The following is a 139,190-nucleotide window of genomic DNA, read 5'->3' on the forward strand; positions in this document are numbered from 1 at the left end:
AACAACTGACTTATATTTGTTAGACAGGATTCACCATCATCACTGCGCTTATGAAACACCTAATTTTCCTCAGTTCAAGTAAACCCGATTTTTACTGATTGACGTATCAGATCACTGCATATAAACACTTGTGAAATCATTGGTCCACCTCATAGTGTCCTGAGCTTGGCCTTGCGGGCAAAGTAAAGCGTTTAAGGCACAGGAATGGTTTGACAAATCCCACAGAGCTCAGAGATCAGTGCTCTTAGTTCTTTTAAAATTACATCCAAATAATCAGAGAGAGAGGCACTCCTCAAACCACATGCAGCTTCTGCCTCTTCTCTAAAACTGAGAAGAGTTAGTAGCAAATATTGTATGTAATGGTGCCCTCTATCAACACCAAAATGTTAAGATGACAACATTGCAAAAAGATCCACAGTTGTAGTAAAGACTTACTTCCTTTCTGAACAACAGGATCGTAGGACTAACATGGCTGCCACTAAAAACCACAGAGGTCAGACCCTTTTGATTATTGGCTCTTATCAGAAGCTACTCACCCTCCAATCTGGCCAAACTACAGGTAAGTGTTTAGTTACTCATCAGCCTGCTTGAATCATTGGAAAGAAGTTTTACATTGAAATGAAAATAATATTTGGCAACAGTAACAGGAAAAAGTCATGGCTTGTACTTGTTGGTAACATTAAAAATTAAAAATCTGTGGATCTAAATCTGTAGATTGGAACATTTACCCACAAACTGTGGAGGTAAAATATATTAAAAACAAATTATATTTGTTAGCAAACTAGTATGTGATATTTACACCACTGGTGACAAAACTGATAAAGTAAAACTAAGTAATTTATCTGAGCTACTCTATAAAACAGTCATAGTGATGACTGGCAAAAAAGCTTCAGATAAAAAACATGTTTACTTATTTAAGCCAATCCAACTGTTTGAATTACAAACAGGTTTAGAGTTTAAAACCAAAGAGGCTTTCAAGTTTTATGTTTTAGAAAAACTTTGGTGCAGCAACTATGGCCTTTTCCCAAATCAATAAACAATGCTCTAATGTGAGCTCAGTCTAAATGTAAAAGACCTGCTATCCAGACTCCACACAGGTTCTCTGTGCTCAGTTTGTAGCTTGATCAACGTCCTCCACCTTTGTGGTTCAGACATCCCCTTCTCTAACTTTTACAATTCTGATGTCCTCACATCCCATCATGTATGTAATACTTATGTCATTGATTTGACATATGAGGTTGACATCCCACTGTGATTGTCAGTGTTCTTCTGCATTCAGATGAAAAACAGCCACATACCATATAACCGCTGCGTTCATGATCTGATTTTAGTCTGGTACCTTTGTTGTACTTCATACTTTCTCTCTCGCTCCCTGTGTTTCCTGTCTGCCTCTGTGCTATCAACTGTCAAACAAAGAAAGGAACCCCTCAAAAAAACAAAAAAAATCAAAAATCAAAATAAAACAAACAAACAAAAATTTGTTTATAAGCTGAAAAGCTGTGTAGTACATCCTAAATTGTTAAAGTTGGAAATTTTAAAATGGTGCAAACATAGCCAGGCACCTCGGACATTCTTGCAACTATTCAATATTAGGTCACCAAATGCTGTTATTTTTTTATACAGTATGTTCGATATGTAACATTTTATTGTCATTCAGCAAATTTTAACTACTACATGACAACTTGGCTTTTTTTCCCAGATATGAGTGAGCTTTGGTTGACAGACACCCAGTAAATGCAGTTTTGGACAAGTCATGCACTATATGTTCTTCTTGTTCTTTGTTTCACTGTTGGGACGAGGGTGGAGAGGTGAGAAAGGTGTCCCGTTGTCAACAATCCACTGGAGTGTTGTTGAGCAAGGCTTTTACTCCAGCCTCCCTGTAGAGGGGTCACCATGTCCCTGCTGGGGTCACAAAGTACCACATTCTTGCTATTACCTAATTTGTGAATAGAAACAGTTCATTTGGTCAAGAAACTCTGGTCTCAGTACTGATGCCATCAGTGACAGCAAATGGAAAGGCCTTGGAAGGATTTTTAAAGGCCATCGTCTTTCTACTTGAGGTGTTCAATGATTGAGATATCTCCTCTCTCTGGGTCCAAACCGTTCATGAACAAGCTGCCGTTTCTGGCCAGAGGTGTCGTCAAGCCCTGCAGCCCGGCCTCCTTCTCGTTCTTGTCCCGTTCGTCATTGAAATTGACCGACACAGTCCTCTTGGGCATTGCGACTTCAGGGGCAGGGCTGAATCCCAGGTCTGTGGAAAGTTTGCGTTTAATTGACGCTGCACGCTGGAACTTATCATAGATCTCAACACTAACACGCCGACGAGTTTCTTTAAATTCTGCTGAGACGTTGGCTGTCCACTCCGCAGCATGAGCACGGATCTCTCCTACCTGCAAGAAGACAGAGAGACAGATAGATGTAAGCATACAGGACAGATGGATGAAAGTGTAGAGCAAACCAATCCTGTTTTAATGACAGTGTCAGTTCAAGTTATAATATGTAACATTTACTATGTCATAAGTTTTGTTGAGTCGTGTGCTTAAAGTATCACACGTTTCCATCTGTTTTCAAACCTAGAGGAATCTGTAATTTTAATCAAGGTAGCGGTGTCTTTCATTTGATCGCCTGTAAATGGTGTCATATCCCATTTGCACGTGTCAGCTTTGTGGTTGTCGTCCAAAAGGGGTCAGAATTAACCAAGAGAAGCTGACTGCAATAATGGCAACAGTGGCCAAGACATTAACTCTCATGAGCCCACATTACTTCACTACATACCCAAACTCTGTCTTTTATTATCGTTTTGAATGAGAGACCCAAAGCGGCAGAAGATTATATATTGTGTATTTAAATGGCTAAAATAAACACTGATATAAAGAGGAGAGAATATTGTGTAATGGCATTAAGAAATAACATTTAAAGGTCTTTATGGTGAATTTTGTATGAACATAAAATTACAGTGTAACATAATATTACACTGTTTGTGTCACTGCATTTCTAGGCACCTTCTGGTCAGCTCTTGGTTTCCATTCAATTCACTACAATATTCAAATCAACATGCAAAGACCCAAAGACTTGAACCTTTGTTGAAGTTTTCTTCACTTTCTACTTTCATTCAAACTGTGACTGCTCTGAAAACTCTTCTTGTTGGTGCATTCAAGGGCACTCCAATATCCAAGACTTGCCGAGTCTATGACCAAGTCACATTATCTTTAAGTCTTCTCTGATATCCATCCCATTTTGTACAAGCTGATAAATGCTATAATGTATAAATCAATGGTTTAGTCCTTTAATGATCTACTATAAACATAATTTATAAACATAGTTTTTATAGTCCCCTTTGTGAATGAAACAGAGCAAGAGAAGTTGAGAGTGACAATGTTACTGATCAGGAAGTCAACTCAGTTACTTTAAATCAATGTATCTGCAGCTAGATAGGACTGCACAGAGTATTAACCAACCATGGAAGATGTGGCTCACACACATACACAGCTGAACACATTTTTAAATATCAAAGTAGCAATGATGTATGTATATTTCTGGTGGAACAGAGCATGATGTTACAGCAGAGACATGTGGAAGTGGAAATATTTGAATGTTAAAAATGAACTCAACTAAATAGAGTTGTATTCTCCAAGAACAGAGTGTGCTGGCACACTGAGTCTAATTTAATTCTGTCTGCACATCTCAATTTGAATTAATTAAACACCTCATTATCTGTCCATCTTCAGAAACCCCCAGAATCTGATAAGAGTGTTACTCTGCAACACCACATAGACAGAAAAAAAAAAGAAATGGCAGACTCAGGTGGAGCGCTGTGCCGACATCTTTGTTTAACCAGGATATTTACGTGCCTTTACGGGACGCTAACATGCTTCACTTTTGTCCTAATATCTCATCAGAAGCTAATGGAGCAGTCATATAGCCATTCAGTATCACTTCCAGCCAAAATGAACCCTGTGCACACACCTTAAATAATGTCTCTTTTTCTAACTCTGTCACAGTGCCTGATGATAATAACACACACACACACACAGACACACACTGGAAACAAGTGAATTTATTTGTGCAGCCTGTGTTATATTTAGTGCTCAGACAGTTGTAGATAAGGACATCATCAAATATTGTCCAGATAATCTCTCTCTCTCTCTCTCTGGATATGTACACAGTAATAGCCTAAGACTATGTGTTTGGATGGCGGACAGTAAATTAGATTAGAAAACAGTCTTATCATTGAAATGACATTAAGCGGAGGGCAAAAGTTCAGGCGGGGACATGGCACTGTAAACGAGTAGCACGTATAACCTGTGTCACTGCGCTGAAGGAAAGAGACAAAGAGATATAGAGGGTGGAAACATACTGTATACACCAACAGTTGAACAGAGAGAGACATTCAGAGAGACAAATAACAGTGCTACTGAATGAAGCAACCTGTCTCATACCTCTTCTTTCGTCCTCTTGGAGATGACTCTTAGCCAGTCTCCTATCATGCTGAGGATGGCAGCAAAGTAGGCCAGTCCCACCAGAATCCAGAACCATACAACTGGTTTATAGTAATCCAAGTACTCGATTTCTGACCCACCTAGTCACAGAGAGAAAGAGATGTTGAGTTTTTCAACACCTGGAATAACAGATCTGTACAATACAAAGACATAGAGCAGTGTTAAAGTGTCTGTACCTGCTACAAAGTCCCCAAATCCAATGGTAGTCAGGGTGATGACCACGAAGTAAAGGGACTCGAGCGCAGACCAACCCTCGATGTATTTAAAGATGGCTGCTGGGAGCGCCACAAACAGCAGGCAGCCAAACAACACAAACAGCAGGGTAGAGATCACCCGGATCTTTGTCTGACTGATGTCCCAGTGCTGCAGGGGAGACAGCAAGAGCAAGAGAGAAAGAGAGAGAGACAGCGAGAGAGAGAGAGAGACAGCGAGAGAAAGAGAGAGAGGCAGAGAAAATGAGCAATATAACACTGAATTTCAACTCTGCAACAGGTACATCTGATCTGTTTGGTCTGTTTGTGATCACTGCAAACATACATGAAACTTCTCATTGATTTAGTGTTTAGGGTATCTAAGGAACAAATACTGTTATTATTACAGTTCATTGTGCGGGGGACATGAGTGTGTGAAACAAATCCATTGAACAGTTGTGGAGACATTTCACTCAAAACCAAATGTCACACTCATGGTGGTGCTGAAGGATTCAACCTCTGGGGACAATGGATGTCTGCACCAAATTTCATGACAATCCATCCAGTAGTTGTTGAGATATTTCAATCTCATGGTTCTCGTGACTGACCAACAATAACACATACAGCAGATTGTTGAAGAGAAAACTGTTTTTGAAGTGAAATGGTCAAACAGCCAGATGCTGTTAGTAGTAATGGCATTATCCTGTAAATTGGTCCTTTGGGTACAGTAGAAAAGAAAAGCCATTCACAGTATTCACTGAGGATAATGCTGCACCCTCACACAATTTGCACAGAGCAATAAGGCTTTCACAAACACACTTATACAATGAACTTTTGTCCCCTGTCCTCAGCCTCAATCATAATATTCATTACTGTGTCCCTCAGGTGCTCTGAGAGCAGCAGAAGGAGGAAATCATTCTCAATTACACTTTCTGGATTCAGATTTCTGCTTCATCTCATTCAAGACTAGAAAGTAAACTATTCACAACAACAACCTAAACTTTAAAAACTTGAACACAAACTGCTTGAACTCTGTTTCTCTTATTTGGCATCTGCAGGGCTGTTACAGCACATTAATGATGATGTCAATGATGATGTCACATAGACAGTCTCATAAAAAAAAATCTGACAATATGATAAATAATTGAACCAACATGAAACTTTACTGTTTAACAGATGCAATGTAATCTGCTTTTCATTCAGGCAGTTTAAGCATTTTAATAAGTGTGGATCCCAGAAAGAGAGAATTGATTTACTCAGTTTAATTTCTGGCGTCAGCTGCTTAATGACCGACCTTCTGTAGCTTCACATCTGGATTCAGCTTTTAATCAAACCAGGCAAACAACAGCAGTTTAGACTTAAATCAACCCCTGGTGTATAGAAATCCACTCAGTATGCCACTCAGCTGGAGAATGACTCATCAAAATGTAAATGAAGGGCAAATGTTTTGTTCACACAGCATCTAAAGTGAGCAGGCACATGGACCATTTAAACACACATAGCACACATACAGTAGCTACATACTGTTAGCTCTAGGCTGCATTTACAATGTAAATCTTTACTGTTTAGTGCCCAATAATTTCCGACATGGTTGTCTAATCTCAGCCATTATTATTTAAAAGGCCATGAATACATAAAATTAATGAAACAAAGGGTTAAAAATCAAGCTGACCTTGTTACTGAAAAGTTTATCATCAAGGTTTAATTCCCTCTTGGGTAACTCATGCTAAAGAGGTTCCTTTAAAAATAAACAAGGACAAGGACACATCTCTGAGGTGGGAAGTCTAACAAACCCAGAGAGATACAGTGCCTGAACTGGCTCAGCCATTTTTACTCAAGCTACTACCGGTTTATGGAAAACATGCTCACTGAAGGATGATCTATACCATGAAACGACAGAAATTTGTCAATAGGTTTTTCGAAGTCTAAAATCAAAATATCTGTGGATATATTAGACTAATGTCAGCTACGCTGTATATTAATTAGCAGGAATTCTGTGCTGAAGCTCTACATTTCATATTTAATGCATTTATCTATGAATAATTCCAGAAAATTAACTATATGACAATTTATCATAATATCAAGTTCCACATACTGCAATATAGGTCACACAGTCTTACCACATGTTTTGATTAAATCAGTGAATGGTACCGTAGTTAAAACAGATGTAGGTGTTATATAAATATGAACTAAAAGAGCTGGTGTGGGTAAGGATGTTGTCAGAGTGCTTTAGTGTGAATTATTCATGTTTGCCTATATAAAGTTGCTGGCTGCAGTCCATAAACTTGTTTGAACTCTCCTGTGTGTGTTTGAGAAATAACTGTAGGTGCATTTTCACCTGTACCTGTGTGTATGTTTTGGGTTCATGTGACTGTGTACATTTCTCCAGACTCACCACAAACATTTTCTCCACTCTGGCAATGCCTTTGCCGAATATGGTGCCGAGCTGATCTCCTACACCAGCCAAGAGAAAGCCGAACAGAGGGATCCCTAGCAACGCATAGACGATACAGAATATTCTTCCGCCTTCTGTGTGAGGAGAGATGTTCCCAAAACCTGATGAAAAAGGACAGAGAGAAGCTGAGACAGGGAAATCTCTCACCAGTGATCCTATAGTATGAATACTAGGACAGTGGACATTTGGCCTATTGTGGTGCCATAATGTTTGTTCCCAACTCTGCACATTAACATTAAATACACAATGTGGGATCCTGCTAAATGGATTTTCACAATTTATAGGAGTGTTCCAGTGTTTCATTGCTCTATTCATTATTTTGTAGTGATTGAGACAAACAGTGTGTTCAAATACAGTTTTTCTCCCAAATGCCAATGTTTATTTTCTAACACAGAGAGAGAACAAAGAGGGAATTTACATCAATCAATAACATATTTTTCAGATTAAATATATTTTTGTAAATCAATTTATATTTCATTTCCTAGTTTGTGATGTTTTCCATTTCTGTTCAAGAAATGAAAAGTGTGATGAACACACACATGTACATGCATGTACAGTGTAAATGTATGGCCATGGGGATGATAATGTGAACAAGTTTGATTATATCCAGGAAGCAGATGTAGAATCAATGACAAAAGAAACTCCTCCACTTTCCACAGAGCAGTAAATCATGTTACATAACTGACCACAGCTCCAATCAAAAGACTGTGCACACAAATATACACGTAACATAACACACTTACAAGGAAATTGCCATGATTTAAATTCATACCCCAATTAACAATGACACATCAGACAAATACACATTAACATCAGAAAATGCTATGTTAGTTGTTTTTTTTAATATTTAATATTTAATTTAATAATCGCTTCCTCTGATGGGCTACACATAGAAATGGTCTGTGTCTGTGTCTGTGTGTGTAGCCTACCAATGGTTGTGATGACAGTCCCAGCAAAGAAAAAGGCAGAGTTCAGGTCCCACAGGCTGCTGTGGTTGGTCAGTGTCCCCGCAGGGTTCACTCCTGAACGGATCGCAGACACCACTTGCTGGAAGGAGAGAAAGAGAGAGATTTGTGTTCAATACAGCTGTTATCAAAGAGACACCGTCCTTGTGGTAAAAAAAAAACATATTGTTACTCTCTTGCTACTATTAATAATATTATCACGTCATGTCATTTAAGCAGATGACTTAAAGATGTAAAGATAAGATGAAAGATACTGGATCTGAACTGGGAACAGGAATAACAATAGTCTAACAGCAGGAATAAACTTTCTATGTTTCAACAACTTCCACTCCTTTTAAGTGAAGCTGTAGGAACTGTCCATGGTGCTGAAGCTGCTGCAGCTATGCATGCTCAATTACAACTGTGTGTGTGATAGGAGATACTGTAAGTTGACACACATGGACAATACAGCTCTTTATTTTTTATCTTTACACCTTTGGTAAAGGCAAGGCCAGTCTCACCTTCACCAGCTCCTCCAGCTGGCTCTGGTTCACACAGGAGTGTCTGGACAGGAACTCCAGCTTCTGGGACAGGATGGCCAAACGCTGGGCACTGGAAGAGAGAGAGAGAAGACAGAAAAGTGATGGAGGCTGAGAAACATTTTTGAAGTTGTTTAATCACACCAAATTGTATATGTTGCTCTATAACCAACACAATGGGTCTATATATAGCACCAGAGTTATTCCATATATCTGGGTGTCATCTGCATAGCTGTGGTTTAAAATCTTATTGTCCTGTAGGATTTTGGCCAAAAGCACACAAGGACTTAATTATAGAGGCCAAATAATTGAACCCTGTTATAGTCATCCACCCAGATTAATGTTCACCAGTTGCAACAACATAGCCACTGCCTTCTAGATACAACTTGAGACAACACAGTTCTGTACCAGAGTCAGTGATCAACAGTGCTGAAGACAAACATCATTTAGTAGCCTCATTGTATGGGTCTCAGGTTTAGAAGTTGAAAATTGCCTTTAAAAATCAATTTGCATTGAAAATAAAGACAAATTTCTTAGTATTTTCACAATAAAAGAAAGTTTCAAAATACGTCAGTAATGATTTAGTGTGAAAGGATCAACACTGTACTTTTTAGAAGGGGCTTAAAACCTGCAGTTTTCAGTGGCACTGAAGAAATGCCTGGTAGGAGTGAGCAATTTACAGCTAGTAGACAGAATAACCATAGTAGGAGTATGCTTGCTAAATGAATGGGTAGATGGGCAAGTGGCTTTTCTGGCAGAGAGTCAGACAGACAGTGGACATATTTAACCTGCCTACCTCTCGTGAGGCTGCTCCAGGGATCTGAAGACTGCTGCTCCCATCACCAGGTACAGAACCACCAAAAGAAAGATGGCGGTCACCGTCTTCCATTTCATCACTGTGGCAACCACCTACAACACTTCAACTGATCAATCAACCCACATTCACATGTCCTGAATTAACCTATGATCACACCAAAAGCCCGTTTTACAGAGCCTTTGTATGAGCCATTGTGACAAAAATAATTACTTTTAAAGTCTGGACTTCTTTCTTTTCTCTCTCACCTCACTCTCCTCCCGGGGAGTCAGTGTGATTGGCTTTGTGGAGAAGGAGAGGCGGGGCTTGGTGTTGTGAGTGGCGGATTTAGGGTCCAATAAGTCTGGAGCTGCCACTGTCAGGTGAAATAAGGAAAAAAATGCCAATGAATCATTTTTTCCCCCCACACTTCTTTCCCCTCCCTGTCTCTTCTACCTTGCTCCAGTCAACACATTTAGCTGTTAATTTTAGAAGTCCTTATAAATAAATCAGCAACAAGTCCTTTAAACGGCCTTTAAATCCAAACACTGCTGAAAGCATGAATCAAGCATGAGCGTTTAGTCCTCGGGCTTTTTGCTCCTGTTCATGCTGCTGTGCTTGGGTGTGTAATAATGTGTGTGTCTCCTTTTATAAGACACAGTCCGTAGTTGAGAATAAAAGGTATGCTGAGAGCAAGAAGAAAGAGGGGCATGAAAGCAAGGCTGAATATAGAACACCAAGTTTACTGATCTCTCTGGTGAGACGGAGAGGGAAAAAGAAGGTGCCAATGTCTTTGTTGTTTGTGAATGAAAAGCTTTTATGTATTTACTCCTTTTCAGTGGGTTAATGAGTGTGTAGAAGGTGTGTTGCAAATTACATTCAACTGTGAAACTTTTGTACACCAAATCGGGTGCCTAGCTTTTAGACCTGTCAATCAGTTTGGGATCTATTGTTCAATTGAAGTGTAATTTGTGTGAAGTTAAGGAGAAAAACAAGAGCGATTAGAGTGAAGACAACAGCAGTGTGATAACTACTCTGAGTTTTTCGGCACACAACATAGGACCTTTTGTATTTAAAGATCTGTTTACATGAGGGTTTTATTTCCGTATTTTATGTATCTTATTTATTGAAATTAAATAGGTAGAGGAGGAGGAGGTGATATGTATTAGGATATTACCCTGTGATATGAGGTATACTAATTCTGCAACAGCATCATATTTTAATTATTCTGTCTTCACTGTTTTCTTATTCAGTAATCCTAAAATCACAAATAAGAACAGACTGTACTTGAATAGCAGACATGACAGTTTTACCACTAAGACATCATATTAATGTGATCTCAAACATAAAAGCCAAATACTGCCGGAGACCAATTAAGTACTTTGGAAATTTGAATAAATATTATGATATAACATTTTTCACCATATTGTACTGCCCCAGCCTCAGTATGAATATGCGTGTCTATGTGTGAGTGTGTGCATGAGATGACTGAACAGAGGGATGAATGGAGGGCAAGAGAGAAAAGAGCAGCAGAGAGGAGGAGAGGATATGGGAGGTGGAGTGTGTTCAGGATGACTCAGACTGGAGAGAAAATTACTAAAAGTTATTCATCTTTTACGCCGAGGATACATCATCTCCATAAGTAAGAACATTTAATCAATAGACAGGGTATCAATTAAACTGAACTGTACAATTGTACATAACATATATGCTCTTCAAATGAACATTAGAATCACAGTCCACAGTATCTTCACATTGCCATTCAACAAGCACAAACTGAGAGAAATGACAAATGAAACAAAAACAAAGCCTTTTTCTTTCAAAGATCGAGTCTTTTTACTGAAGTATATTAGGCTGAAAATAAAAAAAGGTCAAACGTTCTCTGGCTGATTACTTTCCACATACAGGTTTGTCCAAATCATATACACTATGTGTTTAGAAGCACCTCAATGGTCTAAAAACATTTCTCTCCAACTGCCCCTGTTCTCCTGATCATCAGTACAGTCCGTCACTCCTTCATCATTACATGATATTCTGTAAATGATGGGATGAGGATGCCTAGCTGCTGAAATATTTCAAATACTGTGAAATATCAGAATAAAAGAGTAACCCGCACCCTAGATTTTTTAGCTGCTTTAGAGAAACATTTTTGTGGGTTCATCTTCATCTCTCCTTCTTCTCTGGGTGGAAAAGTGGAGCCAGTCTTACATGGACATGGAGCCTCAGTGTTATTTTTTACTGAAACATGTGTTATAACTATTATGTTGAAATAGATCAGATGACATATGAACCATTTGATTATTCTAAAAATAATGCAGCCAGCCTGAGGTGTGAACAGTGGTGATTTAAAACTTATTCACAAACCAAAAAGTTTTGTCTCTCTCTCTCGTTGCAACCCTGTCTCCTACAAATAACGACTACATATTACTAAGTCTCACTTACTCCTTGTTGTTGCCTATCCGATGCCCTCCGCTCTCCTCTTCTCCTCATCCGACGCTCTCACTGCGCTTAGGGGAATCTTTCCTCCTCTGCGTGTCTCCTCCCTGCGGTGCTGAAGCGGGGGAAAGATCAGGCTCTCCGTTTTTCTTTTGCTCCTCTCCTCTACTTTGACCGCTGATCGGACAGTGATGCTGCGCTGAGGTACTTTCTATTGTCTCCACATGTCACGAACAAAGAGATTTCTCTGGTCTTCCTCCTCGCCCTTCTCTTCCAGCTCTCCAGCGCTCACTCCGCTCCGTTTGCGCTCTGGGTTTTTGAGCGCACCGGTGCAGCGGTGGGATATCACCGAGAGGGAGGAGGGGGTGGAGATAACAGGAGGGAAGGGGTGGAGGTGCAGGGCGTAGGGCGGTGGTTCCCAGATCAGGGAACCAACGGAGGACTTTCACAGAGTCTGAGGCGTCGCTATCTAAATCTGTAGTAATTTGACTGCATGTTTATTCACTAGAGGTGAGTTTATTTAAGTGACCATGTGGTCATGGGTGCCTCTCTCTCATTTTATCGCCCAAATGCACCTGCATGTCAAAGTAGGGGAAAACCTGAGACAAAACTATCCTCAAAGTGTCGTTGTTTTATTTCACATAAGGTATTATGATATTAAACATTCTTGGTGTAGAGAGAGAGAGAGAGAGAGAGAGAGAGAGAGAGAGAGAGGTTAGATGCAGTTGCTCCCAACCTTTTTGGCCTGTGACACCTCAATGATTGTGACGCGTCTATTCTTGCCACGCCTTGACATGGGCTGCATAAACTGTGAATTAGAGCTGTCATGAAATCAGATTTTCACTAACCTGCACATTATCGTGGCCAAAAGAATTCAGTACTATAGATATCACAATATCTATAGAAAATTTGAAAAAGAAATAAAGGTATCAGTCATATTCATCTTTAACTTTGTTTATTGTGTGTTTTGTCAAAAGAATTAGACTCAAATATAGATGGAGGTGGAGAGAGTCCGTTTTCTGTACAAAAACATACAAAAAAATTACACTTAAAAAGAAAAAAATCAGTTCTTGTCAGTACTTACAGTTTATATCACAAGACCTCTATTGTGAACAGTTTCACTAAAGGGTGAGTTTTCTTCCAACACATCTCAGATCGTTTCATTTGAATAATTAATGGTTAAAACTATCAATATTTTCGACTAGAATGGCTACAAAAAAATGTAATTTGTGCAGCAGAACTTTGCTTTCTCTCCTTTTAGTCATTCCCCTTAGATTTATCTTGTGATGGTTGCTACACTACCAGACTGGTTAGGACCTCAGATATGTAGTATTCGATTTGTAGATGGGAATGGAAATATTGTCGCTGTGCTTTCCACTGGAAAACAAAAATAACCCACAGATGGTCCAGTGTGTTTATACTGTAGCACAAGACCCAACAGAGATGTTCTCTTAATGTTTAACCAGAATAGGTGCTATAAACTCACTGAGTGAACACAAAGCCGGTCCTTTATCACACTCACTCGCAGAGGCAAGATATCTTAATTGCTCAAGGACAATGACCCATATTGCCATGTTCACAACTTCAATGCAGACCTCTTATTTTATGTTTTCATCACTTCCAGACATGAAGAGAAGAGAGAAAGTTGTTAAAAGACATATAAACATCACTGAAAGAAAAACAGCCAGTTATTTAATCAGTCAACCACTCAGTCAACAGTCACTCAGCTCAGATGTTCATAGTCTCACACACATGCATGGTTGTTTCTATTAAACAAACACATGTACAGAGGAGATGAGCACTGAATGACAGGTGTCTGAGTCCAGTGAGGTGATCAACTATGCAGAAGTTTATATACATTTAAATGGAGAATATAAATATTGACATGTGTCAGATGACTCAGTCTCCAGTCTGGTCTGCATCCTCTGATTGAACCTAAACTTGGGAACCTCCCGAGGTAAAGATCGTAGAGTGCTGTGTGTTAGTGATTGAAACAATCAAACGGATGAATCACAGTCCACTTTTCACAGACTGATTAATGCCATGGAGGTGTAGATCAAGGCAGGATTGAAATGGGGGTATACACTGCTGAGTGTGCAATAAAAATAGAAAATGTTTTTATAAATACTTAGATTGACATGCAACAAATATTCATACATGGTTTCTTGCAACTCGACTACCAGGATACTCCACAGTTGTTTTACACACATCATTTTCAGCGGCTTTCTGAGGGTCACCTTTCAAACTACTGAAAGAAAATGTTGCTTTTTATGAGCTGACAATCAATAATGAACCACGATCTAGTATCATCCATCTCTCATGCTCCATTAGTCTCTTTCTTTTTTCTCTCCCTCTTCCCTCTCTCTGTCTCTCGGCCGCTGATGAGAAATTAAGTTGTTTAAATGTTTATGTCTCCACCTCATGACTCCAACATCTAAACATTAATTACACGCCTATTTGTACAGCTAAAGATAGATACTGTGTGTGTGACTTTCAGCACCTGCCTGAGTGTGTGTGGGTGATGTGTATTTGTCTGTCACCGTATGCTGAGTGCTTATTAACATGAACATGTAGTCTTTGTGTATATGAGTGAATTAATGTGTGTGTGTGTGTGTGTGTGTGTGTGTGTGTGTGTGTGTGTGTGTGTGTGTGTGTGTGTGTGTCTCACCTCACCTGTCTGCTGCTTAGTGTAGGGAGACCTACAGACCAGACGGCTAAACGAGATATACCCTATTCTCTAACGGTGAAGTCTAAACTGAGTAATGCCTGAACATTTCAATAATGTTAATAATGATGCGTTCACTTGCTGACATACATACAGAAGTGCTTTTGAACAGTGATGTGATCAGAGAAAAAGTGAACTAAATATTTGAACTGAACGAAGTCAATTGAATCAGCAGAGTGACAGTAGAATGACATCCACCTCTACTATGCTGCAGCCACGGTGCTGCTAAATAGTCTGTTTCGAACGAATGGGGCAAACCATTAATTTGGACCATTGCTGTCATGGTACTTTATTCCATCTTCCCTCTCTTCAGCCTCATGGTGCACAACAAGCACTTGTTGAGTTCCTGTCAGGAAACTCACTGTTTCCATTTTAAGTTCCATTATTTCACATAAGATCATGTAAAGGACCATTCAAGTGTGTTTGCAAGTTTTAGCTGCTTTGATACAAAAATCTAAAGTCAGCAAAGAAGCAAGAATACTTGAAAAGGAGGCAAATAGAGGCAGGAGCACTGTGATGGTTATGCAGCTACAGAGCTACTTTCTGCATTAGTATTTTTGCTGGTTTGCCTCCTACAATGAAAACATCTTGTGCAGTTGAGCACACCTTGCTACAGTCTGACCATTACTGAATACAGCGTTAGAGCTTTAATCTGCTGTAATCCATCGCGGTGAACATCAAGTAGGCGGACATCACCTTCAGACATTAGGAGGGGAGTGAACATGCCCTGATGCCTACTCAAGGAGCACATCTTACCCAGAATGCATTGTACTCTTAGGTATTTCCTATGCACAGTGTATAGGATATACTCTAAAATAAAGTCTAAAATAAAACTCTCATAATTGGAAAAGTTCACTTAAATCTTCCAGTCATGCAGTGGATTCTGATTTATAACAGAAAATCAAGTTATAAGTGTAAACAAACACATCTAATGTTCAGGAACTTCATTTATTAAATCAATCACATGACATGCCTCACCTGTCCTCATCCTCCTAGTTTACTTAGAAACTGCTGCTCAATAAAAACAGTAAAAATGTTACTTTAGCTCTCATGTTCTGAAATGCAAATCTCTAATGTAAACTCACTGTCTTCATGATTACATTGTCTCATATTTTTAGTCCTCAAATTATTCAGTTGAAAATAGTTCATCAGTCTTTGCGGATTCAAATATGTAGTATGTAAATATTTCCATACCTTCCATTTGTCAGTTGATTTACAAGTCTACTCCACACATGGTGGTCCTCTGAGCAAAAAAAATAGTGATGACTAACACTGGATAGAAATATTATTTCAGTTGTGGTTTACGTGCCTGTGTGTCTGTGTATCCGTGAGTCGTATCTTGTGCTAATTTAGAAATTGATTGCTCAATGATTGCAGTCAGTCTGGTGTATGATAATCAATGGTGCTGATACTTAGTCACAGTCAATTTACACAGGAGTGACCAAAAATAGCACTCTCATTTCAGCTTATTTTCCCATCATTTATTATCACTGTTATGCAGTCTGTCTGAAGGGTAAAAATAATTCAAATGCAAATATTCTCCAGCTATGGAAGGAAATCTTGTTTCACTGAAATCTCATCTCACAGTTTCTACTCAGCCGATTTAAAAACAAGATGCTGTTGAAACAATTTTGGGGATCATGAAACCTGAGGTATCGTGGAGACCTTTAATTATGAAATGAACAAAGATGGAACAATGGTGATTTTTTAATAGTGTGCAGCTGTATTTATATCCATTTATCAACCACTGTTGTCCCTGAAACACACAGTGTCTATCTATGTACTCAGCCTAAAATAAAACTCTGATGACTTATACCTTCCAGTCATGAAATGGAATCTGATTTGTAGTTCATAATATTTTAATAAACTGACTATTTATTCAGCAGTTAAAGTTCAGTTTTTTTTCATGCTCATAACACACTGACAATGAAACTAAAGGGATGCAGATGGAAGTGAAAAAGTAAAATTGTTAAGTAAAGAGGAAAGCTCTACAGAGGCCTGACGTGAGAAGATATACTGTAGATACAGGAAGTAAAGATGACAATTTCACTCTATGGAAAACAAGTGTGATCCCTCCTGACCTTTTCTGTCATTACCATGACAACTTGACCATTTTAATTTCTACAACAGCTTCTGGTGAAGATTTATCCACCATTACGTTACTGCATCTGTACGTGACTTTATCTGTACATTGTTTTTATGTGTGGGTCATTACTTTGTGTGCGTGTATCCCTATACAGTACATGCATATAGTTTGTGGACATATATACATGTGTATGTGGGTGTATTTAAGCAGCACACTTGCTTTCTCAGGTGATTGGTCCCGACATCGTGGTGCCCCCTCAGATGCCTGTGGAGAAATGACCCTGGGTCCTCAGGACATCATGTCGTGGCTGGACACAAGCCTGCAATTAGACGCCCATGAAGCGGAACTGCCCTCTGTGTGTGTGTGTGTGTGTGTGTGTGTGTGTGTGTGTGTGTGTGTGTGTGTGTGTGTGTGTGTGCGTGTATGCATACAGTACGTGGTATGTATTGCCACTGTTAAAGAGAAACATCCCCCCAGTGTGAGTCTGACTTGGGTAGAAAAACTGCAATAGAAACTCTGTCAGTATATAACACTGTGTGTGTGCGTGTGTGTGTGTGTGTGTGTGTGAGGCCACTGTAATGGATTTAGTGCTTCCTCTGGTTTTCCAGTTGTAATGACCTGAATCCCATAGGAATTAGCTTATGGAATGTGACAGCAACTACTTCAAACAAACTCGTACTATAGAACATACTGTGTACATTGCAGGTGCAAAATGTTTGGCTCATGGGCCCCATACCCTGTCTCTAAAGTATCTAAGCTGTTTTAGATATCAGTGTTCAAATCAAGCTGTTTTTACCGCCTTCACTCCAGGTGAGTTTGAGCAACCTGGTGACGTGGTACGACTTGGTAGCAAACATTTTCTGATTGCTCCGAGTCCACAAGTTGAGGAAATCTTTGTTTGTTTTGGAGCATTGGAGTAGTAAAGCGACTTTCTTTTTTTTTTCCAGTTCAGTGTTTTGTTTACTACATCCATCCATCCAACATCCACGTTATACCAAATATGTACACAACTTCCCACGTTGAGAATGTGACCTGCGTCTGCGGCACTAGCGTCAGCAATGCTCCACTACTTCTCAACACTTTCTAATGTTGAGTAGGTTAGTAGTGACAGTTAAAATAGTTCCAGATTGTGCAGTAACAAAACTTTTTGTCGCAGCCTCAGATGAAGTTTTTATGAAGTGGAGATGGCTGTTGGTGTTGTTGTGGGAAGCCCGTGCAGTGAATATCAGTGTTAGGAGGGCATGTGAGCGGGAGCAGCGATGACCGTTAATCACGGTACATGTCTGTTGATATTATATTGGGGTACAGGGTTAAAAATAGCTCACATAGTTTTGACTGATGGGGCCACAGGATAGTGAAACCTAATCCTTGTTACATAACTGAATGGAGGCAGGGCTTCTGTATGGGACCTGTGTGTGTGTGTGTGTGTGTGTGTGTGTCTGCCAGTGTACGTGCTTGTGAGAGTATGCATGCGAATGCACTTGGGCTATGTTAAAGACAAACAGAGCCATGCACTTGCGTGACATGGTGCTGGGAGGTGGGAACAGCAGTTGGAAAATACCAGCAGGGAATTTTGTCAAATTTTAAGAAGGGAAAAAAACTCCCCCCAAAATATTCCTGTCTGGTGTATAGTACATGGGCAAATCAAGTATCTGTAACATGCCGTATCTCCAAATCAAATAACTGTCCGCCATATTAGAGAATCTGTGTGAGGGAGTCTTGCTCACCTGCACTTCCACAGGACACTGGAAGTTCATTTTGGGATGAAATGTTATTGTCGCAGGACGGTACAGTAGCTGTGACATTGCTATTCAAAACTATTAACCTATTAGCCTTAGAATATACAATATATTTTACCTTCTGACTAATAGGTTATAAAACATTGTTCTCCATCTTCCTTTCTAACTTTTTGTTTTTCTCACTCTCTTCATCCCCTCCTGTTTACTTTTACAGCTGTGTTTGTTTACTTCAGATATGGGTCACAACTGTCCGTCTGGCCCACACTTTCCCCCTCTGTTTGCCTCGCCAACTCTCTTCTGCGTGAAATGGGTAAAACTGACATTTTTTTGGTCATCAACCTACATCAAATAACCCATAATGACAAAGTGAAAACATGTGAGTAGAAGTTTTTGTACATTTATTGAACAAAAAAAGTCCCTCTGCTGGGGCACACCTGTGGCAAATTAAATTGAATGGACTGGACGTAGCATAGAAAGGCGCACACTTGTGTAGGCTATATAAGGTCCCGCGATTCATACTTCATATTAGGGCAAAAACCAAAGTTTGAAGTCCAAGGAACTTTATGTAGACCTCTGTAATGAAACTGCAGCGAGGCATAGATGAGGGCATTGGTATGAAACCATTTCTAAACCTCTGAGTGTTCCTCTGAGTACGGTGGCCTCAAGAATCCCGTGTGTGAATTCTTTCTGAAGTCACTGTGGTCCACTCAACTTTAACCTGATGATGCTGAAGCTCTGCTACTCTACATCGTGCTTGCTTTCGCCTCGGACAGCAAACAAACCTCTGCGACTGGAAACCACATCATCCCACAGCACGGTGCTATTGCATTTACTCTAGTGTTTCTATTCAACCATAGGAAACACACTCGGAGCAGCAGGAGACTTGTTTCAACAATATTCTGCGTGGTAAGAGCTGTAAGAACAACAGCGCTGCCTGACGATCCAATTTTCTGCATCACGTATCCGTCTCTCTATCTGTTTGGCTGCTGTGCGTGAGAGTGAAAAGTGTTGTCTAAATGAAATGCATTACCATCACACACACACACACACACACACACACACACACACACACACACACACACACACAGGTACTAGGCAGCAGCTCATGTTAACAATTACAGAGTAATCTCCCTTCCTGTAAGTGAGTGTCAGTAGGATGTTTATGTACCAACCGGCTGTGGAATAATGAGCCACCACAGTGCAAAGCCATTCAGTGAGTCACGCAGAAGAACAGAGATGTTTAAGTATATTTGTGCCCTTTTATGCGTGTCACTAGTTTTTGTGTGATTATAAAAGTACGATTGGTCTCTCCCAGTCATAGGTCCGGGCCTCAAAGTTTCCAGGGGATGGTCAAATACTTTCCTCCTTGACCTTTATATGTGTGTGCAACGGCATATGGTTGAGTGTGTTTTGTCTTCAGACTGTTTCTTCCCATATTCAGCAGTTGTAGCTCCACTCACTCTGACTGACTTTATGAGTTTCATGTGAATAGGCTTCAAAATCTTAGTATTTCATTTCTATGCATGTGTGAGTTTGTCAGTGTTACAATCATGCTGTCAGTCACTGTTCCAGGATGAAAAGTTCAGAACATCTAAACTAAAAACGGTATACATAAATACTGTCTCAGAAAATCTGACTTGGAAAATACTAAATGCATCTTGCAGAGTATTTCTGCACCATTTGGTGCAGCCCTAATACAAAAACTGTACATGCAGTCGGTGAAGAAATGCTGACATAAAACGCAAATAACTAAATAAAGCGATTCAAATGACACATACCAGAATATTGTTATGAGGTTGATTGAAGTGTGCTAGTAAAGACCGATCTGAGCCATTACTGCTGAGGAGTCACAGGTTGACCACCAAAGTTGCTTTCCCGAGCATGGTCTTATTTTTATTATATTTTTTTTATCATTTTATAGTATTATTCCGCTACATGCATCGAATTTGAAAAGTCAATTTCAGGTGGACTTCAGTTGCCCCGTTGACCACAGTCAGTGAAACCCACAATTTAAGAATTAAAACACTTTCCTACTTTAACAGTAACCTGAGGTGATGTGGGAGCAGGACAGGTTGATACTGTCCTTCAACCACACAGCTCAAGCCTCAAAAAGACAGATTTCTCCTTTGGGACCAATGACTATCCCAAAATGATGTGATCAGGAAAGGGCTCAATGACACTGCTCTGCAGTTTGAACTGACCTCCTGTAAACTCATACAGACTGACCAATGTGGATGTGAAAAAGAATGTTTGTTTGTGGGTAATAGTAGTAGAGTAAACCTACAGTTCAGATACATGAACACACACACTCATTCACAGTACAGTACTGTGTGTGTGTGTGTGTGTGTGTGTAACCACCGTGCTGCTGTGTTGCCACCTCAATAGAGTTTTTCTATTTTTAGAAATTTGAGTGTAAGGTCTGGCATTACTTCAGAGGTTGAGGGAGACAGAGACATGAGGGAGGAAGGCAGATGGGAAACAGATAAAAAGAGACAACTGAGCAGAGTGAGGTGATGTGGGAATGATGGAGGAATAAAACACTGCCTCTAAACAGAGACGCCTACCCTGGCGTAATAATATAGTTGTGCAGCACATCAAATCCAATTTTTCTCTATTTCCATCCATTTCATAATTTATACCTTCCCATTAAATAGTAGTAAAGTAGTAGTAAAATAGACAAATAGTATGTAATTCCACTATGTATAAAGCTACTATACACTATGCACATACATTTTTTAAAATGTTGCACAATCTTTCCCTTTAATAATAAACAACCATTTTTGGATGTTGAATTTTGAATAAAGGTTTTCCCTAAGATAAAAGACACAAACCTGTGTATTGACTGTAACACACAGTTCAGAACCCACACTGCCTGCTGGTCCGGCATTTGGAGACCAGCAGCAGGGGTGTGAAACATTTTCCCTTTGGGACCAATGAAAGATCTCAAATGTGTCATGTCAAATGAACATTCATCAGTGCTATGTGAGTCACAGAAAACAGATCACACTCCCTGGGAGCCAGTAGAAGATCAGCATGATAATTAATTTGCACGGCTATGACATAATATTAACTTACCTTGACCTGGTGTGTGTGTGTGTGTGTGTGTGTGTGTGTGTGTGTGTGTGTGTGTGTGTGTGTGTGTGTAATGTACCTGACCTCCCTCTGAAAAATAAGTTTAGAAATTTGTAATTATTTGATTTAAATTTACTTTGAATTATAGGGTCATTTAATAAAAGACAACAAATACTTACTGAAACAGGAAACAAAATAAAAGCCTCTTATCTATAATTTGAGTTTTGCCAGACTCCATTAATGATGTGACATTTATGATATTTTTGCAGATACAGTTATGACATAATTAGAACATTATAAACCTAATCTTCTTATTCATAATGTTCTGCAGATGTGAGTATGATGCCTTGAGAGGCGATTCAAACGAAGAGTTGCTGGGACATCTTGTGGTGAAATATCTGCAGTACAGTGCTTACTTCTGACTTTTACCCCATCTTGCTTTGTGTGTCTGTGTGTGTATTTACTGGATTAAACACACTTAGATGTAAACACCATGAGTTTTCCAATTTGACACAATTATTTGCAGAGTTGAATCTGATATCTCACTTGATGTGGTCCAGGAACCACTAAATGTTATTTTGGTCAATCTACTGTAACCACTAGATATGAGGAGATGGGTTAGATGCCAATAAAATTGTAATAGATCAATATCTAAAATCTAGGCTCCATGAGGAAGATGATAAGCAAAACACAACCACTGCGCTTTGCAATAGTTTTTGTTTTCACAGAATACAAAAACAACATTCATGTGAGTATGGGCTTAATAACAAAGCAAGGCCTTTAAAATAAAACAAATTAACTCAAAATGTCCCTTAGTTCAGAGCTCTGTTCGATTCACACATTGAAATAAAAAAAACAAAGTAACTTCTGTACCCGGGTATTTAAATTCCTGAGCTCAATGTTTTTAAGTCCTTACTTATTTCCTCTTCTATTGTATAGCTGGATCCTTTCTTGAGGGAAATCTGAGTTTAGTTCAGTCAAGTCAAAAGTAGTTTTTTCAGTCAGTTGACTATGAGTCTTTTTTTTTCTCTTTTACTTCATTTAGGGGCGCAATGTTTCTATTGTGATAGATCTTATCTGGAATCCGAGTGGAGAAGCTGGTGCATCCAAATCCACGAGTTGCTCCTTTACTCCTCCAAGTGCAGCCATAGTGGTGAGTGGACCTCCAGGCTCGCTTCAACCCGACCATAAAAAACAACCAGCATACCAAACGTTATAACTTCAGTTAAAGTCAATTTTTTTTTTAGTATGAGGATGAATACCAGTATCTCATGGTTACCGTCTAACCTTTTATTGCTCACTCAAATTTTCACAAAACACAACATCACTATGACTAGAAAATACATTTCACAAGACAGCAGTTTATGCAAGCAATATTTCAAAACACAAAATCACACCTCTCAAACTCTACACTGAAGAGTTTTTTGTTTGTTTTTTTAAATCAACACAACACGTTTCTCTGATTGTTTTGTCCCGTTCACAATCCTGAAATCAGCGTGAGCTAACATCGCTTTTAAGCTAGCACTGAAAAAGAAAACACACTCACCAGAGATCGTTATAAACACATTAGATCGCGCTCCTCCTGAATCCTCTGGTAACACAACAGTTCTCGGATCAAGGTAACTCCCTGCTGGATAACTTCAACATTGAACTTAAAAGACATAACTTTTGTCACTACCGCTCAGGACTCGCTGTCTTCTTCGTCTCTCCCCCTCCCTTCCCTTCTCCTGACTAAGACGCTCCACGCAGGTGCTTTGCGCCACCTTTTGGACTTTTAGTCAAACTGCAACATAAATCTACCGCTTCATTAAACTGTTTAATGACCAAACTACACAGTTCTTTTCAGGAAACTTTCAAGAACTTAAACAAACTTAAAATAATGCACCTGTAAAATAAAGCATTACTGAATAAAGATGTTTATGGTTCTTTCATTAATTGGATCTACAGCCATAGATCCACTATTTTTAACCAGATGAGTCAAGAAGACTTGAGAGTAAAACACTTGAGTAGAATCTGTAATTTAAGTCAGCAAAAATATTTCATTCACTGGTTGTGAGTCTTAAGAATATATGTTGAGCTTTTGGTGGCTCTTGAAAGATCATAGTAATGGCAGTACTATATAAGAACAGCAAGTTAAGACGGCTCCTGCCTCTCCCACCAGTGTGCCTGTGGGTCTAGCAATGTGCTGGTATGTAGCTTCCACTACTGAGACTGAAAATAAAACACCCCTGAGCTGTAAAGGCCTGGAGCAGATTACAAGACTCCTCCCGGTCTACCGAAATCTGACTTGTCTGTGTGGACGTGGCGTGGCGGAAAACCCGGAGAGAGGAGCACAAAGAGAGGCGTCGTGCGCAAACTCACTGACACGACAGAGGCTCTGTTCTTCCACGTGGACCCTGTCATTGACCAAAACACACGCCGGTCTCCGTGGCAGCCCGGCGGTGGAGGTGAGGGTGGGCGCGTGTGCCGTCGCCGTTGCGCAGTGCAGACCGGGAGGCTCGAGCAGCAGGGCGGTGCGGGACAGAGGTGCTCACCAGATATGAACCTGTAAAAGCAAACCTGCCCGAGTTAAAGCTTTTTACTGTCCGCACATCCACCATGCTGACAGGTAGGTTATGACTCTGAATACAGATGTAGAGTATCAGGCTGGATTTATCAGCTGCAGCTTAGCCTTTCTGAGCTGTGTGTGCATGTTGTTTCAGTCCACAGAAATATTTCATCTATATACATCGTAATAAACGCATAGTCAGCAGGCTAAAACCGGTTGCTCTTTCAGGCTAAAATTCGTCATTCTTGCATTTGTTTTTTGTTGTAATTGGAAGCAGGAAGACGAACGGTCTATCAGAAACGACCAGTGTTTATTCTATCTGTGTCCAGGCTGTAATAATGCTGCAGTGGGCTGGTGTCAGCTGTGGGTCAGGTGGGGCTGTGTGAGCCGTGGTGTTAGCATCGCTGCACGTAGCTGGTTTATTATTCAGTGCGTTTCAGTTGGGATAAAGTAGCGCCAGGCCAATCCAGAGCTGCAAAGCGGTTTAGTACACAAATAAAACATCTGCTTGACTAAACTGACTGGAGATACATGGACATATTCACTGAACAAGTTGGACAATGTGGATCCTGAGCTGCAGGTAGATGCAGATGGTTTTCATTGATTTCCCCATAATGGACCATGGGGTCCATCATCCGTGTAACTTGTAAAGGCTGCAGCACTGTTATATTTATCCAGTGACTGATTTTTATTTGTAGGCAGTAGGTGTAACATGTAGATTGACCATTTGAAACAGCTAACAGTACAAGTGACTACTGGGTTTGCAGATACACAGAAGCCATGTGTAAATTCCACTTCGTACACATCCTGCAACCAAACCATCAAACACTACTATGTCCCTAACGTTAACTATGTGGAAATTTAATTAACATTATTTTCCAACCATGAAATATCTTGTGCCAACAATTCTGCCATGTGTGCGCATTTTGCTGAATTCTCTGATACTTTATTCAGTTATTGAAGACTGTTTGCAGGTAGATTCATGACATTGGCCTGTACAGATGTGATATGAGGCCATAACATGGCTGTGTGCTTGTAGGTGTGTTCATGGAGTCTCACCTGGGCAAGTTTGTCCCAAGTGTCCTATACCTGCTCCTGCTCATACACCTGTGCTTGGCTGCCCCAGGTCTACCAGGGACAGAAAGGTAAACCCACGTCCCTACTCACCCGACTTCATTCTCTCTTCTCTGTGTTTTTTCACATAACACCAAACATTTTTATTCTTTCAAGTAAATGTTCTTAATTAATTTTTTGTCATAAGTGATACATTTTTATTGTCATAAGAAGTGAATTTCCACAATAAACATGTCACCAAGAGCTGCAATATCAGAATGGCCAAGATTTGTAACACTGGATATTTCAAACAGTCCTTTTTTTAATGGCAAACAAACATATGCTTTATGTACAGGGGATACAGATCTATTGCCAGCAAAAGAAACAAACTATCTTTCACCTCTGTTGTAGTTGCTTAGTGTGAAATGTACAAATTAAATTAAAGTAAAAGAAAGGAGGCTTCTTGACGTATGTTTTATTTCAGTTTTTATTTGTTTATCCCACAGAGAGGAGACAGTAGATATCCAGCCGCCATCCATAGCACTACCCAATCCCTTTGGCACTGGAGAGGAGGACCGCAGGTGAGTAATGCAGACCACATCTAAATTTGTCCAACCTGCAGTCTGTTTTAGTGGACTTAGCAGCTACTGTCTGGTCACTCTGTGGACTTTGCCTGCTGTGTTGTGCTAATGATGTGGCCTGCACCATATACTGATAAGATTACACGTGCAATAACTCTGCTTCATGTTGCAACTATAAAATATGTTTCCCTTCACATCTCTGTTACTGTACAGTGGAATGTGCTGATAATTTATTCAGGGAACAGAGTGAGAGAAGTAACCACTTTGTGGACATAGTTCCACAGTATGTTGTAGCCACAATTGATTTCCTGATAAGATTAATTGATGTGTACACTGCTCTTTCATATTGTTCAGTTGAGTCTGTTGAGTGTGTGACCAGACATATGTTTGTCAGCTGTGCAGAATTGCAGCTGATGTGATCTGTACCTCCATCAACAAACAATGCACATGGATTCATAGGAGCCCCGTGTGCAGTGAATGGATAGAAAGGGCATTTTTGAATAATGCATTTTGACTATGCTGCCATCAATTACCCATTGCTTCATCGATGGCTTGTGCATGGGATTAAACTATTGTAATATTTAGACAAATGATACCACAGGAGTCATCATCGGCATTTCCTTTATGTCTTGTCTGATATCTCTTATCTATAATGTCTTTACATGTCTTATACAGGCCATTTTGAATTGCCTCGTTGTTGAAAGGGGCTTTACAAATAAGCTTGCCTTCCATAGACACTGAAAACCCGATTTAGTCTTTAAGCAAAAAGTGTGTACACCCACGCAGGATGACCTGAAACAGCACTGCTACCCTTACAGAATAGCAGAGCGGCTCAAAGGCGCTGCGAGTATCATTGTTGCCCCAGGGGTGTCTTCTTGCCATCTGCCTTGTGTAAGATGTGATAGATAGAGTGTTTTTTGATGAAGTGGCAACTCCTCCTCCTATTGTCGAGTCATATGTTAGGACTTGCCCTAAAATAAAAGAAGTAGCCTAATATTCTGCCCTCTTGTGGCTATATATCATACAGCATCACTGCTGTATTTAAAGTACCACCCTGCCTGTTTACGAGTCGTCAAGAGTCAATATGCAAAAATACCAAAGGGAGATTTTAAACAATCCACTCAAGATATATTAATCCTAAATTTGTCTTTCTATTTTGCCTCTCACAGCTTTTGTCTGATTGTATCTGCAATATGACTCCGTTCTTGCAGAGTTAAACGAATCTGACTCCTCACTGTTCATTTTTGGCTCTTAATGTTTCACTGATGGACTGAAATGTCCTGTGTGCTTTGTGTACCACAGGTTGCTGCAGAGTTACATTCAATCCAGTCTGAAGGACAGCCAGGGAGGACCAGAAATCAGCACCTGGGAGCAAGGTAGATACTACATACTACTACTACTACTACTACTATACTACACCTACTGCTGTGACACCTGTACAAGATCTGACACAGGACTGTCCCTTTGATCATCGTTACCAAATACACAAACTCTAGTGTTACAGACAGCTGCTTACTGGAATATTTAAGAAAGTCTCAGGTTCTAATAAAGTAATTTTCTATGACTTTTGGCTGAATCTTTTTCAATCAGATGACCAGAGATTCTCCAAGGTTTTGTCTGTGATTCTGGTAGAACGCCTGTGTCCCATACAATCAGTTGTTAACATCAATGACATTGTGTTTGTGTGTAAAGAGTAGGGCATTTTGCTACTGTATCTCCTCCTCCGCAGTATAACAGACGTGTTTGGTTTTAAACATGCCACTCTTCTCCTGTGTTGTGTCAGAGGTATTCTTCCTGTTTCGTCTGTACGACTACGATCGCAGTGGGTTGTTGGATGGCTTGGAGATGATGAAGCTACTTTCAGACTATAGCTCCCATCATACACCTGGAGCACAGGCCAATGAGTTGGTGAGGAGGAGTGGATGTAGGGGCGTGTGTGTGTGCGTGTGTGTGTATGTGTGTGTGTGTATATGTGTGCGTGTGTGTGTGTGCGCTGTGTGTTTGAACTTCCATTGTATTTATGCCTAGTGTTACATATCTAACCTATCGATCTAACTCTGTGTGTGTGTGTGTGTGTGTGTCTGTGTGTGTGTGTGTGTGTGGGTGTGTGTGTGTGTGTGTGTGTGTGTGTGTGTGTGTTTCCTGAGTTCAGGTGGTGTCCATGGTAGATTTCTTACTCCAGACTCAGGATCTAAACCAGGACGGCCTATTGGCCCCATCAGAGCTGCTCTCTCCTTCACTACCTCACAAACAGGTACCATGTGCATGTAAACACTCTTAACTCTTTCTTACCTAGTATGAAGGTTACCTTTAAGCTAAATTATATGGTACTCTGTTCAAGCAGAATGATTGTATAGTTATGGAATTTTTTTAAAATGAAAAATATAGATGTATTTAGTCAAATATATGATATAAAAATAGAGTTAGTAAGTGGACCTTGAGATTGAGATTGTTTTGTCAATTTCTGTATTTTGTTTTTGTTATTAAACACAAGTTTGTTATAATACCAAAAATCAGCGGTCAAATTGAAAATTTCCTTTTAATTTTGACATTTTCCATAAAATGGTTAGTTTGTTTGCTTTACTGCCAATTAATATGTAGACATAAGTAATGTTACGTTTTTGTTGTGCATTTAAGTTTGGTTTACTGAGCTGAATCTAGTTTTAGTCACAGCTTAATTTGTTGTCGACTGCACTAATGTTACATCACACTTTCCATCTCAAAGGACTCCAGCAACAGCAATGCACCTCACCAGGAGCAGGAGGTGGCAGTGGAGGAGAAGCTGTCAAACCCCAGTACTGACGAGGAGAAGGCAAGAGCAGCGGAGCAGAGAGAGGAGGTTCATGAAAAGATTCAGCCTCAAGAGGAAGAGCAACGTCAACATGAAGTAAAGACAGAAGAAAAGGAACTTGTAAAGCAAGTAGATGAACATAATGGACAACATCTCCCAGAAGCCCAAGCTGCAGATCAGAGGCATCACCAGGGAGTCCCTGTACATCAGGGGCAACCAGAGATATGAATGCACAAACACACATACACACACCAGAGATTATTCTGGTCTGTTGGCTCTGGTCTGTTGAAGACTGATTACAGAGTTAAAAGTACCACTCTTCACTCTTCATTTTCATCCCCATGAACGGAGGTGAATTCTGAGATTTTACAGTCCATTTCACTGGACTGTAAAACATGTAAATGGTTGATGAAAAGATGTATGTTTTAAAACTATTCATGTCACTGTATTGGAATACTCTTTCTACAGCCAGTACCTATTGGTTTCTTTAGGAATACAAAGACATCTCAAGCTGTATATGGGACAAAAGTTCGGAATTCAAAATGCAATATTATCCATATTAGTAAAATGGGAGCCATCATTGATAGCGAGTAGTACTTTTGAATACTTTTTCTTCTCCCAGCAGTTGAAGCAGTTGATCATTTGATTTTAAATAATTTGACAATTATAAGATGTGCTTACTTTTTCCTGCTTTAATTGTATTTAATTACCCCTTTCTCTCATACCTGAAATTTTTTGCATATTTTTAATGTATTGTTTTTCTATATAGAGACTGTTGTTTAATGTACACACTGATTGGCCTTATTGTGTCTGACCCATTCTAGACTTAGGATTTGCACTAGAGGTGCATCTGGACTGTTATTTATTTAAAGTGGTCTCATTTACAGGCAGCTCATGTGTGCTGTGAAATTAAATTTAGTTTTCCTTGACAATTTGCTTAAACTTAGGTTATTCAAAGAAAAAACACATCTTATTCTACAGTATTGGCCAAGCCTTAATTTCTTTTGATGCACTTGTGTACAATTCAGTAAGTAAAATATTTTGATGAGGACTTCAGTGTGCCTGAATGAACTTACAGGACAGTACTGCACTCCTATTGAGTACTTACAGTAATGAGTCTTATCTACTGCCACCAGTCTTAAGGCTATAGGCCCATAAATTCTCAGCTTTACAATTAAGGACAGGAAGACCCCATTGAATTACCATTAGATGTGATGTAACATTAAATTCAAACCTGGAACGTGTTTACAGTATGAAAGGGTTTACTATTTGTTGTAATTTTTTGTTTACCCTTTTAACCATTTATGAATTTATACAGCTGGAGATAATAAAGCAAACATTGATTTATCCCTCTCTCTTTCATTGTTTATTCAGTTTACGTAAAGTGAAGTTCAAAAGACAGAAACACAACACATAGCTACAACCGTGAACACTATTATACTGTAAATAAATAAAGCTGAGTGAACAAGAGCATGAATTAAACCTGTATATTGACATGTACTGACTATTGACTGTATATTGTTTTTCTTGATATACAGTCCTGTGCAAACTAACTGTATATTAGATTCTTATCCATCATACAATACCGTCAGGTAGGAGTCTGATCAGTCCCAAATTAATTCTGTAACAGGACAACAAGCCCAAACACAGACAAAGTCTTAAAGAACTAACTTCAGAGACAAGAGGGGGTCTTGCTACAGATGGTCAGGCCCCCCATAGAGTCCTGATCTCCACACGGAATCAGTCTGGGATTGTTTATTTATAATTAATTCATGAATACTGTTAATAAGAGAAAAACACACTGTGTGTTTTTGTTTCCTATTAAGTAAACTAAAATATTTGGAGCAAACCGTACATCACAGTGAAACAAGGTATAGTGTGTATTTTAAAGGACAAAGATTGACAACGTGCTACGATGTTTTAAAAATGTACCTGGCTTTGTAAGACATATGTTCGGGTATTAGTAAAATCGGTTACTCTCCTTGTTTCCAACTAACTGCTCCTCAAATATGGCCAGTCGGTTGCCACGCAACGGAATAACGCAGACATGGCGGAGAGCAAGCAGAGTGCAGGTTAGTCTGTCTTATGTTATATACCCTCTGTGTATTAATTTAAATTCTTATCTTCAGACATCACGAAAGGGCAGTTTCAGTGTTTCTAGTCCCCTTCAAATTACGGTTCAGTATTTGAAGGTTTTGCTTGAACGTTATGACAGTGGACTTACTGCTTCAGTAACACGCTAGCGGTCGACTGACTTTTGGCTCTGTACGTGTTTTCTCCTTTTCGTCTGTCAGAGACCACAGATGTCCAGAAGAAGATCAGAGCAGCCTTTGAAGCGTTTGACTATGAGCTTAACAACACAGTGAATGTCCGGTAAGCTCCCACAGCAGCCTGCATGGGGAGGTGGTGATTGTTTACATCCCTCTCCTCCAGTGGTGGAAGAAGCAGGGCTGCATTACAACCAGGGCAAAGTAGGCAACTGTCCCTGGGGCCCCAGGCCTCCAGGAGCCCCAAAAGCAAGAGTTACTAATTTGGACCAACATAAATTGATTAATTTCACTTGTTATAATTTTGCACCTGTTGAAGCACAGTATCAACTCCTCAAATATCAAAATCTACCCTAACTGTTTTAGTTTTTTATTGAGCTCATATGTTGTAAAGCAGGGGTCCCCAAACTACGGCCCGCGGGCCACATCCGGCCCGCCAAAGCAATTGGAGTCACCCACTTAACGATCCCAGACAATCCCTCTAAACATCAACCAATTTTTATTAAATTGCATTTTCCTATCATAACATCATAACATATCCGTACTTAAAGGTTGGCATTCTAATTAAATTGACCATAGTTATGAGCTATGTGGCACCTCAGCATATGAGAGATGACCCATGGCGGCCCGCCGGCGCCCCCCCCCCGGCACAGGCATTGCGCCCAGCAAGCAGAGCTAGCCGCTCGGCGGCCCGCCGGCTCCCCCCCCCCCCCCCAGCACAGCCATTGCGCCCAGCAAGCAGAGCTAGCCGCTCGGCGGCCCGCCGGCTCCCCCCCCCCCCGGCATTACCATCAGTTTGTGTTGTTATTTTCTATAAAATAAATAGTATCTGTGGTACTTCTAATAAACACATGTGAAGACTTTTTATTACTTTTTTGCAAATCAACAGGTGGTGCCAAAGCCAAACGAAGGGCAGCTACAACAAATTATCATTGTAATCTCCACAATAATACTGGTTGTCATCCTGGCCCATATCATTTCCTGTTATAGACTAACCTCGGCCCCCCATCTCAGAAAGGAAAGTTGATGTGGCCCCCACTGAAAAAAGTTTGGGGACTGCTGTTGTAAAGTCTTGTTTTATCGAAGTGCCTCTTTTCTTTCTTTCTTATCTCACACCTCCAGGGACACTGTGTTTGCAAGTATGTAGTTTATGAGGAAAGCTACACCCATCCTTTCCTGTAGATTTTCTTTAATACTTCCCTAATCTTTTGGTTGGGTGGAAAGTAAACTGAAATGCCTCTGGTTTACCACTGGAGATAATGAAGCCCTTTGAATGAGAGAAGCAAGTAGCTCATATTGGCAGTGACTGTAGTAGAGTAAAGTTAGTGGTTTGACACAAGGTTGAACAGTGGCCAGTTGGCTGGAAGGGCTGGATAAACCAGAAAGTGCGATCAGTGTTGTCACATTTGTCATCTGCAGTCTTTACATATTTTTAAAGAATGTGAGCTAACATGATGTAGTGACTTTAACTGAAGGTGTTCATTTTCTGTCATGTTTTTGTTTTTAGAGAGATTGGCACCATCATCTATTCCCTGGGTTGCTTCCCCTCTCAGAAAGACCTACATGACTTTATAGCTAAGGTCAGAACTGTATTCTTTTTTGTTTCAGTGATGTTTTGGAGGAAAACAACCAGTCAAATAAATCATCTGAGGCTTTCCTCAAATGTATCTACTAAACCTGCTAACAAAATATAATTAATTATGAGCTTCCTGATATTCTAATGTCACTGACACATTAAAATGCCATCCCATTTTAAAATATATTGCATTTATTGTTAATTTGCTCTAGTGCAAATGAAGAGTTATGATCAGCATGATGTATGCTTGAAAGATGCAGATACAGATCCAGATACAGAGAATATTATAAGCAACCATCCTTGTTCAAGAACACAAATCCAGAAGCCTCATCCTGTTCAACCAGGTGGAAGAGGACCACACAGAATGTATCCATTTGGACAAGTTCCTCCCAGCCATGACCAAAGTGCTGCTGGAGCACAAGTAAGGCAGCTCTGTTATCTCTAGTGTGTACTCTTGACTAATGCCAGTCATGCTGTTTTGTGTATGTAGCTAATAAACAAAAATGCTGAATTTTGAGGGTGAGAAGGCCATGTTATGATGCAAGCAGGTGCTGGTGTTACAGCAAACAATTATACAATGTGTTTTTCTACTAGATGTTACTCAGGGAACAAATTAAGTTTTCAGATTGTTTTTATATTTGGTAAATATAATGAGGTAGTCACTGCAGTACTTCAAAAAATAAATGTGTGGTGTAGAGGTATACATAGGCTACCAAAGTGCTTTGTTTTTTCATCATTAATCTTTCAGGTGTTGTTTTTTCACCAATCACAACACACCAGACATCTTTAAATAATTTAAGCCACTTTCTTTTAAACTCGTGCTTGTAACTATGCTTTCCTGTGCTAGGGCTTCTCAGTTGATTCAGATGTACAGTGTATAATCCCTTATATATTATACATAATGGTTTTGCCCTGATGTTGCCCACCTCTGGTAATATATAAACTTCAGCTAAAAACCTGTGAAGATGTTAGAATCCCTTTCCCTCTTTCTATTTCCCTAGGATCAAGTGTCACTTTTTACAGTTGTGAAGACTGCAAGTGCAGTAACTTACTTAGACACAACCAGGGCTATTGGAAAAAGGTAGTCTAGACTTGAAAATCACTAACAAAGAATATGGAAATTCCACCATACAGCTGCTGCAAAACACGTTTTTAAGTTTCATTATAAAGCACCCACTACCCTCAGGCATTATTCCCACACCACAGGAGAAAGACACAAATAACAATGGTCTGTGTGTGTATATGTGTGTGTGTTAGGTTTCCTCCCATTCCTGAGGACACTCTGCTTCAGGCCTTTGAGGTGAGACCAGCAGCCGTTTCTTGTGTATTCTCCGGTTTTGTTGTAGTCTATGAGGAATAGGAGCAGGAGTAAGAGCTTCTGAGAACATCACACTGTCAGCAGAGTGAATCTAACATCACAGTGTTTGTGATATTTGTCAACGCAACACTCACACTGTGTTTCCAGGTTCTGGACAAAGAAAAGAAAGGATACCTGGAGCCCGAGGAGCTGACAAAGTACATGACACAGGAAGGTGAAGCAGAGTCTTTATGACGTACGAGCTGTTTTAATCATGGTTGTGCTATGTTTGATGATGTCTGTCTTGAAACCAGGTGAGTCCTTCACTCAGGAGGAGATGGATGAGATGCTGACAGCACTCGCTGACCGTGAGAAGAACTGCATCTATTACAAAGACATAATCAGCCAGCTGACCATTGACCCTGACAAGTAGACAGTGTCACAGTGCATGTGTGTCAGCGTAATTGTTGACACATATTACAAAAAAAGTTTGTGTGTGTTTGGTGTTTGTGTTCATGCTATAATTAATAAATGTGAGTTAATCAATCCTTGCTTTGTATTTTCAGACTTGTCTTTGAATTAAGATCAAATACTTTTTCATTGAATTGGCACATTTAGGAGAATGTATCAACGGCCCACATCTTTTAGAAGTCCATTATTTTGGTACAAAATACAGTAGTTTTATGTTGCCCCACATTTACGTATTTTACCCAACCTCTTTCCACATTTTCAAGCCTGACAAAGATGTGCCGACATGTTCTCCAGAATCATATTAAATTTGAAACTACATGTACAGTATAAATGAAACAGAGGAATGCAGTTCCCAGTTTTTAATGTAAATTAAGTCAGAAATCAGGATCATCCACACAACTGTGATGATTTCTAGCTGATGCAAAAAACATTGTTGTAATCTTGCACCTGAACTGAATGAATAAGAAATGTAATTCTGATTGTTTTTGTGCAGGCATTTACTCTTTCAACTTTCTCACTTGAAAATGTTTTTGTAAATTTAATACAAAAGCTCAAGATCTTGAGATAATCCACAGGTACTGAAATGTGCTTGTGTATTTGAGAAAATTAAGAAAATTCATGTTTAAGAAAGAGAGCTTGCTGCTTGCTGTCCAAACCCCAGAACTGGGGCTCAGCTGGGGCATAGTGTTGGGCCTTAAAATAGGGCAGGCTCTGCAGCAGTAGACTAACAGTATACAGAATTTCATAGGCTTGTTTTATATGGAAAATATAAACATTTTTAAACCGTGTAATCTAGATATGAGTAGATCATGACTCATGTGAGTGGCTGTAGATTACATTTATGATCCCTTTCTGATGTCACGTCTTATTACGTATTAATCCCTTAAATTAAGTTTAATCAAGTGCAGAGTACCTCTGTGCAAGTGAAGCTAGGCTCCTCAGTGGGTTTATTTCCCATAAAATCTATAGGAATTATTTGAGGTAGTCAGGGATTGTGATACTCAGCACTCCGGCATATATTGCACAGAATACATGCAGTAGTATTAGTCCAAACACTCCTCAAGCTGCAGGGTACAAGCCCATCGATATGAAATCTTAAAGTTGAAAGGAATCTGATGGCCGACAGACACAGATTATAATGGAAATTCTCTGTAATAAAATAACTCTATAGAGAATATTTCTCATTCACTGATTACATCTGGGCACAGTGGTGGAGTCAGTATGTGCAGCCAATGGACAAATAATTAGTAACACAATGAAGACAGGGAACGTAACCCACATGAAGTGACATCTAATTAAAAATGAAGTTAAAGGTGTTAAATGTTGAGAGCGGGCAGAAAGGAAACAACCTGATGAGTTATGATGTTGTGACAAAGAAGCCATGATGTGACAGTCCTGCAGTACTCATCACAAACATCTAGAAGAACAGTGAAGTTCAGTTGATTGCAACTGACTAAAGCAAGAAAAAACTCTGGTGCTTACGTGTCCAGAGTGTCAGATTAAAAAATACAGCTTGTAGCCATGATGGGTACAAACTTTATCAATATATGACCCCAAGTATAAAAAATAAACAAAGCAATGATTGCTTTATCAGCATAGCATTTTATCTCAGGTGATTCTGCACTGAATAGATAACATGCATGAAACGGTTAAAGACAGCTTTGGAACATGGGTGACATGACTTCATCTAGAGCTTAGATAAGTATATGATATGGTAGCAAACACAAGCTGTTCTCTACATGAGCATGAATGCATGCTAAAGGTTTCATTTCACAGTAAAAAAAAAAAAGAAAGACCTCTTCCTCTCAGCTTCCAATCACTGTGAGACAAAGACATCAGAAAATAAAAGATAACCATACAATAATAGAAAACGTCTGTATTAAACATTCCCTTTTCACTAAACACCAAAAGTCAAAACAGAATAAGGCTCATTTACCTTCAGCATAATCAAACAATAGCGTCTAACCAGTACAGTCTTGATACCCCAGAGAAAAGATTCCTTTACCTTTAGATTCTTCTTTTCTCTTACCCTCATACATGTTGCACTGTAACACGAATAAATGTGTTCCTCGCTGAAACTGGGCTTTAACAAGCACATTTTAAAAAACAAAGAAATTATTTTGTGTAAGCAAGAAAAAAATACTCATACTTGCATATTGAGGTGTATTTGTGAAACATACTTCAATCTAAATGGAGAAAATAGCTGAAGTGGGGTCTGTGATGGAATGTCTGACTTGTACAAAATGAGAAAAATAACAGAGTTTGCATCATTCCCATTTAGATCCAGTTACTTCTGTAAATATAGTTTCAAAGTGATTCCTATCCTGAAGAATGCAATAGGAGTTTGATGATGATGATAATGGTCATTTAGAGACAGGGCCCAACCTTAACTTATAGATTATCTCAACAACAATTATTTAAAAAAAAAAAAAAAAAAAGGAATTAAGACGGTAATGACTTTGACATAATAGGGGGTGTGTGTAGTGATAGGGGCAATGGGCCTATCCAGGAGCAGACCACCAACTCATCTGGCAATAATCCTGCTACGAGTGAGATGAAGACTAAATATGGAAAATATAATTTCAGTGCGGTCCACTACTCCATTGATGGTGAGTAGCACCATGGCTTCAAGTCAAGCTTACAATGTCATGTTACTAACTTAGAAAAATCTAAAACACATGAGATTTGGTTCCACTGTGTACAGCCATATTGTGAACAGTAATGTTGTCTACACACACTGGTCATTTGGTCCTTAAAGAGCCATAAACAAACACAAGAAGAGGGGAAGAAACAAGGAAGCAATATGACAAATAATAGAAAACTGTGACAAAGAAACATGGGAAAGAGACAACAACAAGAAGAGCGGAAAAAGGGATGGTGAAACAGAAAGAGCGTGGAGGTAGAGAAGAAATTTTTGACATCATATCCAGCTACCAACAGTGGTCTCTTAACATAGCTTTTGCATTATTGCACTGCAAATGACTCACAGAGGAATGACAATCCTGGAGCAAATCAAACTCACCCAAACCAGCATTTTTCACATATATTGGGAAGAACAGGAGGTGATCACCTCACCAGCTTTCTACTTGAAGTCTTTCTTTGAGAATGAGACAGGAGAGGGAAGAGGCAGGACAGAACCTTCTCATTAAAATAGTTGATATGATCTTTTAAAACTGCCAGGCTGTTAACTTGTCAGCCTTAGGTTGGCTCCTCTGAAACTGCATTTGCTGCAAGGTAGGTGAGGGCAAAGGCTTGTGCAGTGGTGGGACCTGTCGATTTTAAGTAGGTGAAAACACCTAATAAACATGCTGCCAAGAAACCAAAGATTCAGCTGTTCCAGTAATTACACAACTCTGGATAAATCTGCTGCATAGTAGAGCCACAGGTTTAAATTATGCAAAGACAGTGTATCTTAGAGCAGAGGTTGTATAACCCTGCTGTCAGACCCTGCAAATACAGCAGACCGATGATGCATTCAAAGTCTTGATACACAATTTAAAAATAACATGCCACAATCTACCAGCATGGCTCTGTAAAAATGACTTTATCCAAACCTCATCCCTCTTCATCTCATCCTGACTGAAGGCCAAGTCTTGTAAGGTCAAGGAGAAAAAGAGGAAGACAGGTTATTAAAATCACCAGAGTCAGATGATGGGCTACAATGACTTGGAAAAGATGGTTGGTATGTGCCAAGGCGGTCCTAAAAATCAAATAAACTGTATACCTGAGGGCTTTGCACTCAGGCAAAGACACAACAAAATACATATTATTATATGTATAAGTCACAACACAATGCACACACTCACACACCACACTGAGCATTACCTGAAGAAAGTCTGGTTAAGATAGACTTTACTCAGTTTACAAAACTGTAATATTTGAGTTTTTCTTTATCTCTTTCAAAAATCAATACTGAGCCCATGTATTTAAAATATAGTGGGTTAACCTGATTAATAACCACTGTACCCGATCATCTGACTCCTATGAGTGATAACAATCAGTTTTCCTTATAGTCCACCTGGGCCATGAGCTGCAAGTGTGATAGCATTAGCCTGATACCTTTCAGTACCTGTGTTTGCCAAAACAGCTATTTTGCCATCACACTCAGATCAAGTTTCCAGAGTCACCTTGTTGCCAACATCTAGTTAGCATTACACACAAATAGGACATGTAGTCTCCTTGTCTAGATCTGCAGCACAAGGCCAGCAGCTGAGATGTTGTCCCCTCCACCTGCAGTTTGGTAAACCTCAGTGCACACCAGCACAGGTGCCACACAGATCTCATAATCCTCCTCATCCCAGCAGCTGACGGGCCTGGTCTCTTGCAAAGGGATACGCTGGCTGCCCTCCTGCCGGCTTACAGAGAATGAGTCATCCATGATGAGCCTCGCCTTGCTGGGGTCAATGTCATTAGAGCCACAAACATGGCGGTTAGCTGTGAGAGAGGCCTTGGCCGTGGCTGACATGGTGTTCTTCCACTGAGAGCCACGGGTCACGATCATGGCCTGAAAGGCCAGTGTGTGGACGTGGAGGCGAGTCAACGGCTTACCCTTAGCTTTAGAACTGTTTGTGTCACTTTCTACACTAGCATCATTTGCATCCTTGTAGCGCTGGTTCAGAATGCGATAGACCTCCCTCATTTGGTCGAGGACAGTAGCTACACGAGGGTTTGGGTCTGACAACACTGTGATGTTGGAGCCTTTCAGCAGGCTGAGCAGGTTGGGAAGCTCCTGTTCATTCATCCCCAAAGAGTCCGCCTGGGAAGCAGCAACAGAACGAGTGACTCAAAGAAAAGCCTTCATTGTGGCACATTCATTATATTCTGAAAAAAACTCTTAAATCAATAATAAAATCATAAAATAACACCAGCCTTATCCCTTAAATTATTTGTTCTGAATATGGGGCAAAATTGTGACACTTAGTACTAAAGAATTATTGTATTATTGAATTATTTAGTAGTTATTTGAATGGCCAAAATGTATTTGTCAATGTCCTCTTGTTTTGTTTTCTCACTTTTGTTCCCTCCATGTAAGGAAAAGGGGGATTCCATCAGTGATTATGTAACACAGCAAGACACTAAACATATGCTTATCAACATGTAAATTTAAAACATAAATAAAAATAAATAAACTACCATCTCTTTTGATCTTGCCCCAAAATAAACAAATTCTGTATATGACTGTGCTATTACACCAGACCCTTACACTGCCATCCTAGGTGGGGTCCATCACTCTTCATTTTTAAAACATTTGCAACAAAAGGCAATACAATGTATCACAGTCACTGCAAAGAGGAACATTTTAAGCCTCTGGAAAACTGAGGATGTGCCTTCTTTTAAGACTTGGCTAGCAGAGGTCACTAATTTGTTGCATCTGGAGAGGATTAGATATACGAACTGTCTTCGCTCTACAACCTTTGACAGAATGTGGCAACCACTTCTGTCTTATTTATCATGAGTGTAAAGCATTGTGTGTGTGCTCACAGTGTCTAAAGCATTTATGTAAGTGCATGTATGTCTGTGGATTCAGGTGTATACATGGTATGTTTGTACATGTACTCTTTATATGTATATGTACGCTTCTCTTGGTAATTGTAATATGCGTTCCAGGACATCAATTTTCTGGCTGGCTCTTTAAGAGCAGGGTCATTATCTATTTTTATTTTTATTTATTTTTTCTTTCCTTTTCTTTCTTAGTCTCCTGGAATGGTAGTTCCTTCTATTTGTAATACTTGTTTATAAAATTGAAAACTCAAACACAAACAAACAAACAAATAAATAAATTAAATAAAACAATGCAAATACAGGAAGGCAAATAGTTTCTGGGTCACGATGTTTCATACACAAATGTATTCAACTAAGCAAATCTAGTTTCAGACTTCCTGGTGTGACTGCCATTTATTTTTTTTTAATCTCTGTCTTTATGTAATCACTCTGGTCTCTTTGCATTCTGAGTAATATTTGTTAATTAAGGTGTTGAGTAATTATTAGCTCAGTCATACATACGTGTGGAATGACATAGTGAAGCAGGTCTTCCATTATACTCTCTTCTACGAAACTGGCCATTTCAAAATGAACACCAATCTGAGGAGATGAGGAGGACAGCAGGTCGGCCAGGCGAGAGAAGAGAGCGTCCCGTTCACCTGGAAAGATGAAAGGTATTCAGACAAAAGGGGGTGAAGTAATGTGGAAGTGAGTAAAGGGACAGAGGAGGTACAATATTAGAGAGGTAAGGATGCCAAAAACCAGAAAAGGTAGACAAATAAAAAAGTGAAGTAAGGGGGTTGGTGGTTGAGAAGTGATGAAATATGGAGAAATGAGATAGGAGGAAGAATGGTGGATTGACAAAGAGACAGAAAAAGACAACCATCAGATCAAATGAGGCACCACTGATTTGCAAACAGCCTGGTGCAGAATGGGAAGTTAGTTATGACCTTCCTGCCAGTGTGATACTGACTGTCAACCTGCCCTTTTCTTTGTTTCCTTCTTTCAGTTTCTGTCCTCATGAACAGCCATCACAAATACTTCAAATAGGATCAAAGTCAAGCCAAACCGACTTACGGCTTGACTGAAACTATGGTGGAGGCTGGTTGTCACTATCAATGTTACATAGCTGATGGCGCCAATGCAATGTGTCAACATAAGACAATTAGCACTTTTTCACCTTAACAATTTTGAGTATAAGTGTAATTATGGCCAAAATAAATATTCATATGAGCTAAATGTGCAGACTATTCTACAGTGAACAATGCTAATCTCAGTCACACTCTTTTTACTCTCTTACCCTCTTACTACATAAAACTCACAATTTACAAATAAAAAGACCTTTAAGTGCAACTCAGAATAGATGAGCCCCTTTAAGGTTAGGGTTAGTAAGTAATCACTAATAATCGTACCAAAGTTTAGCTTACATCAACTCACACTCCCAGATCTTCACAGCAAAGTCATGCAGGGTTAACTGAAAACCTATTTCACTTGTGCGACACAAAGCAGCAGACTCTAATATTACATTTTCCAAACAAGCAACAATTAAAGGTTGTCACCAGTTTCCTCTTACCTGACTGAAAGGGGAAGTTATCCATCATTTGCAGCCCACCAACCACTAGCAAATCTGGTTTGAAGTCTCCGAGTTTCTCAGCAAATTCCTCCATGGAGTCCAGGTAGGGGTTATGGTCATCACTGTGGATGATATATCTACAGAGCACAAACACAAGCAAGGCCAAACACAGTCAGCTTCAAATACCTTAGAGTCCTAAATTTATATGCACGCATGTACGCATGCACACACAGCAGTGAAAAAAGTAAAAAAAAAAAGAGACTCACATATACAGTTTACCTTTCTATGATCCCTAAAGATCCAACAAATAGCCACCAAAAGCTCAACATACCTGTTGGCTCTTCGTGACGTATAGTGCCCCCAGCTAGCTCCAGATGGATACTCTAGGATCAGATGAATGTCTGGCTCGTCTAGAATATTACCTGCCACTGCAAACACAGGGGTAGGTGGGGCACAGGTTGTGGAAGGGGAACAGAAGTGAGAAACAGAAAGTAGAGAGGGCAGAGAAGATGGGAAAAAATAAGAAAAAGAAACGGAGGCAGTGCAAAAGGAAAGGCAGAGGGGAATTCAGGGAAAAAGGAAAATGATCATGGGAACTAAATATGAGGAGACATATATCCTGGAAAGTAGTAAGGGTCTAACAGTGTGCATTTGTGTGTGTACCTGTGATGTGCTGGGACAGGACATCTGTAAAGTCGGGGCTGAAGCTTCCTCCTAGCAACACATCACATCCTTCAGTTGCCATACGACCAGCCATTACCGGAGCATTACCGCCTACTGACCATCTGTTCCCAGGTAGGTCACGGGAGGCCTCAACCAGCTCACTAAAGAGAGTGTCATTCAACATGAAACGCCTGCAACACAAAGAAATTAAAAAACGGTGAGATGATGTGAAAACAGAAACACCAGAACATGAAAGCAGCAACATTTCCTCTTCATTCTTTCATTGTGGTACTACTGACAGTTTATCATATTGTAACAGCACAGGTTTCCTTTATAACAGGAACCTCAGCTAAAAGCTGAAGATACTGACATGCCAGAGCTCGTTGGCAAAACACACACTTCAGCTATATCAAGAATAACAATGTTTAAGAGAAAAGTAAGAGGCAGAAAGAGAAGAACAAACATTTAAAAGAGATAGAAAGAAAGACTGTTTGGAAAGGAAAGGATAGGAGAAAGTCGAGAGCTAATGACACGAGAGGAGGCAGCAGAAAGATGTTTGGAAAGACATGATATAATGAGTTAATGCTTGTATGATGCCTGGCTTCGCTCAGGCTCTGTGTGGCACCCATTGCTGCAATGAGACTCCTGACAAAATATGTGAAAATTGGCCCCTTTCTGATAAAAGCTGAAATATTTCTGACTTCACAGTCTTGTCATTCTGAGTTCTGAAAGTGCAGCCAACAGATAGGAAAAAAAAAGGAGAAGCCAGTGTTGCGTTGTGTGCATGAAACCAATAAACATGCAGCCTACAAGAGACGGTTTTAGAAACATGTATGTATGCTACTTTAAGAGATTAGTCTGGTTAGTCAAACACTAGCATCCTGTAGATTAAGGTTATTTCCAGCACCTCTCTGGCACAAGTCACTAACAGCAATGGAAGAGAAACAGAAGGAAAAGCAACAGCACACTATGCAAAATAAAGACATTTTATTTTACTAGAAATAAAACTATTATACATGCGGTTTGACGTGGTCTGCATTTGGCAGACAAACCCATTCATCTCTTCTGTTACTTGCACATATCACTTAGCTGCTTAAGTTTTCTCTTTTTCTGGCTCAAGTGCTTCAAAATTATGGTCTCCGACTCAGTCTCAGTCTCAGACTTTGCTCATACAAGGTTGGTCGTCATCTTGTGGACATCAAGTGTTCATAATACAAAATTCCACAAGAAAACAAGCAAAACAGAGGCAAAAGAAATAACAATAAATGCTGAGAAAGACCTTGTTTCTGTTCATTCTTATTCACTGTTTCACAGATATGCCCTTGTATTTTCTGTTCATGATGATTTTGTAAGTCTGTTGCCTTTAGGTGTTAGTTCCAGCAAATGAACAAGGGCTCACAGGTGCCAGAACAGGAGCAGTCACCAGTAACAGAAAAGAGAAGGGAGATGAGTTCAACTGCATGAATACCTTGTGCTAAGAATGGCTGCAACTAACTGATAAACATCAACAAATGGACAATGACAGTAAGACACACACAAACACTGACTAAAGCGAGGATTTTAAAAAAATGTAGCTTTTACTTGGACAGTCTATTTTGTGTGAAAAAGATATGGACAAATGAAAGAAGAAAGAGCGAGCAGCTAGATTTATTTGTACGTATGCAAGTTACAAAGACCCAACACATTCATGATGGAATGCGAGTGTGTTTGTGAAACAGCATGTGAGAGAGAGAGGAACACAGTAGCCCGAGGGGCGCACCAACAGTTTCAAATTTGTTCTTTCGTGGTCTCAAGCCTCCCAAACTGATTATCTACTACAAACACCCTTGGCACACCATGCATATAAACAGTGGATCAGCCTTAACGCAGAGAAGACTCAAGTATTCAAATATGTTCAAGAGGACATTCTGTGAGCACATATACTGTATTTCTACTTCTGTGACTTTAGGGTTAACTACCTGAACTAGTCCACAAAAATGTAATGGCCAGCTCTTATTCACACACACACACGCACGTACACACACACATCACTTACTCTGCAGCTGCTCCTGGCGCAAAGAAGTAGGCAAAGCTCTGAGCCAACTGTTCAGCGTTTTCTATGTAGTCATGATGCAGGGGCTGGTCTGTGGGAGGGAGGCCAATCTTATTAAGCAATGACACCCCATCCACTATCAGGTCAACACAACCTCCAAAACCTGAGGATGAAGGAGTGGGACAGAGAGAAGAACACAAAGAGAAATAAATATGCAATAAAACCATGAGGGAGAAGAAAATGAGATAGCCTAAAAGGGAAAAGGGAACAAGGAGAAGACTGTGAATCACACAGGCATTTTCACACTCTAGCAACAGTACAATTATAGTTTCAGCTGTTTCATCTTTTTCATAGCTTTCAGCTACAAACATTATCTATCATGTGTGAACAAAGGCCAACATGAATAGTAACAACCCCTGATAACGCACTTGTGATGGCAACCTACTAGAGAAGCCAAAACGCAAAAGGTTTGAGTAGATCTCACACTGGAATTTGTTTTGACTAAGTTTGACTTCTGGTCTGATTTCAAGCTGCTTAATTGCTTTTCTTTGCTCTTAACCAACAATCTATGAGTTTTCCTGACAATTTGCTGTATATAAAAGTTAAAAGTACCTGTACATATTTGTTATCATGTGGTCAGCACAAGTGGTGGATTTTATTGTGCTTTTTGTTGTGTCAACAGGACAGTACTTGGCATTGTGTTGTACTGATTAACCCTAATTCACTACCTGTCTACCTGTCACATCTAACAGCAACACAAAAGGGTTAGATGAAAATATCTGTCATATTATGTGACTCGGCTGACATATGATGTTATTATATCTAATTCTCAATGACCACTATGTAACAGATCTGATTTTGTGGTTGGGCCTGGTGTTGAACTGGGTAAAGGTTGGACAGATATGGTGATCACTTCTGTTGTGTGTTTGTACCAAGGTTCAAAGGACAATATTTTAGGTTAAGGGTGTGACAGACAAGACAGAATGGTCACACTATTTACTATGTTTGCTGAAACCTGAGGCAGATTGTCTTCAGGTGAGGAATTCCACCCTTTAATACGGCAATGGCTTAGTACCCACTGTTAACAGTGGAAGAAGGGGCTCAGTAATAGCAAGTCATGTTCACTTGTGGCACAGACCACTTCTTGGCACCACTCACAGTATTAACAGGCATTTGTTTTAAGGTGTGGGTACAAGAACATGGAGCTGTTAACTTACTGTCAACATTGGAAAGCCATAACCAGGAGCTGAAATCAACATTTGTATTGTTTTTAACCACAGCAAGTACCCCCAAATTTACCATCTGCTTTCACTATTTAATCTTTATACTAGTTAGTAATAGATGTCACAACTAGGGTACCATCTACACTAGAGACATAAGGCAGACATTAGTTACTATGGTTAAATTCACACAGGTTCGTGGTACAAATATTGTCACCACCTTGCCCACATTTCCAAGCACTTTTTGTCCCTTAACATTTCAAACACGCTGAGTCGATTTGTTTGAGGATGTCTTCTCACAACAAACTGGGCTCCGCTGGTCAGACAAGGTGCTAATCTAGATTGAAATCTGGTGACTGTGCAGATCATTCATGCTCACGCCCCTTTAATCTCCCCTTCTTCTCCTTCATCAATAATATTTTGTGCACCAATCAAGGGGCAAACCAAGCCAGTTATTCTCAGCTCACTAAAAATAAAGGTTTCCCTGCACCTTTTCTAACTTTTAATAGCCTACTTAAGTTTTAGGTTAACGTTGCAATATTCACGTTAAGATGATTCAAAATGTGCAGGGTTATCAATCAACTTTTAATTTTCTATTTTGTTGGAGAGTTGGAGCAATGGCTGAAGTTAAAAATTTACTAACTTCAACAGCAGCATGTTTTTCATTTCGAGATAAATCAATAATAAAATCCAGAGTCTCCATGAGCCCCTGAAATCAGATTTGGCTAGCTAACGTTAGCTAGCCCCCAACACTTACCAACGGCCACTTTCGGTCTGACGACGTTGCTCATCCCGACTTTCTGTTCAGCCCGGAGAAGAGAGGACAGGACCGTGTCCAACCGGTCGTCCAGGTCTTCATTCTGGGGTGACCGGAACCAGAGGGCCAAAATAACCACAAACAGGGACACAACAGGCCCATATTTCATCCACGAAACACTGCCTCCCCCCTCCATCGCTCGCTCGCTGACTGGCTACAGTGGCTCACACTGGGTGTAGTGAACAAGCACTTTCCACCAGCGCCACTGAGCGTAGGGATCTGTTTGTTTTTGGAACCAGAGTGTCCCGGATGTGTCTCAACTGGACGGATCCTGGGCGGAAATCTGCTTTTCAGCTATTCATTCAAAACACCACCATTGTGTGTCTGTAAACAACTACTGTCTATATCTTTTAGCAAAGAAGATTTCTTTCACCGTTTTATTTTTTCGCGAAGCACCGCTGTCCCGCTTGTCTGATTGGTGGACGCTGGTGTACGAAGCTAACTATTTTTTATATATTTTTTTAAAATACTACGAAGGGGGAGTGTTTTTTTTTTTTTTTTTTTGCTGACAAGGCGGAAGTGACAGAGCTGAGAGCAGTCATTCTAATCTTGTACTTTTCTCGGGTATTTCCATTACCTGCTACTTTATACTTCTCCACTAAAATATGTATTGCTACTTTTACTGCAACAAAGAATCTGAGTACTCCCATTCACCACTGCAGTTCACCAACAATTTGGTAACTTTGCTTTACAATGATTGTGACAAACATTCATTCATTCAAAAAAATACCTACCTCTATAAATCTGAGTCTCCATGAGTCTTTTTTGTCCAATTTGGATTAAAAGTTTAGGCGCAGCAGAAACGATTATCAACTACTACCATAATAGTTTTGACTCACATGGACTTAATCCATTCATCTATCACAGCTTGACTCACATTTTCTTGGTCAGTCAGTCCCTTCACGCTTGAGAAGCATCACCTCAGTCAGATAAAATGCTAATTGATTTAAAATGCTAGCATGCATATTCAAGAATAATAACACCATGGGAACGAAAGAATGATTTATTTAATTCCAAACATAACAGTAATGTGCCAATATTTTTACCATTGATAGTCAGACAATTAAGACAGTCATTTCCAACCATATTTCTTTAATAAAAAAAAGAAATTGACATTTCATTTTATTTTTGACATTAAAATTTAAAAACACTAACAGGCACCAGTTACAAGGAGTACATCGTGACATTTTGGAGTGGCGGTGGCACCAATATAAAAATGGCAGTCAATATGGAAGCTGTGATTATTAAAAAAAAAAAAAAAAGCACACATATACATACACACAACACAGGGACAAATTCAATCAGTCCTGCAACAGTCTGCTTCAAATCACCTGAGATGAAATTAAATGCACATGCATGTCTTAAACATTTTCTCCCTGTACAACTTTTGATTGACCTTGCTTTAAGAAGTGAAGGAACATGATCTTAAGACAGTTCAGTCACAAACTTCTATTCTATTCTATTCACCTTCTATTCATCAACAGTAATTTGTGTTCAGGCACATAGTTGCTGTCATACCCCATCTGCTAATCCACCTACAGTAAGTGAACGGTGCTCTTGAGTTTTTTCAGTCTGCTGTAGAAAGAAAACGTGGTTGTGTGCAGGGCGATCAGTGGGTTTTAAATATAACTACTTAAAGCAGGAGTGTGTCGCCCTCTAGTGATTATGTGCCACTACTGCTACAAACCTGCAAGAAAAACAGTAAGGCACAGACTCAGTCAACATTCATAGTATAAAACATTTGTTGAGAATTTCATAAAAACGGGTTTTATTTGAGACCATTACTTTATATTTCCATTATGTCTATTGTTGTCCTACCTTAGGTTTTACTTGGGAATGCCTGCCACAATCTCAGACTCAATACCACAGTGATCTGATCCACGCAGGATTTTAAAATATCCTGAAGACCAGAGACAAGAAAGAGAATACAACAACAGTTAAATTAGCTCAGTTTTAGCTAATGATACACTGAATAGAATAGATTTGACCTAACACCAACAATTGTGTGTTTGTAAGTACAAAATATCATCATGTCCTGAGTGTGTAAACAGAATGGTATGTGCATTTGTGTTTCATATACAGAACAGCTGCTGAGCATCTACACATGACAGAGCTGTTGATTTACTGGTATGGAGTCATTTGAAGCTGCAGTTTGTGTATTAGACTGCATTATACGTCAGTGTTTCTAATATTCCATTCCCTGCGTGCATGTAAGGCTGATTATCATTGTGTAAATGTTAGTTAAAAAGAAGAAGAAAAAAAAAAAGAAAAAAAAGAAAAAGTAAACCATGTCACTGCTCACCGTTATCACCCCAGTCAGTGTTCCAGGAGTTGGCACAGAGCCAGTAGGGAGTGCCACCCTCCTCCCCCCATCCCAGGACCTTGATGGCATGGCCACCCACAGCAGACCCAGACACATGCTGATACACACCTGGAGACAAGAGGAAAAAAAAAATGGATGGGGTGGTCAGCAAGTTTGAGCTCAAGTGGGAGAAAAATGTCTAAAGAAACATTTTACAAAATCACTGAGGAAAATCTGCAATCAGCATTTTCCCTTTGCTTTACAAGTTGTGAATATACAAGTACTTAGACAAATGCAGTATAAATGCACATAATACTGGCAATGGTGCATGTGTTCTTACCGGACTTGTAGAGCAAAAAGTCTTCATAGACAGTAAATGCTCCCTCCACTGGGCCATTCTTAAAAATCTCAGACTGAATCTGCTCCTCATCTGCCTCTACGCTGTAAGATGTTTTACCTGCAACAGACTTAGAGTTAGGATCCTGTGCTGCACCTGTGCGTGCGTGCACACCATCGTTAGGGTTAGGCTGATGTTAGAACATAAACAGTTTCTTGTTATCAGATATCTAATGATAACTATGCATTTGCGAGCCAGTCAGTGTAGAGGAATGCCAGTTAGTGAAAGGTTTACTGATAAATTTATTATAATAATAAATAAATGTATCATCATCTTCTAATACAATGGCTGAATCAACTGAATTTCTAATGAACTATTTATGTGTATATAGTTGGGTCCAAAGTGGTCTTACACTCTACTGTATGTGCACTATGGTCTCTCACATATTTCAAGATGATAAATCATACTTTACCAGAGTCTGTTTACTATTCATATAAATGCCATTTTATTTTTCTTTATGCATTTATCAATATGGACTTAAAGCAAAAGTGAATCAAAATCACAGCATTCTAACCAACTTATAATAATGAGGAATATCCTTTCCTGAAACAAAAAAAGCGCAGGGCAAGAACAAAATACAGTTCAAATGTTAGATTTCATTTCTCCTTTTATCAAGTAATCAAAATGTTTTCCATCTGCCTGCCTTTCTTACCATAATGCTTGTCCTGTTTGTAGCTGGGTGTGTATCCAGCTTCACACTGGTAGATGCACTGAGGTGTGTCTCCACCCTCTCCAGTACAAGGAGGTCTGCTACCATTTACATGGTGCTCACAGGGGGCGATGGTGTAGGGCCGGCAACCTGTTGGCCCATAGATGGAGTCATTGTCAATTGTAGATGCCACACATACATGTGTTTACACCACTATAGAAGTCTCACAGGTACAAAACTCACCAATGTGGGAGTTATAGAGACCTCCAGAGACCAGTCCCTCTTGGGTCCAGAAGTCCCAGGCAGATGAGGGGTAGCCACCATTACATCTAAAAAGAGAGAAAAACATGAATACACCTCCACTTACAACCAATAAGCACTCCATGCTACTTCCAAATGTATAAATATTAGGGACGCACCAATTTTCCTCTCCCAGTACATACTGTTACTGCACTGAGACAAAGTACTCAATTCATTAACAGTGCTCACTTTTCCCCAAATGTAAAATCTGTATACTTCATTGTATGGAACTCACTGGAATCATTTTTATTTAACAATACATTGAGCCTAGGGACTGCTGTGATCCCCTGTGAATTAATGACTAAAAGTGAATTTTATAATTACACTGACAAGACATTTCATGTGAATCACTTTGTGGCTTGGGTATCAGCCATGACATAACATGACATGCCTTCCATCTTCACCTGATATGAAGATGGAAGTCTGACTGGGAAGCTTGTGTTGAACCAATTCATTCTTTCCTCACATTTGAACACAACAAAGCAATGAAACTTCTCACATTCTGTCCCTTACCCCATGCCACAGGTTTCACAGCAGGTCAGCAAGTCCTCAGAGGAGATCTCCACATTGACCTTGCCATTGCTGTGGATACACACACGGTCGGAGATAGCCTCTGCAGCGCCAAACGCCTGTGGGGAGAAGAACCAAGACATGCCACAAACACAAAAACAAACCATTAAAAACAGGGAAACAGTCTGGATGTGATTAAATGACAATAAGTAAGGTTACACTGAATAGTAGGATAAAATTTAGAGTACATATTTACACAGCAAGAAATATTGGTAACCCCAACACTTTATTTTTGTTTTTGTTCATTTGAAGATTTAAGTATATAGCATGTCATGTGCCACTCAGATTGCAAAGCCCTTCGAGGCCCAGTTACATATGGTCATATCTTTTGAGCACTGAGCCCCCCCCCCTCACCCAGCAGGATCCACAGGAGCCCTGGTCTCTGATCTCCCTCAGAGTGGGACAGTTGGGCCACTGCACTCTGGAGTCAAATTCTTTAGGTAGTTTCAGGTCTCCAGCATACTGAACCCTGCAGAGCAAAACAGCATTGTAGAGTCAAGTATTACTGTTACTACAGTAAAACATACAATTATAATGTAAGCAGATTTGACTTAGGTGACTATACAGAGTCCTGCTCAGTGCCACTGAAGCCACCACTTCTTTATGTACAGACAAATGTACATGGTGCGCATATTAGGGGATGTACAACACAACAAATACTCTGACTAATATGTGAGTGTAATGCAATACTAAACTGACGTCAATCTCTTATATTTCACACCCAGCAACAGACTGTGTTTACATGAGACTTACATGATTGGCAGTTTAGGTCCCTTCAGCATCGTACCACACAGAGTCCGGACATAACTGTAGTCAACATTATGGAAGTTGTGACCAGCCTGCAGGAGAGAAGGGAGATTTAGTCAAATAGAATTGCTTATATCCACTGAGAGAAGTCTGAGGTAAGAAAAAAAGAAAAACAAACTCACCTTCCATGTAGTGTTAACCTTATTGATGTAGTTTACCATCTCATTGGACAGTGGATGCAGACGGGGTTTGGCCAGGCTCATCGAGAAGCTGGCAGCCAGTAGCAGTAAGGCTGCATGCCACATTTTGCCTGAAAAAAAACACGAAATGAAGGACACATGAGTAAATTGGTTATTCATTACACTAGGTCTGAGCTATAGAGTCAAATCACAACATCTGACCATAAATGACCAACTTCCTCTTCTAACCAACACAGCCTCCATTTCTATTCCCGGCAAAATCAGCATTTTCATTTCCCTCAACTTTCAGGCATGAACGATGAAGGGAGACAAGACAAAGTGCAGTACTTAACCCCAAAAGACAGTAAATATAACAGTCTAGGGTGGACGACAGATTGAAAATACTGGGGGAAAAAAAACCAAAAAAAAAAACAAACTGCTATATGAGCAGGAAATGGGGAAGTTAAGGAAACCTCAAAACAAAAACTCAGCTGTGTAGAAAAACTTCACATTTGTAGCCCATACACGCATGAGAAAATGTAATGTTATGCTTTAACACAAGTTTTTCCCCACTTACATACCCTCCTAAAACCAGTCTACAAAAAAAGTTCTTTCACAGCCGACTAGACCGCATCACTGCGGTTGCATCTACAAGTGGAACATGTGTACACACAGCTGAAAAAACCTCCTCCTCAGTCACACTAGTCAGAGTCCTTTCCAGTGGTTAAACAGACTGCGTCAGCACACGTACAATAAACAGTCCACTGATTTGGACTAATTCATTAGATTTAAATCTACACACAAGAAATTGATTTGATTTTAAGAGACTTTCAATATGCAGTGCATTTCGTTTGTACAAGTGTTGTTCACTTAACTGTAACTAGGCTGTGTTTCAGTTACTGCTTAAGAAAAGGCAGAAGAAGAAAAATATATCCTCGTGCTGCAGAAATCAGCAACAATGCAATAGATAATATGGACCATATTATAGAGGTGAGATGCACTAGTGAGAGCTGAGATCAGTTCCATTAGACATCATACTGTAGCCTATTAAACTGAAGGCAGGGCTGTTCTCAGGATAAGCAGGATGCTCCAAGTCCAGAAAAATCAATACCAGTGCAGACACTGTGCTTCTTTATAAATACAATGGGAAGAACTAACATGTAGCTTCAAACCCTGACACCCATGATAAAAAAAGGACAACAGATGATGATGATGTATCTTTTCTGGAGGCATGAACAGCAGGAGTGAATAAAAGCCTTGTGTCAGAAAGAGACACATGTTGACTTTTTCAGCACGCAGTTATTCTGAGAATTAGCCAAAAATCTGCTGACAACCACAACTAAATTTGAATCCAAACACAATTTTACATGGACTTATTTAGGAACTTAACAGACTTATTGACCCTCTGTGCATATTTTGTTATACTGCCATGGAGCTATCCTCAAGAACAAGAGCCAGTCTTGTTAGGGACCTGTAATATCTGCACACCTGTCTGGACAGGTCCTGTTTCTATTATGAAAAAAGCAGAAGAGAATCCAATGAAAACACCTCAGGTGTGTCAGAGAGAAAAAAACTCTAGTGAAACTGGTTTGATACCATATGACTGAGGCTGATGAAATTTCATGAGAAAAAAAAAAAAAAAAAAAATACACAGAGGGAAGTAAAAGAAAAGAAAATTGCACTTTACAAAAAGACATCTGCTCTCTGAAGTCACGCTGAAGTACGACTTGCCAAGCTGGAATCACCCTCCATCATTTCTCCAAAATCTAAACCAGGCTCTTGTACGTGCTCAACTTTCTTTAACACCACACGCAGGTCATCATATATCATAATTTGTGTAATGTAAGAAAATGGTCAGTTTTGAATTTCTTCGCTGGGTATTGGAAGTTTATCTGCAACCACTAGGTTATGGTTACAGGGTGGTTTGTAGACAGATTTCAATGGGTCCTCCAGCTGTACCATGGACAAACTCATACAAACAAACAAAAAGTATGAAAGACAACAAGGTTTTCTTTGGTCAGGTTTTAAGGAAGTGGTTAAACCAAAAACACCCTTGTAGCTGAAACAATGATTTGGGGAAGTCACCATGTGCCTGCTGATCTGCAGCGCTGGCTGTCCTCAAGAAATCAGTCTCATGTCAATTACTTTCAACACAGCTGTCATACAAAGACTCACACAGCCAAATTAACTCGCTGAGTCATAGTGGAGGGCTGTGAGGCCTTTTGTGGCAGTATTGACAATTGACAATGAATAAATTATTATTTATTTCTTAACATTTCTAAATACCTTCAAGGGGCCAAGGGCTTGTGCAAGTTCTTCTGTGTGGGAGGTTTCCGATCAAGTCTGAAATGGATGAGTCACCACCAAATCCACAGAGAGTCAAGTCCCTGAACAACTACTTTATAAGCAGAAAAGTAGAACCAATGATCCTGTTGGCTGTCAAAGAGTTGACTACTGCAATTTTTTGAAATATTGTGCTCAACTACTTATTCTTTCCTTTTTTAACAACTACACACTAAACATGACACCCGAAGTTTCTGATGTCAAAACTAAAGGAATCATGTTTTTAAAAAAAGTCTGATAAATCTCTAATAGTACTCCATCAACCTGTCTGGTTTGCTTTCCGTCATGTGATTGATAAAATGCATTTCCTCCTTCCTTGTCACAGAGCTGAGGGGAAGGGGAATGCAGCCAGATTTACTGAGTCATTAAAAAAAGGCCAAAGTCTGTTTTCTATCTACTTGCAAGTGTGAAAACTTTTGTAGTTTTCACTGTTATAGCTCGGTATATAGTCATATGATTTACATACCAACTACTTTCAGTTCGTTCAGGTTGACTTCCCCTCTGCTTTATCCCAGACATGTTTATAAGTAAGAACACAAAGTCTCAGTCCTTCTCTTTTGTCTGGTTAAAACAGAGGACGGAATGGCTGCCTTTGCTTTCACTTTCCATTTCCTTGCCTCTTCAGTATTATGTTCCATATTAATTTTTTACTTTTGATATTAAGTCATCGCCCTCATTTGAATCAGATTTCATTGATCATTGTTTGATGTGCCATAATCATGAATAAATAAGACACACGTGTGTTTGGACAACTTAGCAGCTCCACCTGTTCCAACGCTCATCACCTTTGACCGTGAAGCTAAAATGGGGTCAGGCGGTCACAAACAATCACAAAAACAAGTAACTGCTACGATGAAACTGCTCCTTCTTGCCAAATAAATCGTTGTCAAACAAAACATATATTAATTGCACACATTTAACGTATTGTGTCTGCTGGCTTATATAAACTACGCTTAGCTAACTGCTAACTCACTGTGTAAACAATCAGTAACTGTAATAACGTCTGATAACAGGAGCCTCACAAACAGACGCCGCTTAAACGTGGAGAAACACACCAACAACTACTGCTAAAGTCTCTTACCGGTAGCTTATTTATCAGCTGTTGAAGTGAACTTGATCAGATCTTCTCCTCTGTGTTTAACGGTGGGCCACTGAACAACAAAGTGTATGAGTGTGAGACGGTCCTATTTATCCCAGAAACCACGTGAGACAGTCACATGAAGGCAGCTCATGTGATCGGTGGCGACACCAAACCATCATCACCACCTTTCCGTTTTTTACCCCGGGCTGTGGGTGTCTTCGTTCCCTTAACAGAACAATGGATCTGGATATAACCAGATCCAAGTCACAATTAAACGCGGTATGGGATACTTTAGACAGTTTGGTGCAGCGGGACACAGTGGATCTAAACTATTTCAATCTGACCGCTGGATGGTGCTGAAGCTCACCCTCACCACTTAATCCTCAAATCTTTGATCTTTAGTTTCTATGTAAATTTCGCACCCCAGGCCTCAGGTGGCCCAGGTATGCTCATTCTGCAATCCATCCATCCCAACAGTGATCCCAAGTCCACAAATCTGGGTAATCTGCACATCTGTTGCTCACTGCCATTTTACTAACAATTGCTATTGTCTGTCTAAAGTACTTCATATTTTGTTTTTTGTTATAGATCTAAGTAAGACATTTGCTAAAAAGCTACTCTAATTATATTTTTTACTTATTAAAAATCAAGACAATAAATTTCCTGTCTTCTGACATAAAGTTGACAGTTATACCCTGTTAGTCTGCTGTAACCAGATAGATGCTGATATGTTATTCTATTAAAAGCATCCTTTCAAAGAACTCAGTGTTTTCTTGTTTTACATTAATAGGCCAAAACACACTATATTTTGACTCAATCCTCTCAGTGACATGTAGCATAATGCTTACTAATGAGTGCACAGCAGTGTGTGTATTTTGATATTTGACTACTTTTAGCTTATTTGTGACTTTCATTTCTTTTTTTATTCTTTTGAGAAGTATCTTATGATTTTGAACTGATGAAGACAAGCCTTTGTGGGTGTCCTGCTGTATTGTGACATGGATCACTGACCACAGAGAATATGCTGATTGTCCTGCTGCTTTCTCTTCCTTATGATACTGTCACCTGACTTTCAAAATGATGAAATGGGAAAAATACTGTAAGCACAGCACATGCACTTTAATCATTATTTTACCAAGCATGTTGCGTAAAAGAGCAGATCCTCATTTTAAAGTACAGAGTTATTGACCAAAACTAATTCCTTATTTAACCAGTAACCAAGGTCACGCTCTTGTTTCAACTGATTTAATCATCTTATTAGAGATCATTTATAAACACATACTACAGTAAACAACAGCCTGGGGTTGAGTTACAGTGTACTGAATAGTTGACCATACAGCTTCAAAACTCTACTCTGCTGCAGTAATACATCTTCTTAATTCTCATTACTTCTCACTTTGTTTATGTTTTTTCAATTTTATAGTTATTTAATAATGTATTATTACTAATTCCACATATAGTTGTAAATGTTTTAGCCTTTTACTGTTTCAGCTTTATGAATAAGTGTTTTTTCTCTCTTCTCCTTTTTATTGAGTGTGTTTATTTACCTACTGCATATACAAGTGCTTTTGCATGTACAAATAGAAAGAACAAGCTGTACTGAATTGAGTTAATTAAAGCACAATATCAGAGTAGATGATTGGGGCTTTAAGATGATTTGTGCTTTATTTTCTGAACTTGAGGCTTTCTCTTGAGGACAGGCCCTTTGTCTAAATAAAAGTTCAAGACCTTTATTATTTCAGCTAATGTTGTGCTAAAATCCCATAATAATGTTTTTAATAAAAAGACTGCACAGCAGACTCAAAGCCATGTAGTATGACAGCATAGGAATACTGTACAATGTAGAGGAGAGTTGGAGGGATGGTGGTTAATGTCCTGGGACCCCCTGGCAGGTTAATCCAGCTCTGTGATAATGTAATGTAAAGCACATTATGTCCACTGTGACATTGCACTATAGCTGCCATGGCGCTGTGCCTATACTCAAATTACAATGTACGCATTACTATATCATTTACACTGTGATCACCATCTCTATTTACAAACATTGCAAGGTTAATAATGAGGTTTGGCGTAAGACTCACAGTGCCACATTACCACCTGTGTTTACAGCTTGTAATAATATTGGCACATTGCTGATGGTAAATGAACGAAGGGTGATCAACACACCACTCTGGGCTTTAATCGTGATTAATGACTTTATTTTGTCACATCAATAGCACAGTTAATGACATAGTACCACCACCCACAGCTGCTCTGTGGAAATCCCTTGTAGAGATGAAGCGATGCGTGTTTATAAGTGGAGGTCGTCCAGTGACGAGGTGATGTTACACTCAAACAGCAAACTAACTCCAGTCTGTCAATGAAAACTATCCTGGCTCTAAACAATTTCACATGTGAAACTTCAGCACGAATCCCTGAAGTACTGCACCGTGGCTCATCTCATAACAGTAAATGTGATCAAATATAAAAAGAAAAAAATGTCACAAATATAAAATCAAATCAAATTAGAAACACAAGCAAATATTTTCATACACATTAGGTACACAAAGCAAAGCATACTGTACTAATACAAAGCAATACACATACATGAGACAAGCTGTCTTTCTACAAGGCAAAGCGCTGATTCATGATGATGAAGCCATGGCATCACTGCAGTCTAAAGCGTGAGCATAGATATTTTTCATCAGTGCACTAATATAGATTTCATTAGCTGACTTATTGCTTTTGCATACACATACACTCTAGCATGTGCGTTAACTACTGTAATGTGTGCGTGTGTGCGTGTAGTTACAGTAAGTGCTTTCTGTCTCTAAGAGAATAGATACAACTCTGCTGCTTGTATGAACAAGTATCATGCATTGCCCCCTTTATGTATCAGCAGGCCGCGGTACACGGATAACAGCTTGACACAGGTTGATAAAGCAGTTCTGCCAAAAGCATGTTTTTCTCTGTACTTTGTTCCATCAACCCCAAGTTACAGTATATTCTCAAACGGCTGCCCGTGTCTTATTACCTTCAAACATGAGCAGCTCAACCTTTTAATTGCTTTTTACAGACATAGACCTGACTTTATAGTTATTATTTTTGTTTAAAAGGACAGAGATAAAGTAAAATAAAAGAGCATAGGTAAAAGAATAACAGAAAAATATTAGACAAATATACATGGAAGCCCAATATTGGTAAACACCACATTCTGTGATTAAAATGACAATTCAAATATTGAAATAAATAATAATAATAATCAAAACATGGCATAATACTGGCACTAACCAAACTGGAAATCCATAGCAGCACATCATTTTTACCTTTATGCAACATTTCTATTCAGAAACATCTCCTCTTTATCCAGATTCCCTCTGTCTGGTAGTTACATTATCAAAAATGTTTTATACTGTTAAACAAAGGCTCAGAGCGTTTTCAGTCATACAGTGAGCAATTACATTTTATCACTGTGACAAAAAAGATAATAAAACCAATTCTGTCTCATGGAAATTCAGTTTTACTGAGGTAGGAGGTTCAACTGATGGAAAGACTGAAGGGCGACACATATTTATGAATAGCTGGCGTTATAGGAGAACACCAAAGTAATTTAGAGTTACAACTATTCATTCAACACAATTCCCTAAAGTCAATCATTTAATGCTCATTAGCTTGCAAACTAGTTTTAGTGTTTACTGTATGTCATTCTAAAAATAATGTTAATAGCATTTCCAGGTAATCCATGTGTAATGCTGCATGAGCACCATGAAAACACTCTACAGGGGCACAATTTAACAACAAATACATGTTGACAAAACCAGTTTTATGCCTAATGTTTACTGCGATGGATTGTCTACATGTGTGGAAGCTGTTTCTTTATCAAAACAAAATGAAATACTTACATTTTCCTCTATCAATAGGCACTCATATTACCACTTAAAATAGCAGCTGGTTTTAGGCGTAACCTTTGCACAGTTGATGACAAGTATTTCACAAGTACATGTTTAACTTTCTTCACAAGGCAAATACATTCTACACTTGCCTTTAAGCTTCACTGACAACAGCTTGCTGTGAGCTCTTCAGTAAGACCAACTTCAGTAAATGGATATCAACAATTAAAAAAAAAAAAGTGAATGGCAAATTGAAAATAAAAAAAAATTAAGCTCCCTGGGACCACAAGAAGTTGAGACAATCACTTAGTAAGAAAAACACCATGTAATGAACTAGTTAAACTTCCATCCCAGCACATACAGGTTTGTTGCCATTATAATTCACATTATCAGAACTGACAACTGCTGCTACTGCATTTAATTACCATGTATCACACATTATATCTTATCATTCATCATTTAAATATAATTCCATCCATGTAAAAGAGAAATAAAATGTGATTATCAGAGGTGGCCATAAAAGTTACTTTCTCTCTGTTAGAGACAAGACCACAAACTTATTATGTCCTACAGAAATTGTCTGTTCATTGTAACTTTTCTTTGCCTATCAAATTTCCAGGTTCATTTTTCTCCCTTGTTTGTACTTTTTTTTGGACTAAACATAACAAAAATATTTTTTAAATGCAGAGAAAGCATGATTGTGTACAGGGACGTTGTCTAAATTCTGGAAACTTTGTTTATTTACTTATTTGTTTAATGTTTTTATATATAACATACTATATATATATGTATATATATATATATATANGCTTGCATCAGTCTGGCCCCGCAGAGCTTGCATCACCATCAGCTGGCTGGAGGTCTTCCACAGGTCCTACAGGAGTTTGTGTTATGTGTTTGTGTTCCCTTTACATAACAAAAACAAAAAACTACAACAAGAGTGCAGAGTTATGCTGAACACATACTTGGTCAAAGCAACATTGAATTTCAAGGCTATGTGTAATTTCCTTTTTTTATTTATTTATTTGTTTTATTTTTTTATATATAACACACTATATATATATATATATATATATATATATATATATATATATATATATAAATATTAGAAAAAGAAAATGAAATGAATATATGTTAGTAATAGAAACATCCATTGACGCTGCTTTAATATTCTATATTGCTTCCAGTAATTTCCCTTTGATAAATTACCACGTTCTAATTATAGTGTAGTTTGCAGAATATCATGCTACAGCCACTCTGGCATCTAACAGTAAACTTAAGCTGTACCTTTTCTGCTGTAAAGTGCTGACTGACTGACATGACTGCAGCTACAATAAGCAAAGGAAAGCATAGCATATACAATAATTTAGAAACTGTTTTTCCTTCAAACCTTTGCTTCTCATCATTTGTTAATCTGATAGTTTCATTACAACAAAGACAGACACACTAATGAACAGATTTTACTATTTTACAGACTGTAAATTAGGACCTCTGTCTCTGTCTCTGTGTATGACAGTAATGTGTGTTAACACCGACCATGTAGTGAACGGTAAATACAGTGAGTAACTGACTGGTTCGATGAGCGAGTGGCTGCCTGATAACTGGACAAGATCATCTCAACATCATCTAAAAGGTTTTGTAAAAAATAATGATAAGCATTCTCAAGCATATTAACATCAATGCCTGTGGATATATATATATACTTGGGTTTGCATTAAGTATATATTGATTCTATATTTCATAACAGATCATTGGTTTCATTGTATCAGACTAATCTTGCCAATCTAAAAAAAGAGCCTGGTTTTGGTGAGTGGCGTCACAAGCAGCCTGGCAGACAGCATGTTTGGTTATTGTAAACTGGTTTAATTTGCTTCATTTAGAAAGTTCTTTGTCATTGAGATACAGCTAGCAAGCTATGCTTTGTACTTTCATCACAACCCCTCATTTTAATAATCTGTTTGCTTTTGAATTTTATCATAGGTAACATCACCTGACTGCACTGATAGAACAAGCCAGGGACTTAACTGCATTTTAGTTTCTAAAGATTAAAAATTAAGTGTAAGGGTTTATTTAAATGAATGGAAGCGATGCTTCACATTTATTAGCACCTGTGAAATTCTGTAAGTGGTTTCTTTGACTAACCCAGATTTCAACCTCTGTGTATACAAATCTGCAGTGTATAGTCTTCTGTATAGTTTTTATTTTCAGCAACTGCTTATACTAAACTGAAAAACTAATTTCTCCCAATTATCTCCCTAATTTTGTGAGTACAATTCCCTTGTAAAGTGGTGTTTGTCACTGTTTACTGCTCTAATGGTTTGCATAGGAAGCAGACAGCCACATGCGCCCCTAATACACAGGAACTTGCCAGATACTTTTTTTTTAACCTGCCTGCAAAGAGCACCACATGTGAGGAGGTTTATACTGTTCAGCCCTTCTCCATGAAGCTGCTTCAAACAACCAGGAGCTGCTAGTGCACTAACATGATTTGTCACCAGCTGACCACCCACAAACACTGCTAAATGTGTGAGCTGGAACGATTGTTTTGCCATTGTGCCACCCATGTATCCCAATTATCTGCAATTTTAACCTCTGTATCTGCATATCAGGGGAAAGAAAAGAAAAATGTATACTGTATCTTCATGATTGAATCAAATGAACTTAAAAGACCCCTAACCCCGCACCAAGCCTTCTCCGGGTTATTTAAAGCATGAAGTCAGGTATATCCTCAACTGCTAAACTCACAAAGATACCATTCCCCACCCAGGATTTCCCCTTGCCTTCATCCCCAACCTCCTTAGACTGCCCTCTCTCTACTGTCCACAAACTGGACCATCTGTTTGCGAGCGTGGGAGATGACTGGAGTGAGTGGAATGACCGGTGTACCGGGCGTAGTAGCACCAGGAGTTGATGCACCGGGGGTTGAAGCAGCGGGTGTTGAAGCTGCAGGTGTTGAACCAGCAGGTGTTGAAGCTGCAGGTGATGAAGCTGCAGGTGTAGAAACAACAGGGGTCAAAGTACCAGGGGTCCCGCCAGGGGTGGTGCCTGGTGTTGGAGTGGCAGGGATCACAACAACCGGCGCCAGGCCCGGACTTTCAGCCCCAGCTCGAGGCTCCATTCTCGGGGTGGATGTGACAAAACGAGCCTCCCTGATCCGGTAGGGACTTCGGTAGCTGGAGATGGGCGACAGCTCGGAGCCCCAGCCGAGATAGCTCCCACTGGAGGGAGACTGTGCATCTGCACTGAAATACAGTGTAGTGCTGGACTCTCCAGGCATCCCCGGTTTTTTCTCTGGCGAACCAATCAGGAGAGGGGAACGTCGCTCAGGTGACCAGCCGGGAGTCTTGATGTCCAGGGAACCTGCGGAGGACGAGGCCTCAGTCAGGGTTGCAGCGTTGCTGTCGATGTGGCGGAGGCTTCCTGGTTGCCGTGGAGATGAGGGTGTGGGTGAGCCGTAAGCGGCACTCTGAAACTCATCATCACCTTCAAAAATGAAATCACATTAAATTTAAAGGTAAAGTGGGTTTATAATAATACACGTTTTCTATGGACGAAGCAATGGGGAACTTCTACAATGACGATAAAAGATTTGTAATAATTCTCAAAAATAAAAAAATCTCGATGTAAAATACTTTTGTTTTTAAAGTTTATCACGCAGCGAGAGTTGTGATGTTGGCAAAAGCTCTGCACACAGTTTTCTTTAGCAAAATAGACATCTAGTAGTCCACTCTCAATAGTCTCATTCCCAGACATTAATCCCACTGCATGACCTGAGATAAGCAGCATCCACAGAGAGGACTGTCCACCTATCCACCTTTGGCATGAAGCACTGAAGATTAGCTTTAACACCAGGACTTTACAGGCCCCTTGTTGAGTTTTTTTTTTTTTTTTACAATTAATTAAGGTGATCCAACGCTGTATGAAACAGTATTTTATATTTCTGTGGTGTGTTTTTTAGTGTGTTTACTGGTATGTTAGAAGTGTTCAGTGTTTATCAGGCATCCAACCTTTTTCCTCTGATGGTGGAGCGCTGAAGGACTCTTCCTCTGCAGTCTCTTCAGGAATGGCCTCCGGGACCGGGATAACCTCTGGGAACCGTCTAATGTCATGGATTGTTGTGGGAGGAGTTTTTCTCACAGGTCTGGCCACTACAGTGGAGGGAGTTGGCTTTGGTGGCTGGACCACCTCTCTCACCTGGGCAGACAGAACAGACAGCTGAGCCTCAGACTGCAGACAGACGAACTGAGATTATTTTACACACATACGACTCTTTAGTAGCAGATCTACACTCTTCAATCCACTGTGTAGCATCGTTAAGTGGTTACTATAGCCTTTTTTTTTTATAATTAGTCTTAACGCATCAGTTTTTTTCATAGAAAAATGTGAGAATGTGTGCAGTCTATATGCTGCTTTCAGTTCATTTATCTCTGTTTTCAAATCCTACACATAGTGGCTTAAAATATGGATTTACTGTATTCTGTGTTGAAATGATAAATTAAACAAAGATCTTGCCTGTGGAGCCAGGGTCACTTGTGGGGGAGCTGGTTGAGGAGTTGGATGTGAGATCTGAGGAATCTGTGGTTGAATGGGTGGAAGCTATTCACAGCACAAAAAAGGAATGAGACACCCTTTTACATAATCTTCAAAAGGCATAAGACATAGGCTGCATGATACCGGTTTAAGCTGCTAAAAACTAATAGTAATGAAATTCACAAGACATTTTCAATAACGGGAACGCAACAAACCCGAGGGACATAAGGTTCATCTGGGGAGTGAACTTCTTCAGACAGACCCATCAGTCCAGCCAGACCCCCCTCGCCATACGACGACCAGATCTTTGTCACATCTCCTGTTTTCAGGGCCAAGCGAATCAGCAGCCAGTGGTGATGTTTCCAGCCTTCCCATTGGATTGGAAGGTCCATGAGAGTCCCACCTCCTGATCAGATTAATACACAGGCATAATTATATTATAATTAAATTCTATAGATAGATAGATAGATAGATAGATAGATAGATAGATAGATAGATAGATAAGATAGATAGATCTTTAACAGACCAGACAGTGTTGCGTGGCGATGGAAAGTGGGTGTGACTTTCTCCTCCAATGACAGTGTAGATCCGCGCTCCATGCAGGCTCCACCTATCCCTCTGTGGCGAATACTCTGGAAAATCTCAAAGGATTTAGGGTGCAGGAAACGATAGTACAGCACCAACGCTATCACTCCTGGAGAGAGAAGAACAGTCAAAAAGCAGAGAGAAATGAGGAAGACTTGGGATGAAGGTGTGCAAGTCAAAAGTAAAGAAGTAAAGAAGGAAATGTCAGGAAATGCTACATGAACATACAGGTGTGGAAAACCATGAACAACAACATGTATATACTGTATAGTTCTATACAGGATGTGTCTTTGTGTCTAACCAATGAGGAAGCTGCAGAACACTGCTGCTGGGATGCCGACAGTATCCCAGGACACCATGGTAAACAACCAGGAGGAGGCCAGAAGAAGAAAAGCGTTCTCTATGAACATGGCCTTAGGAGGAAACAGAAACAGAGGAAAATGGTTAACGCTTCCAAAAACTTAAAATCCATATTTGTCTCACATTTATGACTGCTCAGTTCAAGTCATGCAGTTTTTATTCAGCACAGAACTGACTGTTTTTATATATTTTCTGTTTTTGACATCTGTTTAACTGATGGACTCCTTTATCCAAAGGGCACTACAGTATCCCAAGCATGTGTTTTCAGTGATTCTGTTGATTTATACTTAACACGTGCCTTTATTGAGACAAATTCAACTCTTACTTGCATTAAGCAGGTAACTGTTTCTTCAGTACAAATATCATAAATTGTCACACTGACTCTGTTGGTGAGCTGCACTTAGATTTATTCGCAGAGGGATAAAATTTTTTTATCAAATTTATTTTTCAGTTTTTATGTTCTCAAAAGTTGTGTGCTGCAGTGTTTCTGTGTTTGTCAGAGCCCCCTGCATGTAAAATGAATATTAACCAAAAATTAGGTTCATTTCCATTGTGATTTACCCACATCAGTGATACTAACAAAGTCTGATGTCTGATGTGAATGTAATGACAAATTCACACAAGCAAGACCTGATCACAAACCCAAACGTACCAGGTAGAATCCAGCCATGCGGTATCTGGATTGACCGTACTTCACGTTGAGGAAGAGAAAGATGTGAATGGCTCCCAGAAAGAGGTTAAACAGTCTCCATCGACTAGTTGATCGTATGATGTCAGTCTGCTGAGACACCATCCAGAAAGTTGCACCCAGCCAGTGCACACCTGCCACACACACACATGCACAGACACACACACACACACACACACACACACACACACACACACACACACACACACACACACACACACACACACACACACCACACACACACGCATCTAAATAAATATTCAACCTCTAACACATACGTAAACACACTAACTCATAAAAAATCGTTGACTGGTTCAACAAACTTCAACAACTTGCCAATGACTCCTAGGATCCACTGTTTGAAGATGCGTGTGAAGAGCATGAGAACAGCAAATCGAGATCCCAGCATACTGACCTGCAGACAGAGAAAACGAACACAAACCAACAAACCCACTCATTACAAAGCAAAAACAGGCCTATAAATACCCAGTTCATTATACTGACACTGTTATATCGAGGGGGCATGTTGCACATGTCGGTTGTTTGAAGTTTGTTTAAATATGCCTACCCTCCACAGGAGTCGACAGAGAATGGCAGCAGGGGTCATTTGTAAGTGTCCTGGTCTGATGAGTGAACAGGCTCTGGCATAGAGGACCAAGGCCCAGGCGAGAGACAACAAACACACCACAAAACACACCGAGGCTGGGAGATGGAGCATAAAGAGGGAGAACGCGGAGAAAATAGGAAGTGTGAATACCTTGATATATTTTAATGCCATATATATTTACTGTACATTAGACACAACACTGCTGCAGATCGGAAATAGATGGCAGAAAAACTGGTTAGAATCATCCATCCATCCATTTTCTACCGCTTATCCTCTAGTAGGGTTGCGGGGGGGCTGGAGCTTATCCCAGCATCCTTTCGGGCAAGAGGCGGTGTACACCCTGGACAGGTTGCCAGTCCATCGCAGGGCACACAGAGACAAACAACCATTCACTCTCACAGTCATACCTATGGTCAATTTGGAGTAACCAATTAGCCTAGTCCCCATTTGCATGTCTTTGGACTGTGGGAGGAAGCCAGAGTACCCGGAGAGAACCCACACAAACACTCCCTATGCAAACTCCACACAGAAAGACCCAGCGTCCGAGCCGGGACTCGAACCCGGAACCTTCTTGCTGTGAGGCGACAGCGCTAACCACCGCACCACCGTGCCGCCCTGGTTAGAATCAAAGCTGTGATAATTCATTTTCTGGCCACTTGGCGGCAGCAGAACAAGCTGAAAACAAAACATCTCACATATAATGACCTTATGAAGTTGTCATGGTGAACATGTTACCAGAAACTTATTTAAACATGAAGCAGACACAGAGAGAAATTATCATTCATCTGGATTCTTGTCGCTGGCCACTTGACAAATCTAACTCCATATATTCACTCTCTTTCAGCTCTATTTTAGTCTCCACCAATTCCTGAGGGGAAAAATTTGGCTTTATGTCCATAACCTAATCGTCTTTGTATGTCTTATAATTGTGTTACGTAGGTCTTTACCCTTGTCTATTGGGCCACAGTTTATCACAGATTTGTTTGAGTCCTTTACATGAAATTGTTTTTTAACTTCTTTTAAACTTCTCTAGCTGCTGGTCATTGTCAGACAACATATACTGTACATACCTTTCACTACCACACACACACACACACACACACACACACACACACACACACACACACACACACACACACACACATTTACACATGCTGTTTCAGACCTTATCACCCTTGCACACCTACTTTATACTGTACATTCTCTATTCAGTGTGTCCCTTTACCTGGAGATTTGATTCCTATATCAGTACAGATGAGCACATACGTCTGCAGCAGCGTCTCAGGGAGGGTGACCACCAAGGCCTCAAACAGACGTAAGGCAGATACATCCGCCTGCTGCATGATCTCACCATACACATCCTCATCTGGCAGCTGCATACACTCCAACAGCCTATGAAGGCCGGAGATGGATAAACGGGAGGCAGGGAGAAGGATGAAGACACAGAGAGAGATACATCATTGTATTGATGATCAAGATCATCAAACATCATCAAACATTAACAAATGTAGAGTTTCTCAGACTTGTAGATGTCTCACTCAAACCAGAGTTCCGGTACTACCATTACCGTTGGTTTTAGACTTATTGATCATTGACTAATTAAAGCAGATCTGGTCCTGGTCCAGTGTTGACCGCACTCCATCACACACACACACACACACACACACACGCAACACAAATATATATATATATATATATGTATATATATGGTCTGCTCACCTTTTGAAGATACCCAGGTGCAGTATATGTGTCCAGGTGAGAGACTTCCTGCGGATACGTCCATCTGACAGGTACCACAGGTAACTGAGCCACTGAGGACCCCAACCTAGGAAACATAGAATGATAAAAATGAATATCAATCTGTCCATTAATCTATTTACGGGAGCTTTCTATTGATCTGTTGGGTTGTTGTTGCTAATGTTATCTCACCTGGCAGCAGGAACAGTGCAGTGAAGCCGGCTAGATGGGCATAGCAATAGTTGTGACCCACCCACAGATAGTACACAAAGCAGTAGATCACTGGGGAAAGACGGAAACACACAAACACACACACACACACACACACACACACACACACACACACACACACACACGTACAAACAGGCCATAAACACACAGAAATACATTTACAACATTACCCGTTGCTGCCTGCTATTGAAAAATTGTAATAAAGTCTATATCATAAAAAATCCAGTGATGAAATTTAACTAAATATGTACAATTAATGAAATGTACAATTTTGAGATGGTTGTATTTCACTTGAGTATTTCAATTTGATGCTCTTTTATACTTCTACCCACTACACTTCAGAGGGAAATATACTACATAATGTACATAATGTACTTTATACTTCTACTTACATTTATTGGACCTCTACAGTCACTAAGTTACTGATATTTTGCACACAAATGTTATCATTGCTTTATAAAATATACATAAGAATTAAACTACATAAACAGTATACTGTAGATCAAATAAATTCCATTTTGTCAAGTCCCATAATTACAATGCTCTTTACATGTTAATACATCAGTAATAATCAAATGATGTAATACATAGTGATATAATGCCATTAATGAGTCATTGTACTTTTGGTAGTAATATACATGTAACTGATAAGACTTGCATACTTTTCATTAAGTGAGATTTTGAATGTGAGACTGTCTCTTTTTTTTTTTTAAACCTGTATACTCCAAATTAAATGACAGACTGTGACTTGTGTGTTGTGGTTGTAGTATTTGTTCACATCAGGAGTAACCTACACTATTTGATCAGATCAGCATTTTAATGTTTGTGTGTTCTGTGAGTGTCCACTTCTTCAATGACCTCTGTTCTGCTCATCGTCTTCATCTGAGGTTTACTAACAACAAGGCAACTGATGCTTCCTCTCCTCACTGACTCTCCTGATTGCACTCTGAGGCTCTGCAGCTCTGCCTCCCTCCCTCCATCCTCCCATACATGTAACCTGAGCCCGTTTTAGCTGCTAAGCAGGCGGGCTGTTTAGGGCAGACTAGGCCCCATCCCGGGGTACGCCCATCCCCTCGTCCATTCATGCACCTCCAAAAAAAAGGGCGCTGGAATATGACAACATGGCTCCGCTTTGTTTCTGTTCAGGACAGATCACCCAGACGCTGAAATGATGCAGCCGTTTAAAAGATGGCAAACTGGCATGAGTCTGCAGTTTTGCGACAAACTGGATTTCATAACTGCAGGGTATAAAAATAGGAAATAGGCGCACTTGTGCTGACTGCAGAGACTGTTCTGCCTTTATTATTCATGACAACACAACAGGGGACAGTGAAAACAAATGTCCAACTTTATATGTTGGATTATCAAAAAACCTCCTGTCTCATCTAGAGTATGGGAGTATCTCCTCCAGCCACACTGCAGCCTACATCCATTCACTGTGGCCAAAAAAGGCACGCACCCACATGCACGCGCATGCACACGCCAATAAAGTCAAATAACACACAGCAGGAATGTGCACGGACACATTCCATAACATTTCAACACACCGTTAGTGACACAACATTCAGTCTTAGTGTGTGTGTGTGTGTGTGTGTGTGTGTGTGTGTGTGTAGGTGCGTGCGTGCGTGTGTGTGTGCGTGTGTGTCCCAGGTAGGACTCACGCGCCGTCCTCTCTGCAACGATGAGAAATGCGGTAAAGACGAAGACGCAAACTTGGCAGCAGGGTATGCAGGAGCCTCCATGGCTGGGAGTCGCCGTGTAGTCTCTCATAGCGGCTGTGCACCGTGTCTCAGATGGTTTACAGAGGTAACCGTGTGTCCGTCTGCAGGCTGGTGTTGTTCTGGTTCCGGGCGGGAGTCGGTCCAGCTGCGGCAGCCCGCTCTCTCAGCTCCGTTTCCCCGTCCCAGCGTCACCGCCCGTCCCGTTAAAGCGATACACACTGGTGATGTGGGTAAGACACAGCACAGGAAGACACAGCAGTAAAGCTGATTGGTTTAATGCTGACTTTTAAGTCAATATTATGAGCATTGAATAGCCAGGCTCGGTCATATTTAACAAATGATTATGACTCACACTAAAGTACAGAGTTTTTTTTTGTTTTTTTTTTAACATTTTCTCCTTTTCCTTTTCTTCTCTTCCTTCATACATCAAGAATATTCAGGGACTATAACGTTTCTTTAGCCATGCACGTGAGAGGATTTTAGAGGAAAGACTAGATTGGGATTTTACTCATTTAATTTAAGTCACAGAAATTAACTTTCATTTGTCACGAAGATGCTCACAAGTATGAACTTTAAACTCGATTTTGGGCCTAAATGAAAACTGTATGTTCGATGTGGCATTAAAGCATCAAATCTTCACCAATCTGACTAAATCTGTCTTTTATCCATAGACTGTATATACAAATGTATCCATCCTTTATTTAGATATTTATATTTGTATATTTATCTTCTATCCCTATACACTCCTTGCATGTTTTGATAACAAATTATTTGCTTGTAATGGATGCCTTGTTGAAACATTGGAGGGCACAGGAAACATTTCTCTGCAGAACAGTCTGTTTGAGCAAAGTAAAACCCTGAAGTGACCAGACTTGTTTTTTAGGGAATATGGGAAGTGATGAAGTGATTGAAGCAACAGCAGTGAGCTTGAACTTATCCTCATGTTATTCAGAATACATCACTGATAATGGTGGTGTACATGATAATTGATTTGGAGGTTTGATTAATGAGTGAGTCAGAGCAGCCACTTTTCTAATGTATTATATATAATACTATATACTGAGTTTGCACAATGTTACTATGACTACCTGATATTTTGACTACTACACTTGATTCAAAGTTTTTGTTTTTTCTTCTTAATGTCCCTCATTCCCTCTTGCTTTTTCTCTTTTCCATTTAGCTTTTCAAGTTGTATGTAAATAATAAGGTGTGGTCATCAGGAGGGTTGGCCTGGAGAGCAGGGGCACTTTATGGACACCGGGGGGTGGGGGTGGGGGGGGGGGGCTAACAGGCACCTCATTGCGATGATATTGGGCAGATTTTTTTTTGCACAATTCCTCAGAGTGACTGTGACATGCTTGATAAATATGTCTATACTGATCTACCAACGAAACAAACAACAACCATATGATGGGCAGGGTTGCTCAACTTCCTGTATGTTTATATCTGTGCTGATGCTTTCCATTATTAACAAGTGTTTCCTTCTGTGGCTCAGTCATGTGACTGTTGCTCCTTGGACTCCTCATGATATTCACCTCACTGGTTCAAAGCTGGTTCTCATCATCACCTTACCTCCACCTCTGAAACACCACTGACCTGGACCACAGATACCTTGCTATTTTCAAAATTCATGGTTAATGCTGTCCATCAGCAACATAATTCTCTGGACATACTGTCTGTTTTGTACATGTACAAAATACCCCGAGGCACTCAAAAACCAATGAAGAAATATGAGCCACTATTTGGTTTTAATAAGGGACTTTACTTAATAATATGTACAGAACACAGAGCTCATAAAATCCTGGATAAAAGTTTATTCAATTTTTTTCAGCTCATTACCACAGGAGCCAAATAAAGAAAGGCAGCATGATCCTCTCAAACACCACGACCTGCTGTCCAAATGTCTAACACCTACAGCTGATTACCTCCCGGCCTACAGATACAACCCACAAACAGGCTGTAGGCAGGTTTTCCTTGATGACACACCCCAATTTTTTTTTATCAAGCTCCACAACCATTCCTGTTAGTGTGCATTCATCAGTTTAATTAGGGATGAAAAGTTGCAGCAGTAAAAGCACCAGTGTGAGTTTCTCCATCCTGTCATGGAGCTAATGTTTCTCTTCCCTTCCATTTAATCGTACAAAGAGGCTCCAGCACTCAGCTCATTATTATAGCATTTTTAAAAACAAATAAAGGATGAGCTGAGAGACAACACAGTACCACTAACATTTGAATCCATACACTCATCAAAGGCTGCAGAGCTGCAGCCTCCGTGATGCCTGTTGTTCCTCCTCTGTACTCGCTGAACAATTGATGACAGGAATCCTGCAGGTCCATGCTCTGTAGGTCCTGTTGTGTCTTTATTTGTTGGATTGTCAGGGCATGAGGACATTCTTCCAAACACTTGAGTGTCATCCTGTATTGGAGGGCTGAGCCATCACAATTCATATGTTTCCTTGTTGTTTACACAGTAGGGGAGACTGCTCCACACAGTGCTGATAGTTATAGTTTGATCTATAAGCGTCTCTTTGGTGCAGTGCAGACAGAGCTCCCAAACCAATGGTTTATGTTCGTTCTTTTTTTTATTTGTTTACCTATTTATTCATCTTTTATCCATCTACCTGCCAGTCCATCTCCATCTGAATGATTATGTGTCAGTAATATCTGTTGAGGCTTTGAGTGACTGTGCTGATGTCTGGCTGCCCGTTCATCCAGATTTCTCTGAGAATCCGTTCCCGCTCTTCTAGCCGCTGGGCTCGGTCCAGCTCTGATGATGACACACACACACACACACACACACACACGCACACACACACATTAAAATGATTAGTAGAGTATTTCTGACAGTTGTCTTCACAGAGATAAACAGAGCATCTGTGAGTGTGTATAAAGGTGCACTGACACACTGAAATATGTTTATACAAAGATTTAAAATGAAAATGTTTTATTTTATAGTTTTGATGGTTCCGCAACATTCAACTTTGTCTGCTTTTAAAATCAATTTTAGACAATAGCTGACTACAGTACCTGAGGACATTATCAAATATGTCTAACATACAGTTCAGACAGTTAATGTAGATGTTGATTGTATTCCTTGACCAGTGGCCAAATTTGGTAAAGCAAATTTGTGTTATTAAACATTTTTCTGACTGTGATACATGCTGTTTAAAGGCTGAGATCACTCACATCACACAAAAACCACAACAAAAAAATCTTAAAAGTCTTCATTTGTGCCACCTGTGCAATTAATGTGATATATATTTCATGTAATTGCTGTTTTAATAGTTTTATTTTATCTCCTACTTAAATGGATCATGGTGTTGATATGTGTCGTGAGTTTTGTGTGTGTCTGTGTGTGTCTGTACCCTCAGCTGATGTGAACATGCTGGCGTGCAGCAGAGCTCTCTCAAAGCGTCTGCGTCGTCGTGCCGACAGCTCCGATGTATCATCCCACTCCTCCGACTCGCTGTCCCCAGCAGGCCCGGTCCCTCCAGCCGCAACAACAGCAGTGCTGTCTGGATTACTGTCACCGAGCTGATGGTGGGGACAGCTGTGAAGGCGACGGCGATGATGCCTGCTCCTGTGGCGATGGTGAGGGTTGTTACTGTTTCCATAGCTGCAGTCTGCTCGACAGTGTATCTGGAAGACGATGGCGCAGAGTGTGACGAGAAGACCAACACAGACACCACCCAGAAACACCAATGCTGTCCGCTCGGGTTGGTCTGAGAGAGAGAGCGAGAGAGAGCGAAAGAGAGCGAGAGAGGGTGAATTAAAAGAGAATGAAAACTTTACAATGAATACATCAATTGCTTCTTCAACCTCATCTCCTCCCTCCTCTGTACCCAGTTCTTTCTCTTCCTCTGATCTTTCAATGTCCTGTTGTTTTAAATTGTGCCAACCCTCACCTGTCCCTCAGTCTGTTGAGCTGATCTCCACATCTGATCTTACTCACCTGTTTTCTATACATTTCCTTTGAGTCAATACAGCCAACTGTCTGCTACCTGTTCCCCCATCACCTCTCGCTGCCAGAGACATGTTGATCTGTTGCTGATCGGTTTATTCCTGCTTCTTCCATCTAAAAACCATCTTATTTTTTGTCCTCACCGGTTTCCCACAATTGGCGACAATATAGGTATCTTTCTCTCCTGTTTCAAATTTCAAATATATATAACACTGATCTCTTCAAATCCAAGACTGATCTTTGGGCTGTGAAAGCAATTGGAATTCATCACCTTGCTAATAAAGCGTGGTCCGGGACCCCAATTGGGTCCATCAGGGAATTCATGGGATCCTCAGAGAAAAAGGGATCTACAGTATAAGTATCATTCCTTCACTTCTTAAAACTTAGCACAAGAGTTTTAGAGTGTGACAGTTACTCTGATTGGACCAACCTGCAATGAAGGTGTAAGCTGCCATTATGTTGCTAAGCAGTGCCATCTCCTGGGAGACCACCTTCAGCTCCATATTTGGGCTTCCTGTCGTTGGAGCGCTCATGATTTCAACAGTGACTTGAGCTTACTGAATTCTGGGGTTCATCCTGGAGTGGGGTTCATTCCTCATGACTCCCGTGGACTGTAGGTTTGAGGGAAGGAGGTGAGATGACAGTTGTGAGAAATGATAGCGGGATAGAAAGACAGAAAAGCAAGAGGAGGGGAAAAGGGAAAAGGTAGAAACATGACATATCATCCTTTACCCATAGTTTTAAAAAAAAGTGTATCTACATAGACAGAATCTAATGACAACTGCTACACAAACTTCTTCTACCTGTAGATTCATAACATGAACATCAACTCCATAGTAGCATAAAAACACTTAGTTGTAATTAGTGTCTTTATATAAATTCAGGTTTTTGTGCTACACCTTTGCCAAAGTTAGGTTTCCTCTAACATTCTCTTGTGTGTTAGATTGGATATTTATGCAAATTAATTACTTACTATAAATCATCACGTTAGCAAATTTAGTTAATTCGATGACAGTGGTGAATTTAAACTTAATTTTCTTAATTGTCATTTGCTGGTTCACTTGCTGTCAAAGGGGCCCCTTTAACCTGAATGAGCTTTATTTGTTGAGTAGAAATGACAGGGAATCAAGTGAAGGTAAAGAAATTGGTCACTGGGTTTTGTTCTGAGCTCTAACCACTAGGTGGCAACAAAGAGCCATAAGCCAACTTACGCTGGCTGTAAATACAATCATTCAGATCAAGTAACTGGACTTGGAGGTGGACACACACACACACACACACACACACACACACACACACACACACACACACACACGCACACACAAGCATTATACAGACGTGATGTTAGAGTCCAGACCAGCTGATGTCATGGGCTGAAGTCTTGAGGCAAAAGTCTTCCTGGAGATTCTGACAAAGCAACGATGTTTAAGGACTTAGGAGTTTTGTTCTCTTGCTTTTAACCATTTCAAAATGCTTGATGCTCAGAAATTTGTTTTTCATTAGTTTGACAAATACACAGCATCAACCAGTGACACATACCACAGCATTTATTGCCTGAGTTAGTTTGCAGCACCCAGGTTAAATGCAGAGTAAAGACAGAGACAAATAGCTTTAATACGGCATTGTGTCTAGACATGTAGAGGTTACTTCTACTGGAACTCCCCCATAAACACTCACAATTATACCCTCAGTGTGTGTGTGTGTGTGTGTGTGTGTGTGTGTGTGTGTGTGTGTGTGTGTGTGTGTGTGTGTGTGTGTGTGTGCATGTGTGTGCGCGTGTGTGTTGCTTATTTGACGTTTTGAAACATAAATGCACAGTGTCCCAGGGTCCAGATTGTCAGAGGGTGGAGAGAGCCTGAGATGCCAGAGGGGAGGAGGGTATAGGGAGCAAGTCACTCTGACTTGCAGACTAATTATACTAACAGAGCTGAAATCCTGGAGAAGATCCAGGAGGATCCTTCATCCTCTGAAAGGAGAGGAGGATTGTGAGGGAGCATGGCGAGAGACTCCACTGTGTCTGCTTTTCTTACTTAACTCCTCTCTAACCTGATCTGCTCAGCCCAGCAGCTCCTCAGTGTAATAATGGACTCTAAAGGAACAGGCCTCATCAGGCTTTTCATCTTAGCGCTTCACTGAGCGTTTCGTCATCATCAAACATACAAGAGTTTAAGTATTTAAAACAGATAATGTTTGTAAGGAGGTTTGGCTCGATGGTCAGCTGCGATCTTAGTGATGATAAAATAAATAAATTAGTGGTTCAGGGCCCCACACACACAATAAATCAGAAGGCTCACAAGATGATTAGTGAGTTAGAACAAAAGAAACAACTAATTTTCTGCAACATAAATTATGACATTTACCTGTCAAATACCAGGTAGTGTTTCCACTGACCTGTAAAAAATGTTCAAATGAAAAGTCTGTCTTTGCTTGAGCTGCTCACAGTGTGCAAAGTTACTGTCATACTAGCAGGTGACTTACAGTACAGTACATTCATTATTTACATAATTAAAAAATATTGCAAAATATTGAACATATTGTAAAATTTTGAGGCACTGAGACTCTGCGTGTTTATTCTGACGTATATCTGACGCTCAGTCCATAATGCGGTTTGACTGACATGAGTTCAGCTGCTCCAGAAATAAACCTGTCTGCATCAGCTCGTCCAGTTAATAAAAGCTCCGTCCTCTTACAGAGGAGGGTGCTGATGAACAACTATCGCTCCCTTACTGTAGTTACAGTGTTGTGTAACAGTGTAAGATAAGAGCTGGCAGTGTTTATATTATCATCACTTATTGGGTTCATCAACAATGAAATCCTGCAAATATGAGTCCCCCTTCAAGCATTTTCAAAGATAAATGACAATCCGTGGTACTTTTATTCTCTTTATCTGCAAAATTGAATCCCATGAGCTGAGCAGTATCTGCACATACGCTGTGAGTGACAGTTAACTGAACTGTGCTTGAAGCATGACTCTCTAATTACACAGGAAATCTGCGAAGCCCCTCGGCATGATTTGTATTACTGACATTCTTCAGTAACATTTCAAAATGTTCTCATCCAAAACTTTTAAATCTCTTCTTCTTCCAAATAAAATGAAGCTCTGCAGATGTGAGTGAAGCGTGATTGTGCTTGATTGTGCTAATCCTGTTACGAAAGTTCACACACAGAGCGGAGCAGGGTTAAAAGCATTTTGTAGAACTGTTTTAATTTCATGAACGTGTTATGATTTCCCCAGCTGACAACATTTAACACATCTCATTACATGTGAATGTGTTCTCCCTGATTATGAGCTTTTCCCCATTAAAGCTTTTACTAATGATTGGAAACAGGCCCTAATTAGTTCATGAAGACAGACCAGACTTCATGACTAAAATGTAAACGTACCTCACCATGAAAACACCATCTTTAAAAAATACACAGTGTCCAGTCTTCAGGAGTTTAAACCTAAAACAGAGCAGAGGTATAAAGATGTCAAAACATGTTGTTCTCTGTGAAGCTGTAAGGACACGGCAGAAGTCTAAACTTCAACAGATAAAAAATGGATGATGCTCTCACACAACATCAAACTGGCCTAATTTTTAGGATGCTTTCAGCTGGAAAAACTCTGAAACAGAAGGTGCAGCACTCTTGACCTGTGAGTGAAAACCGAGCTCACGCTGAGGAAAATATCTGCATTTTATCGGTCACATTTTCGAAAGCATGCACCTAAAAAAAAAAATGCATGTTTGTCTCATCCCTACATTGTAAATAGCTTGAAAAACACACCTCGGGCCTGTTGTTATGGTACAAAACCAAAAAAAAACTGTCAAAAAGCAATGCATCGACATGGCAAGTGCAAGAGAGGAACAATACGACAACAACTCACATGACATTGCAGTGCAACATAACACTACCAAACATAACACAACCTCCAAGCACTTCTAAATTCACTGACTGTCAGGGTCATTTTGTGATGTTGTGTGTAAATGCTGCAGGACGCTGCTGCCCTTCTCTCTTCCTCTTACTCCCTCCTTCTCTTGGATTTGACAATTTGGGTCACAGTTAGTTACAGCAAAAAGCATGTCATCGTGCCATCACAAATAATTCATAGTTTTTTTTTAATATCAACAGCATAGTTTTTTATTTAGAATTTCATGAATCACTTTTTTTTTTTAAACTGCTTTCATCGTTTTGTGTCATGATGTCACTGCATCTATACAACCTCTACAAACACGTCTGAGCTGAGAACTCGTGACAGATTTCCATCAGTGTCACGACAGGTGGGTGTGCTGAAACATCATGTCTTAATTCACTATCATGCAGCTGAGCATCACAGTTACGTAATGACATTAGTGTTTGACACTTGGACCGCAGCCAGCTCATTACGGCCAATCACACTCTGTCAAACGGTCTAGACAACAGGAGCTGTTTACACTGATGGCATGACCACGCATGAGAGGATCTTTCTCACAGTTTATCTCACTCTAAGCAGCTGTAGCTTCATATTTGTCCTACACACCTGTGGCGTCAGTCTTCTCATCTCACTCTCGGCAAGAAAGCAAGCAAGCGTATTTCTGACAATGTCTAACTATTCTCTTAAACATGACTTAAACTACATGAAGCGATGAGTGTTTCAGGTTTACTGCATCAGGGACAATTAATATAGTTAAAGGTAAATCTAGAAAAGAGTGGCTTGTTAAGAGGAAAGCAGTTTTTTTTTGGGTGCATATTGTATCACCCTGTGTGGCACAATCCACAATTTTCGTTTTACTGCTACATGACCAAAGTCTAGATGCACCACGGCAACAGTATAAATGCAAGATACTTTTCCTTCCTAATTCTTTTTTTCCATAGACACTGATCTTCCTCTCTGTGTGTCTGTGCAGTCTGGCCAAATTCTTATGTGGCACAATAGCTCTTTGTTTTTCTCCATGTGGTTAAGAAGACTATATGGTTCCTTTGCCTGTTTCAGCTTAGCTCACACTGTACACCTGCATGCATGCACGAACGCACGCACGCACGCACACACACGCACACACACACACACAGAAGGAGATACACAGGCAATCCCCACACACATCCTCTGCATGCACTCATCACACTTTTGAGTGTAGTTCTCTCTCTCTCACTCTCTCTCAGTGTGTGTGTGTGTGTGTGAGTGTGTGTGTGATGCTAATGCAATGTGACACTGGCCTTTCCTTCCTCTGCTGTGCTGTTACTATCTAACATGACCTGCAGAGAAAGAGTAGAGAGAGAGAGTGGAAAACTATGAAATCAGATAAAAAAAAAAAACCCTCAGAGACAGAGAGAATTAGAGCAAGACGAAGTAAAAGATAGTTGAGAGGGCGAACAAACAAAATGTGGAGGACAGACAGTTACAGACAAGAGTGGAGACTCCTCACTACCCTTCACATCGGCATGATCATCAGTAGAGACGACAACAATATCAGCAGCAGCATCATGTTCAATTCTCACCACATGCAAACAAAATGTTTTTACTCACATTTATGCCAAGATCCCATCTGGAGTGTGTTTACTCCTCTCCTCTTCTCATCTTCCTCCTCCTCTCCTCCCCTCAACTCTTCTTCCCCTCTCCTTCCTCCTCCTCTCTGCTCTGGTCCTCTGCTCTGCACCGCTCCGCTCTCTACTCCTCTACCCTCTGTGCTCTCTACTCTCTCCTCCCTTCCTCTCCTCTCCTATTATCTACTCTCTGCTCTCTGCCTTACCCTCAAAGAAAAAAAACCCACTAACAGTATAATTATATGTATAAATCTTGTGTGTCCGCCCCCAGTTGTCAGATAGGCCAATGTGTACAAGCCTTCGTCTCCTCTTCACTTTCGTATACAGATACAAACTAAGATTTTCAGTCATTCTTTCTTTTCCCTCTTTCTTCAGTTCTTCTTCTCTGTTTGAGGCAGCAGCAGCAGCAGCAGCAGCAGCAGCAGCAGGAGGGATGTTGCTCTGACTGTTTTCCAGAGTGGACTTTTCCAATATTCCATTTTAATTTTTCCAGGTTATTTTCCAGACAGAAAGACAGAGGTCAGGTCCCGAGGGCAGAGATGTGACATGAGAGAGTCCGACAGGTCGACCAAATGTCTCTCCTCTGTCTCTGCCACACGTCTGCATCCCTTTCTCTCTCTCTCTTAAACACACACACACACACACACACACACACACACACACACACACACACACACACACACACACACACACACACACACACACACACACACACACACACACTCTCTCTCTTGTCTTTCATGCACAGTATTGAGCAGAGGGAGGACACAGCAACAGGAAAGCAAACAGAAAGCAAGAAAATCAGTTCAATTAAAATTCACATGTGAAAATATATTTCATGATCCATGTTGAAAAACCATATGCCCATGTGTAAATAAATGTACATTCACAATGGGCATAATATTACTGATGTTTTACATTTTGTTTGTTTCATTTGTGAAATATCTTAAAAGCGCTTTACCCCCCACAAATTGTGAAAACAAAGAAACAGGAATAAAACCTGAAGTGTGCAGTGTACTAACCTGTTTGTATGAATAGACAGAGGCAACAATAAATAGCAATGAATCAGAGAAAAAGAGAGACAGACAGCCAGAGTATTTTTTTTATGAGAATGAGGATTTCATTTAGCTGTGTTTGGGAATTCACCTTCTTGCCACATGCTCACACACACAGCCGAATTATACGCCTTCTGCTGTTGTCGTTGTTGTTTGTGCCAGGACCTTGTGTACTGTATGCGTGTGTTAGAGTGTCTGTGTGTTTGTGCTTGACTGAATTTTATGGGAGTATGGGAATGATGTTTTAGAGCTAAGTCAACAATTTTCTAAAAATAACTTTATAACAGATAAAGTTTATGAAAATTTTATCAGCCAACCTGTCGTCTTGGCAGATTATTTTTGTGCAGATGTTATGCAACAGGGAAAGCCTGAATAACCCTCCTGCATTTGGTCGGGGTCTGACAGAGTTATCAGGGGCAACATCTCTCAACAGGTATATGAGAAAGAAAAAACACCATGCATGCGTGTTTGCTAAATCCTTGCCTTAATGTAAAACATTATTGCCTTTAGTCATGTGAGCTTTGGATATGTGTTTACTTCACCAGGTGTAGAAATAAACTGTGGACCTTCTGCAAACAGTGTCAGTGAACCCATTTCCCCTCTTGTATCCATTCCAATTCATTTACAAAATACTGAATCAACAACTAAACACATGCCTCTGTAGAGATTATTAGAAAAGTCTATAGTGAACATTTAATATCACTCAAAAGAATTGTAATGCTGTTCGTACTCCAGTCTGCACGATCTGAAATCTCAGCACATTTTAACTCTCCTCTCTCAATGATGGGCATTATAAGACATTACAGTAATTCCTTCATGGTTGTTGTGGTCTTTATTGCGCCCTGGGCATGAAACAAAGGTAGAAAAGCCTCTTCACTGTGAGAAGGTTAATAAAACATAGCCCCAGGTCACCTGGAAAATACTCTTCAGCATTTCCTCTCACTTGTGTCCCTCTTCTTCCCCAGTCCTCTCCTCATCCATTAACCATTAAAACAACCTTGTGCTCTGTTCCCCGTCATTGTCTTCACTAGTGCTACTTCCTGTCTCCATCACATGGTATTGTGGTGTCTCTGATATTTTGTCCATCCCCATTTATAAGGGGGGCAGAAGAATATTAGAAACACTTCTCAATATGATAAAACCACTGAACTAAATTAAAGTAGAAGTGAACATCATAGGATGGATTGTATAACTGTTGCATTGAGTGGTATTTGACTGCACAGTTGTAACTAATAATCTGGTAACTGAGTACTGTATATCTGAAATCTGTAAAAAAAAAAAAAAAACATTGAATTGGATACAGAGAAAAACAACAGACATTAATTAAGTCCATTCTCATACTTCTCGTGTGTGTGAGGAGAATAACAAATATAGATGAAAGTGAAGACAATGAAAACAAGCAACTTGCTAAGGAAAACTCCTCATTGACACCGTCCCACCTTTATTAGCTTATCTCATCACTACCATCACTGACAAATTAAAACAACACACACATATCTAAACCTTGTTCCACATACAAAATACACAACATACGCACCACTTAACATCCATAATGCATCCATTTCTGTACCTTCTGCTCAGTGTGATAAAATATTAACAGTCGTAACTTTGTGCAGAGTGGTCTGTGAGGAATTGTTGTCAGTCATCTCTGAAACAGCAAGGGACAGGAGTTGTGAGTTTCACATGGTGTGAGGGAACACTGGACCTGCACACCATACAGTCTTTGCTCCAGTTATCTCACTTCATTATTCATGACCGAGAGAGGAACCTTCAGGTCAGCACCGAAAATAAAACAGGGTCAGCTTCTAATGGATGAAAGTGGGTAGTTAATATTTACTGATAAATGTAAACATGCACCCCAGACTGCAGGAGGTCGCCAACCAACCCGTAAAATACAGATTCATGCCATGACTAAACAACGTGTTTTGTATTGAATTTGAATTAAATATTACAGGTCAAACTATTAAAACAGGGCGATAAGTATGAGATAGAAGGAACCCTTGCATTGCCCCCTCAGCCTGAATGTCATGTTATGCTCCACTATACAATCAATTGGTCAATTGACAATTGGTCATGACTCGCAACCAATGCATCTTGGCCAGAAATTCTCTTTTTGTTGTTGTTGTTATTTTTCTAAATGAAGCTTAAACAGAGGTTAAAAATATAACTGAGGGGGGCTGAGGCCTCATACAAACCACCTGGTCAATGGCGAACATTTTAAAGCTCCTGCAAAGCAGCAAGCAACAGGCAATATGCTTAAACTTTTGTTGAATCACATATTGTTAACTCTGATAGATTTTCCACATTTCAACTGTTCAGTTCATTTTACAGAAACCATGAGTACAAAAGTATAATTAATTCAGATTTACCGGAGTCATAAACCAGCAAGACGGTGAAAAGTTGGCAAATGCCTGAAGTAGCTACTTGAAATTGTCATGAAGTCTGATTGTCTGTCTATTCCTCAATTATTTTCCTTTTTTCTGTAAGGGTCCACCGATCAAAAGCTTTGAAAGGTAAAAGTATGTGAATATTGTCGTGTGAAGTCCATTGCAGACCATCGGGCAACTTCTGTACTTCTTCCAACATGAAAACATTTTTTTCAAGTTATGGGTGGGGAGTTCAGGTAGGCTTGTTTTCGTTAGTTTACTGTCTACAAATTGGAAGTGTCCCCTAAATGTTCTGATGAGTTTTCACCTTGAGAGTGTTTCATGAACACAGTTAGCGCTCCTATCGGAAAAGTTGATGACGATTTCCGCAGTTCGATAACTCTCTGGCCTTGAGCCGTGGAGAAGGCCTAGGGCAATCTTTGCTCTGCCTATAGACACAACAGTAACCCTTACATTTCTGTAGCAAATTTGGTAGAAAATTTGGCTAAAATTAGAATTAGAAGAGAATAATTATAAAACTAGAAAGACATAAATTATTAAATAAAAGAGATTAAATATAACATTTAATAAGTGTCGCCATCTCCTAGAAGGCCCTGGTGGTTCCCCCTACAGTCATAGTCGAAACTATTGGCACCCCTGGATTTCAGGTACATAATTCAGAATACCTTCATAAATCAATGCAAATGAAACAATTTTGCATAACCAGATTATTTTCATAAAATTTCCAGGGTTACTGAACAAAAGGAAGAAAAAAAACCCTAAATTTGCATTTAAAATCATACAAAACACAAAATACCTCAAACACAATTATTGGCACCCTTCACTAATGTGGCCTCTAAAAATTTCTTGTTGTAAAATGTCAACTGCAGAAAATCTAGCAGTGAAATGTTCCGCTATGTTCACTGGCTCGTCGCTGACTTTGTCTGTTTACTGTTTGGGGCTGAGCAGGCAGTGTTAGTGTACAGGGAGTTTTTCTCCCTGAAAACAGCTACGTATGAAACAACATTGATGATAGGAGTTGGAGGAAACTAAAATAGTAAAGTTTCATGCTGGAAAACCAAATTCTCTGTGGGTTCATCACTACAGCGACCCCTTGCATATACAAGTAGTCATGTGATGAATTGTTAAGGACCTGAATACCTTTCACCATTGAACAAATTATAATTCAAGTTTTGCCAATAAGAAGTGTTTTATTTTTATATCCTGAATAGTAACACTGCCAACTGCTAAATGAAGAAAGAAATGAAGAATAAATGAAGATTTACATTTTAATTTGCTTTGTTCACGTTATAGAGAAGGAGCCTGGGCTGACCTCGTCTGTAGGTTTTCTCTGATGTAGCTTTTACTCTGTTGTCTCTCTGTTGCTACAGGCCACCTTTAATCAGAGTAGGTTTTCGGCCAGAGCACAGACCCCTCATTATTTTTGAGTTATTTCTTTGTGTGTGTTTTGTGTGTGTGTGGGTGTGTGTGTGTGTTACATAAGACAGCTGTTCATGTGGTGATAATCAAATCATTTCCATGACTGAGTCAAGTGTAACTGAGGGCCTCTCCGACTCATCCTCCACACACATATCACTCTCTCTCTCTCTCTGTTTTTTCTCCTTCTACCTCTAAAGTACTCTCTTCTCCTGTTTTACTGCATGTTTCTTTATCTCACTCACTTGCTCTCTCAACCTGTTTCTCTCTCTCCCTTTGCCTCATCTTTCTGTATTCCTGTCTTCTACCTATACACTTAGTCTATGTTTATTTATCTGGCAAAAATTCTATAGGACGATGATGTATAATTTATTTTTACATGAACACTATAAATAATACATCAATAAAATATTAGAAGGGAAACACAAACTGTACAGCGAGAAAAAAAACGTTTTAGCTGGAAGCTGTAACAACGCCACATTTCTCCCATGATACTAGAATTTTTTTTTATCAACATCAACCAGCCAATGATCTCAAAGAGAAAACATACAGTCTCATGACGCTTTATCTTAGGAGATGACATTGGGCTGCAATAGTTATTATAATAATAATAATGGCTACATGGGGGCAGAGAACACAAGTTGTCAACACAATATTAACACCACATTTTAAGTTGATATGGAGAACTTGTAGCAAACAGTTGCTTATTTACACACCTGCAGTTCTGGAGCAACTTTACATTCATGTTTGTGTCCACCTAATGAGTGAAACTCCAATGTTCACTCTGTTTTTGGTCTACACCAACTCCTGAAGGAAATATATTGGTCTTTTGCTGCTGAATTCTTACACAGGTAGTGTACAGTGGGTTGATTAGATGAGAGGTTTTTGGCTGGACCGCAACAGCAGGGCCAGCCCCACAATTAACTGACTGACTGACTGATCATAGTTCCACCATTGGTCAGCTGAATGTCATGTGACTGAGTTGGAGTTTCCTCATTGGCTGTTCCTCTCTCAAAATTAATGGGGGGGGGGGGGCTTTTACAACCAACAACTTATTTGTCTTTTTCCTTTTTATTTTTTAATTTGTTCAATCTAAAACTGAAAGAAAGTTATACGTCCGTACTGACTGTGATTAGCACAGCATCATTGAAGATTATCATTCACAACTATAATTTAAATTCATGTAAAATCACAACATGAAGTCATTTTGCCACCATGATCAAGAGTAAGCCCATAGTGGTTCAACTAAGTCTGTGATGCATTTTTTAATCAAATGCAAAAGAATTAGTTACCATCAGTTATCATCATTTATATCACCACGTCCCCACTGCACTGAGTCCATTACTACCACTGTGGCACTCTGCCACACAAGGTTGAGTTCAGCTGACTTTGTCGACTCAGTTACGCAGCTGTGTGTGTTGCTGTCAGCCCCTCGCACAGCCACTCAGTGTGGTTACATAATGACTGTTGCTCCTGTAGACCCAGAGTCAGTGGAGGGTGAAGAAGGACTTAATGAGGTCTATTGGTGCGCACTGACAACTCCACACTGAACTCCACTGCCTCTGTGGCTGGACACTGACACAAACCAGAGAGAAAGTAAATAAAAATCACAAAAATTAAGACTTATTTCTGGATTTAATTTGCCTGAATTTTTCTGGTTTACTGTAACTACAATATTGTCAAGTTTGTAATGCACTGGACAACAAAAACATTTACGTGTCAAACATGTAATTTCTCCTAATTGTAGGGGAAAAATTATTTTTAAGAATAAATGCATCATGATTATCATGTATTCACTCCAAGCAAATATCATACTTAAGAATAAAAGCAAAGGTCTGTTCTCTGGTGGTGGGATGATGGTGTTGTTTATGTACAACGGCTTAAACAGTCGAGCAGATAAATGTTTTTGAAAGAGATGACATGAAGTTGCTTTCCAGATTAAGTTTAAATCTAAAAGTTCATCGTCCATTCACCTCTTACGTATTGTAGTAGGAGGGTGAGCACTCAACGTTTACAGTGTTAAATGTCACTTTTCTGAAGACAGTCAATAATTTGACAGTTTGTTCACTTTTAATGTATTTAATTTGACTTAAGAAACCCTGAATCACAGAGTGCCACGTAGAGGCCAAAGTGAGTACAAACAGCAGGTTACAGACTCCAGAGCTGTGAACAGGCAGTCTGAGTTAGAGAGGCCATATATTCATTTAGCACAGCAGCAGTCAATGCAGAGGGCTGCAGAAAATAAAAAGTTAAGCAAAAGACAAACTTTAACACCCCTACACAGACAAGGAAGGTAGTCCAGTCTCTTTGCACATTTTCCACAATCAAAATAAAACTTCAAAGACTAAAAAAAACAAAAAAAAACAGACTTGTTGATTGAATAAGACTAATTAATAGAAGAGCACAAATCAACAGGCCCAACAAAATTACTAGAGACCTAGTCTACTTGCAGTAAAACTCAATCGCAGAAGGGTCATCTAAGAGATTATATTGCTTTTCAAAACAGTATCAACATGTGTCCGATGAACACATTTCTAGCATTTGCCGTCACACGTTCAAAACAAGCCCAGTGGATACCAACTGATTATCCAAGATGACACAGCAAAGCAAAGCTGCTCCTAACCTTTGGATAGTCACACACGCATAAATTAAGAAATAAATACGACACATTTTCGTTAATATTCAGAGCACCAGCAGGTGCTCAGAGTTAGAAAGGAAACTGGACGCAAAGGACAAAAGAGTAAAAACAAGGCAGAAGACACCAAAAAGTCAACCTACAACATAAACATACAGCTTTTACACACTATATCCTTGTAAGGTTTTAATAGCAGATGTTTATAAAGGGCAGCTTTTTGAGGCAACAGTATTGTTATAAATGAGGCGGCGACTGGAGAATGACACTAAAAATATTGCAAGGTAAAAATGTAACATGTAACATACAAGATGCAAATACTGTTTATTGTTGCTGACAAACTGCCGATCTGTGTCGCCTCAAAATCCTGACATCCTCAAAATCCTCTTCATCGAAAAATAAGACAGGAAGAGCAGACTCAGCTGGAGGAGGAGTGCAAGGTGTAGAAGGAAACTTAATTCAATATAGCTTTTTACACCTCTGTCATTTTTTCACCTAGATTATTTTACACACCCACTTGGAGATATTACTTGGCCTTGGCTGAGGAAAAAGCAAAGAAAAAGACATCTACCCAAAGAACATCATCATCCCAGGGAAACCGAATGATTTTAGGAACAGATTTTACGAGAGTTAAAAGATGAGTTGCATTAAGGCCAGAAGTTAAAAGTTAACTCCCAAAGTTGCAGCATCTCAAGAGCATCTCTACACTTCCAAAAACATACACACACACACACACACCAGATAAACAAAATAAGCGTTCAGTATTGTTATAGTGACTCAACCCAGAACAACGTATCCTGAGATCTTCCAGTGAACTGACTCCTGACCAGAGCTACTCACAAAAACTTCTCTTCCAGGTTGTTCAATGCATTTCATGTCGCTGTCCGTCATCTGCCATCTCCTGTTTACGATGCCCTAAATGTCACTGAGACCAGACAGCTTATGATGAGTGATGATAAAGCAGGTCAACAGTCATCAGTCACAACCTCCTCATCAACATATATATATATTGAAAGTTAACACTCGTTATCTTATCTTTAACTAAATGGCCTTAGTTGACCAGACTTGGCAGATTGTGTGTCAGTGACTGAATACTTAAAAACCGACTGAGATACAGAGCTGTGAGAGTCTAGACGAGGGCAGAGAACCTTTATATTTGTAGTTTTATTGCTTTATTAACAGCTCTAACTTCCTTCTGAAGGTTATAAATTATTACAGCCAAGGACCCAGATCAAGCTTCATGACAGACTGTGTCTCCACTGCTTAAAAAGCCGCGCTGCAGTTCTTCTTTTTATTCCCTCACAGTGTAAATATGGTGCGGGTGCAAACTCCTGCACTGACCAAGCTTCCCTTTCCCTCTGATGTCATCATGAGGGGAGAAAAAAACAGGTCTGATCCCTACTGGAGGATTCAGAGGACATAAGAAGAGGTATTATTAGTGCTGGTTAATATTAAATATTAAGGCCTGATGTGTGAAGGGGTATTTCATTTGATATAGGAATCTTCTTGGAGTCTATTTTAGGAATGTGGTTGGAACCATCCGAGTTTGTTTATGTGACAAAAAGCAGCTTATTTGGTTAGTTATCCTTATTTGGATGTCTCGGTAGAAGATGCGGTTTCTTATTTCAGTTCATCCTACATGTCTATTTGCCACCAAAGAGCTGCAGGTCGAGGCGGACCCACACTTCCCCTGTAGGAACCTCATGCAGCAGAAGACGTCGTGTCACTGGTCCCTTGTTCTCCAACTCTTTCTTTATGGTTGCTACGGGAACCTCCGTCCGACCCAGGAAGTCTGATATAAGAAAATAAATAAACAGGGGAACATGTGTTTGGAGGAACTGTATGAAAAATGAACAAGGACTGGGCAAAAAAAATTTTTTCTACAATTTAGAAAGGTGAGTAGTTCAATTAGTTCATTTGGCAGTTAGATTTTGCTTGTCTAACTATGCAGATTTACAGAGGAATCAGTGGGAGTTATTGGGGGAGTATGAGCAGAGAGAGTGAGAGAAGGAAATTGGCAGGTAACTGACCATCAGGTGAAAACTGGTCTCTTTCAAAGATGGCGATGCAGAGGACGTCCTGGTAGAGGTCTTTGATGTGAAACTGACAGTTGAAGTTCCACTTGGGATTCAGAGTGTCATTCAGCGTTCTTGACGTGAAGATCTGAGCTCCCATGGTCACTTCACAGTAAGGGTTACTTTTACCTGGAGGAGGGAAGGAAGACAGGTGAGCAGGGAGACAGGTGAAGGGGAGAGGGAGAAGGATGGTAACGGCAGGTAGAGCCAGGAAGGGATTTGGTAAATGGAAAAGAGGAAGAGTGGAAACAAAAGAAAGATGAGAGAGGAGCAACAGTAAAGCAGAGTAAGGGGAGTCGAGAAAGGGGAGGAAATATAAAAAGCAGAAAAAAGAAATGAAGTGTTAGACAGCTTAAAATGAAACCAAACACTAGATAATAATGAAAGGAGCAGCTTAAAGGACACAGAAAAGTCTCTGACTAAAAGGGAACTGAGGGAAAAAGGGATGACACAACAGCACAATTAAATGTGGCTTTTTGTTCATGCAGCAGGAATTAAAAGCTGGACACAGCTGTTCAAATTTATGACGTGTTTTTAAGTCCACTGAACTGTAAGGACATCCTGTAACATGTGTATTCAAGCTCACCATTGGGTTTTCCCGCCTTGAGCTCAGTGGCTTCTAAGATGGTGACAAGGAGTCTGCCGATTCCAGTAGCCTTCACAGATCGAGCTGAAAACGCACACACACACACGCACACACACGCACACACACGCACACACACACACACACACAGATTAATCCGAGATATCATCACGTGTTGGCATCAGCACGGCTGTGTGAGTGTCACGACAAACCTTGATAGGCCTTTTCCCTTTTTTTCTTTTCTTTCTCAATAAATTCTTCAGACGCAGCCTTTATCTTCTGAACCCACGCCGTCCTGAAAAACACAAACACGGAGTAATTACACAGGCCGCCAAACAAACCAAAATCTGTCTGGGTGCATGTATGTGTAAACATGTGTGTGCTGCCACCGTTCATTGATGTTGTCGGTCCTGAGTACGTAGACTCTGTCAATGTGTGAGATGTGGAAAATGGGCTCATCACTGGAGGGATCCGGCAGCTTCACCAGAACTTCATTTAACAGCACGGGCTGCAGAAAACAAGACGACACACTGTCATGCATCAAAATACACAGCAGTAAAATTGACAAATTACATGGAAAAAAAAAAAGTATAGGGAAAATATGACGACTCGTGTTGCCTCAAAGGAAGACATATCCTCATAGTGTGCGTGTGTGTGTCTCTCTCTTACTGGTTTGTACATCTTGAGCTGAACATTGTTCTTGTTGCTGAACAGTTTATCGGGCCCAGAAGAGGTGAACTGTTTAGATGCATGAGTCAGAAGCAGGAAGTCATTAAAGAGGAAAGCCCACAGTTCCTTGTTGCTCTTTGCCTTGTACATCTAGAAAGAAACAAGTGAAATACATCACAGAGACACATTTCAGATTTCATCCTCAATATGTACAATATTAATATTAATGATACAGTAACATACATTTATAAATGCACTACGCTCCCTTTTTTTTAACTGCTTAGTCATGATGGTTGTATTATTGCTAACTGTTCAGCAAAAGACATTTATTCTCAAGCCAGATGGTAAATGTCAACATTTCTATGACAATATTTTAATGGTCACAACTGACTGAAATCCTTCTGTTTGGGTTTCTGCTCAGATGAACTGGGCCACTCATCTCTTCTGTGACAATCTCTTCACTGGTCTTCCTAGTGTCTCAGTCATCTGAGGCTTGTAACATGTAACCACGACAACCCGGGATCTGACCCAGTGGTGTTTCACATCTCATCTACCTGTACCCTCCAGACTTTTGCATTTTTAGATTTTAAAAGGTTATTCAGTGCATTGAAAAATGCTAATTTCCTAATGCTAATTAGGAAAACCCTCAGAGTTGTTCACTGACTGTGTTTCCACAGTTTCAGAAACATTGCAGTGTTACTCACCTTCCCGCTGTGGAGCAATTTCCTGGGGCCTAAACAGTTGGTAAGAGAGTTAAAGACCAAGTACTGTGGAAAAAAGTAAATGTTATAAGGATTTTCATATGTTCTTTAGATTTGAGTGTTAAGGAAATGGTTGTTTGTGTGAACAATATAGACTCTCTCTATTCCAACTTATAATAAGATAATCAAGCTAGTACTAACTGAATTTATAGAACTTGTATATAAATAACTTGATTCATAGTGAATTGTTGATATTGAATAGTTAATTAAGCTTAATACCTCTGCAGCACCATCACACTGTACGTGATTCTGAATCCATTCCAGTCTGTCAGAGTTCTCCTTCTCTCTCACACCCTCGTTAACCTGGTTAAGTTAAATGTTCAGCACAGAAACATCATTTAACTAAAAAGAAATGATTCTTTTCACCCAGAATACAGAAAAAACACCTTCAAATTAAATTAAAGTAACGAGTAAATGATTCAGTGAAGAAATGAACCTGTTGACAGAGTTCCTCCGCCCTCTCCAGAGCCTCTTTCAAAGGTCCTCGGTCAGCATGGCCCTCTGCAGTGCACTCCAGAATCTAAAGCGCACACACACACACACACACACACACACACACACACACACACACACACACACACACACACACACACACACACACACACACACAAAGACAAATTAATTACACCCACAAACAAAAGACAAAAGGGCAAAACATTCTTTTTTCCTCATTGCACACAGGAAGGTCCGTATTTGAACCATTTAATGAGGAGTTCAAACACAGACACGCTCATGAACACCATGGCCTACGTTTTTGATGTGCAGTGGGTAGCGTGTGATCCTCTGCATGGGTTTCAGCAAGAAGCTGGACAGCGGCATGCCCTTACACCTGTAGTCTGTGGCAATTTTCTGATGGGAATAAATGACAACATTAACAAACAGATTAGGAATCTTGTTTCCACTTTCATGTTTATAATTGCAGAGAATTTGCAGGTTTCAGAAAACCAAATGTTACACTTCTAAAACACTACATGCAACTGAATTTAGGACAAATTTAAAAACTATCTATCTATCAATCTAGTTTACATACATAAATACGTGGCATGAAATTTGATGCATTAAAAAATTTGAATCACAAAGGCCTTAATATATGATAAACTCAGTTTTCTCTATCTTTGTGATAACGACTCCATGTTTCTTCTGCCTCATCGCAGACTTTTTTTTTTTCACGCCCCTCACCCTCCTACCTTGAGGAAATTCTTGAAGTCTGGCTCGTTGTCAGTGCGAGTCTGGAGCAGTGTGGCCCCGTTGATCTGGCAGGAGCAGAAGCGAATGTAAGGCTGCATGTGGGACAGCTCCGCTGCCAGGATATCTCCAATCATCTGCACCGGCATGTTCTCCCCGCCCGTCTTCTTACGAACACGTAGTGCCCTGCAAATACACATGAATGTACATATATAAGCACAAACAGCTCTGTGTCTCTGTACAGCCAGAATCCTCATGCACACAACAATAAAACTGCTGCATAATCACTCCATCAGACTCAATGTCCATGTGATATTTACTTGAGAAGTTTAGTATTGCAGGCCAGCAGTTCCTTCCAGTTGACAAAGATCATGGCCATCTCTGCATCATTCAGACGGCCCGACTCTGACATAGGCCTTTGGAAAACCTACACACACACACACACACACACACACACACACCCACACACACACACACACCCACACACACACACACACCCACACACACACACACACCCACACACACACACACACCCACACACACACACACACCCACACACACACACACACCCACACACACACACACACCCACACACACACACACACCCACACACACACACACACCCACACACACACACACACCCACACACACACACACACCCACACACACACACACACCCACACACACACACACACCCACACACACACACACACCCACACACACACACACACCCACACACACACACACACCCACACACACACACACACCCACACACACACACACACCCACACACACACACACACCCACACACACACACACACCCACACACACACACACACCCACACACACACACACACCCACACACACACACACACCCACACACACACACACACCCACACACACACACACACCCACACACACACACACACCCACACACACACACACACCCACACACACACACACACCCACACACACACACACACACACACACACACACATAAAATAAATAAAAGAAAATGATGAATTTTCACACTGTCAGGTATGTGATCAGGAGGGACACATCTCATTCTCCTAAAATAATAACTGCTTCTCCACAGTGTCTAACTGTATTGGGTCATGACATGAGTTTTTCAGCAGGATGTGTGTGCATTACCTCCAGCACTATGTTCAAGTCATCCATGTATCTCTCCTCAGTCTGTATCAGCTCATGGATGTAACCCTGTCTCTTCTTCTCCTGGGGGCTCAGTGTGTCCAGGCTGTTCAGGTCTGCACACCCTGCAGGAGAGGAAGAGCACACACAAGAGGGGCGGTTCATATTATTTTGTACAAAAAAAAGAAAAAGAAAAAAAGACTTCAACAAAACAACACTGCTTATACCACAGCATCACTTCAGCGCTGCATTTACTGCCTCCTGCTGGAGGTTCTGACACGAGTAAAACAACAACAAAAAAACAAGCTGCTTTTCTCTTTTCTTACTGCACTGTCTTGTGTTTAAGTGCACATTAATGAAGGTTTCACAAAGGAGGAGGAAGACCACAAAGGGGAAGAAGAAGAAGAAGAGGTGGGTTGGAAAGGGGAACACGAAACACTATTTCAGCACACGCACACACACACATGCACACAATTACTTACCTGATACATGGTGCCCATTAGCCCATTGTGAGGGTCCCATACAAATGGACTGGTTCTCCTTCACTGACCCTTCCCTTTCCCCTCGCTCTCTTCCTTCCCCCTCATCGTCTCTCTCATCCCAAAGGTTTAAAAAGTGAAATCTGCACTGTAAAGTCATCGCTATGACACCAATTCTGTCTCTCTGAGTATTCAAGTTGTCCATCTGTCTTCTGTCACAAAGTCTGATAGTACTCCGTCTCTCCTGTCTTGTTTGTCTCTTTCTCCTTCGGTGCCGTTATCTTCTCATTGCTGGTATCAGACTAAAACTTCTCCTAGATCAAATCTGTTTGTACCAAAACAGGAAGGGGGATTCTTTCTTTCTCGCTCACCTATTTGGCGCATGTTCAGAGTGGATAAAGCTTACTCTTTTTTTCCAATTTTCCATGATTTCTGCTACAAAATAAACCAAAAAAATTGTGTCCGGGTTAGATACCTAATATTAACACAGTGATGGCAGCAATGTAGCCAATATTACAGAGATAGAAAAAATTTGTAAAAACAAACAAAAGATGGAGAAAAACAAATCAAAATTGTCTGAGAAGCAAACCTTAGGGACTACGTTGCACAGAAGGGCTATGGCTGCTAGAAGAAAGTCTAATTTTGATGAAGACCAACAGATGTAACTCTGCATCCAGCTGAGAAACGGTTGCTCACATATCTGTTCATCTTAATCGCCTTTATTATGTTGACAATATAAACACTGAATATAACTAACACACACACACACACACACACACACACACACACACACACACACACACACACACACACACACACACACACACACACACACACACACACACACACACATTTCACTGAGTATTTCATAATAAAACACTTGTGTGATCCCAAACCAATCTTTATTTTTTGTTTTATTTCAGAATCAGAAAATATATTAAGCACATCTTCAAAAATAGTTCCACTATCTTGTAACACAAATGTTCTGTCTACAGTGCTGGCAAAAGTCTGAGACCACTTTCTCATTCAAGTGGTCTCAGACTTTTGGACCCCACTGTTTATATCGTCAAGCCCTTGTTGCTATGAAATCTTGTTGCTGATAGTGTGGTTTACACAATTTTCTTGCAGCTATTCACTTGAAATGTATGTCAGGTTTGTGATAAATTGACTGATGCAACTTCTGAATTAAAATAACAGAAGACAGGGACAAGCGCATTTGCAGCAATTTCCTTTTTCTTGCATTAGGGTTCCTCAAACTATCATTTTTCATTTGCTTCCTTGATGTCGATGTACCTCAGTATTCATTAGACTGGACTCAGGAGTCAGTTCCTCATGTGAAGCTTGCATAGATTAGTTTTTCACTTGTTGGCCTGAGGAAAATGTATCCACAATCCTGACAGTAATGATTACAGTTGTTTTTCTCACCGTGTAACGTGCATTCACTTTATGCACAAACAAAAACCATCAGAGCAGCAGCAAAACAGCATTCAGTTAATATGAGGAGAAGCAGTTTGTAATGTCACCCCATGAGGCAAAGCTTATGTCTGTCGATGGCTTTGAAACAGTTTGCCATATGGTGAAGAGTCGCTTCATCTCACTTCAAAACTACTTCTTTTCCTTCTGTTGGTGTTAACAGCTGACCTAGTTATGGCTTTCACATATAGAGATGTACACTTTTGCTTGTACCATTTTGTGTCCAAATGAAGTGAAACTAAAGGTGTTCAAAGGCATGAAATCAAAAGCCCACTGCAAAACGGTTAACGGTAACAGGGTTTACATAAGGTGAAAGCAAAGGGTAAGAATTTTTATTTTTAGCAGGCTCTCCTCTCAAGTTTCCAACTCAATCCTGAGCAAAATTACTGTTGATTGTGTCCTGTCTTATTCCTTTTTTTCAAAATATTTCTTTTATGAATATAGAGGGTCAAACTTCAGGGCTTGTTTCAAGCATTTTTAAAGACAAGTACAGGACGGTTGCACATGAACACGGCTTGGAATTTGGACTGTCCACTCTTTCTCAAATTACCCACAGGCTTGAGGGTTAGTACAATGTTGCTCATTACTTGAGAACAAGGCTTAGAAAGTGACAGTAAAGCTTGTGTGACATGTCTGAACATCTCTGAGATAAATAGTGGGCTCTATGTGAGCTGAACTCCCAAGACAGAGGGAGTTAGAATGGAAATAAGGCTTTAAACAAAGAATAGAAATAATGAATAAGAAAAGGAAATTAAGTGAGAGAGAGAGAGAAAAAAAAGGGTGACATGTGGAAGGAAGGAGAGAGGAAAATAAGTGTCTTATGAGGGGAAATGAAAGGAAAGGAGAGGGAGAAGCCACAGAGAGACCCACTATCTCTCTGCTTCAGACACTTTTTCTGTGCTTCAGCATCAGTTCACAGTCACCAAAGGCACCAAGGCTTTAACAATTGATAGATACAGCACTGAGTAGTAGGAAAGTTGTTTCAGGTCCTGCTTCATTCAAAGGTAACACAGGACCCGTTTTCATTTTTTCTCAAAAACACGTACTCACACAGTACACTCTCTCTCTGTCGCTCTCTCACACACACACACACACACACACACACACACACACACACACACACACACACACACACACACGGTAGCATTAACTCAGTGGGAGAAGTTAGTGGATAGGGAGTCCAGACCCTCCGTCTCTTCAGAGAAGAGTGCAATAGTGGGTCTCTCTGAAGTCAGGAGGAGAGGAAGAGGAGGTGGAGGAGGAAGAGGACTTTCTACCGCCCTAGAAGGAGAAAGAGACAGAGGCCGGGGAATGGAGAGACAGAGAGGAAAGAAGAAATACAGATTGGGAAGGGAGGGAGGAAGTGAGACAAACAGGGAAAAAGTGAAATAGTCAGTGAGAAGAAGGGATAAACAGATGAAGAGGTGGGTGGATGAAAGAATACACGTGATGGCAGAAGGCAGTTGCACAGATGAAGAACATCAGGATAAGGATCAGTTAGTCACAGAGGTTTGAAGCAACATGGGAGCAGAGCATCTTCATTTACAATCATGATATGATGTTTAAGAGATTTACTTACACTGCTGGCTGGGGTCGCACTCTGCTGTGGTCATCTTAACGTAATTGGTTGGGAACAGGCCAGTGACGCCATTGATCTCTCCTCTCCACCAATCAGGGTTGTTCTTGTCTAGAACGTTGATCAGCTGACCTTTGGAGAAGCTCATCTCATCCTCATTGGAGGCGGTGTAGTCGTATATGGCGATCACCTGACAGACTGAGAGAGAATAGGACAGAATGTTCTCAGCCAACTATTTAATCACATCACAACTGTAGAAAATGTAGCGGACTGTTTCTCTCCACGTCTGGCTTTCAACTGACTTGCAGAAAGGTGTGTGTGTGTGTGTGTGTGTGTGTGTGTGTGTGTGTGTGTGTGTGTGTGTGTGTGTGTGTGTGTGTGTGTGTGTGTGTGTGTGTGTTACCTGGCTGGGGTGCTGGTGTGGACTTGCCGCTGTTGGATCCTAATATTTTGACATGAGAAGCAGGGAACCAGCCCTTCTGTCGCTTTTTACCACGGGCCTAGAATCAGAAAACATAAACAAATGTGGATATTGAGGTTTTAACCAGAAAGCGGAGATGTCGGCCAAGGTCACAAGCCAAAGGGTTGGGAACCACTGTTCTAATGAACGTTGTTAAGAAGTGCTGAGACTTCTGGCTGCTACGCTAATTTGGGGCCACAGCTGCTAAAGGGCAACAGAGTTCAGTTTAGCATAGATAAACTGAATCACAGACCCTCTGCGGTTACCTCCTGTACAGTACGATAGACCACCTCAAACAGGTCTGAACAGCAGTCGAACACTGACCTGCAGTTCTCCAAGCCACCAGCCAGAGGCGTTCTTGCCGAGGATGAGGACGAGCTGGCCATTTTCCAGGTTTAGCTGCTCAGGGCTGCTAGAGGAGTGGGCCCTGATCACCTGGCCAATCTCTGTGCACACAAAACACAAACCTAAATTGAAATTGCAGCAAAATGCAAAAGCAGGATTTGTGTTCTTATAAGTGAGCCAGAGACAGAATTATTATTATTTTTTTTTTTTTTAAAAAGACGATGAGCTTACCTGGCTTCTTCTTTCCAGATATGCTTGATGTCTAAAATAAAACAAATTATAAATCTGTTAGAATCTGTCTAATATATCATCAGTTAAAATCTTTAAGAGCACTACACAAAAATACAGGGAGTGAAAAAACATAACATGAACATATTGCAATATAATACATCATCCATTATCACCCAGTTTTATGATACGCTAGTTTATCCTATATACAGTTTGTGTAAAGAGTTCTTACATCTGTCTCTTTGGGCGTGATGTAGTTGCTGGGGAAGAGGCCTGTGCGATCACCTATAGAGCCGTGCCACCACTCTCCCTCTCTCTTGCTCACCAAGATCACATCTCCCTCTCTAAACGTCAGATCACCAGGCTCTGGAGACTCATAAGTGTACAACGCCACGTATTCTGGAGAGTAAAAGGACACATGGTTTCAACTAGACCAGAATGAATGGCCACAAGATTTCCAACACATCTATTATGACAACACATTTATTTCAGATAATGTGGTTATATACTGTATGTTCAATGTAAAATATACCACAAAGGTTGTAGACATAGTGGATAAACACATAATCTATGTAATTCAGCAGGAAATCCAGATTTCACTGTGCCATGAAAAGCAAGATAAAACTAGTATATGATGCCATGTGTGCTCCTTAGATGTTGAAATATGAGCTAGACAGCAACACGAGTGTATGATGTACAGTGTGTAACATATGAAGATAAATATTAACTGAACTACATTAGGCCGATAAATAAGGAAGGTTGAGATAACGTCTTAGTGTACCTTCAAGCTGCAGGTTGTCGCTGGACTCTGACGCATCAGGAGGGGAACTCTTCCTGCTATAAACACAGAAAACCAACATTACACTACCACGCTTATTAAATTAAAGCTTCCTCATCACTGAGGAGGGACAAAACTATTTCTTTGGCCTGAATTCCCACCATACTGGATTTGTTACCACACCTGTTGATGCACTCACAAGCACATCTACATTGTCACGTGACTGATGCTTGTTTTCTTTGACTTACATTGAGTTAAAAGTGTCCCAACGGCTACAGGATATAATGGCATGGAAAGCGGAGGACAGGTATGTGCTTTGTGCTACTGAGTTTATTTAAGTTTATAAATGTAATACAAAAAAAGGATCATGACTTATGATTCAGATATTTTGGCAAACACAAGTCTTACCAAACTAGTGTGCAGATTCAAGTTTCAGGGATCGTGTTGTGACATTATCAACCTTTTTGAGTTCCAAAGAAATTTACAAAAATTACAATAATACAATAACTTGGGAACTGAAGGGAGTAAAATACACAGCTGAGAGTGTTTTAGTACCAAGAGAGTGCTGGTACTTTGCCAGCTAAGTCAATCATTGGCCTTCATGTCTTGTCTGACTTTGATATAGCTGGCAAAGTCTCTAGAATGAACTCCAAGAGGAATTTAAAATGAAAAAATGTGAGACAAACCCACTGCCACTAGTTTGATTATGGGAAGTAAACTTACTCTGAACTTTCTTCTTCTCCCAGCAGTGTCACATATGTCTTGGGGAACCAGCCCTGTTCACCGTTCAACTCTCCCAGCCACCAGTTCTCCTGCTGCTCCAGCACCTGAATGACATCGTCCTTATTGAAGTTCAGATGGTTGTCTGTCTTCGCTGTCCATGAACACAGGGCCTGGGCGAGCAGGTTACCAACCACCTGCTGACAGTAGCACAGAAACAAAGAAAGTACAATGAGCATGAGAGTGTTTGTGTGCAGACAATAATCATACTGTCGTAATCAGAGGGTAGTGGCTCATCCAGGTCTGTAAACTTCTCACCTGTCCTTGTGTCTCCAATGAGGCAAGGTTTGGAGAGTGTGTTGGTGTGAAGGCAGACTTTGTGCCTGCTGCCTTGGCAGCCTCAAGGACACTGGAAAGCTGTGACTGGAGCGGCACTTTAGGAGCGGTGGCAGCAGCGGCAGCAGTATTACTGTTAGCCGTGTCTGATGGGGCCATTCTCTCGACGTAGCTCTCTGGGAACCAGCCCATCTTCCCTTGTTTGCTGCCATACAGCCAACCTTCCTCCCGCTCAGTCGTCTCATCAACCTGAGAAAAAGAGACAGGGGAGTTTGAGAGAGAAGAAGGGAGAGGTGTAAAGGCATGGATGATGTGGAGCAAAAGTAAAAGAGATGGATAGATACTTTATTTATCCCCTAGAAGGAAGAGACAGGGAATTTTCGGTTCAGTTCAGCCCTTTTGAGACATAATTGTCATGCTTACCTCAATGATATCATCCGCATTGAAGCTGAGCTCTTCGTTGTTTCGTGCAGTGAACGGGTAGAGCGCTTTGAAGGATGTGAGAGCAGCTGACTTCCTGTGTTGTGTGGCCCTGGGTTGCCCACCTAAAGCAGCACAAGAATTATAATGTGATTTGATCATTAATAGACACTGAGGGCAGAAAGAGACTACGGAGAAGTATAGAAACAATAATAATAATGATAATAATAATAATGATGCCTTGGATTTAAAATGAATGAGTGTGTCTCACCCTTCCTCTCCTCCAGTCCTCTCAGCAGAGACGTTAGTTTCTCCTGAATATCCAGCTTCCCTCCTCCACTCAGGTGCTGCTGCTGACGAGATGTCTCCTCCTTCCTCTTTCTCTCCTCCTCGGCTTTCCTCCTCCCCTCTTCCTCCTCTTTTCTCTTCCTCTCCTCTTCTGCCCTCTTTCTTTCCTCCTCACGCTTCCTCCTCTCCTCCTCCTGCTGCTGCTGCTGAAGCCTTCTCCTCTCTTCATCCCTCTTCCTCCTGTCCTCCTCCTCTCGCTTCCTCCTCTCCTCCGCATCTCGGACAGCAGCCTCAGCCGCCCTCTGTCTTCTGCACTCCTCCTCCTCCCTCTCCCTCCTGCGCTCCTCCTCTCTTCTCTCCTCCTCCCTCCGGCGTCGCTCCTCTTCTTCTTTCCTTCTTTTCTCCTCTTTCTTCCGCTCCTCCTCCAGTTTCCTCCTCTCTTCCTCTAGCTGCCTCCTCTCCTCCTCCAGCTTTCTCCTCTCCTCCTCCTGCCTCCGTTTCTCTGACTGCCTCTGACGCTCCTCCTCTTCTTCTCTTTTCTTTCTCTCCTCCTCTCTCCTCTTTCGCTCTGCCTCCTCCTTTGCTCTGAGCTCTCGCTCAGCCTGCTCCTTGGCAGCCTGGATGAGAGCCTGTCTCTCTCTCTCTTCCTCCTCCCTCTGTTTGGCCTCTCTCTCCTCCTGAAGCCTCCTCTGACGCTCCTCTTCATCTCTTCTCAGCTTCTCCTGCCATTGGCGCTCCTTTTCCATTTTAATACGCCTGAGAGTGGGAAGCAAACATTGACAATATTGTAAAAGTTAATATATCAAGAGGAAATGTACTTTTAACTGACATTTTTGATTTGTTTTAAAATCTAAAATTAAACCAGTGGAAAAATACCTCTGAGCTTCCTCCTCCTCCTTCTGCCTCCTCTCCTCCTCCTGTCGTTTCTTCTCCTCTTCTCTCCTCTTCCTCTCCTCTTCCTGCTCCTTCCTTCGAATCAGTTCACGCCGTTTGTCCTCTTTGATGTTCCGTAGTTTCTCTAATGCTGCCTGCTGCTTTCTCTGGCTCTCTCTCAGCTCCTAATGTAAACAAAAACAACACACATTTACTGGTGGAAAGATATGAGGCTGAATTTAAGATTGAACTGACTACACAGTTATGATGTGCTGTACACAAACAACATGCACAAACACGTAGTGAGCCCAAAGGTGGCTAAATATTTAGAAGAAAAAAAAGATTCAGAGATAATTCAAAGCATAAGAATGAACCTGAGGAAATGAGATGTGACTGATCGAGAAACATGAGCAGAGCAGTGAACATTAGAAAAGACCAGATTAGACCAGCTGAGAACAGTGAAAACCTTAAGTAGGTAGAAGAGGTTACGAAGGCAGGCCAGCAGACAGAAGACAGCCTGAAGCATAGAGTCGTCAGCACCCACATACTGTAAAGTTGGGGAGAAGGGATATGAGGTAGGTGGGAGGGAAGAGAGGAATGGGATCCAGTGTAGGAAAGAACAGAGGATTTCCAAAGGAGATGAGAGGAACAAAAGATATAGATAACAAAGGGATAAAATCGGTATCAGAAGGCAGGAAAGTGGGTTATGAAGGAGAAGAATGATTGGAGGAGGAGGAGGAGGAGAAAAACAGAGGCATAAGGGCCAAGCAGCAGTAATTAGTATGTAATATCTGTGGAACTTAAAGATAGACACTCAAAGTTTGTAAGGAAAGTAACAGGAAAAATAACCTTGACTACAACCTGCTCTGCAATAAAGCTTCACACTGGCAGCAAAACCCTCTTGATTTTATGTAATTTAAGAAACACACTTCTGTTCAGATACTGGACTAACATGGCAATGTGCTCAGTCAGCACTTTATTCCATTTGTAGTGATTGATACTTACAAAGAATAAGTATGACTGCTTGGGGGGGTGTTGAGTGGTTGTTGATTAATCAGGCTGAAAAAAGTGAATGACTAATAGTCCACCTTCCATTACAACTACTGACACTGTATTTCTTCAAGCTAGTCAAAACAATACTGTTGTGGAGGAGTATGTAACTAGCCACCGGTGGAAGATAGTAGTAGTTTAGTGAGAAGCTCCCAATGTGAACTAAAACTGTGAGAATGTAAGGCAAGGTTTTGCTAAAAAAAAAAGACTACACTGTCTGCAGGGAGTCAAAAAGTCAATATGAAGTATTTTCCGTCTCTTTAATGCTGGGCACATGAAAATCAAACAAGTGTTGACTGGACAGGCTATCGAGCTTTCTCATGGTTGAAATTCTGACTTGTCAAACAAAATAATATTAGTGTTGGCAGCATTAAATTAAGGCGTGCCAGGTAGAGTCCTTTTGTTTTACACTGTTGGCTCTGGCTGTGTCCAAAATCACTCCCTCATTCACTCATTCACTACTCCCTCTGTAACAGACACTCAATAGTTTACTCAGTAGTGAGCAATAAATTGGGATTTCAGTCACTCACTAATCATCATCATATGACTGACAGCTGTAGAGATCCACAACAGTAATTTTACATGCCTAGGACACAGCGTTTTTTGTGGCGGACAGTAAATGTAGTGGCACTATATAGTAAACAGGAAGTGATTTCAGGCAGCGTCATTGCTCACTGGCACAATTAAACTGAAAGGAGTCCTCATCAGTGTTAATTGTTTGACGTGGCTGCTGTGGCATTTTGCATTGTCTGCCCAACCCTATTGAACCCTCCACAGTCCAGCAGTAATGTAGAATCTCTGATTAAGTGATCTGCATACCACAACAGCACTTTAGCCATTTAGTTTAGATGTAATGATTGAGGACATTCTGAGATCTGAACACATGCTCCATGTTATTTGTGGTTAAAACAGGCTTGATGCGAATGTTCTGTGTGAAATGATGATTATTTTAATTACTTTAGTTACTAGAAGTTAATTTAACAACGCTATTCTTGTAACTTATTCCTACCTGCATGTCTTTGTTGTACTGGTCCATCTCAGCCAGTTTGGCAGCAGTCTCTTTCTCCAGAGCTTCCAGCTGCTCTTGCAGTTTCATACATGTCCCCTTTTTCTCTGAAACACCCACCTTCAGGGTGGACATGGTCGCCACTACAAACAGATGAAATACAGTTAAACAAGCCAGAACCTTCCCTGTGAAAAAGACTGCTATGACACCAGGTCGGTTTGCTTCCCAGACACAGGTGTACTAAGAAGGAAAATGAGGTTTACAAAGAAAAACTCTTTAAATACATTTTCATATATATTGCACTCTCTGTATACATTAGCAATAAAGATAGTTTCATGCTTCTCACTTTAACTATTTAGTATTTTCATTTTTGCACTGGTTTGGTGCATTATTTCAAATAACTCCATATTTTCTGAATTTATTTTACTACTCAAATTGCCCATTTAATATATTCTTTTATTTAATATCTACTCTAAGCTGCTGTTCCTGAGCTCTTTATGTTCATCCATCAGCACTAACCAGGCAGGTTATTCAGAGTCATGCTTTTGAGTTTCTCTGTCAGCCTCTTCTGCTCCGGAGTCAACTGGGACAACTTCCTCTGGAACTCCTGACCGAGAGGAAATGCATCAAAAGCAACAAGAAATGCGTCATTGGAAGAAAATGTTCAGGAAAACAATAATACACAATTTCCCAGGGAAGCAAAGATCAGACACATAAATCACAGATAACACAAAATGGTTACAATCAATAACTGTCTTGGTTACTTTGCCACAAGAAAATAGTGTCAGAAAATCACATTTACACCTTAAACTTAGAAACACATTGGAAAAAGAAAAGAGAGAGAGACACACACACACACACACACACACACACACACACACACACACACACACACACACACACACACACACACACACACACACACACACACACACACACACACACACCTCTAGCTGTTTGTGCAGGTTGTTAATGTCTTGTTGGCGTGTCTCTTTCCTTTGATTAATCAGATCCAGCTCTGTCCTCTGCAGCTTCTTCTTATTCTGAATGTCACGCAGCCGATCTGAGATCTGACGATGCTTGTTACCCTGAGGTACAGAGAGACAGAAAGACAGATAGAGATGTTAGAAACTTAATAATGGGTGAAAGACATAATGAGGGTACGTCTATGAACGGCTTATATGTTGCTCTGAAATAAACTCTAGATATTGTCTCTTCACCACTCACCACAGCCTCCAGCTCCATCTCCAGACTCCTTTTCTTAGCTTTCAATCTGATTATATCATCCTGCTCCTGCTCCTTCTTTATCTGGAGCTCTCCTCGCCTCCTTCTCTCCCACTCCTCCTTCCTCTGACGCTCAAGCTCCCGCTGTGCAGCCTGGAATGAACACAGACAAAAGACACTGAAGTAAATATATATTCACAGAAGTGTGAACAAACATTTCTACTATTAAAAGAAGGAAACATTCATACAAAAATTCATCCTTTTACATACAGTATTTACAGCTCATTCAGAAAGCTGTAACATGCTCCCCCACCTCTTTTCTCTCTATCTCTCTCTGTCGCTCCTCTTCTTTCTGCCTCTCGAGTTCCCTCTGTCGCTCAAGCCTCCTCTCCTCCTCTTTCCTCCTGAACTCCTCAGCCTCCCGAGCCTCCCTCTCTCTCCTCTCTCGGTCCTCTCTCTCCTTTTGAGCCCGCCGCTCCTGCTCCCTCCTCTCTGCCTCCCGCAGCGCCAGTCGTCTTTTCTCCAGTTCTGCGTTTCCTCGCTCCAGGTTGGCTTTGAATTTATCCTCAAATGACACTGAATATAGACGGGTAAAAAGTTTATTATGAATGTGGAGTCAAATCCTGCAAATATTTACTCTGTTTTACAAAAATGCACAAATAATGATTACTTATTTGAGCTTATTTGGTTAAAATATGTTGGAAAGTTAAACCAGAAGGATGGATTACACAGAAACTCATAGACCCAACTCTCTTATCTTACCATCTTACCATAATCAAAAACAGGTCTGTAAGATTGAAACCAAAGTTTAGGAGATTTGTGGATTTAAAAAAAACTGCATTTAGCTGTGAACCCAATATTTAAAAACAGCTGATACAAACTTTAAATCAAGCTTCTACAACTTGCTTTGTGACTATAATAGTGTGTACAAATCCAACAACAAAGTATTGCCCTACTCTACTTTAGAGTTACTTGGCTGTTTTCGACTGCTTATGACTGTGTATGTCACAACAGTGAGTGTATGTTTATGGTGATCAATGGAGAGTTTGGCAGCCAACTCAGCTGCACAGCTGTGATCCATAGCCACTGATTGTAGTGAGTTTGGTTATTAGGTATTGTTTTAGCCTTGTATTATCTTAGTAATAAAAACTGATGGAGAACAAGCTTTAACACTGTGCCAGTAGTTAAACGAGACTGCACTCTCTTTGCTAGTGTGGGTGTGTGAGCACTGACTGTTGGTCTTGGCTTTCTGTGGAGGTTCTATGTCCAAGTCATCAGTCAGAGCAGCATAGAGAGAAGAGCTGGATCCATTCATTGCACCCCTGCAATAGTTAAAATAATTTGTTTGAATACACACAATTCACATAATTCAAATATTCAATAAACAGTCACATTATTGTAGTCCATGTTTAATGTTTCAATAACGTATTTCAAAACACTTTTTTGTTATGTGTGCAAATACCTTTGTGAGGGTGGTACCAGCTCAGTTGGGAGTGTTAGCGGCAGTGGTTGTCCGATCTTCGCCATGTCTACCAGATGCATTGCCAGAATAAACTCCTCAGCTTTCAGCTTGCCATCCTTATCCACATCTGCTAAAGTCCTGCAGAACAGTTAACAATGAGATGTAAAAGTTGTTTTTGCATGATTTTACACTGACAATATTACCTTTGAATGCAGAAGAATTATATACAACTGAGAAAAGTATATTGAGTTTAGAAACAAATATTTGGCACCTGTAAGACAACCAAGGTCTTGTGTTTTCATCACACACACACACTCACCAGATGGTGGCCAGCTGTGTCTGAGTCAGCATTGTGGTTGCCATGGACCCTCTCACCTGTTGACCTGGTAACAAAAATGACAATGTCAGAACAACTGTATAGCACAGATGTGTGGGTGTGGTGGAGGACGGATTTACTTAACAAATAAAATTTTAAATGTAGCATGTGTAGAGATGGGGCAGCCCCGTGCAGATGTTTTTGATAAAAGTGTCTAATGTTGAATGGGAAACTAGAATCTTTTTAACTTTTGCTCATTTAACCTGAATGGAAAAGATGATGATTAAAAGGATTGTGACAGCATGAACAACAGTCAGCCTAAGGTTTATTTAACAACTCTTGTCCATCATGGGTAAGGTGTGTGGAGCTGTATACTACTGTCTGTGCCTAGTCCCATTAGAGAGGAAACCATCTGCAAATCTAGCTGAAGTAAGTGAGTGAGTGTTTGTGTGTGTTTGTGTTTGTGTATTTGTATGTGTGTGTTGAGAAACTGTCCCTCCTGTGTCTCCACTTCCTTAGAGTTAACTAAGACTCGATACACATCAAAAAAACAACTGTTACGAAATGATCAGTGGCTGTTGTTCATGAACATCCACGCCTACATTCCATGCATAGTTTGGTTTTGTTTGACCTACACACTGTACATACACACATTCACACAGACATCATACCAGTGAGGTATCCAGTCATCTGTTTATCCAGGCTGTTGAACTGCTGTCTGTATTTAAGTCTAGAGGCATGTGGCACAGCCCAGTCACTGGGACCAGCAACCATAGGGGACATCACAGAAGGAGATGAGGAAGCAGAGCTGAAAGACAAACAGTGACATGACAAAATTAAAAGATGAATGCAACAAACTTCAGACATCTTTGTGTGTTGCATCTTTAAAGAGACTAACAAGATAAACAAGGTGCTGATTGTGTAAAAGGGGGAAATGCATAGTTCTTCCAAATTTCTATGTAAATGTGTGGGTATGTTTTACCTGCTGGATCCCAGGTCCAACAGTGATGAGGCCTTGTTTATACCCGCAGGAGAAGAGGAGAGTCCTAGTGGAGAGGAGTAGGTGGATGCAGATAGAGGTAGGCCTAAAACCACAAAGCACCAAAACATATCCATTTCTATAATAGTGTGCAACATTTTTAGGACATTTTGTTCTAACACCTAACGACAGCCATAACATATTATCCTCCCAAAATTTTTTCAAAGTTTTCAGAAAGGGGAGGAGAGTCCTGCAGAGGCTCAGTAATATACTATCGTGCACTCACTGTTGTACCCTTGTCAAGGTCAGGGAAGCTATTTATATGGAAATGAGACAGAGAGACCTGACTCTGCAAAACTGGACTAGGATTCATTTCTCCTGTTTCCCCCCCAAAAGCTGCAGAAATATTTCATCATCAGCACTCTGCTGCAAACATATGTATTCTCAGAGCAGGGCGTTCCTCCTCAAAGGTTTTTATGCCACAGGACACAGATAATAAGCATCGAGCAAGTGATAATCACAAGACACATGAATACATTCAATCATACTGGAGACCCTCCTGATGACTTTTCTTCCAGAGCAGTGACAGATACACAACAGAATAGAAGAAAGAAGAGAGGAAACCAATAGAGAGATAAAAATGAGAATCACGCGTACCAGTGGCCAAAGCTCCAGCTGGGATTGGCTGCAGAAGTCCCATGGTGCCGTTTGGCAGTGTGGTGTTTCCCATAGTGGGCATCAGGGGCCTGGTGGGGTTGGAGGCTATTAGAGGGCTTAGACCTGTTGCTGTAGGAACCAAAGAGGTGAGGCCTGTCATTGGTGTCAAAGGTGAGAGTCCAGGGGTTGCCATGGAGATAGGGGTCAACATGGCAAAGTTTGCCCCGGACATCATGGGCATGTTAGGCACAGAACCAATACCTAGGACACAAACACACACACGTACACACACAAACACAAACACACGGTACACCCATTAGATGGCACAGCAGTCAACATGCATATACACAATATGTATAGAGACAATCAGTTAGACAACCCTTAGAATAGCCAGCCGTCAGCTGTTTAAAATCCCACAAGGAGACTTATTTGTATATGAAGTTATAGCCAAAAACACATTTTCACATCATGGACAGTTTAGGAAAACAATTACATTCCTGACTATACAGTATCCATATATATATGTAATACTGTACCATAGGCTGGGTTGGTCATAGATGAGGTGGGTTTACTGAGGCTGGGAACAGGCACTGGAGGCTGCTTCATGATGATTGGCAGTGCTGAGGGAAGCGGCGTACCCTGGAGTTTTAGCTTTATGAGCTTCATAGCGATGGAAAACTCCAACCTGTCCATCTTCCCATCTTTATTCATATCAGCCAGAGACCTGAGAGACAGAGGAAAAATAGAGAGTGAGAAAAGAGTGTTAAAATATTCAGGTATAGATTTCAGTGAATACTTCCAGAGAACCCATCACTCAAAAAAATCTCAGTACGTGTGAATGTGTGTGTGTGTTTCTCACCATATCTCAGCCAAAACTGAAGCAGGCAGCCCTGATTGGAGGAAAAACTTCCTTGCCTGCTCCCCTACAGAAAAAGACAGAGAGGGAAGAAAAAGAAAAACAGAAGAAAACTGTGAGGGTAATGGTTCTCCTGCATGCATCACCTTAAAAATATGACTCTTACACATCACTACATACAGTATATGTGACATGTGTGTCTTGGTATTATTGTGGGATTAGGGAATCGTTTTGGTTTAAACAGTTGGCGTTTATCAGTTTAAACAATGGGAAAAGGTCTGACTTGTAATGTCTCATGTAAATGTGCTGTCAGGGCAATCACTGTGAGCATGATGTGTCAACAGTCTCTGCAATGACGTATGTTTGTGTGTGTACCTGAGACATATCCCATTGATGGGGAGAGGGTGTCAAACTTCTGATCATGCTTGTCCCTCTCCTCCGGACTAATCGCCCATATACTCAGACCACCTGGAGAGAACAAGAAGTCACAGGTTCAGATAAATTTGAAGCATCAGACATGGAACACAGACCTTAAAGTCATATTAATACCAGGCCAATCAGCTTCAAGGAGTAAGTTTACTCATTTTTCTTAGGAAAACTTGCTTCTTGAAAAGGCCCCAAACTGTTTACTTTCTTACTGTTTAAATAAATCACATAAGTGTGAATTACACACAAACAACACCTAAATCTGAGCAAGGCAAACAAGCAGATATTTTGCATGAATACAATTTTATGATTTTATGACTTGCAAATAAACAAGCTGGAAGACAGGAGTACACATACATACACACACACACACACACACACACACACACACACATGAGAGACAACCCAAATGCCAGCCTTGGCGGCAGTTAAGAGATGAGAATGCACCGATATTGACAAAGTGATAATGAAGCTCTGTGTTGCCAGTGGTGCTGTGTCACTTTGTTCAGACGGGAGGGTAGAACAAGCTCAGCCTTTCACTACTATTTACCCCACCAAGGCCGACTATACATCAGTGTTTACTCAACAGTCACATCAGCAGTCACACTGAATGGACAGTTCACTACATCATAGAAAAACATAAACATTTGCTCTACCTTTAGTCCTGTAACTGGCACTATAAACAAAGCTGGTGTCATAATATGGAAAAAAATTGGAACCAACTTCAAATTGACAGAGCACAACTGCACTAAATGTAGGACTCAAAGTATGCAGTTACACAGAAGGATAGCAGAGACAAATTAATAAAACAGTGTGCATACAGACAGACGCACGTGCAGCTAAACACAGGCATTGAACTGGGAATTATTACTATACCTAGCACTGTATTTGCCCCAACAGATCTGCAGAGCCAAAAACCACACACAGCTTTCTCTCCACACAGACGTACACTTCTGGTTTGGCTGCCCTCCTTTACACACCCACTCACACACAAACACACTGCAGTGGTCTTACCATTCATGTTTGCAGGTGGCAGAGGGAGACAGAGATGGGGAACTCCCGGTGGTGTCCTCAGCTACTGCTTGCAGCCATCTGCAAAACACACAGTCACAGCCCAGTCATCAGTCAATACTGCAGCCAAGACAGGCCAGCGCTGTCACTGAGAGCAGGGAGAGAAAACAGGGGAGAGAGAAATGGAGAGAGAGAGGTTGGGGGGGGGGGGGTTCTGGTCAGTCAGCAGAGTCAAACAGGGCTCCTCCTGTTCTCTTCAGTCAGGAGCAGTCTGGCCACATCCCAAACCTTTTAAACCACTAGGACTTGTTCCAGTACTATCCACACTGACTCTGTAGGGGACCATAGATCAGTGCAACACCACTACACAGCCTAGGCTGACAAACTCTCATAAGAGGACATTTACACTTTATGTTCAGAGGAATACAAACCCCTGTTCAGTACTATGTTGGTTCAGATTTGGCTCTAGTAACAGCTGGCACAGGCTGTGTCAGAGCCTGACAAATGACCTGTAGTGTTGTGGTGTTAAGCAGACATCAGTTCTTCATGCAGCTGCCCAAGTTTTCTCTGCAGATGCTGCAAGAGGTTACCGTGGACACGAGAGGCAGCGATCTACAACATTCATCTACTTTGGGTCGTCTCAAAAAATAAACAAGTATGCTATGTTTGCGTTCATTCACTGTGAAGCCTTGAGCTTGTCTACCTCATACAAGACCATGAGTCCACAGCCAGGCTAGCAGCTCTGTGAGGCTGTACTAAGGCACAGCAGTGCTTTGAGATTTGTGCTAATGTCAGCATGCTAACATGCTCACAATGACAATGCTAACATGCTGATGACAAGCAGGGATAATGTTTACCTGTTCACCATTTTAGTTTAGTCTGCTAGAATGCTAACATGTGCTAATTACAACAAATACAGCTGAGGCTGATGGGAGTTTTGCAAGTATTTGTTCATAAACCAAAATACTGGACAAATTAACATTTTGTCTTGATAATCACGGTAGAGGAAAAGTCAGAGGATCAACAAAATCCTAAGAATTTATCCTCTGGGGAGCTTGAACGTCTACACAAAGTCTTCTGGCAGTCCATCCAATACTTGTTGAGATATTTAAGAAGCAAAGTGGTGGACTTCCAACCTACCTTTCTGTCACCCATGATCATGCCTTTTTCAATATCTGTTACATCATGCCTTAAACCCATTCTTGTCAAGTCATGTACGAGTGCATAAATGGAGCTACTTAAGAACAAACCAGTTTTATGCAGCGGAAGGCCCACTTCTCTGCAAGGTTGGGGTTTTTAGGTTTTAAGTGATTGCATTTAGTGCAAGGGTGGATGTTTCTGTGTGTGCACTTTATCAGTTTACTACAATAAAGATAAAGAAGCTGTGGAACAGTGTGGTCAGATGACAGAGTCAGCTCAGCAGCCAAAGAACATTGATGATTCATTATCCTTAAACATTTTTAGATTTTCTGTCAAATTATTAAAACACAATTTTTTCTTTTCATATTTCTTGGGATGGTTTAGAGGATGTTTGTCATGGGTCACAACATGGTAAATGTACTGGACTGTATGTCCACAGACTAAATGGCCCATATATGGGCACCTTGTTGACAAAAGACCAGTGACTTGTGTCATGCTGGGTTTGCCAGCATATTTATAGGTCTCGTCTATGGTTGCACAGCACAGTTCTGTCTGCTTAAATAGAGCCACCACAAAACTGCTTTGTTTGGATTTAAAACAGTTTTTGCTGTGGGATGAATGGTGTGAACTTTTGTTTAATGAGGTCACAGTATGGACAGATAAAGAGAAAGCCCCAAGCGTTATGAGGATTAACTTTTACTTTAACAGTTCTAAAAGTCACACTGAATATAATACTGAATTTATCTTTAATTCTCTAGAAGGCAAATTAATTGTTTTTGTGGAAAGAAATACACACGCCCACACTGAATCAGACTTATCGTGTCATTTGTGCAGCTTTCACATTCATCAGGCGTGCTGAACACCTGCTTCCTCCATGATTATCTCTCTCCCATCAGCCAGTCAGGCTCACATGATGAAATCGGAGGAGGAAAAGGAGGAGAAAAATTCCAATCTTTCTACTCAACACTTCCTGCCCGGTAACCCACAGACACAAGCATTTCCTCATGCAACCTCAGTTGACAGGAAGTGATCGTGGATTTTGGCCTAGAGACAGCTTTGATGTCCCAGAAAATATATTAGCGTCAGAGCTCAGGTTAGACCTGGGGGAGTATAAGAATAGCAGATTGAAAAGTGATTTTTAGGAAGCAAAGTTGGCGACAGTTGTCTTACCTACTGATATTAGCTTTGTGAAAGAGAACATGAATGAGATAGAGAAACAAGAAATGAGAGGGTGAGAAAAACAGAATGAGAGTGAGCGCGTGTCGTTTTTGTGAATGTGACCTGCTCAATGCTCTCACAAGGGCAGAGAAACAGCAAGGGAGAGCTACTAATCTACTGCCTGCCATCTGTTGCTACCTGCCTCTCTCCCTCTCCTTCACGCTTCCTGGGATAAGTCCCCCTCTTTTATCATCCTTTCTTTCTTCACTTTCTGCCTTTTTTTTTTTATCCTGCCCTTATTCTTCTTTGTACATGCTTTATTAACTACTCAAAATGAGTGCACATATGAATTATTCTTACTGAAAACTGCTATGGAGACTCCTGACATCACAAATGTATGCAGTAATACAATAGCAAGACCGCATTCATTTACAGGGCCGGCACAAAGAATCAGGTTACCATTCACAGCAGCATATGGATTTAAGCGTAAAGTCCTAATACTGTTTCAAGCACTTTTTTGCATATTGCCCATCATACATATATGCCAATACAATGTTTAGTATGACTGATTAGCTGGTATCAGTCATCCAGTAATGGTGAGGCTCTAGTAAAGCAGTGTAACCTCTGGTAATGTAACACTGTAGGAATTATAATGGATAAATGAAAGATAGCCATAGACTGTTGGCTTTAAACCATTTCCAGAGTGACGGAGGAGTCCCACTTTTCCTGAATGGATAGCTGATTGGCCAAGTGACCGACTGATTGACTGACTTGGCCAGCAAAAGAGACTGACTTCAGTGGCAGAGTCAGCTTTGCAAACCTCATGCAAATCCTGCCTGATTTTGTCCTCTTACACACATGAACACACACAAGTGGTCTGTGTCTCAGTAGAAGCCTTCAGCTGCTAAATGAATACAGCAGAATCAGCAATTGCATAGTGATAGGGGTAAAATCAGGGTTAGTGTTGGCCAACAGGGCTCCACCTACAATAAAAACTAACTACAGCTTGTACTTTACCAATGATGCAGGAGCTATTAAAAAAACCACAAAAACAAGGTTGGAAAACAGACACTAGGCTACATGAACGTGACTTTGAGCAAAAGCTTGACGCACTGCTTTAACAGCGCTACAGCCTTCTCCATAGAGAGGGAGGTATTAGTAACACATTTACAAACAACAAAAAGTTCTTATTTTTGTACATAAAAGTATGATCATCATATGGGCTGGGCAATTTTCATAACCTCAGAAAAAAAACTTTCAGAACACGCTGTATAGTCTAAACACCACTTCCTTGTAATGAATGGAGACTAGCAACAGTCAGGTGTGTGTTTGAATCTGTGACCGCAAGAACCCATCCCGTTGAGGTGCCCATGAGCAAGACTTTGATTTCCATCCAAGCTCTAGCTACACCATTGTGTGAAGCTGAATTTAAGAGGCATAAGAGGTGGTGAAACATGCAAGTATACAGGATATATATTTACTAACAGCTGTCAACCTTTAAACAAACAGGGCATCGCTGAGCTTTGGAGAAATATTACAACTAAAATGATACCTTGACATTTTGACATAATTTCTCAGATCTCAGCCAGGTGTAAATGCAATCTCTTCAGTGTGACCACTGAAAAAAAACACACCCAGCAAGTTGAAAGATCACTTAGCTCTGGCTCTTCCTGCAAGTTCAAACAAGCCTTGTGAAAAGCTACAAACAGCAGAAGTACCTAGCAAGTTTTCTCTCACAAAAAAAGTGATTTAATAATGAATAACACCTATCCTGGGCATTGCTTCCCTTGAACTATTAACAAGTCCACCAGTTTAGTCCAATCACTTGTTAATCAGTGTCATTATACAGATATCCAGATCAGATGTTAATACCAGGTGTAAATACAAAGGCTTCCATGACAGGGACAATCACAGCTAGCTCTACTATATTTCCAGCTGAAACTGGTAAAATCAAGCTCTACATGGGCTATTATAGGTCATAGCAGAAAAAGCACAGGTGTAATTAATACATTAACAACAACTGTTCCATCTAAGTATATCAGTAGGCCTCACCAGTGAGCCAGCAGTGGCATGACTCTGAAACTAGTAAAGCTAAATGCAGTGTAGCCCCTATTATATCATTAATAACAAGTGTGCTTTTTCTGCTATGTCTGTGAAAAGGGCATTTTGATCCAAACTAAGACTTAGCAGTCTCTATTAATTAGAAGTTAGAATTACAGAGCATTTCATTAAAACCAATGAAAAAGCTAAAACATGATTTGAACCTGCACATTTCTTTAAACTAAAAAATAACTATATATAACCATTTTCAAACCTCTCACTTCATACATTATAATTGGCTGACTTGAGTGTGTTGGCTAAATAAAAACTCTAGCTTTTCATCTTTGGCTTGCCTTTGTCAGTCAGACCTCACCTGCTTCAGTTCTGCTTTGATCCCTGTTGAAACATTTCCGACCCTCAGTCAGCCTGCCCGTCCCTGACCACTGTCCACCAGTGCATCTGTCTGTTTGTTTGTCTCTTATAATCTTTTTAGTGTGAATCTTTTATACTGCAACTTGCTGACATACAGACTCTCTTTTACATTTACAGAAGGAAATGAAAACCACAATGAAGAACCAGATAGAGATGGATGAGTATAAGTAGTCACCTTTTTTCCCCTCTCTTAATTCCTCCATTTCCTCATTCCCTGACCGTCTCATTTTCCTCTTCCTCTGTCTCTCCATGTTTCATTATATATCTATGCCTGTTCTTCTGCCCTTAAATCTATACCCTGCCAGTTGTGTGACCCTGGCCTGTCCTCATCACTACTCTGTTCAGAAACAAGCACCGCCTGTTGTTCTAAGAAATGATTGATTTTCAGCCGCCTCACTCGCTGACCTCACACCAATGACATCAACTCAGTCCACAACTCTGTTTCTGCCCCGATGACTCTCTCCCTCTCCCTCTGTGTGTGTGTGTGTGTGTTTTATAAAGCTACCCAAGCCCTTTTGCCTGTCTATCTCCTTTATCACCCATTGCCCTCTCTTCTGTTATTATTCTGTTGTGTCTTTCTGACTCCTTCCTACCACAGAGCTAACTCTTCAGCTGACCTTGTTAAAGTGATATTTCAGCACAGCACATCCACTCATGTTGCCATAAATACCCCATCCACCAGTGGCATTCACACATTCAGAAAGTGCTGCACAGGCCCTTTTGGAGCGACTTGGACTGGATTTTGATTAATGCTGTTTGCATTGCTGTGTTTTGTTTTCTTAAGAGGCAAGACAGGCCTCTCCCTTAAGTCGGCTGTGACCCACCCTGATTTGTAAATATATCAGGATATGACAGGACTGGAGAAAGGACTTTGATAAAATGTTCTATGCAGTGTCAAACTAGCTTGTTTCTGTTGCACTGTGGGTATACTGTAAGTGTTTCATCATTGTCATCTTGGCTTCAATTTTAACAGGGAAGATTTTCAAAAAGGAGGAGTCAAAGCGCTGATTAAGCCTCACAGTTGCTGCATCAATTGTGTGTCAACCCAGCATCGGGCTTCCATGATGAGATAATGTCATAAAAGCTGCTCCAAATCACACGATCACATTCATAACAATAGTGATGATCTAAAGTGGCATGACAGCGATGAAGTAAACTGGCAATTAAGCTTATGATAGGCACACTGATAATGTTAACACTGTAATAATAATGTAAATGACAACCCTGACCTTTAGTGGAGTGAAAGGTCACAGTGATAGAGCCCTCCTGCATGTGGCAGGCATTGAGTGTCTTGGCTTGAGGATACTTCAGCCAAGTGGATGTATGCAAACATGGAGGTCTAAGCCAATGTCCCTTTTCAAGACTCTACCAAACAGGGTAGGCCCCTGTTCAGTAATAAAATGACAGACATCAAGTTGTGAGGAAGTAAAGGAAGCTGGCAAGAACAAAAAGTCTGTTTTAGTACAGTATTTGCAGTGACAGAGAGACTGCAAGAATTGGGGCTTGCCAAACCTGTACTAAGCTACAAAAATGTATATAACTATTGGCATCCTCTATGATAAGACTCTTCGTCTATTGCACACCCGGCCCTTCAAACTGAATTATTATCCTGAACACTGTATGCTAATATCCATTCTCTCTCTATCTCTCTCCCTTCTTTATTTTTTCAAGAAATAATCTAATTTGATTGCTCTATGGTCACAAGAATAGTGAAAAGGCCCTAAGGACCAGACCTTCCCTGTAGAGGTTTGCCATACCATACAGCTTATCAGTGTCAAGCAATGACTGTTCAACCATAAAAACTGTACTGGAGATGTCATCAATATTACACCTGATAGTGCCTATAGTGCAATAATTTTGTGCAGCTGCACTTGATAGGAAATATTTTTAATCAGATTTCTGTGCAAAAGAAAAGATGTCTGACGACATTTCATAAAAATAATTGATTTCATTTCCACTCACCACCTTCAGTAAATGAAGACAGTAGTTACTTTATGAAAACAATAAAATTAAATCAGGACAGCTGGCTACTCATAAATTTGCACAAAGATATTGTCAGTTATCAAATTCTGGCAAAGACATAGATATTGTGGATTCCTACAAGGCCCTGTATCACTGATATTATAGTTGATGCTTATTCTCTGGTGGCTTTACAGACACACTATGTTGATTTCCCAACAAAGGCAGGACTGACCACTGCTGCTGTATTGAGGACCACAGATTGTCTTTACTTCCATTCTCAACCTAACTTCTACCTCCCTCTGCCTGTCTGTAAGATAAACTGATAGAGTATCATTCGCTGATCACTTGTCACTAGCCAGCCTGAGACATGCCTGCAACCTGCTCGACTAGTTTGAACCGAGAGGAATTTAGAAGACCTACCAGCAAACCTGCCTTACAGAGGAACCAATGAATGCCACACATATAGGTATCGATTGCAACCAACATCTGATGAAATCATAACTTAGCTAGCTAAACTAACTCCCATCCCGTGTCCTAGATCAGTACAGAAGCATCACCCCCTCCGTCAAACACAGGTTTTTCTTTCATATTCCTGAATCAACGAGGACCAACCAAACGAACACTTACTAGGCGAAATTACACAAAGTCTAAAAGCTTCCGTGAAGCTCAAAAGTCATCTACAGAAACATTACCATCATAATATCAAACTTATACTCATGCTTAGATAAGCAGTTTCGCTCGCTTACCTCCCTCACCGCGGCCAAAAAACATCAACTTCCGAGCTTTCGAGGGGTCTGAAGTTATCACTCGCCACTTCTGGGAGGTTTCCCAGACACACTGCAGAGGTTTGATATCCAAAGAAAGCAGTAATTGTTGGAGAAATGTTAAAGTTTAGCAGCGGTTCTAGTCTGAGAACCTGTTGCTGACAGCTCGGTGTGTCACACCAACAACATGGCTGACTACGAGTGATGAGTGGCTGTTAACGTCTGACCGGGCACCGAGTGGGAGGAGAGAGACGCAGAAATAAAAGTTCAACAGATGGAGAAGGAGAACAATTGATGGGAGAGCTGATGGGGGAAAGATAAGGGAGAAAGCAACACAATAACAGTTGGGTTTTTTTTTCATTTGAAGTTCTACGTTGACTTCAGCTACCCACGGAGTGCTCGGAGTGTCGACGTGAGGACAGATAGTCATAGTCCTAACCTCATCTGATTTTGGCTGACATTTTATCACTGATATTCTCCTGAGCCAACATTCATACATAATTTATTTCTCCTGAATATTATATTTACATAATCGAACAGACGGTCACAATAAGAATGGCCAGATAAATATGAGGGCCCGCAATACAGTTTACTTCTACATGTAAAAATGTTTTAATTCATGGTGCTTTTTAAAAAATCTGAAGAATGTAAAGTTTCCCATTTTTCCTATGCAATTTGGTCACCCCTCACATGTTCACTACATCGCCCATGGTGCATTGCGGCAGTTTTACGTTACTCCTTGCGACTTCTTCAAGCAATTTCCGACGTGACGTATTACGCTTTACTTCGAGTTTACTACCACAGTTCATACGTCTACGGTGAAAGGAGCGAAATGTTCAACAAAAAGCCCCGGAGGAACTTTCGGCAGAGAAAAGATAGCTCCAGTGACGAAGAGGACCGACAGAAGAACAGCGAAGATGGAGGGGAGACTGAGAAAGCTCCGGCGGTGGTAAATAAACAGTCTAAAGTTGCCCAGGGCCGCGGCATCTCTTGTAGCTCGAAGAAGCCGGACAGCAGTGACGGAGAGGACGAGGAGAAGCTGGAAGTGACTGCCGATAAAGAAGCAAGGAGGAAAGATAAAGGTGGAGGGAAAGAGAAAACAACTACCGCCCTCAGTTTCTCTGACGACAAAGAAGGTAAGTAATATATAAGTAAATGTAGCGTTTTGAAGTCAAAGATGGATCTCATTCAAACGTTCACTCAACGACACCTGGTAACAGACCTCAAAGCAACGGCTACGAACTGCCGTGGGAGACCGTTCCACGTACTAGTTACAATTTACCTTAAATTGCCAGCAGGAGTGAGGGTTTGTAGTGTATTTATGAGGATGATATAGATATACTGACAGAATATATTTGGTTAGAATTGTTAGATTATTGGATTTTACCGCCAGTTACATTGTTCCCTATCATAGTGTCAACTGACCCCATACCTCCAGGGGCTCCTGGGGCCCCCAAAGCCCCAGGTTCACTGCAAGCCAAATTTGATTAAGGTAATTAATTTGATTAATTGCAAATTTGCACGTGCATTAGCTTAGATACTGGCTGTCTTTCATCGGGGTCCTCAAAATACAGTTGAGTTTAAAGTTTATCACAAAGTATTTGACACAGAGACAACCTGTGGCTGGGGAGTTCCAGCACGGGACTAGTTGATTTTTCGCTTTCTGGTCATGTAATGAAGTAACTAAATGTATAATGCTGTGTGCATTGTACAGGGGAACTTTAATAGGAAATCAGCAGCAACTTTTTCCTCATGTGTCTCTGCTTTTCTTCTTCTTGTCTCAGCTGAAGAACCAGCCTTTAAACTAAAGAAGTCCTCTGATAAAGCTGTGCTGTTCCAAGTCAGGAGGAAGGAAGCTTCACCTGCCAAGACTACCTACAGCACAGGTAGGTGCATGGATGGATCATATTAATAATGCAATAAATACATGTTTGGGGGGGGGGGGGTAGAGTGTAAAAAAGAAGTATCACTGGGAAGGCAGAATATCTGCATCCACACAAAAGCCCCCAGTTCCTTAGTCAGTCTTGATTAGGGAAGGGACTTTAACTGATGCATATATTCACGAAATTGCCAGTGTATTAGGGCAAAATGTTCAGGTTTGTGTTTAGATAAAGATGTATACTTTGATATATCTGATATAAACCAGAGCACCTCTTAATGTACTTAATAAATTAGAAACTGAGAGTATATTCTGATAAGAATCCAATTGGTTGCCGTGTAATTTGACATAAACTTATTTATAGATTCATGGAAATGGATGGTAGAATTATTTTGGTTTCAAAAAGGCACTTCTGATACAAAACTCATAATCAGTTGAAAATGTTGAATTGTCTGCTCCCGAACTTAACATGTCTTAGCCATGAATGTAATTAAAACAATTTATAAATTATCATTTTATTTCATGTTATCTCATTATCATCTTACTTCCTTCTTCCATAATTATCTAGATAATAAAGCGATAATGTTGGCCAACATCATTATACTTTGCAATGTCTCCCTCTCCTCTCTCCTAGCCCCAGCTGGTGTAGGTGTCCCACCATCTGGTTCTCCTAGGCAAGATTATGACAGTCAGGCTTCACCACATGGTCTGCACTATAATGATGACAATGATGATGACAGTGAAGACAGTGAAAGTGATGAAGGTGGTGCCAGGTCTCCTTCAGCTAGCTCAGCCTCAGACTCGAGCCGCTCTACTGCCAAACCAGGTATGTGTTTTTGTGGGATGCACATAGATAGTGTGTATTTGGGTGTTTTATCCACCGATGATTGTTACAAGTTTATTACAGTGTGTAAAGAACTTGTTAGATATCACAGTTTTCCTGTGTGTTTGTCTGCATGCCTGTTCCTTCAATTTTATGTCTGTCAAATTGACTTTACAGTAGTTATCCCAAACGCTGAAGAGATCCAAGCAGCCAGGAGGCAGCGTCGTGCCACTCGAGCCCAGAAAGAGTTCATTTCACTGAGTAGAGGTGGCCAGAGCTCTGGTGGTAGCACCCCGGATCACTACAGCAGGGACGATGAAGAAGACAGAGTTGATGATGATGATGATGAGCCAGATGACCATGAGAGAAGAATCGAGTTTGCACCACGATTGAAGAGCATAAGAGAGAGGATTGCTGAGAAACTCGGTAGGAGAGGGAGGTGGAAAGGAGGGGAGAAAGAGAGTGGATTAAAGCAGTTTTTTTTTTTTTTAAATGTAATGTATGTTTTGATTTGTAAATAGATCAGCTGCCAATTAGTAACGGCTTTAAAAAGCAGCAGTATTGGTCAAACATTATTGTATTGGTGATATCTAGCATAACATGGTATTAGCATTTTGTGATTCTTTTTTATGAGCATGTGAATTAGTATAGCTGTCAAACTACAGTAGCAGCAGGATTAAACTGAAGTGGTCTGTTGTTTATGAATTACATAACAATAAGCCTGCCTGATTGTGGGAATATGAAGTCTACTATTTTCTTTATGTTTTTGTGTAATCTAGGAGGAAGTGATGGCAGCCTGTCAGGGACTGATGGGGAAGAGCAGGAACTTTGGGAGGAGACACAAATTGGGAAGGGAGTCAAGAGACGGCCAGGAGAACAGGTAGGAGGTCTTATTGTCTTGTTTTTACTTTTTCTCTTTTCTTTTACTCTGTTTTTCTTTTTGCACTTTTTTGCATATTTTCTCAAATTCTTTCCTTTTTATCTAAATTTTCCCTTTTCTTTCTAGGGTTTTTTTTTTCCTGTGTCACATTCTTTCTGTATTGCTATCTTGTCCCATGTTGTCTAGAACTGGGCATATTGCAGAATACTGTAGTCTCTCTTTCTGAAGAATCAAGCCTCAAGAAGCCTCAAGACTCAACAAGTGTAGCCTCACCCCTCTGTACTGCAGCATTGACATCCTTTATGCTCTTATTTTCTTCTTCTCAGAGCCCATCTGGCAGTGAATCCAGCAGATCCAGCAGATCCAGCAGCAGCAGGCGAGACAGACAAAGACAAAAGAAGAGATCAGGGGTCAGAATCCCAAAGACCCTTCCTTCCATCAGTGTTTCAATGGTCAAGAGGAGGATCACTGGAAAGTAGGTTTTCTTTTTATATATATATATATTTTTTTGCTATACCTGCCTTAATAACACACTGCAAAAATTGAAATATTAGTGATAAAATGCTTTTGTATCAGATGTATTTCCTAACATTTTTCATGCTCATATTTCCTTATACAGTTTCCTGTCTCCTATTTTATCACTTTTATTACTTAATTACACGTAGACTTTCCTCTGATTTTAATTTTTTTTTTGTCCTTCGTCCTTTAGACTGGACTCCCTGAAGGAGGTGCACAGAGCACGGCAGGCAGAGCTGAGGAAGATGGAGGGGGATGTTGAGAGCGCTAAAACCTCAGTGGAGAGTCTGGAGGAAAGTTCCTCAGAGATTCAGCTTAAGTTTTACCGGGGCATGACGCTCTATGCCCACAACCTGGTGGAGTGTCTGCGGGAGAAGGTCAGCAATTAATAAGTCTGTCTAAAGTATCTCTACTTTTAACTGTCTCTTAAAAGCAAACTTGTCAATAAAATTATTAAAGTTAAAAGGGTAAGAAATTTACATTTTTCTCTTCCAAGATGAGGGCAGTTTATCAACCAGCCGTGTGTCTGTCAGAAATGTTGGCAGGGCCCGACTCTAAATTTTAGTGACTGCGGGACCGTTAGCTAGCCTTCAAGATTGGGTGGCCAATGCTGATGAAATGGTTGCCATTTTGATTATTTATAACTGGTGGGATCATGGCTCTGTATATTTATACAGCACTTTTCAGACTTTCCTAATTTGGTAAAATAAATACAATCAATATATCACAAGGAAGTGCCTTACTCAAGGCAAGTGATGCTGAAGAGCCTTAGAATGTGCAAAACCAATTATGAAGAGATTTTGTCTAACACCAGCAGCCTGTAGGGAACATTGATGCTCCCCCTTTGGAAATTAAATAGTGATAATTGTCTGACTGGCAATAATTTGTGGACTGCAGGTTGTTAAGATCAACTCTTTCGAACTGGAGCTTCACACTCTGCTCTCCGACCAGTTGGAGGCACTGTTGGCTCAGAGAAGACAGAAGGTTAAAGAGCAGGCTGACAGTCTACAGCAGCTCAGCTGTGAGTTTGTGCATTTGTGTTTCCTTGTGTCTGTATGTGCATTTGAGATGAACTGTTGCAAGTTTTGCAATGTAAGCTTGTGTGTTTCTTGTTATTCTGGATCCAAGTCAGAGACTAGGTTTGTTACTTCGAAGCCACTGACAAAGTCGAAGTCCTGTGTGACTTTTTAATCTACAGAACATTTGAGAGTGTGGGCCAATTCTTTAGTGAAGACATTGTGTCAATGTAGCACCAAAAGATACAAAACTGTAAAATGAAAATTCCTTTCTTTACATTGTTTCCCAAGAGGAACATTTTAGGCTACAGAATCTCTCTGGTATGGACATAGAAAGTAATAGAATTTTACTTCAGGTTTACAGTGAAAACACTGGAAAGGATTTAAGAAGCCCTGGCAGTTGAAAGTAAAACAGTCACCAGGTTGTAAGATTTAAATTAAGTGGACTTTTCATCTCACTTTTTTAGATAGCACAGATGAGCAGGATGGAAGTTCAGCCAATGGAACAGAAACTCCAGGGTGAGTGTACTTAAATAGCTTTCAAGATAAAGTTTCTTTGGTTTATTATTTTTTCATATGTTATGTTAAATATATTCTACAACAAGATTGCTGAAATAGTCAATTAGAAATGGTAACAAATTGGATCTAATAAAATCCAGTACAAAAATATTACAAAAGTATATAAAAAAGATATGTACTCCACTCTACCCTTACACAGATTTTTGTATATTTGTCTTATGTGTTGCAGTGTGGCAGGCACTGCTGCTAAAGCTGAGGGAGACTTTGATATTCCTGAAGACACACAACCTTCAGCAGAAGAGGAAGAGCAGCTGCAGAAGAAGATGGGTAAGGAGGAATTAAATCTATTCAACTCTCATCTGTTTAACTGAAAGCTTAAATGTTTTCTTTGGAATAATTATTGAATAATAATATTCAATAATATGTTAACAGCACAGCTTTAACACTATAAAGTGTGAATCTGTAAAATTCTGCCAGGCTGCAAAATTAGTCTGTACACTACTTACTGCAAGCTTCTGTTTTCTCTTTTGTTTTCCCTCTTTCTCTTTCACTTTTTATGTTGAAAATTTCAGCAAAACCTAAGTAGAGAAAACAATTTTTTTTTACCTTGTTATGTCTAGGCTGAATCAAGTGATCCACTTGATGCTTTTGTTTCATTGTCTTCTTTCCCTCTCCAGCTGATATTCTGCTGAGGTCCCAGACAGTGTTTTCTGACGTCCAGGATGATTTCTGCAACGTTAAAAAGATTCTGTCTCGCTTTGAAGAATGGAGAAAATCTTACTCTGACTCTTACCACAGTGCCTACATCTCTCTTTGTCTGCCCAAGTTGTTGAACCCCATCATTAGACATCAGCTACTGGCATGGAACCCACTAAAGGTGATTAAACATTTGAACACCCAAACACAGAGGCTTACTTATACATTCACACAACTGGCATTACACAATATATGACATTATGTGTTTAATGTAATGCATGTGTGTATCTCAGGATGCCAGTGGGGACTTTGAAAACCTCCCCTGGTTCACAGCAGTGGAGACGTTTTGTCATGGACACGGTCATGAGGAGCTTGAGCACACAGACAGACGGACGCTGTCTAATGTCATAGAAAAGACTGTCCTACCCAAAATAACTGGTAATACACACACACGCACACACTTTTCCCACTCTTATTCTCACACATGTACCTATCCACTTCTTATTAAATGAGCCATATTTTCAATAGGTTTTATGTGTTAAAATGTAAACTAATGAGAAGGCACACATAAGTTTTGAGTTTGTTTATGGCGGTAGCAATAACGGCACAAGTACCTTGGAAATATGTTTTATAAGTGGAATGCTTACATGTTGATTTTAGTGGCTACTTATTTAACAATACCCTCACCCACAAATTTCACTTAATTCATTGTAGTGAGACTGTACATGATTTGCTTGAGTTATAAAAGATATTTTTACTAGTCACAGTACATGTACCATATTTCTGTCCTCTCTCCAAGGACTAAATGTTTCTCTTCACCCTCTGCCTTCTGTGCGTCTTGCTTTTCCACCACATGCTCCAGTAGCGGGGAGCTTCTCCACAATGTAGACGACGCTAGCATCCAGTTCTAAGTGATTTACCATGTTTGCTATTCACCCATAGTTAAACACTCTGTCCACAAACTTTCCTCACCTCCGTGGCCTGTTTTAGACTACAGATGTGTCAAACTACAGAAGCATCATACTCTGCCTGTCTTTTTGCTCTGCTCTGTTGATCAGCATTTGTGGAGCTGGTGTGGGATCCCATGTCCCACCAACAGTCAGTCTGTCTCTCTGATGTCTGTCACAGACTGAAGGAGGACTATTCCATCTTTGAGGGAGAGCAGAGTAAACCAGTCAAGGTGAGACCAACACTTACACATAAGGCTTATGTGTATTTGTCAACACAGAAATCCTTCTGCTTCTATCTTGCACTACTATTTTAGCTGAATTTTAATGTTTAAAGGTTTTGCTCAAACAATAAGCACCAAGCCCTACAGTGATTTTTAGAATGCCTAATATCTAACAATTAAGGAGTGATATGAAAAACAATGTTAACCTAAAATACATATATAAATAAATATACAATAATTAGCAAGTCAGATACACAATATAAGAACATGTTTGTGTGAACAATGTGTGTTTATATCCTGGGCAGGCATTCATCGAGGCTGTGGTCAGGAGACTGAGGAGCTGTGTAGACGAAGATGTCTTCATCCCTCTGTACCCCAAAAAGTCAGTCTCTTTTATGACTTTGACGGTTTAAGCATTAAGGATTTATTTAAATGACTAACAATGAGAAAGCAGGTTTGACTTCACCTCAGTATAACACATAATGATTTCATGCTCTTATACATGTTCTTCTTTGTTTACAACAGACTTCTCTTCTTTTCCTGATCCAGCATACTGTATAAATGCAAATATGTCATATGTCTCTGCTCAATCACGATAGAAAATTGTGTCATAGTGACCTACTTTGATGTATTTTTTAAAGTTTAGGTCAATAAAAATAGTGTAATATTATCTTATTACATTTATTGTCTTTTCATGTATTATTTATGCTGTTTGTTTTTCTGTCCAGGTTCCTAGAAGACAGGTCGTCGCCTCAGAGTTGCTTCAGGGAACAACAGCTCTGGACGGCCATAAAAGTACTGCTCTTTAACAAATACTTTTTAAAAAAAACACTTTTGTATGTTATATTGTCTCTCCAAGATGCATTTCCTAGTGGGGAGCTAAATTCTGCCAGCTATTAGCCAGAGTTTTTTTGTTTTTATATTAGCTTCTAGGTAACATGGGGAAATGGGATTTGCTGCTTCCTGAGACTGTATTGATGGAACTGATGTTGGACAAACTGCTGAACCGATACCTGATGACCACTCTGTGCAGTCAGACTCAATTTAACAATACCGTCCTAACATGCAAAAAGGTATTTTGATTCACCATTTTAATGTGGAGTGAGTCCATGCACACATCAGTCTTGACAATGATGTTATTGTTGATTGTTATTGTATCCCTCACTTTCTCTGGTGTTCTTAATCCTGCACTACTCTCTTTCTATCTCTCCCTCTCTCTGTCTTTCCAGATAGCAGATAGTCTTCCGCTCTCTTTGTTCAAAGGAGGGAACATTTGTTTGCCTCAGCTACGGAACTTTGAAAACCACCTCGTTCAGAAAGTTCATACCCTCTGCAAACAACAGTCTCCTGAAGATCCAAACACAAGGTAATAAAAAGCAACATGTTCCATAAGAAAGCTTTTGGAAATGCTGTAAGGTTAATTTAGTCCTCTTACATTTTAATTACCTCTGCAAAGGAGGTTATGATTTCACTTGTCTGTTTGTTGGTTTGTTTATTTGTCAGCGGGATTATGCAAGAAGTGCAAACCAATTTGCACTAAATTTGGTGAGGGGATGGGGCATGGGTCCAGGGAAGAAACAATAAAATTTTGGTGCTGATATGAAACAGCCAGATCCAGGAATTTTTTTGTCACTTCCCTTAACATTGTGAGATGGGGTATTTTTTGACAGTTTCATCAATTCCTCCGGTAATAATATATCTTGATGTAAAAAAAATTCGGCATATTAATCATGTTGACATCTCTATATTTGCACAATTCGGTGCAAATCCAGACAATATTCTCATAATCAGATAACCAGTGTAGGACTGGGTTGGTGGATTCTTCTGTTGCTAGACTCATCCTACATGCTACATGCTAACAACATTACAATAGGAATGAAATTATATTTGTTTATATTCAATTTCAGAAGCTTGCAGTATGTGGTAGTTAGGCTGGTGTCTGTACACATCAGTCACAGGTTGAGTTTACTGAAGGGAATATTTCAGAAAGTTTCTTTCTTCACAGATATAGCCTGTGTAGTATCTTTTATTTTTTTTTATCAGCTAAGTAACTAACAAAGAACTAAGAAATTCCTTTAGTTTATTGCCTTTTATTATTTATTTTTATTCTTTATTTTTTAAAAAGAAACATTGAAATACAGTTAAACACTGCAGAACATAAAAACAGTTGGTAACCTTGTGTTTATACAAGCAATTTCACTGCTGGATATACAAGTCAGTTTATATGATAAATATTCAGTGTTCATTTTGTGAGGTCACGTACACATTACATTTTTCCTAGTAGCGCAGGAATTTATCAGTCTGTAAATCTAAAAGTTAGTAAAGTTATTCTTTTCATCCCTTAAATAGTGGTAACAATATCTATCCAGTCGGTCTTTGTTGGAGGTTCGGCCTGTAGCCTTTTTCGTGTTACAGCTTTCTTTCTGGCAGCTAATTATATCTTTAGTAGGTAATTATCTTTGGCCAATAGGTGAGCTGCAATGTTGCCTAAATAAATTGTAGTAAAAGAGCAGTCAATTCCATCACTAAATATATTTTGTATTGCTTGTGTTACTTCCTGCCAATATGACCGAATGGCTGGGCAGCCCAGAATATGTGGACATGATCTGCCAGCTGTTTACCACATTTCCTCCAGCATAGACCTCTTTCCAAAACACCTGTCTGTACACCTTTTAGCTTGGGGCTACATCTTATCTTATCAAATTCCTCCAACGGAACTCTCTCCAAAGGCCTGAACTTGTGGAAGATGATTGGATAGAACACATTCAACCAGTCCTCCTCTGAGATGACAAGTCCACATTCCTTCTCCCATTTTAGTTTAATCTTATTCGTTGAATGTTTCTTTGTAGGTTGAATGCTTGAATAGAGTTTTGGGACAAGTTTCCTGTTGTCCTTATTTTTATACTTGTCATTAAATATATCAGTTAATTTGGTATCACAGTTCCCATTGGGTTTTATCTCTTTGTTAAAGTATGCCCTTATTTGTAAGTATCTAAAAAAAAAAATTCCAAACCATATATGTCCGAGATTTTTTGAAAGGAGTTCAATCCTCCCTTTGATGAGATTCAGCAGTAAGAGGTGATGCCAATTCCATACCAATACTTAAACCTCCCATCTGTCTCTGCTGGCTTAAAGTCTGGGTAAAAAGCAACCCAGCTCAACTGTCTGGACTGTCTTTGAATTAGTGGTCATTTACATTCCTTAAACCAAATTTTGAGAGGAACTGTGGTCCATTGATTGAAGTTATCAGAGTGCTGCTCATATAAAGCTTTGCTACCCAGTAAAAATTGTAAAGGTATATCTGACTGCAAAAGTTTCCAAGTCTTTCCATTTTGCTTTGTACTCCTGTTTACAGCAGCATGCTAAGCATCTTAACTGTTTTCCTTTATAATAGTCTGTTAGGCATGGTAGTGCTCAGCCTCCTTAGTTTATTACCTTTTAAATAAAAATTCGTACTTTTGACTTCTTAATTTATGTTTGTGGTTACTTGATGATGCACTAGCAGTTGGACAGAAAAAAATACCCCCTTATTCCCCCATCATGTGACATCTGCAGCTTCACATGTTTCCAAATGGCAAAACATTACCGATTTTTTAGGTTATTTCGTGGTTATCTTTATAAATTCATGCACTTTTCCTCACACATTTGTTTCCCTGTCTGCTGCAGGTCGGCTGTGGTTGAAGTGATGCAGGTTCTGAGTAGGGTCAGGTGCAATGACTCCATCATGGCCATAGCAGAGAAATACCACTATGAAGATGTCATCTACTCGCACCAGCTGCTGAACCAGGAGACAGTATGAACACTGAATGCTGTGGAATGTGGTGGAGCATTATGTATATGGCAACAAATGGTGCAAATTCATTGTTAAACCAAGGAAACAACCAAAAGGAATTATATGGAATTCCCCTTACCATAATTTTTAGCCATGAACATTTTGTAGTCTGTTTTGTACAGGAGATAACTGTATTTTTATGAATAAATATTTGAATTGTGTTAATATAGCTAGAGTTTTTAGAATCTATTCACTGTCATATTTTAAGTTCTTCATACAAGTGACTTGCTAATACCTATAATCTCACTTTGAAGACATAAAAACAAGTGTATGGTGGAGCCACTTCTTCACTGTAGATACCAGTTGATGGTAATAACAGCTGTCACCATGGAAACCAACATAACAGGCCAGCTCTGGATGTTGTGTATAGTCCGATTTAAGCCACATTCATAATGGTAAGTTGGCTAAGTACCTGGATACATGAGCACATATAGATTTGTGAAATACAACAACAAATCCCATTTAAACATCTTAAAGCCCTTCACTGTAGCATGAAATCCATAATCCCAGTAGAAGAAAAGATCCTGCTTTGATTAACTACTTCAAGTTATTACTCTGTTCCATACACAATTTACACTGAAGAGTCTTACAGGCCAACAAATTCCCCAGTTCAAAAACTCAGCTCGGCTCATTGTGAATCATCATTTGGATGAATGTTTTTGACATGTTATCGCTGTACAACCGAACGGTGAAAAAATAATTATACTACCCATTCAGAATGCAAATGATCTGAGGGCACCTGAGTTGCCTCCACACACACACCATAGGCACAAAAGCAAAGAGAATACTTCCACATATATGGAGTGAGGGATGCAACTAATGATTTCTTGTAGCTGTGTGGTCAGGGGGATTATGGTTTCACTATGCATCTGCCATAATTTTAAACAGTTATTTCTGCATATTTTACCTTCAGATCAGTGCTCTCTGACACAGGATACGTTTTCCAGCCCTGTGCAGGTAAAGTAAGGGTTGAACATGAACACACACAACATTCCTAGACTTATGAGATTTAAACGATACCTGACAAGAAATTAATTATGTGCATTACTGATATGTTTCCATAAAGCTGTGTGAGAAATACTCAAGACTTTTGTATTAGCAGAGTTGGCTTTATTTATAAGGTTCATACAAAGCAAAACACACCAAAACAAAACCCAAAACTTAGCCTGTTGCGTGCACATAAAGCTCAAATGTGAAAAAAGAGTCTGGACTGAGATCAACCTTATCACTTTGAGTGAACTTATTCCAGTCCATATGAGCGCAAAAAACATTAAAAAAAAACCCAACTTAACACACTTGTTAACTAACCAGCAGAGAGGATCTGTTCAGTTTCATGGAGTTACTCATGCTGTTTTGTGCACAAACAACTGGATGCATTTTCTGACAAGGCTCAAAAGCAACCATTTGGATAGGTGAGCCGTTGCAACATTCAACTACAAAATACAGACAACAAAGAAAATAGGATGATTTAGTGATAGTCCAACTACTATCTGTCAAAAACCAAGCAATCAGGATTTTTAACTAACAGGCCAGGCCAGGAAAGACAAGCATGTACGTGCACATACAGCAGATTTCTAATTCTCTATTGACAGCTTCACTCCACTGAACAACACATGTACAACTACCATGTTAGTGTAACTTAGGGATTAATGTCCTTGTGCACATAAAGCGACTGTATGTTACAAGGACAACACATGAAGATTGTAGTTTGCTTTTCTTCCACTGTTACAGTTGCCAGTTGTTTTTTCCTAGGACATATTTTATTACAGTTCACTACATCTGTAGCACTGATTTCAAGCTACTTTACCAATCCTCTATCCTGCCACAGTAAAGATTATCTGGAATCATTATGGTTGATATTATGAAGCTATCAGCTTGCTATACTGTGGCTGTTTAACAACATTGGTCATGAAAGAGAACATGAGATTTTTAACTTGTGATCAACCTGTTAAAGTATCCCAGGTAGATTCCAACATGAAGGTGTAGAAACTAACTGTCTTTTTATCCAGTTTTTGTGAATACAGCATCATTAAAGAATTTTAGATATTAGAAAATTCTTACATTAGCAATAATGATGTCATTGGAGAGCCATGTTAAACCCATTTACACACACCGGTTCTTCTTCTGTCCTTGGCTAGGAAACACTGCCACAGTTGTGCTATTTGTCTTACAAGCAGAGGGTTATTAGTACATTCATGCCAAAAGGAGACTGGCAAGTTTCTGACCAAATGAAGGATAAATGCTGAAAGTACCAAAAATGGTGTTTGATTTTCATCTGTAGGTGTACTCCATCTCTAGTCAAAGCTCTTGTGATTAAATAGCTCTCTTCTAAAGCTGGAAACTTCCCAGTTGTTGTTATGCATATTAGTAAGTGCTCAGAAAAACCTGGAGTACGGCATCAGGGTGGGGACAGACTTTAGATGACTGAGAACTGGATGCCGTGTTTGTTCAGGCGGTCGACCAGGGTGGTTTTTGCAAATGCAGCTCCTGGAGTGTACACTCCTCCCCTGGAAATGAAGGATAAAAACAAGAACTGAATTCAAATCAAAATCAATTTCATACCCAAGTCTCAGAAATTCATGGAAATAATGGATGTTAAACCATTATACTGTAAAAATATGAAATATTTATGATAAAAAACACTGCACAGTAGTAATGTTGTAGCAACATTTGCTCTTGTCTTCTACTTTTAGTCTTCCTTTTAAAATAAAACAGCGTAAACACACTGAATTCCAATTTAGTTTTTGACAGATTATCAATGTCTGCTGTATTTGTATTTGAGTGTAAATTCATTTCCATGTCAGGCAGAAGATGTGCGGTGTGATTACTCACTTCTTGGGCAAGGCTGTGGATTCATTGAGGATTGTTAGAGCAGCCTGTACCATGGCAATGGGCGTGGCCACGTATCCACACTCTGATTGAGATAGAATAGATTAGACACATCAAGCAAGGTGTCAAAGAGGCCAGACTGGGTAACTGGCCTCATTAAGTAACATGGCTAATGTTCTTCTTACTCTACAGCATTTTGTTCCTGTATTTATAAAGGGTTTATTGAAGTATTCTATCATTCTGCTTCATGCATCAAGTATCTTTGTTTTCACTATTTGTTACATCAAGGATAAAACCTTGAATTAACAAGGACTTTAAGTTCCAGTTACCTGGCCCCTGAACCAGCGTGCGGATCTTGCTGGTAGGTTTTCCGTGTGAGGGGTCCTCACCATCAGGATATCCCTCTCCATAGAAGGCAAACTGGAAGGATGAAGCTTCCATCTAATACACACACAACACACATCAGAAAACAGAGCCTCTTATTAGCATGCTGAACTACTTGAACTAAGAACTGCTGCTGTGCATTGACTGTGTCTAAGGCCCTACTTTTCTGTGCTGACAACACTTTACCTGCTTTCTAGTTGGTCCAGCTTTAGAGAAGAGTCCAAAGGAGAAAAACTCTGGGTGCTGAGAAGGTGGGTACAAAAACAGGCAGACATGAACACCAAAATATTTCCCAGCACACAGTATGTATACTCTGATTTCCAACTGGTAGAATATTCAGTTACGGTCAGTTGTGAAATGTAAATTGTATTAAGTCATTGTATTGTTTACCTTGATGAGCAGATTGCGTCCAAAACTGAACTTCACTAAGAACCAGAACATCATGCCAGCAAACATCAGCTTGATAATGTTGCCAATGCCTCCTATTCCTGCATATGCTCCATATTGAACCTAGGGTTGACAAAAACAGATTATTTAATGCTCTAGAAACATAGCAGAGGTGGTAATATACATATTGTTGGTGCCATCTTGATCTGAAAATTATCTGCAGTGAAGGCAAATTGTTTTTCCATATAAACATGCTCATTGGTTTGATTAACACAGCCAAGTTCAAAAATCAGCTTTGTCCAAAAACCCTTAATCATTATCAAAACTAAAGACACAACAACTCCCTACGAGTTCAATTCATATGTGAATCATTAGTGAAAATTAACAAAGTGTGAGACACTGAATGTTAAGAAAGAAAAGACGGGGGAAAAAAAAGACTGACTGGTGTGGCCTGATGTTCCTCCGCCACAAACCGCTGAGTTCTCTTCACAACAGAGGGATCAGAGCCCATGAACGGCACCGTATACTGTTGGATCTCATTACTGAAGAACAGTGTTCCCCTGCAAATGCACAAACATACAAAGAAAAATGTGTTGAGAAAACACAAAATTGTCCGAATGTGGTAAGAGGATTATGCACTGTTCTATCAGGGTGCCAGAACCAAACAGATACACCATCAGAACAGTAATATTTGTTGTAACCATCTTATCACACATACGTCTGTGTCATCTGATTGGTAACGAGAAATTGTAACTTTAATGCCAGAGATATGTTTGAGGTCATTTAGACACAGTGTCACCATTACACAGTTTGTCCACCAGAGGGCACTGACAAGTTTATTTTTAATCTGTAAAATGTCCTGCTCAGTACATATGAACTAATAGCCAAATTTTAAAAATCCTAATAAAGAATATTAATTATCTTGTGTCAAAATATATAAATATTGCTATTGGATTTTTTTAAACTCTCAAATATCAGTATCTTTATTTGCCCCATCAGTCACCAAGTTCTACTAAAATTAAGCTACTGCTCAGTGAGTCTAGAAAACGCTACAAAATGATAGAAAAACTTTGTAATGACATACTGTCTCCAAAATGTTTTGAAATGTGCAGATTAGCTGACACATTTCAAAGTCTACTAGCCTACAATATAGTATTTATCATGAATTTGGCAAAGTGGCTTTGTGAAGTGCCTGTCAGGAAAAGTAAAGGATTTGATTTCTTTTGGAAAAAAGCAAAAAGGCATTACTAATCTACCTACCTGCGTTTAAGCTTAGAGCCAAAAGTAGGGAGAGGTTTGTGATTAAACTTCCTCCGAAGACTCTGGAGCTTATGGCCGTCAGAAAAACCGTAGATGGCGGACTGCCACGTACCATCATGGATACATCCGCCCTGATAGAGGAAGATGGAGTAACACATGTACAAAGGGAGAAATAATGGAGCACATAAACACGGAGAAACAAGATGCATTTGAGAAAAGGAGAAAAATATATGATGACACAGAATTGTAAGAAATTAGTGTACAGAAATGGGGTAGGGGAGTGGGGGTGGAAAGTGGGTGATTAAGGATCAACTGTGTGGACGAATGGGAAATGTAGTTACGTACATCAGGTCCTGAGCTGACAGTCAGGAAGCTCTCCACTGCGGTCAGTGTACCTGTGGATGAATACCCACACACATACACTATATTTTGGCAGAGGCTAATACAACAAAGAATAATTTAATTATAACGACAGAAAGGGAGTCAATTGACCGCTGCATATCAGTGTCACAGGGTGTATGTCACGGTGTGTATGCTGAATATGTATATGGGCATGTCAACATGTGCCTACCCTTGAACTGGTCCCTGGTGTAGAGGACTCCCATGTCTGCAGGTATGGAGTCAAATCCACAGCTCCCAATGATGTACACACCTTTATCAGCTGCCTGGCTGCTGTAGTTCAACTGCATGCCCTCCAGAAACTGTATACAGACAGAAGCACATACTATAATGACTAGCATTTTTTCAAATTAAATCTTGAAGAAACTTCACTATCGCTTTCTTGGACAAGTTCTTTCCCAATGTATTGAGAGTGGTGATTTCTTTTTTGGGTAGTTTCAGAGAGCCATTAGAAAGCAAGCCTGAAAATACACATAAACCTCAAGTTAGGCCATCAGAGTGCTGACTTTGTTTCAGTGTGACAAGCTGCATTACACACATCGGCATCTGACAGTGAGGGAAAACTGCTGTCATGCAGCCAAGTGAGAGATAATTTTGTCTAACAGGCTACAGCATGAAAGTCAGCACGTCTCCCATTTAATCCTAACAAAAACAACAGCCAAGCCCAACGTTCGGACATCTGGGGTCTGTTATTCTGAATCTAACCCTGAACTGAGTTGACTAACCCTGAGATCTGGGTCCAGAACAGCTGATCAGAGTTAGTTCAGTCAACTTTGAATATGTTCACGCTGGGCAAAGTATGTGGTGAACAAAATAAGCCATCAATGGAGCTTCGATACTACGATTCACCATGGCAACTGGCGAATAAAGATAAGAGCCTCAATTTTAATCCAGCAGACCTAGAAATATTGGGTGCCATTACTGCATATTCATCTATCAAAAACAGAGGTTGCTGTCTCTGTCCTCATGATAACCATTTAGTCATAAAAGAGGCAACGTTAATAAAGACTGGTCTTGGGTAACAAACTACTCGCCTATCCAACTGGGATTTTGATCTTATACGACATGAACTTCTACAAATTGATGCGCTCTTATATGTGCTTTGATATGAACTATATGAAAGAAAAGAGCTCCTTCAGGCTTGACAACAAGCAATCTGGTTCATAGAGTAAGTTACCATAGTAACTGAGAACTCAACTCAAGTTTAACAAACTCAGAGTTCTCACAAAACCTGCTCTCTGGAAACCCTTCTGCAGGGAAATGTCCATGCAATGTCCAGTCACAGGAAATATTATGCAAAACGAATAGTGTAGGGAAGTCAGTCATTTCAGCGCCATCTCTATTGTTTTAAAAATACGTGTTTGAGTTCAGAGCTTCAGTTGTTCGAGTCGGGCACATAATTTATGGAAGGGGAAGGACAATTAAAGTGTTCCTTTAGTGAACATGCATGATGAAATTAAAAGCATCTACCTGTTAAGTGTAGGGTTATGTCAAACTAAATGAGAGGGCAAAGATAAACAAATACACATGCATACATTACAATACAGAAATACAGTACTATACATACCTGAGGCTCTCCACAGATGTCAATATGGTGGGCTCCATTCTCCACACAGGCTTTGACCACTGGCTCGCCATAAAATCTGTACTATAGACAGCCAGAGACACACACACAAATTAATTCATATCCTGTTTGTATGCTTTTTTAATCTTCTTCTTTCTTTCTGACTTTGATCAATGGCCAGTTCCCCATTAATTATAGTCCTGGTCGCTACTAAATCCCTGTGGTGGTCTGGAGAGAATGCAGACAAACGCATGTCTCCTTCAATACAGCCATTTATTTTCACCTGGCGGTGTCTATGCCTCTCCCGCTCCACACAGGAGCCACAATGTTATTTGTATTGTCAACATAAAAACACTGAAACTGAAAAGAAAGAAAAAATACTGTAGTCTTGTCTTCTTATGGCTTTAATTTTTTGCCTCAGTTTTAACTCAGCTGGCATAATGCTGCTGTGTGCAATCGTAGTGGCAACTGTAGTGGAGGAATTTGGTTTAAAACAAGAACCTGAATGACACGCAGGACGTGAAGCAGTGGAGCTGGAAACCTACTCTCCATTCGGACTTCCACACAATACGACTTATTGTGTGCTGTAAGTCAGTGGCCTTCATTGTGTAAATGAAGGCGACTCTGTGTGTGTGTGTGTGTGTGTGTGTGTGTGTGTGTGTGTGTGTGTGTGTGTGTGTGAGAGAGAGATGGAGAGAGAGAAGAGAAAGACAGAGGACGAGCGAAGCAGAGAAAGATGGTGATAAGTTGAGCTACACTAATGCCAAAGGAAGATTCCAACATGAAAGATGTTGAGACAATTTGTGCAAAAACTAGATTGTGTCATGTGAAGGAGTTTCTACAGAAAAATAAACACAGGCACAAAGATTCCTGTGGAACTGTCTACTTACAGGCCCCACACAGTTGAGAACAATCACAGCCTGTTTGCACATGGCTGCCAGGGAGTCTGGCTCCCCTACATCTGCCACGATGATGTCCACCTCTTTCCTCAGCTCAGGTTTACCTGTACACAAACACAAACACATGGACACACACTTTGTAAGGACGGGTGCTTTAGTATATTTCAATCTGAAAAGTTTGCCATCCACTTCTAAGACATCAGTATTCATGGTTCATATTATTTAAAATATTCATGATGCTATATTGAGGTGCAATGGCTCCATTTAATTTCACTGTGGGACAGTTAACTCAGCAGTATTACCTATTATGCCACTATTAATACACTATTACTATCCAACCAAAGATGGAAAGCAGTTAACTCTCTATAAATGCCCTCAGCTGTTTTGCCTTATCATCATAAGAAAATGTCTGTTAAAGTATATGAATAGTTTAGGCAATAAAATACAGCTGGCCTCAAAAGTGGACGTAAAACAATTAAAAGTCAAAGAATAAACAGGACTAACACTGGTCAGTGAGAATACGTAGTAGGGTAATAATAGTATTGCATGAAAATATGTGAGGAGAAAAAAAGAAAAAAAAAAAAAACATGAAAAAATACGGAAACACAGATAGGGTCTGTTTTGCTGAAATATGTATAGTTGAGGCATGTCAACATGTGCCACCCTTGAACTGGTCCCTGGTGTATGAGGACTCCATTCTGCAGGTTGGAGTCAAATCCAGACTCCTGCAATGAGTGATACACACCAAGGTTATATCCGTCAATGAGCATGTCCTAGGCTGGCTGGTGTTAGTTCACGTGCGTAATTGCACCTTATCGCAGAAACTGGTATACAGACAGAACCACATACTATAAATGATAAGCATTTTTTCAAAATTAATATAACGAAGAGAACTTCATATCGCTTTGCTTAGACAAGTTCTTGCTTCCAATGTATTGAGATGGGTGATTTCTTTTTTGGGTAGTTTTTCAGAAGATGCCATATATAGAAAGCAAGCCCCTCCCCCCAGTCATCCCAAGCAAGTACACAATAAACCTCAAGTTAGGCCGATCAGAGTGCTATCCGAAACGTATGGTGTTTTCAGCATGTGTGACAGATGCTGACATTAGCACATAATGGGCATCTGTACAGTGAGGGAAAACTATAGCTGTCATGTGCAGCCAAGTGATGAGATAATTTTGTCTAACAGCGAGGATACAGCATGAATAGAGATCGTTGCACGTCCTCCCATTTAATCCTACAAAAACAACAGCCAAGCCAACGTTCTGGAACATCTGGGGTCTGTTATTCTGAATCTAACCCTGAACTGAGTTGACTACCCCTGAGCATCTGGGTCCAGAACCAGGCTGATCAGAGTTAGTCGATATCACAACTTTGAATTATGTTCACCAGCTGGGGCAAAGTGATAGTGGTGAACAAAATACAAGCCATCAATGGAGTCGATCTTATACGTAGCGATTCACCATGGCAACTGGGGCGAATAAAGATAAGAGCCCTCAATTTTAATCCAGCAGACCTAGAAAATATTTGGGTGCCATTACTGGCATATTCATCTATCAAAAACAGAGGTTGCTGTCTCTGTCCTCATGATACCATTAGTCATAAAGAGGCAACGTTAATAAAGACTGGCGTCTGGGGTATACAAACATCTCGCCCTATCCAACTGGGATTTTGCATCTTATTACGACAGAACTTCTACAATATTGTGCGCTCTTATATGTGCTTTGATATGAACTATATGAAAGAAAAGAGCTCCTTCAGGCTTGACAACAAGCAATTGGTTCATAGAGTAAGTTACCATAGTAACTGAGAACTCAACTCTCAAGTTTAACAAACTCAGAGTTCTCACAAAAACCTGCTCTCTGGAAACCCTTCTGCAGGGAAATGTCCATGCAATGTCCAGTCACAGGAAATATTATGCAAAACAAATAGTGTAGGGAAGTCAGTCATTTCAGCGCCATCTCTATTGTTTTAAAAATACGTTTTGAGTTCAGAGCTTCAGTTGTTCGAGTCGGGCACATAATTTATGGAAGGGGAAGGACAATTAAAGTGTTCCTTTAGTGAACATGCATGATGAAATTAAAAGCATCTACCTGTTAAGTGTAGGGTTATGTCAAACTAAATGAGAGGGCAAAGATAAAACAAATACACATGCATACATTACAATACAGAAATACAGTACTATACATACCTGAGGCTCTCCCACAGATGTCAATATGGTGGGCTCCATTCTCCACACAGGCTTTGACCATGGCTCGACATAGAAATCTGTACTATAGACAGCCAGAGACACACACACAAATTAATTCATATCCTGTTTGTATGCTTTTTAATCTTCTTCTTTCTTTCTGACTTTGATCAATGGCCAGTTCCCCATTAATTATAGTCCTGGTCGCTACTAAATCCCTGTGGTGGTCTGGAGAGAATGCAGAACAAAGGCATGTCTCCTTCAATACAGCCATTTATTTTCACCTGGCGGTGTCTATGCCTCTCCCGCTCCACACAGGAGCCACAATGTTATTTGTATTGTCAACATAAAAACACTGAAACTGAAAAGAAAGAACAAAATACTGTAGTCTTGTCTTCTTATGGCTTTAATTTTTTGCCTCAGTTTTAACTCAGCTGGCATAATGCTGCTGTGTGCAATCGTAGTGGCAACTGTAGTGGAGGAATTTGGTTTAAAACAAGAACCTGAATGACACGCGGACGTGAACAGTGGAGCTGGAAAACCTACTCTCCATTCGGACTTCCAACCCATATCGACCTTATTGTGTGCTGTAGTCAGTGGCCTTCATGTGTGAATGAAGGCGACTCTGTGTGTGTGTGTGTGTGTGTGTGTGTGTGTGTGTGTGTGTGGTGAGAGGATGAGGAGAGGAGAGAGAGAAGAGACAGAGGGAGGACGAGGAAGCAGAGAAAGATGGTGATAAGTTGAGCTACACTAATGCCAAAGGAAGATTCCAACATGAAAGATGTTGAGACAATTTGTGCAAAAACTAGATTGTGTCATGTGAAGGAGTTTCTACAGAAAAATAAACACAGGCACAAAGATTCCTGTGGAACTGTCTACTTAACAGGCCCCACACAGTTGAGAACAACACAGCCTGTTTGCACATGGCTGCCAGGGAGTCTGGCTCCCCTACATCTGCCACGATGATGTCCACCTCTTTCCTCAGCTCAGGTTTACCTGTACACAAACACAAACACATGGACACACACTTTGTAAGGACGGGTGCTTTAGTATATTTCAATCTGAAAAGTTTGCAATCCACTTCTAAGACATCAGTATTCATGGTTCATATTATTTAAAATATTCATGATGCTATATTGAGGTGCAATGGCTCCATTTAATTTCACTGTGGGACAGTTAACTCAGCAGTATTACCTATTATGCCACTATTAATACACTATTACTATCCAACCAAAGATGGAAAGCAGTTAACTCTCTATAAATGCCCTCAGCTGTTTTGCCTTATCATCATAAGAAAATGTCTGTTAAAGTATATGAATAGTTTAGGCAATAAAATACAGCTGGCCTCAAAAGTGGAAGCGTAAAACAATT

General features: G+C 40.2%; 10 protein-coding genes across 13 annotated transcripts in view; 3 read left to right on the forward strand and 7 right to left on the reverse strand.

Moving 5' to 3' along the window:
* Window positions 1-2,051: 2,051 nt before the first annotated feature.
* LOC111221101 (potassium channel subfamily K member 2-like) lies at window positions 2,052-11,055 on the reverse strand. The gene is given in 9 exon segments (XM_022744433.1): window positions 2,052-2,390; window positions 4,440-4,579; window positions 4,676-4,862; window positions 7,086-7,246; window positions 8,075-8,192; window positions 8,611-8,701; window positions 9,425-9,537; window positions 9,691-9,797; window positions 11,019-11,055. Coding segments are annotated over 9 exon segments (1,293 nt in total).
* A 12,927-nt stretch (window positions 11,056-23,982) lies between these two features.
* On the forward strand, window positions 23,983-29,780 carry cgref1 (cell growth regulator with EF-hand domain 1). The gene is made up of 7 exons (XM_022745093.1): window positions 23,983-24,087; window positions 25,067-25,172; window positions 25,587-25,661; window positions 26,964-27,037; window positions 27,445-27,569; window positions 27,814-27,915; window positions 28,387-29,780. Exons 1-7 carry the CDS (start codon window positions 24,078-24,080, stop codon window positions 28,678-28,680), a joined length of 786 nt encoding a protein of 261 aa, XP_022600814.1. The 5' UTR covers window positions 23,983-24,077; the 3' UTR covers window positions 28,681-29,780.
* A 703-nt stretch (window positions 29,781-30,483) lies between these two features.
* Window positions 30,484-35,998, forward strand: efcab2 (EF-hand calcium binding domain 2). Its single transcript, XM_022741556.1, has 7 exons — window positions 30,484-30,524; window positions 30,747-30,825; window positions 32,227-32,299; window positions 32,640-32,716; window positions 33,553-33,595; window positions 33,761-33,827; window positions 33,907-35,998. The coding sequence occupies exons 1-7, from the start codon at window positions 30,500-30,502 to the stop codon at window positions 34,023-34,025; spliced, it is 483 nt and encodes a 160-aa protein (XP_022597277.1). The 5' UTR covers window positions 30,484-30,499; the 3' UTR covers window positions 34,026-35,998.
* A 613-nt stretch (window positions 35,999-36,611) lies between these two features.
* Window positions 36,612-46,160, reverse strand: LOC111219002 (ADP-dependent glucokinase-like). The gene is made up of 7 exons (XM_022741540.1): window positions 45,790-46,160; window positions 43,816-43,975; window positions 41,781-41,971; window positions 41,449-41,545; window positions 41,118-41,254; window positions 40,067-40,203; window positions 36,612-38,819 (listed from the first exon to the last, which is right to left on the reverse strand). The coding sequence occupies exons 1-7, from the start codon at window positions 45,983-45,985 to the stop codon at window positions 38,247-38,249; spliced, it is 1,491 nt and encodes a 496-aa protein (XP_022597261.1). The 5' UTR covers window positions 45,986-46,160; the 3' UTR covers window positions 36,612-38,246.
* Window positions 46,161-46,951: 791 nt separating this feature from the next.
* On the reverse strand, window positions 46,952-54,525 carry LOC111219327 (cathepsin B-like). The gene is made up of 11 exons (XM_022741966.1): window positions 54,418-54,525; window positions 50,997-51,124; window positions 50,821-50,906; window positions 50,422-50,536; window positions 50,011-50,126; window positions 49,441-49,526; window positions 49,201-49,347; window positions 48,492-48,608; window positions 48,152-48,280; window positions 47,668-47,749; window positions 46,952-47,536 (listed from the first exon to the last, which is right to left on the reverse strand). The coding sequence occupies exons 2-10, from the start codon at window positions 51,117-51,119 to the stop codon at window positions 47,676-47,678; spliced, it is 993 nt and encodes a 330-aa protein (XP_022597687.1). The 5' UTR covers window positions 51,120-51,124; window positions 54,418-54,525; the 3' UTR covers window positions 46,952-47,536; window positions 47,668-47,675.
* Window positions 54,526-60,316: 5,791 nt separating this feature from the next.
* LOC111219127 (XK-related protein 5-like) lies at window positions 60,317-68,878 on the reverse strand. Its single transcript, XM_022741724.1, has 13 exons — window positions 68,686-68,878; window positions 66,986-67,075; window positions 66,776-66,881; window positions 66,282-66,448; window positions 65,018-65,151; window positions 64,786-64,864; window positions 64,414-64,583; window positions 63,703-63,814; window positions 63,343-63,510; window positions 63,032-63,222; window positions 62,799-62,882; window positions 62,294-62,513; window positions 60,317-61,769 (listed from the first exon to the last, which is right to left on the reverse strand). Exons 1-13 carry the CDS (start codon window positions 68,792-68,794, stop codon window positions 61,084-61,086), a joined length of 2,316 nt encoding a protein of 771 aa, XP_022597445.1. The 5' UTR covers window positions 68,795-68,878; the 3' UTR covers window positions 60,317-61,083.
* Window positions 68,879-70,517: 1,639 nt separating this feature from the next.
* On the reverse strand, window positions 70,518-78,244 carry LOC111221342 (protein eva-1 homolog A-like). Its single transcript, XM_022744706.1, has 4 exons — window positions 78,189-78,244; window positions 73,137-73,317; window positions 72,111-72,467; window positions 70,518-71,512 (listed from the first exon to the last, which is right to left on the reverse strand). Exons 2-4 carry the CDS (start codon window positions 73,237-73,239, stop codon window positions 71,400-71,402), a joined length of 573 nt encoding a protein of 190 aa, XP_022600427.1. The 5' UTR covers window positions 73,240-73,317; window positions 78,189-78,244; the 3' UTR covers window positions 70,518-71,399.
* A 5,734-nt stretch (window positions 78,245-83,978) lies between these two features.
* LOC111217580 (intersectin-2-like) lies at window positions 83,979-116,784 on the reverse strand. Of its 3 annotated transcripts, none has more exons than XM_022739536.1 (40): window positions 116,560-116,784; window positions 109,085-109,162; window positions 108,020-108,112; window positions 107,648-107,711; window positions 107,325-107,512; window positions 106,789-107,049; window positions 106,135-106,198; window positions 105,824-105,960; window positions 105,156-105,219; window positions 104,837-104,974; window positions 104,608-104,696; window positions 103,688-103,950; window positions 103,378-103,527; window positions 103,098-103,238; window positions 102,670-102,757; window positions 102,154-102,293; window positions 100,098-100,279; window positions 99,205-99,977; window positions 98,937-99,058; window positions 98,496-98,762; window positions 98,181-98,377; window positions 97,461-97,516; window positions 96,912-97,078; window positions 96,683-96,713; window positions 96,431-96,552; window positions 96,050-96,146; window positions 95,650-95,844; window positions 92,122-92,243; window positions 91,289-91,395; window positions 90,971-91,154; window positions 90,534-90,632; window positions 90,220-90,303; window positions 90,003-90,086; window positions 89,727-89,789; window positions 89,023-89,172; window positions 88,743-88,861; window positions 88,566-88,648; window positions 88,357-88,440; window positions 87,726-87,899; window positions 83,979-87,487 (listed from the first exon to the last, which is right to left on the reverse strand). In XM_022739536.1, the coding sequence occupies exons 2-40, from the start codon at window positions 109,089-109,091 to the stop codon at window positions 87,339-87,341; spliced, it is 5,598 nt and encodes a 1,865-aa protein (XP_022595257.1). In that variant the 5' UTR covers window positions 109,092-109,162; window positions 116,560-116,784; the 3' UTR covers window positions 83,979-87,338. The 3 variants fall into 3 exon arrangements, with proteins under 3 accessions (XP_022595257.1, XP_022595247.1, XP_022595239.1); XM_022739526.1 differs by having other exon boundaries at window positions 98,181-98,374; window positions 106,135-106,237; XM_022739518.1 differs by having other exon boundaries at window positions 106,135-106,237.
* A 589-nt stretch (window positions 116,785-117,373) lies between these two features.
* Window positions 117,374-128,064, forward strand: LOC111219862 (GC-rich sequence DNA-binding factor 2-like). Of its 2 annotated transcripts, none has more exons than XM_022742706.1 (18): window positions 117,374-117,713; window positions 118,362-118,463; window positions 119,091-119,282; window positions 119,457-119,705; window positions 120,059-120,159; window positions 120,486-120,634; window positions 120,869-121,052; window positions 121,573-121,696; window positions 122,159-122,210; window positions 122,440-122,537; window positions 122,888-123,087; window positions 123,200-123,344; window positions 123,965-124,086; window positions 124,383-124,459; window positions 124,806-124,872; window positions 125,004-125,150; window positions 125,307-125,443; window positions 127,744-128,064. In XM_022742706.1, the coding sequence occupies exons 1-18, from the start codon at window positions 117,410-117,412 to the stop codon at window positions 127,874-127,876; spliced, it is 2,583 nt and encodes an 860-aa protein (XP_022598427.1). In that variant the 5' UTR covers window positions 117,374-117,409; the 3' UTR covers window positions 127,877-128,064. The 2 variants fall into 2 exon arrangements, with proteins under 2 accessions (XP_022598427.1, XP_022598434.1); XM_022742713.1 differs by having other exon boundaries at window positions 119,460-119,705.
* A 933-nt stretch (window positions 128,065-128,997) lies between these two features.
* The window catches only part of sccpdh (saccharopine dehydrogenase (putative)), a 14,371-nt gene continuing 4,178 nt past the window's right edge, over window positions 128,998-139,190 (reverse strand). Inside the window, exons 2-12 of the mRNA XM_022741093.1 lie at window positions 135,623-135,735; window positions 134,736-134,816; window positions 133,341-133,470; window positions 133,115-133,164; window positions 132,770-132,900; window positions 131,952-132,069; window positions 131,513-131,632; window positions 131,309-131,365; window positions 131,068-131,179; window positions 130,742-130,823; window positions 128,998-130,416 (exon numbers count right to left, since the gene is read on the reverse strand). Coding sequence (XP_022596814.1) covers window positions 130,326-130,416; window positions 130,742-130,823; window positions 131,068-131,179; window positions 131,309-131,365; window positions 131,513-131,632; window positions 131,952-132,069; window positions 132,770-132,900; window positions 133,115-133,164; window positions 133,341-133,470; window positions 134,736-134,816; window positions 135,623-135,735 — 1,085 coding nt within the window. The 3' untranslated portion in view covers window positions 128,998-130,325. The remainder of the gene's footprint in view (window positions 130,417-130,741; window positions 130,824-131,067; window positions 131,180-131,308; window positions 131,366-131,512; window positions 131,633-131,951; window positions 132,070-132,769; window positions 132,901-133,114; window positions 133,165-133,340; window positions 133,471-134,735; window positions 134,817-135,622; window positions 135,736-139,190) is intronic.

The sequence above is a fragment of the Seriola dumerili genome, unplaced genomic scaffold (genome assembly GCF_002260705.1).
Source record: "Seriola dumerili isolate Sdu_G_001 unplaced genomic scaffold, Sdu_1.0 BDQW01000003.1, whole genome shotgun sequence".
Classification (NCBI taxonomy): Eukaryota; Metazoa; Chordata; class Actinopteri; order Carangiformes; family Carangidae; genus Seriola; species Seriola dumerili.

What these genes read in the sequence shown, in the direction of transcription:
- LOC111219327 (XM_022741966.1), bottom strand. Translation starts at nt 51,119, where the DNA reads ATGTGGCATGCAGCCTTACTGCTACTGGCTGCCAGCTTCTCGATGAGC. An exon ending in TCTCTATAACTCCCACATTG is followed by an intron (nt 49,348 to 49,440) that starts GTGAGTTTTGTA and finishes ATGGGCCAACAG; the next exon opens with GTTGCCGGCCCTACACCATC. An exon ending in CAAACAGGACAAGCATTATG is followed by an intron (nt 48,609 to 49,200) that starts GTAAGAAAGGCA and finishes AGTCTGTTGCAG; the next exon opens with GTAAAACATCTTACAGCGTA.
- efcab2 (XM_022741556.1), top strand. Translation starts at nt 30,500, where the DNA reads ATGGCGGAGAGCAAGCAGAGTGCAG. An exon ending in AAAGTGCTGCTGGAGCACAA is followed by an intron (nt 32,717 to 33,552) that starts GTAAGGCAGCTC and finishes TGTGTGTGTTAG; the next exon opens with GTTTCCTCCCATTCCTGAGG. An exon ending in CTCTGCTTCAGGCCTTTGAG is followed by an intron (nt 33,596 to 33,760) that starts GTGAGACCAGCA and finishes CTGTGTTTCCAG; the next exon opens with GTTCTGGACAAAGAAAAGAA.
- LOC111219862 (XM_022742706.1), top strand. Translation starts at nt 117,410, where the DNA reads ATGTTCAACAAAAAGCCCCGGAGGAACTTTCGGCAGAGAAAAGATAGC. An exon ending in TGGCATGGAACCCACTAAAG is followed by an intron (nt 123,088 to 123,199) that starts GTGATTAAACAT and finishes TGTGTATCTCAG; the next exon opens with GATGCCAGTGGGGACTTTGA. An exon ending in AGCAGAGTAAACCAGTCAAG is followed by an intron (nt 124,087 to 124,382) that starts GTGAGACCAACA and finishes TATCCTGGGCAG; the next exon opens with GCATTCATCGAGGCTGTGGT.
- LOC111217580 (XM_022739518.1), bottom strand. An exon ending in GAGAGATAGAGAGAAAAGAG is followed by an intron (nt 103,528 to 103,687) that starts GTGGGGGAGCAT and finishes TGTTCATTCCAG; the next exon opens with GCTGCACAGCGGGAGCTTGA. An exon ending in AGGACTGGAGGAGAGGAAGG is followed by an intron (nt 99,059 to 99,204) that starts GTGAGACACACT and finishes GTGCTGCTTTAG; the next exon opens with GTGGGCAACCCAGGGCCACA.
- LOC111219127 (XM_022741724.1), bottom strand. Translation starts at nt 68,794, where the DNA reads ATGAGAGACTACACGGCGACTCCCAGCCATGGAGGCTCCTGCATACCC. An exon ending in GTGGATCCTAGGAGTCATTG is followed by an intron (nt 64,584 to 64,785) that starts GCAAGTTGTTGA and finishes TGTGTGTGGCAG; the next exon opens with GTGTGCACTGGCTGGGTGCA. An exon ending in ATGAACCTTATGTCCCTCGG is followed by an intron (nt 62,883 to 63,031) that starts GTTTGTTGCGTT and finishes TGCTGTGAATAG; the next exon opens with CTTCCACCCATTCAACCACA.
- LOC111219002 (XM_022741540.1), bottom strand. Translation starts at nt 45,985, where the DNA reads ATGGAGGGGGGAGGCAGTGTTTCGTGGATGAAATATGGGCCTGTTGTG. An exon ending in GCGCCAGGAGCAGCTGCAGA is followed by an intron (nt 41,972 to 43,815) that starts GTAAGTGATGTG and finishes TTTGTGTTGCAG; the next exon opens with GCGTTTCATGTTGAATGACA. An exon ending in ACGTCACGAAGAGCCAACAG is followed by an intron (nt 41,255 to 41,448) that starts GTATGTTGAGCT and finishes TGTGCTCTGTAG; the next exon opens with ATATATCATCCACAGTGATG.
- cgref1 (XM_022745093.1), top strand. An exon ending in AATCAGCACCTGGGAGCAAG is followed by an intron (nt 27,038 to 27,444) that starts GTAGATACTACA and finishes GTGTTGTGTCAG; the next exon opens with AGGTATTCTTCCTGTTTCGT. An exon ending in CTTCACTACCTCACAAACAG is followed by an intron (nt 27,916 to 28,386) that starts GTACCATGTGCA and finishes TCCATCTCAAAG; the next exon opens with GACTCCAGCAACAGCAATGC.
- LOC111221342 (XM_022744706.1), bottom strand. Translation starts at nt 73,239, where the DNA reads ATGAGCGCTCCAACGACAGGAAGCCCAAATATGGAGCTGAAGGTGGTC. An exon ending in AGCTTACACCTTCATTGCAG is followed by an intron (nt 72,468 to 73,136) that starts GTTGGTCCAATC and finishes TCTCTCTCTCAG; the next exon opens with ACCAACCCGAGCGGACAGCA. An exon ending in CATGTTCACATCAGCTGAGG is followed by an intron (nt 71,513 to 72,110) that starts GTACAGACACAC and finishes TGTCATCATCAG; the next exon opens with AGCTGGACCGAGCCCAGCGG.